The 119,658-nt window shown below is 44.7% G+C and overlaps 1 protein-coding gene across 1 annotated transcript; it reads right to left on the reverse strand.

Annotated features, from left to right (window-relative positions):
- Positions 1–1,867: 1,867 nt before the first annotated feature.
- il17re (interleukin 17 receptor E) lies at positions 1,868–66,521 on the reverse strand. Its single transcript, XM_033037160.1, has 16 exons — positions 66,219–66,521; positions 50,863–50,878; positions 45,222–45,365; positions 43,598–43,704; positions 42,685–42,808; positions 41,167–41,306; positions 30,527–30,583; positions 29,800–29,866; positions 26,592–26,764; positions 23,048–23,095; positions 18,712–18,757; positions 11,633–11,781; positions 9,395–9,460; positions 7,691–7,742; positions 6,747–6,854; positions 1,868–3,261 (listed from the first exon to the last, which is right to left on the reverse strand). Exons 1-16 carry the CDS (start codon positions 66,363–66,365, stop codon positions 2,636–2,638), a joined length of 2,070 nt encoding a protein of 689 aa, XP_032893051.1. The 5' UTR covers positions 66,366–66,521; the 3' UTR covers positions 1,868–2,635.
- Positions 66,522–119,658: the final 53,137 nt, after the last annotated feature.

The raw sequence follows: 119,658 nt of genomic DNA on the forward strand, positions 1-119,658 counted from the left end.
AAACAGACAAAGCCTATCCAATCTCCCCTCTTTACTCAAGCCCTCCATTTCAGATAACGTTCTTGTGAATCTTTATTGCACCCTCTCTACCTTAATCACATCCTTCCAATAGTGTGGTGACCAAAACTGCACCCACTACTCTAAGTGCACTCTAACCAAAATGTTGTGCATGACAAACCAGCTCTTATGTGTAGGATGGAACCGCAGATGCTGGTTCACACTGAAGATAAATACAAAATACTGGAGTAATTGAGTTACTCCAGCACTTTGTGTTCTACGCAAGATTCCAGCATCTGCAGTTCCTTGTCTGTCTGTGCTCTGTGTTTTATTTTAATTGATTATCTTAAATGTGATCCTTAATTGAAGCATATATGCATATTAGTGTGACTTTTGCGTTTAAAAGTTAAGTAGTTCACTCTAAACAAAGAAACGTTTAAATGGACAAATCACAAGGGTTAGACCAATTAACATAGTTTATGGTATTCTCTAGATCATAAAGAACTAATGGCCTATGGGAAAGTAGGTGAATCCTCAGACTCTTGTTTCAAAATCAGAGAAAGAATGTGAAAATTAGGATATAGTCAAAGTGGGTGAATAAGCAAGAAAAAGGCTATGCGGGTACAACTGTAAAAGAGAAGATGTTGGGAGGACACAAAGTGATTGAATAGCTCAGCAAGTTAGGCAGCATCTTTGGAGAAACTAAACAGGCGATGTTTTGGGTCAAGACCCTCAGGATCCTTATGGGCCTGTCCCACTTAGGCGACTTTTTAGGCGACTGCACGAGACCATGCAGTCGCCACATGTTCGCGGGTGGTTGCCGGGGAGTCGCCTTCATGGTCGTGAGGAGTTCCTGCATTCTGGGAACTAGTCGCGGCCACATTATGGTCGCCACAAATATTTCAAGATTTTGAAAAATTAGCGGCGACTAGAATGAAGCCGCCATGGAGAGTGGGGAGAATTCTCATGCAGTAGGTGGGTCGCCAGGAGGTCGAAGGTTCTTGTAGGTTGTAGCCGGTGATGAATTTCATCGCTCATTGGGGAAAAAAATTAGCAGTAGTTTTCAGAACCAAGGATAACCGACCGGTAATGTTAATGTCCGCCGAGCTTCTCAGCCGTGTATCTCTGGCTTCTTAAAAGTTGTCACCACTCCTTCTCCCCCCTTCTTCCCTCTCTTCCCCCCCAACCCCCACCCCCCCAGGACTTAATGTACACTATGCTTTAGCCATTTTAATTACAACACCAACCTTCCTGTACATCGTGGTGTGTTGAATGACCTCGTCTTTGCATTGTGAAATTCACTCAGACAGCGCTCCCCCCGCTTGCCCTGTCCCCCCCCCCCCCCCCTGCATAACGGGCTGGTGAAGGAAGGGGTGTGTGCGCCCATGTGTGCTTGTGCCCGTGTTCCAGTTGACGTTTTTTGACTGTCGCCTGAAAAATCACGTATGTGGGACAGGCCCATAGCTCCAGCACTTTGTGTCCTTTTGTGTATTAGCCAGCATCTATAGTTCCTTGTGTTTACAAGATATCAGGGGGTATTGAAGGATGTATGCAGTAAATTGTAATTCATTTATTCAAGTTGTAATACTTTTATTAGCCAAGCATGTAAACATAAGGAATTTGATTTGCCAACAGTCATATCAAAGGCAATTAATATACATCTGAAGAAGGGTTTCGGCCCGAAACGTTGCCTATTTCCTTCGCACCATAGATGCTGCTGCACCTGCTGAGTTTCTCCAGCTTATTTGTGTACCTGCAATAATATACATAACCACATAAAGATTAAACATAGATGTAAACAGCCACCACAGCGGCGTGTGAGAACTCCTGGGGCACACAGCATAAGCGGAGACCCACAGCCATCGGTTCAATGTCCGGGCCACTCGCACGCTCCTTCACCATGATGTGACCAGAGTTGTACCGACCGCTGTCACTCTCTCTGCAGTCCCTGTCCGCCCAAACTGTCAGAAAGCCGTCCACACTCGCTCCAGACTCCGGGATGTCCACATGGAGCCATGTCACCACAAAACGCCGAGATCACTGCACTCACGGTACTCCCTCCGAGCCCTCACCAGGTCAGGCAGCACGTCCATCTTGTTTTTTCAGCGACCTCTCATTCCCCACTATGATGGAAGGCAAATAACTTATACCTTCTTTCCTCCTTTTCTCCCACGGTCGGGGCAATTGAAACTTCTACAGCTGGGGCGATCGAAGTTCCCGCAGTCGGGGCGGTCAAAGCTTCCTTACTGATACAAAATCACGTTGATTCAATCGAACATGTGAGAATCCAGAACTCTGGGATCTCATATTTCTTCTCTCCTTTCTGTAGCCTTGTGAGCTGGCTCTGCAAAGCTGCCTTCAAGCAATGAACAAAGCGAGTGATATCTGTAGCTCAAATTGCTTCCTCTGTGGGACAGACTCCTTCGCATTCTAAGCATTAGCTGCATGGGTTAGATACTTAGCAAGCTCATTATTGCATTTATGCCTTGAGAACACAACAATCTTACATAGATTGTTCTTCCTTGCAAACCAAATGTCAATAGACACAACCAAGAGATGCAAGATAGGTCTCAGCCTCCCTTTCTCTCTCTCTAATTACCTGCAAAGCTCTTTCCGCAAGTCTTTCTCAATGGTCCTCTCAGCAAAGAGACTTCTGGTCCTGCAGTTTTCTGGACTGTTCTACACTTCTCTTCAGCCTTTGCATTTTCTCGGACTTCAGGATTTGATGCACCAAATACTTTGTGCTTAACTTGAAGCTGCAAGGTGGGTCAACGGCAGATTGCAGTTCGTGCACAAAACTTGTAAAATCCTTCAACATTTGGTATTTAGGGATCTTGGCCAACATTTCTGGAATATTTTCTTTGCCACATTGCCGATGAAAATAAATAATACTGTAATCTTCAATTCTCCCTTTTCTTAAAATGTCATTGTAAATGCAAGCCATTGATGTGTTGAAAAGGTCATGCAGGTCATCATGGTTCAGTTTCGATACTGGCTCCAACATGTACCACTCTCTGTACATTTCCTGGCTTTTCCGTGACCAAATGATTATTATCTTTCCTCCTTCGGTCTCCACCAGCTCCCGCTTGCTGTAAAGCCAGGACACAATGCCGATTTCTGCCACCCGACCACTATCCCAGAGGTCGAGGATGACGTTGCATCCCAATTCAGTCCTCAGAATATCGGCAAAAGCGCAGACCAAACTCTTGTGTTCCTCAGAGTCTGGAGAGTACATCAACAGGACTGTTCTGCTCCAGAGCGGATCTGCAAACATTGAAGAGCAGGAAGAGATTTAGGATCATTGTTTAAAAATTCATAGCCCGACAGAGTCGGTGCAAATAGATTGAACATTAACTTCCACAACAGAATTGGATTTCCACTGAGAAATGTGAAGGAACATAGGCCATAGAACTTAGTGCCCTCCATAATGTTTGGGACAAAGACTCATCATTTATACATTTGTCTCTGAACTCCACAATTTGAGATTTGTAATAGAATAAAAAAATAATCACATGTGGTTAAAGAGCACATTGTCAGATTTTAATAAAGGCCATTTTTATACATTTTGGTTTCACCATGTAGAAATTACAGTTGTGTTTATACATTGTTCCCCATTTCAGGGCACCATAATGTTTGTGACTCAGCAATGTCATGTAAATGAAAGTAGTCATGTTTAAAGCGCTTTCTCACGGGGCGACTTGACGCAAGATGTAACCAGAGTGAAGTGGTCGTGGTCTAGCACGATATCACACGATATAACGGGGGGGTAGATAAAGAGTTCCCACTGTACTCGGCATTTCTGTTATTTGTGCGAGTGACTTGTCCGTCTCCCGAGCTTTCCCGTTAAATCTTGAATGAACATTGTGAACTACACGTGGCACAAATGATGTCACTTTTTTTTTCACACACTATAAATATCCTCCCTTGGTTGAATTGGCTCATTTGGAGACATGCCTATACTAAGTAGTTTCGAGTACAGGATGGTGGTTTTTTTCATTGACGCGCTGTATGCAGCAGCCCACTATGTGCATCAAGGACGCTTGCGTGAAGGCAGAAGGGAGAGATTAATTAAAAAGAGAATTAAGAGGAAGTCTCACTGGGTGTGAAAGAGCAAAGAGGCCATCTCTGCGCTTACTACAATTCTCAATTGGGGAGTGTGCCGTGGCAGGACAGCTATATTGATGGGTAGCTGACCACAGGAACACTACTGCATGTTAGCAGAAATGCATAGCAAATAAGCTGACATTCTAGTGTTGTCCTCTGAAAAGTGCTTCCTATAAGATGTTCGTCCGCAAAACCTGCCATTTAGCACATTGCATTGTCCCTTTTAATGCCTGAGTTTAGGCTTGTTGCGGAGGTTAATTAATATAATGTGTTTAAAATAATCTAGCGTGCCTCATTTGTTGATTTTCGTGTTTGCGAGGCCCTTTTATAGACAAATGTTTGGTGTGATGCACCTTCTCTCAATATGTGCAAGAAGTCGTCTTTTTATATTGTCAAATAGGAATAAAGACTTTGTCTCACATTTACCATGCTGATTGGCTTATTTTATTTTCTACCGAGAGGTGAAACTTTCAAACGTTTAAATAGCTCAACAATTGATGGACCTGAACACTCAAAAATGAAACTTAATGAAAATGTGATTATATCACCTCCCTTCAACTATTTTGTGTTTCAGCATGAGAGGGATTATAACATTAGAGACATTCATCTTGTAGTGATGTGTTAATGAAGAATTGCAGACATCAAGCTGATAGTAAAAAATATATTTATTTAACAAAGAGGTAAACAAGCACTGACAATCAAACTGCTGAGGTAAAAGCTTTATCACACTTCAGGCTATCATAAAATGTGGAGCCACCAACAGAAACAAAGTAATGCCCAAGAGGAAAAGACACACATATTAACATACAGACATTTATAAAGGATATTGAGAACACCTTTTTTACTCACCTTCTGTCCCCTCTGTCCAGCTTCCGGGTTTACCGTTCGCAGGAGTTCCCACGGTAACCGCAAGAGTTATTACGGATATCGCACGGATATCGCACTGGCCACTACGTTCATATAAAGTTGCAATGCTCAACCACAAGTGTACAAGTCACTCTTGGAGAAATTCAAGCTTGCTTGAATTTACTCCCGAGTCACCAAGTTACACGATTACCTGCCGTTAGCGCCACGGTGGTCCACGGTGGTCCACGAATGCCGTACTGTTATCGCACGAGGTTCCCACGATGTTAAACTCTGGTTAACTCTTGCGTCAAGTCGCCCTGTGAGAAAGGCCTATTAGTATTTTATTGCACATCCTTTGCATGCAATGACTGCATGAGTCTGTAATTCATGGACATCACCAGTTGCTGGGTGTCTTCTCTGGTGATGCTCTGCCAGGCCTGTATTGCAGCCATCTTTAGTTAATGCTTGTTTTGGAGGCTAGTCCCCTTCAGTTTTCTCTTCAGCATATAAAAGGCATGCTCAATTGGGTTCAAATCGGGCGAATGACGGCCACTCAAGAATTTACCATTTATTAGCTTTGAAAAACTCCTTTGGTGCTTTAGCAGCATGTTTGGGATCATTGTCTTGCTCTAGAATGAACAGCCAGTCAATGAGTTTTGAGGCATTTGTTTGAACTTGAGCAGATAGGATGTGTCTATACACTTCAGCATTCATTATGCTACTACCATCAGCAGTTGTATCATCAATAAAGATAAGTGAGCCAGTACCTTCAGCAGCCATACATGCCCAGGCCATAACACCCCCACCACCGTGTTTCACAGATGAGGTGGTATGCTTTGGATCTTGGGCAGTTCCTTTTCTCCTTCATACTTTGCTGTTGCCATCACTCTGATATGTTAATCTTCGTCTCATCTGTCCACAAGACCTTTTTCCAGAACTGTGGTTGCTCCTTTAAGTACTTCTTGGCAAACTGTAACCTGGCCATCCTATTTTTGCGGCTAACCAGTGGTTTGCATCTTGCAGTACAGAAATTCTGTATTTCTGTTCATGAAGTCTTCTGTGGACAGAGGTCTTGACAAATCCACACCCGATTCCTGAAGAGTGTTTCTGATCTGTCGGACAGGTGTTCGGGGATTTTTCTTTATTATAGAGAGAATTATTTTGTCATAAGGTGTGGAGGTCTTCCTTGGCCTGCCAGTCCCTTTGCAATTCGAAAGCTCACCAGTGCTCTCTTTCTTCTTAATGATGTTCCAAACAGTTGATTTTGGTACGACTGAAGTTTGCTGATGTCTCTAACAGTTTTATTCTTGTTTCTCAGTCTCATAATGGCTTCTTTGACTTTCATTGGCACAACTTTGATCCTCATGTTGATAAACAGCAATAAAAGCTTCCAAATAGTGAAGGAACGACTGGAGGAAAGACTAGGTGCTGAGAGCTCGCCTATACCTGCATTAAGGAGGCAATTAAACACACCTGAGCAATTACAAACACCTGTGAAGTCATGTGTCCCAAATATTATGGTGCCCTGAAATGGGGGGACTATGTATAAACACTGCTGTAATTTCTACATGGTGAAACCAAAATGTATAAAAATACCCTTTAATAAAATCTGACAATGTGCACTTTAACCACATGTGATTTTTCATATAAATTACAAATCTCAAATTGTGGAGCACAGAGGCAAATAAATAAATGATGGGTCTTTGTCCCAAACATTATGCAGGGCACAGTATCTACTTTGTCATGGAGCCAGCACAGACACAATGGATTGAATGGCTTCTTTCCGTTCTATATCTTACCCGACACAACTTTGGTCGTAAACTGATAGAGCACATATATAACCAACAGGACCGTGACTAACGCAGCCAGCAAGCCCAAGAGGCCCAGGCCCATCCACTGTCGGGAGTCTGAAAAACAGAGGAAGAGTGTTGACTAATGAGAGGGAAGACAGCATCTAATAGTCCCATGCTAACAGAAATGTTCACTCCTAGAAAAATGAAATCCTCCATTGTTTGAATTTACAGAAATAAGAGGGGAGGGGGGGAAGGAGGGGGCGGAGACCCAAAGAAAGCGCTGTCCCCAGGGGCTACAACGTGAGCCGCAACAACAGCCGCGTTACCGGAACGTGCGCTGGGTGGAGCAGTGTTCGTTTGAGAGTTGGTAGTGGGGTCGGAAACTGGGTCTCTCAACAGCCGGGGAGACGGTGGGATCCGGGAATGGGTCAGCAGGTCAATCCATTCACATTTAGTTTACATTTTATATTTGTTTCATCATAAGATCATAAATGATAGGAGTAGAATTAGGCCATTTGGCCGATCAAGTCTACTCTGCCATTCAATCATGGCTTATTTACCTCTCCCTCCTAACCCCATTCTCCTGCCTTCTCCCCGTAATCCCTCACACCCGTACTAATCAAGAATCTATCTATCTCTGCCTTAAATATATCCACTGATTTGGCCTCTGCAGTCTTCTGTGGCAAAGAATTCCACAAATTAACCACAAATAAAATAAACCTTTATTTAAATTTCTGCAACTCCACTGTGCTTTAGTGGCATGGGTGGGGTGGTAAAAGTGGGCCAGGGGTGTATTGCCAAATCATTATCTCGAGACCTCTGTTGGTCCAGAAAAACAGATAATCGATAAAGGCTGCGGAACCGACAGTGGTGGAAAATTGGTGTTCAACCTGTATTACAATAACATTAAAAAAAAAAAAGTAGATTGTAAAGCTTTCTGCAAGACTTACAGTTCGGGCAGAGCAGCTTCTTCCCAGAGAAAGTCACATCTGAACGCCATACCTGAGTAAGAGATTTTAAGACAACATTATCTAAGTTCTACAGCCAACACTGCGTAGATAATGATTTTTTTTTTTTGCAGTATCATAGAAACATAGAAAATATGTGCAGGAGTAGGCCATTCTGCCCTTCGAGCCTGCACCACCATTCGATATGATCATGGCTGATCATCCAAAATCAGTACCCCTTTCCTCAAGGGTGTAATAAGGTGAGTTTGCCCATAGGGTGTGTATATGCTGTGATTATATCTGTGTGTGTTGAGAGAGTGTGTAGACACAAGGGGCTTGAAATGCTCGATTCTTCAGCAAAAATCAAAGTGCTGGGGGTGCTCAGAAGGCTAGGCAGCATCTGTGGAGGAAAATGGACAGAAGACATTTTGGGTTGGATTCCTCGTCAGACTGTAAGGGGAGAAAAATGGCTTTAAGTAAATCCTCCCAATAAAATCTGCAGCATATTCTTGGTTAAATTCCCTTACATTCAGCTAGATGTCACTATTAGCCAAGTTATGAATTTAAGAGCACATGTTATTGTGGCCCTTTGCTTTAAAGCATTGACTTATTTCTTTTTTTTGCAGGTGACACTCGGTCAAGGTTGACTTATTTATACCCCGGTCATGAGGAGTGGAAGATGCCTGTATGTGATTTATTTTGGCGATGGCTATTGCACTCCAGTTACCACAATGACTTGACAGGGTTAGGTCATGGCCCTGTCATGGCCACACACACACACACATGGCCCAAAGTCATGTTGATCCAGGTCAGGAGAAGACCAGATTATGCAGCAGAATCTTAGTGCGTATCTCCACATGGACATGGACATGGACGGACAGACGCACACACACACACACACAAAGTCCCTCTCCCCAACTTTAAGTTGATACCCTTACCTTTCCTTCTCTTTATCTCCCCCCCCCCACACCAGTTGGCAACATATTTCTCTCATCACCCTGTCCCTTTCCTCTCTACCCTGCCTTCATCCCCCACCACTCCCATCTCCGAGTCCCCCATTTCACTTTTATCTCCCCTCTTTCACCTTCCACCCATATCCATCCCCCTAACTTTACTTTTTATTACACCTCTTCTTTCCTTTCCACCTCCAGCGTTTGTCATCGTCTCCACCCATCTGACAATCACACGCCCCCAACAAACTCACACTTCTACAAAATAATTTTTGCTCGGCTTTGCCACACATCTGCCTCTTTCCCAGCTTCCTCCCTTTACAGTCTGAAGAAGAATTCCCAACCGGAAATGTCATCTGTCCATTCCCTCCACAGATGCTGCCTAACCCACCAAGTATTGTTTTTTACTAAAAACCCCCCAGCATTTCACGTCTCATGTGTCTATATACTCTCCCTCTCTCTTTCACTCAACACACACAGACAGATATAATCACAGCATGTACACACCCATATGGACAAACACACCTTATTCTTGGCACACCCTCCGCCTCGCACACCTCTTCTTCCATGGTTTCCCTACCTTAAACCTTCCTTTTCTTTCTGCCTCTGTGACCCTTACCCCGAATGCTTCCCTCATTTTCCCTCCCTCACTCTCCTCTTCACACCCAGAAGGGAGACAGGCAGAACGAAAGAACGAAAAACACATCTCTCCCAACACACCCACCAATTTTTTTAGCACAATTATCAATTCACTTACCTTGACACACAATTTGAGGCTTTCGACAGGCAAGATCATAAGGAGTTTCTGGGAGCTTAATTCAGTCTGTCAAGATAAGAAACCCATGAGTACAGGGCAACATAGCGCTGAATATAATTGATGCTAACTCTATTATCTTGTACAAAAGGTTAAATACCCTTTACACTACACTGTGGACAGCTTGATTAAAATAGTGTACAATCTTTTCACTGACTGGGTAACAAGCAACAAATATGCTTTTCCCTGTACCTCGGTAGACATGACAACAATAAACTAAACTAAAGTTTGTTTTACCAGTTGTAAGTAATTCTAGGAAGCTCAACCCCTTTTCACAATAAATCTGATCTTACAATTTCCAGTGCTTTTCATCTAAGTCTGGCCTGTGAACTGGAATTAACAGCCTAGAGGAATGGTCTTTATTTAGGCTTTGTTTGAAGGCACAGTGGAGGGGGAATCTGTCAAGAGTGTTTTTCTTGTTTTTGGCAGCTAGCTGGAATGATAAAGATTATAAATAGATCAGCTTTCAGGGGAACTTATTAAAGGAGGTGGAGGAAGGTTGTGACAGTGCAGATCTCTGTGGCCTTTTGAGTCATGCCATGAAGTAATGATAAAGGGTAAATAGTTTGTTGATGCACAATCGCACCATAATGGACTGTGAGTCAAAGCATGTTCCCTTGTTTTTGAACAGGATCACAGTCTGATCTCAATCAGAATATTATTTCCAGTTTTGGTATTGAATTGCCACAGAAGGTTGTGGAGGCCAAGTTAGTGAGGCAGAGATAGATAGATTGTTGATTAGTACAGGTGTCAGAGGTTATGGGGAGAAGGCGGGAGAATGGGGTTAGGAGGGAGGGCTAGAACAGCCATGATTGAATGGTGGAGTAGACTTGATGGGCCGAATGGCCTAATTCTACTCCTATCACTTATGACCTTATGATTGAAAGATACAGCATAGAAACGGACCCTTCAGCCCACCGAGTCCACGCTAACCACCAATCACCCATTTGTATTAGTTCTATGTTATCCCTAGTTTTGAATCCACTTCCTCCACACTAGGGGAAGTTTTACAGAGGCCAAGTAACCTCCACATCTCTGGGATGTGGAAGAGAACTGGAGCACCAGGAGGATACACGGTCACAGGGAAAAGGGAAAAGGGGCAAACTCCATGCAGACACCACTCAGATGGAACCTGGCTCTCTGGCATTGAGTGACAGCAACTGTACTGGCTGTGCCGCACTATCCCTGGAACAAGTACAGAGGACAACTATATCCATTCGAAGATTAAAGCATTTTAGTTATCAAGATAGAATTAATAAATCTGGGACTCTACACTTTAGGGAAGGGGAGGTAACTCAAATGTCACTGTACCTTGATTGGACATATGACAATAAACTGACCTTGAAACATTGAGGGTGATTAGATCGAGCTTTACAAGATGACAGTGAGAACTGATTGTGTTTGACTAGGAGGCTTGTTCCAATCAGTAGTATTTGGACAGACTGAAGTTAGATGTCTGAACTCAGGCCTCATTAATATTTGGAGCCTTGATTCACAGAAATCTTGGATCTTTTTCTGGCAAGATGCAGGTCGCGTTAATCATTTTTACCAATTTCCTGGACCAAATTCTGATGTTCATCGAGGAATCTCCCCGAGATTTCCTCTTTGAATCTGTGCCTTATCATTTTCTTCGCCTCTCCCAAGAAACTACCAGGATTCAGAGGAGGTTGAACAAGTGTATATTGAAAACAGTCCAGCTGCACGTGGCACACTGGAGGTCATCCACACCCTTCTGCTGCTTGGTGGGAGAAGAGAGAAGAGGGAGTGACTGGGATGAGACTGTTCCTTGACTGTGCTGGTGGCCTTGCAGTGACAGCGTTATGATGGAAGGGAGGCTGGTTTGTATGATGGTCTGAGTTATGTCCACAACATGGTGGCACAGCAGTAGAGGTGCTGCCTTACAGCAAGAGAGACTCAGGTCCGGTCCTGACAGAGATTGTACGTCTGCCCGTGATCTGCATGGGCTTTCCCCAAGAGCTTCTGTTTCCCCCTACACTCCCAAGATGTACAGGTTTGTAGGTTAATTGGCTTGGCAAATTTGTAAAATTCTCCCTAGTGTGCAAAGGATAGTGCTAGTGTGTGGGGATCACTGGTCAGCATGGACTTAGTGGGCCGAAGGGCCTGTTTCTGCATTGTTTCTCCAAACTAAAAAGACTCCAGGAATGATGCTCCATGACTAACCTGGTTTTTGGAATAGATCTGGCTTGTGTTTTTGCACTCATCCTCCACCGGCTTACACAGAACAGCGCTGAAAGATGCTGGGAAATGGGAAGCAAACTCAAGCACGAGTTTGTTCGATTCTGTCTCCATGGTTACATTCCAATCAGTGTCTGAAAAAAGAAGGGAATATCGGTTTAGAAGCTGCAATAATGAATAACAGTGAGCTGTACTGCAGTTAATTTCAAGTTAAGACATAAATACTTTCTTTATTCACCAAAGAATTCTAACTTGGACAATTCCGTTATCGGCAGTTTTTATGGGAATTGATAATTTGCCCATTCACTGCCCTAACAAGCCCAACCGTCAGGCACCATTGCACAGGTGAAGATCGTGGCAATGTGTTCTTACCCAAGGAAGCTGAACAGCAGAATCAACGATCCAGAATTATTTTGTCTCCATAATCTACCTCTCACTACCGAACCCAGGACAGGTTTGGAATTGATCACCTAATCTTATATGGGTGTCACAGTGGCACAGCTGTAGAGTTGCTACCTCACAGTGTCAGAGACCCAGGTTCGCTCCTGACTACGGGTGCTGTCTGTGCAGAGTTTGTACGTTCTCCCTGTAACCTCGTGGATTTCCTCCCAGTGCCTCGCACATTCTAAAGACGTACAGGTTAGAAGGTTAATTGGTTTCTTAATTGCCCCTACCATGTAGGATAAGATCGAACTGATGTATGGGCAATCGATGATCAGTGTGGACTCAGGGGACTGAAAGGCCTGTTTCCACGCTGTATCTCTAAACAAAACTTTAGTGAGCGAGCAGGCAGCAGATACAGAGAATCAGTGGGCATGGCGTGTTTAGATTTAAGTGCAACCTAAAAGTTATAATGCAACAATAAAGCATGTGAAATTAGAGATAATATACCAGGATGGTTTGAAAATTGGTTGATCCAGCATAGAAATAAGGTCCTCTTCAGAGTGGTGAGAAATGTGCTTGCACCACAACTATTCCCAGCACTTTGTGCCACTCTCAGTTCAACAGGCAGATGTAATATGATTTGGACGAGGAAAACAATTATATTCAAGTTTGCTCACAACATGAAACTGAGTGGGATTATATGTTGTGAGGGAACGCAAAGGGCGATTTAGATTAGTAGGAAAGATGGAAAGGCAGCATTTAGCAATGTGGGCAGGGCAGATGAAGGGATGTGCGGAGGGGGATGGTTTGAAGAGGTATGGTTAGACTAACTAATTTAACTTGGCATCATGTTTGGCACGGACATTGTGCCTGATCCTGTGCTGTGCTGTTCTATATTCTAAATAATAGCAGCAGTCCATGGTGAATGAGAAATCTAGACAGATGGGACACTGATGTAAGATTCAGTGCAGGAGATTTAGGAATGACAGATGGACAGAATGTTTTATACATAGAGCCACGAGGCAGCGGAATGTAATTAACCTACAATTGTGATGAGGAATAGTCTAAAGGGTTAATGTGGCATTGACTATTGTTCTGGCATTTCTCTGCTCATTCCATATACAATAGACAATAGGTGCAGGAGTAGGCCATACAGCCCTTCAAGCCTGCACCGCCATTCAATGTGATCAAGGCTGATCATCCACAATCAGTTTCCCGTTCCTGCCTTCTCCCCATATCCCCTGATCACTATCTTCAAGAACCCTATCTAGCTCTCTTGAAAGTTTCCAGAGTACTGGCCTCCACCGCCCTCTGAGGCAGAGAATTCCACACTCACAACTCTCTGTGTAAAAAAGTGTTTCCTCATCTCAGTTCTAAAGGGTTTACCCCTTATTCTTAAACTATGGCCCCTGGTTCTGGACTCCCCCAACATCAGGAACATGTTTCCTGCCTCTAGCGTGTCCAAACCCTTAATAATCTTATATGTTTCAATAAGATATCCTTTCATCTTTCTAAATTACAGCCGCTCCATTCTCTCAGCATATGACAGTCCCGCCATCCTGGGAATGAACCTTGTGAACCTTCGCTGCACTCCCTCAATAGCAAGAATGTCCTTTCTCAAATTTGGAAACCTAAACTGCACTCAATACTCCAGGTGTGGTCTCACCAGGGCCATGTACAACTGCAGAAGGATATCTTTGCTCTTAAACTCCTCTTGTTATGAAGGCCCACATGCCATTAGCTTTCTTCATTACCTGCTGTACCTGCATGCTTACTTGACTTACTTTTATTGACTGATGAACAAGGACCCCCAGATCCCGTTGTACTTCCCCTTTTCCCAACTTGACACCATTTAGATAATAATCTTCCTTCCTATTCTTGCTACCAAAGTGGTTAATCTCATATTTATCCACATTAAACTGCATCTGCCATGCATCTGCCCACTCACCCAACCTGTCCAAGTCACCCTGCATTCTTATAGCATCCTCCTCACGGTTCACACTGCCACCCAGCTTTATGTCATCTGCTATTTCATTTATAGTAAACCTCTGTATGTAACACCAAACCCACCATTGCCACAATGACACATCCGGCATCTGGCACAGATGAAAGGTCGGTCAGGATAGTCAAAGGAGCTCTCAAGAAACAAGTTCTTGAAAAGAATTCAAAATTCAGAACGTCACAATAGCTAGCTAGTTTCTTACTGAAATATTGTCCCACGCCACAATCTACCACAGGGTATACACCAGCTGTACTTCTCATGGAAAAAAAGCTGAGAACTAGATTGAGTGTGGTTCTACCTAACCTGCCTCCTGAGGTTGAACGCAAACAATGTGATCAGATTCGTCATTATGGTGGAAGTCAAAAAGAATGTGGGTTCAATACACATGATCAGATTTGTGTTCTCACCCCATCTTACAAAGCAAACAAATAGGAGGCGAGGACAGTAGTTGAAGTGTGTGGCACCAGGAGGTAGAAATTGGAGGACATGTTCGAAGTGTGTACATAAACCACATGATCCCAGCAAGGGATGAACAAGGCGGTACAAGAGCAAAGCATAGATGAAGAAGTAGATCTGTTAGACTTTGGTATTATTCCAAGTTCAGATGTAAGATGAGAATCTCCAAAGAAAGTGGAGACAAAGGTAAATGAATGTGAACTTAACTCTTATTCAGAACCACAAGCTACACTCCCTCTAAACCACTCAGGAGATCAGGAAGAGCGTGTAAACCAGTCATCAGATTAAATTTATAAAATGATTCTGGTCTGGCTAATTTACGTTATTTTCTTTTCCAACGGGAGAGCAATGTAGTGTATATAATAGTGTATATAATAGTGTATATAATAGTGTATATAATGGTAACTGAATAGATGCCCATTTTGTTAAATGCTTGGAGTCTGGTAAGCAAGACACTGGATTCCAAGTACAAACTATTGCATAGAACAGGACTGGACAAGAGATGTACTGCAATGAGTTCAAACCCTGGATTTCAACCTGTATAGTGTATAGACGGTAGGTCACTTGCTTCTCAAACCAGGCAAAGGCCAATCACTCTCAAAGTCTAAAGAAGGGTTCCAACCCAAAACGTCACATATGCACGTTCTCCAGAGATACTGCCTGACCCGCTGAGTTACTCCAGCACCATGCGTCACTCTCAGAAGTCTGCAGACAGATGTAAAATTCTCTTGGGGTCTTGGGAATTACATATTGAATAGGAATCATAGACACAAAATGCTGGAGTAACTCAATCGGACAGGCAGCATCTCTGGAGAGAAGGAATGGGTGACGTTTCGGTCGAGACCCTTCTTTACACGACTATGAAAAGGAATCACTTGGATGGTAAAAATGCTTCCCCTCAAAAATAGTGACTGAAGCTTTCATTCGCTTAAATGTGACCATTAGCTTCAATGCTCTGGTACATTTTCTATTTCAAAACCTTTTAGAGTTTATTTTACAGTTTTTTTTGTCTCTATGTGTATGCTCTTGAAGGCCCTGCCAGGAATTGGAGATTAACAGCAAGAGACCTGGAGGTGCGTGGGATTGTGAGGGATGGTGAATGACAGTAGGCTTGTCAGGACAATAAGCGGCGCAACATGATACCCACACGAGACACCCTTACCCAATATCCAGGTCAGTTTATGGGAAGCGAGTCAAAGCGCTTAGTTATATATTATATAACAAGGGCCGACGGGCAGACCTTCCTGAGAAACAGGTTTATTTTAATTCCGCCTGAATGCTGAATCACTTAACCTCCCCCTCACACACGTAAAACAGAGAATTGCACATGCTGGTTATTATGCACGAGGACACAAAGTGCCGGAGTAACTCAGTGGGGGAGGACCATAGACCTCTGTAAGGGAGGACCATAGTTCAGGTTCCTTCTGTTGCTGGACTTTTGGGGGGGGGGGGGGGGGTTTGAGTGTGGTGTAGACACACCACAAATGAGGGATAGGATAGCACCCCAGGGGGCCACATGAGTGGCAAAGATGCCGGGTTACCGGGTATAATGATATTTCAGTGAACACTACCAAATACAACACTAATGAATGAAACATAGAAAGTAGGTGCAAGAGGAGGCCATTCAGCCCTTCATTGTGATCATGGCTGATCGTCCCCAATCATTAACCCATGCCTGCCTTCTCTCCATATCCCTTGATTCCACTAGCCCAGGGGTGGGGAACCTGCGGCCTTCCAGGCCATTAAGTGCGGCCTTTTGAATGAATCCAATATTTGTAGAACAAAATCCTTTTATTTTTATTACAAGTTTTTGTTTGTCTTTTATTATTTTAATTTTATTCTTAAAATGAACGTATTTAAAATACCAAAAAGCAAAAGAAGATTCAACTAAATAATCCTCCCCGACTGACAGCCACAATTAAAACATTAATAAGTCATGAGGGCTATTTTAACAAAATAATGTATATTTTGAAGTGTATCTAGTTTAAATTTCTTGGATGCGGGCTTATTAGATTACAGCTAACTTGATGCAGCTTTCCAACATGAAAAGGTTCCCCACCCCTGCACTAGCCCCTAGAGCTCGATCTAATGCCCCTGTCCCACTTAGAAAACCTGAACGGAAACCTCTGGAGACTTTGCGCCCCACTCAAGGTTTCCGTGCAGTTCCCGGAGGTTGCAGGTGGTTGCCGGAGGTTGCAGGTAGTGGAAGCAGGTAGGGAGACTGACAAAAACCTCCGGGAACCGCACGGAAACCTTGGGTGGGGCACAAAGTCTCCAGAGGTTTCCGTTCAGGTTTCCTAAGTGGGACAGGGGCATAACTTAAATCCATCCTGTGATTTAGCCTCCACTGCCCTCTGTGGCAGGGAATTCCACAAATTCACAACTCTGGGTGAAAAAGTTTTTTCTCACCTCAGTCTTAAATGGCCTCCCCTTTATTCTAAGACTGTGGCCCCTGGTTCTGGACTCGCCCAACATTGGGAACATTTTTTCCTGCATCTAGCTTGTCCAGTCCTTTTATAATTTTATATTTCTATAAGATATCCCCTCATCCTTCTAAACTCCAGCGAATACAAGCCTAGTCTTTTCAATCTTTCCTCATATGACAGTCCTGCCATCCCAGGGATCAATCTTGTGAACCTACGCTGCACTGCCTCAATCACATGGATGTCCTTCCTCAAATTAGGAAACCAAAACTGTACGCAATACTCCAGATGTGGTCTTACCAGAGCCCTATACAACTGCAGAAGAACCTCTCTACTCCTATGCTAAAATCCTCTTGTTATGAAGGCCAACATTCCATTAGCTTTCTTCACTGCCTGCTGTACCTGCAGCCCAAATTCCAGTGACAAGGACACCCAGGTCTCACTGTACCTTCCCCTTGCCTAACCTAACCCCATTGAGGTAACAATCTGCCCCCTTGTTTTTGCCACCAAAGTGGATAACCTCACATTTATCTATATTATATTGCATCTGCCATACATCTGCCCACTCACTCAACCTGTCCAGGTCACCCTGCAACCTCGTAAAATCCTCTTCACAGTTTACACTGCCACCCAGCTGTGTGTCATTCGCAAACTTGCTAGTGTTGCTCCTAATTCCCTCTTCAAAATCATTAATATATATGGTAAACAGTTGCGGCCCCAACGCCGAGCCTTGCGGCACTCCACTCGCCACTGCCTGCCATTCTGAAAAGGACCCGTTCAATCCTACTCTTGGCTTCCTGTCTGTCAACCAATTTTCTATCCACGTCAACACCCTACCCCCAATACCATGTGCTCTAATTTTAGTCACCAGACTCCCGTGCAGGACCTTATGAAAGGCTTTCTGAAAGTCTAGATACACCACATCCATTGGCTCCCCTTCATCCATTTTACTTGTCACATCCTCAAAAAATTCCAGAAGATTAGTCAAGCATGATTCTCCTTTCATAAATCCATGCTGACTTGAACTAATCCTTTGCCTGCTATACAAATGCCCTATTATTACCTCTTTAATAATTGACTCTAGCATCTTTCCCACCACCAAAGTCAGGCTAACTGGTCTGTAATTCCCCGCTTTCTCTCTCGCTCCTTTCTCAAAAAGTGGGATAACATTAGCTATCCTCCAATCCACAGGAACTGATCCTGAATCTATTGAACATTGGAAAATGATCACCAATGTGTCCATTATTTCTAGAGTCACCTCCCTGAGGACCCTGGGATGCAGACCATCAGGCCCAGGGGATTTATCATCCTTCAGTCCCATTAGCCTCCCTAATACTATTTCTCGCCTAATGAAAATTTCTTTCAGTTCCTCTACCCCCTTAGATCCTCTGTCCTCCAGTACTTCTGGGAGATTGTTTGTGTCTTCCTTAGTGAAGACAGATCCGAAGTACCTGTTCAACTCTTCTGCCATTGCATGTATAGTTGCTGAGCATGTCGGAAGAATTTTTACACAGTTTTCATTTTGTACATATTTCTTTAATTCTAAATAAAGTTTATTTTGATTAATTAAAATGAAACTCAGAGAGTCAGGCAGCATCTCTGGAGAACAAAGATAGGCAACGTTTCAGGTTGAGACCCTTCATCGTTTTTTTGTCTCGACCCAAATCATCACCTGTTCAAGTTCTCCAGAGATGCTGCCTGACCTGCTGAGTTACTCCAGCACTTTGTGTCCTTTCCCTCCTCACATATGCTCATTTCAAAAAGTTCGATCAGCAATCTTAAACAAAAGTCTCACACACCTGGCTTGTTTCGGCATTCAACGTGGCTGCTGTTTTTGTACTTAAACTGCAAAAGAACAAAGAGATAACGTTATGTATGTCCTGACTACAAATTGAAGGTAATTGAGTCCAAAATAAATACTTGAAACAATTACTGTGCTTAAAAATAATTTTCATGGATGATCTGAAATTGCACACTCTTTGACAAGCGAGTTATTCCAATCCAATCCAACTTTATTTGTTAAGCACTTAAAAACAACCAATGTTGACCAAAGTGCTGTACAGAAGAATAAACAAGACATCATAAACAGACAACATAACAGCTCACATGAGGCGCAAAAATTACATATGGAATACAACAATAAATTAAAAGACATAAAACATGAGTAAAAATAATAGCCACTCAATAAAAGCAATCAAAATAAGAAATTAAATCAAGTAAATAAAGTCGACATCTTACTGGGTATCAAAGGCCACGGAGAAGAGATGGGTTTTAAGAAGTGATTTAAAAACAGACAGAGAAGAGGCCTGTTTAATGTGGAGAGGCAGATCATTCCATAATTTGGGTGCCGACACAGCAAAGGCACGGTCCCCTCTGAGCTTCCGCTTAGTTTTAGGCCCACTCAGGAGCAGGTGATTATCTGACCTGAGAGAGCGGGCGGGTGTATAAGGGTGTAGAAGCTCAGATAGGTAGGGCGGGGCAAGACCATTCAGGGATTTAAAAGCAAATAAAATAATTTTTAAATGGATCCTAACCGGTGGAGTGAGGCTAAAATGTGAGAAATGTGCTCATGTTTACGTGTGCCAGTTAAAAGACGTACAGCTGCATTCTGTACCATCTGGAGACGGGCGATGGAGGACCCACTAACCCCCACATACAGTGCATTGCAGTAATCCAGCCGAGTGGTAACAAAGTGCTGCCTTGACAGAATTGGCTTTATTTTGGCCAGCTGCCTCAAATGGAAAAAGCTTGATTTAACAACAGCCTTGATCTGACTGTCAAATTTAAGCTCAGGGTCCACTTTAACCCCTAGGTTTGTGATGCTTGGTCTGATATACTGGGCCAGGGAGCCCAGGTCTACAGGGGGGGTCCCAGTGGTGCCACCAAAAACCATTACTTCCGTCTTTTTATCATTAAAATTTAAAACGTTCAGAGCCATCCAGGCCTTTATGTCGTTGAGACACTCAAGTAACAGTCCGACAGAGCGTTCATCCTTCTTTTTAAGAGGCACATAAATCTGACTGTCGTCTGCATAAAAGTGGAATGAAATTCCGTGCTTCCTGAGTTATTATAGAGATTATTATAGAGATACAGCACGGAATCAGGCCCTTCAGCTCACCGAGTCCACGCCAACCCAATGACCCCGTACACTAGCACTACCCTACACACTAGGGACAATTTTACAACTTAAAGCCAATTAAACAATAAACATGTATGTCTTCGGAGTGTGGGAGGAAACCGGAGCACCCAAAGAAAACCAACGCAGTCACGGGGTGAACGTACAAACTCCGTACAGACAGCATCCGTAGTCAGGATCAAACCTGGGTCTCTGGAGCTGTGAGCAGCAGCCCTACCCCTGCTCCACTGTGCCACCCTAAACCTAGTTCCTAATTCTGAAATCATTGCTGGTTCAGTACGATTGCACCAGATTGGATCCCTGTGTTTAAAGACCCTTTGAATGTTTCCAGATAAATGCACTAAAGGGGAATCTGGATTAGCGACTATAAAAGACATAAGTGCATGTTTTTACTTACTCAACATAAAATGACTCGTGATGTGTAATTTGGGTTTAACATGGTGATGGGTACTGTCTGAGTAATATTCTGGTCATTCGCCATATTATCTCATCTCAATGCAAATACTAATTCCCACCCAGATTGTTAAGGGCTTGGACACGCTAGAGGCAGGAAACATGTTCCCGATGTTGGGGGAGTCCAGAACCAGGGGCCACAGTTTAAGAATAAGGATTAAGCCATTTAGAATGGAGACGAGGAAACACTTTTTCTCACGGAGAGTTGTGAGTCCGTGGAATCTTCTGTCTCAGAGGGTGGTAGAGACAGGTTCTCTGGATGCTGTCAAGAGAGCTAGATATGGCTCTTAAAAATAGCAGTCGGGGGACATGGGGAGAAGGTAGGAACGGGTGCTGATTGTGGATGATCAGCCATGATCACATTGAATGGCGGTGCTGGCTCAAAGAGCCAAATGCCCTACTCCTGCACCTATTGTCTATTGTCCAACATATCCCACCCTGAAGTCTATTTTGAGTAAATATAGACATATTTGAACAACATTAACCAGAAATGGTGGAAATGTTTTGCTGTATTATTAAAGCTTTATTTCAGACACAGGTCCATATAACACATCAAACAGTACAAAGAATTACAAAGATACATTAAAAAATTGCATATTAGCCTAAAATATATATAAGCTATTGCACCAATGCCGTCTTAGCCTAGAAGTGAATCTATAGCATCTTTTCAGAGGGCTGACTAGGGCTTCAATTATGTGGTTCTCTGATTTGTCCAGGTGACACATAAAACTAAACACCCGTGACAATACTAAACCAACAACAACATCAATGAAGAAACAAGGAAATGCAGATGTTGGTATACAAAAGAATGCTGGGAGTAGCCCAATGGGTCAGTCAGCACCTCAGAGGAACATGGATAGGTGACGTTTTGGGATGGGACCCGAAAATGTTGCCATGGCATGCATGCAATAACTAACAACACTGCTGTGATGAATGGGTATTTCTCAATAAAAATTCTTAATAAAAATTGAAATTAATCCTGATTTACCTGCCTTTGATTGTACTTCGAATCATGGAAAGATTTTCACACAGGAGGCCATTCAGCCCATCATGTCCATGGTAGTTCTCTACCAGAGCAGCTCTCTAGTTCCACCCACTGGCCCTTTCCAATAGCTGTGCATAGTTTCTCTACAATATCTTTAATCCACTTCCTCCATAAAAGCCACAATGGAACGTGCCTCCGCCACATCCACAGCAGTGCGTTCCAGATTCCAACCACAATAAAAATTGCTTTCATTTTATTTCTCGACAGCTTTCTCGACTCTCTAGAATGCCCCCTAGTTTAGGAAACAAACTTACTGATCATGCCTTGTACATTCTCATCCAAATCGTTGACTATTGATAACAAAATGGGCCCTGCAGTGATCCCAGTAGCACACCTCCAATCCGAAAAATACCCTTCCACTATCTCCCTCTGCTTCCCACCATCAAGCCAGTAATGGGCTTTATGCAATTTGCTAGCTCTCCCTAGATCCATTGAATCTAGCCTATCAGGTGGGACCTTGTCAAAGGCCTTGGTAACATTTGTATAGACAACATCCAGCACTTTGTTCTCATGAATCTTCTTCATTGGTTCAAAAATTATAGGAGCAGAATTAGGCCATCTGACCCATTGTCTACACCATTCAATCATGGCTGATCTACTTTGCCCTCTCAACCCTATTCTCCTGCCTTTTCCCCATAACCCCGGGCATCCATACTAATCAAGAAGCTATCAATCTCCATCTTAAGAATATTCATTGACGGTCTCCACAGCCGTCTGTGGCAATGAATTCCACAGATTCACCACCCTCTGACTAAAGATATTCCTCCCCATCTCCTTTCTAAAGGCACATCCTTTTATTCTGAGCTGACCTCTTGGCTACCTCTTCAAGAAACTCCAACAGATTTGTGAGACTATTTCCCACACAAAAACCCATCATCCTAGTCTATCCAAATACTGGTAGATCCCGTCCCTCAGAATCCCCTCCAGTGACCTCCCCACCACTGATATCAGGTTCACCGGCTTCGTTCCTCAGCTTATCTTTGCTGCCCTTCTTAAAGAACAGAGCAACATTAACCACTCAGCAGTTCTCCGGAATTCATCTGTAGCTAGGGATGAAGCAAATATAACATCTCCCACTAATGCTACCCTATTATTCTTACAGCTATCTGTGACATCCACGTCACCTCTAATTTCTGTTAACTATTGAGAGCCTATATAATACGGATCCATCAAAGTGATCATCCACTTCTTGTTTAAAGGGCCCCCGAGCCAAAATTCATTGACCTATCCATTCTCTGCACAGATGCTGCTTCACTCATTGTTCCAGCCCTTTGTATTTTGCTCAACCTTCCTGTATCTGTTGTATTCCCTTCGTGTTTCTAAATTCTACTCGTATAATCTCATCGGACACTGTCTCAAGAATATCCTCATTGAAGCACTGTTGTTAAGTCTTCCCTCATTGAAAAGGCAAAACCTCCTTCTCTCCCACCTATACTCATATCATTTCAGAAGCATCTGTACCCCGAAACAAAGTTGCAGTTCTTTTAATCAGCAAGATTACCTTGATACACATCTGAGAATGTTTGTCAACACTTCCAAACACGTAACCCTGTGAAATAGAGGAAAATAAATTATCAATTATTATTTTAAGTGAATGATTGGAGCATTTACATTATTCCAACTGGATCACCAAATCTAAACAGATTGTGTCCAAATAACAGTTGACTCTCAACTTTACTTTTAGCAACAGTGTGGAAACAGGCCCCTCGGCCCGCCGAGTCCGTGCCGACCAATGATCACCCCATACTCTAACACTATCCTACACACGAGGGACAACTTTACAATTTTACCAAAGCCAACTAACCTACAAAACCTGTACGTCTTTTGAATGTGGGAGGAAACCGGAGCACCCGGATAAAACCCACTCGGTCATTAACTCCTGTGCTATTTCTGTGCCAAATCAATACTCCAAAGTGTTACTTTCTTTGTCTGATTACTTGAAAAACTGCTGTACTTTTCAACATTTTTATAATGAGGGAGTAATTTAATTTTGCTGGGGTTACAGATACCTGTACCAATATTTTTATTTCAATTTTAAAATTAAATTGATAACCCTAATCCAATTCCAACCTCCACTCCTCTGTGCTTAATGGAGGTGTGACAGAAGACAGATCAGCCATGTAAATATAATTGAGAGGCAGTCTCTAGAGATAACCCACTCTACAATTTAACCACAGTGAGCTGGATTTACCAAGGCTCAGAAATTCCAACAAAAGAATGGAGAATTTTGAAGAGAAGGAAAAGTTAAATACATTTCTTGGCAGCTTTGACGAGCACTAAACCTGGGAATGTGACTTGTCTGGCTGTCTGAGGATTTCAGGGAGGGGACTTAGTTTATTTTATTTTATTTTAGTTTTGTTTAGAGACACAATGCCTGAATAGGCCCTTCAGCCCACTGAGTCTGCGCCGACAAGCGGTCCCTGTATACTAGCACTCTCCTACACACACTTCGCAATCTTCACCAAAGCCAATTAACCTACAAACCTGTACCATCTTTGGAGTGTGGAAGGAATAAGTTCACCCCGGGAAAACCCACACGGAGAACGTACAAACTCCATTCCGACAGCACCCTTAGTCAGGATTGAACCCGGTTTTTTAGTGTTGTAAGGCAGCAACTCCACCGCCGCATCACCATGACTTGCTACTTATACAATGAAGGCCCTATACTGCACTGAGCCTCACTCATCAGGAGCCAGCTTCAGAAGCCTACTGTAGGTAAATGCAGGGAAGAAGGGGTTTGTGGATCCTGCTCTTTGAGGCACAGAGTAGATATGGCCTTCGGGCTATTGGTTGTGCATAACTGGGCTCTGTTAATGTACTTTTGGTCAATACTTGGAAACTTTAAAGTTAGGGTACAACGTAACATAGCAGACAAGGTAGAAGACTCCTTTCCAAATGGCTGACCAATGGATCTCGAGATGCATCTCCAAATCCCACCACCGAATTTAAATTTATCTAGTCGTAAACTTGGAATGTAACCCCAATATCAGTGATTGAGATCAGATTGTCACAAAAATTTTCATTATGCCTTCAGAAAATCCTTTCACTGCCAATGACCACCAATCCACCAATGTAGTTGACTCGTGAATGCCTTCAGAAATCTCTATTCTAAAATTGGTTTCCATAAAGTCAGAATCTTGCGGAAAAATGCTGCCCAGATTTGACAGTGATCAATTAATCACACAAGTATCGTTCTTGAGTGGCGCAGCTGGTAGAGCAGAGCCTTATTGCACAAGAGACTCCTCTGCTGCTGTCTGCGTTCTCCCTGTGAACGCGTGGGTTTCCTTCGTGTGCTCCTGTTTCCTCCCACATCCCAAAGGCATGAGGATTTGTAGGTTAATTGGCCGCTGTAAAATTGCCCCTTGCGTGTAAGGAGTGTTTGTGAAAGTGGGATAACATAAAACTAGTGTGATGGTCTGTGTTGGCTCACTGGGCCAAAGTGCCTGTTTCAATGCTATCTCTCTTTAAACTACAATGGTCTTTCAGATACAAGCTTTTGCTCTTAAGAAGTTTTGGGTTAACACAAAGCTGTCATTTAGCACAGATGATCACTGGTCGGTATAGCCTTGATGGGCCAAATGGCCCGTTTTCATTGAATTGAATTAAATACATATTATTAGCCAAATATGTATACATACAAGGGATTTGCCTTGGTGTTTTGCTCGCAAGTAACAACACAATATACACTAGACAATTAAAAATAAAACATTATAATTTAAACACGTGAAGAATTAAATAAAATACCAGAGCAAAAGGTGGCTACAGACTTTTGGTTGGTGAGTAGGGCTACTGATCGTGGAAAAAAAGCCATTTTTATATCTGGCTGTGGCAGCTTTGACAGTCCAGAGTCGCCTTCCAGAGGGAAGTGCTTCAAAGAGTTTGTGGCCAGGGTGAGAGGGGTCAGAGATCATCTTGCCCGCTCGTTTCTTGGCCATTGCAGTGTACAGTTTGTCGATGGGGGAAAGGTTGCAGCCAACAACCTTCTCAGCTGATCGAACGATGCGCTGCAGCCTCCGGATGTCGTGCTTGGTGGCCGAGCCAAACCAGACCATGATAGGGACATGTAGCTCTAAACTAAACTAAACATAGCCTGCAAGCTGTACTAGCAAATCAAATATTGAGGCAAAATGCATGCTTTAGTAATTCCGGGAGTTAAAATTGGATTAAATTAGGATCACTGTTATTCTGGTATTATATTTCATTGCTGTTTATAAGTGAGCTGGAAATGTCAACTGTGAAACAACAACTGATACTTTTGTTTGAAATTCCATTAACTTGATCAAATATATTGATGGAATTCACAGTTGCAGAATAGTTTATTCCCTAACGTTCCAGCTGAACATATCTCTGCCACTAAATTAAACACTACGTCAAGCAGATGAATCAATAGTTGTTTAAACAAGGGCCATAAATGTCCCAACAAGCCAAAGTACTATTAATGTTTTTGTTGAGCTAATCCTGAGAATGTACTCGTAAAAGCATTTTATAATAGCCAATCAATGTGAATCCTAGTTCTGTGTTTACATTAGTTTTAGTATTTTCCATGAACTAACACAGACTAAGCTTTAAACAACAAAACACAGCTGAGCAGAGAGGCAATCATCCAAATCATTTTTTCACCTTCTATCTATTATCAGACAAGTGAAGGAAGGAACTGCCTTCCACTGAAGATAAACACTAAATGCTGAGTAACTCAGTGGGACAGGCAACATCTCTGGACAGAAGAAATGGATCACATTTCGGGTTGAGATCGTGTTTGAAGAAGGGTCTCGACCCGAAACGTCATCCATTCTTTCTTCAACCAAATATCTTGTTTCTAAGTTGGAAGTATTATTCATGAATTCCTCTTGTGCAGGGTGTGGTTTTAGCACTGAGGCACTAAATGGGTACACACTACCCAATGACAAAACTAACTGATAAATCGCAGGCTTCTGCCTCTTTATTGCCCATCCATTAAAATTAAAGTCATCCCTCAAACTCTGACATTCACCATTGATGGTAAGATTCCTCCCAATTATTGGTGGCAGCGTGCAGCTTTAACTTACAGTCCTTAAATACTTGGTGGCCGACTCCGCAAACTCCACATAGGATCCATTTGATTTCCAACAGAGAACAGCATCAGGTACAATCAAGCATTTTCCTAGATAACGCACAGCCATATTGTTGCGATGTTGAACCAGGTCCGAGAAATTGCTCGACCTCCAGAGATCAGGACCAACTGTTGAGAAAGGTTCATGGAACAGATTCAAACATTGCCAATCACCAACCTGGTTCACGTTGCTTTCAAAGGCACGTGCTGTGCTGTGAACCTTAGAAGTTGTCAGCATACGAAGAGGCCATTCACTCCATCATGCACAATTAGTACCAATGACATCATTATACTCTTTGTAAGCATGTCCTTAAAATTAGGGCGATTTAGATTGTTCGCCAATGAAACACAGCAGTTGACATTGAATTCCATCCCTGCCAATATACATCTGCCAGAGAAGAAACTTAGCCTGGTCGATTTGCGACCTCGGATGCATCAATGAAGTTGGTTCTTAAATGCCCTCCGAGAGGGTCTTGCAAGCCACAAGGTTGTATATTAGTAGGTAGACAACCTGCCTTTGAGTTTGGACATTACAAAGTTGCTCTCAATCCAGTTGACCTTGCGAAATCCTCCTCAAACACCTGGAGACTGGTGTCCAATTGGGAGACCAATAAAAGCGGTGTCCAATTCTAGATAGATAGATAGACTAAAAGAGACGACACAGACCAGACCAGATAGACGGGTAGACGGAGTGATTGGGTAGAAGGGTAAATGGGTAGATGGGTAGTAAATGGGTAAATGTCCGTAGCGAGTCCGTAGGAGGCCTTAGGCGTCCGTAGATATTTCGTAGCGGTTCGTAATGCCCGTCAAAGGTACTCGGGGCATCAGGTAAGACAGGACATATTTTCAACATGTTGAAAAAGTCCAAGAGTAAAAAAAATAGCCCCAAGTACCTACGGCTGGCTATTACCGTAATTCTCCAAGTTTGAACCAAAGGGAAAACTCGGGAGAATTCGTAAGTAACTCGGGAAAGTGGGACAGGGGCTTTAGATAAATGAGAGACAATAGACAATAGGTGCAGGAATAGGCCATTCGGCCCTTTGAGCCAGCACCGCCATTCAATGTGATCATGGCTGATAGTCTCCAATCAGTACCCCGTTCCTGCCTTCTCCCCATGTCCCCTGACTCCACTATCTTTAAGAGTTCTATATAGCTCTCTTGAAAGTATCCATAGAACCAGCCTCTGAGGCAGAGAATTCCACAGACTCACAACTCTGTGTGAAAAAGTGTTTCCTCATCTCTGTTCTAAATGGTTTGCCCCTTATTCTTAAAATGTGGCCCCTGGTTCTGGACTCCCCCAACATCGGGAACATGTTTCCTGCCTCTAGGTGTCCAAACCCTTAATAATCTTATATGTTTTAATAAGATATCCTCTCATCCTTCTAAATTTCAGAGTATACAAGCCCAGCCGCTCTATTGTCTCAGCATATGACAGTCCTTCCATCCCGGGAATTAACCTTGTAAACCTATGCTGCACTCCTTCAATAGCAAGAATGTCCTTCCTCAAATTTGGAGACCTAAACTGCACACAATACTCCAGGTGTGGTCTCACTAGGGCCCTGTACAACTGCAGAAGGACCTCTTTGCTCCTATACTCAACTCCTCTTGTTATGAAGGTCAACATGCCATTTGTTTTCTTCACTGCCTGCTGTACCTGTATGCTTACTTTCATTGACTGATGAACAAGGAACCCCAGATCCCGTTGTACTTCCCCTTTTCCCAACTTGACACCATTTAGATAATAATCTTCCTTCTTGTTTTTGCTACCAAAGTGGATAACCTCACATTTATCCACATTAAACTGCATCTGCCCACTCACCCAACCTGTCCAAGTCACCCCGCATTCTCATAGCATCCTCCTCACAGCTCACACTGCCACCCAGCTTTGTGTCATCTGCAAATTTGCTAATGTTACATAATCTCTTCATCTAAATCATTAATATATATATATATTGTAAATAGCTGGGGTCCCAGCATCGAGCTTTGCGGTACCCCACTAGTCACTGCCTGCCATTCTGAAAGGGACCCGTTAATCCCTACTCTTTGTTTCCCATCTGCCAATTTTCTATCCATGTCAGCATTCTACCCCCAATACCATGTGCCCTAATTTTGCCCACTAATCTCAGATGTGGGACCTTATCAAATGCTTTCTGAAAGTCCAGGTACACTACATCCACTGGCTCTCCCTTGTACATTTTCCTATTTACATCCTCAAAAAATTCCAAAAGATTAGTCAACCATGATTTCCCCTTCATAAATCCATGCTGACTCGGACCAAACCTGTTACTGCTATCCAGATGTGCCTCTATTTCATCTTTTATGATTGAATCCAGCATCTTCCCCACCACCGATGTCAGGCTAACTGGTCTATAATTCCCCGTTTTCTCTCTCCCGTCTTTCTTAAAAAGTGGGATAACATTAGCTACCCTCCAATTCACAGGAACTGATCCTGAATCTATAGAACATTGGAAAATGATTACCATTGCATTAATGATGTCTAGATCCACTTATTTAAGTACCCTGGGATGCAGACCATTAGGCCCTGGGGATTTATTGGCCTCAGTCCCATTAGTCTACCCAACACCATTTCCTGCCAATGTGGATTTCCTTCAGTTCCTCCGTCACCCCAGATCCTCTGGCCACTAGTATATCAGGAAGATTGTTTATGTACTCCTTAGTGAAGACGGATCCAAAGTACCTGTTCAACACATCTGCCATTTCCTTGTTCCCCATAATAAATCCACCCTTTTCAGTCTCCAAAGGTTCAACTTTGGTCTTAACTAATTTTTTCCTCTTCACATACCTAAAGAAACTTTTACTATCCTCCTTTATATTCTACCTTACCTTCGTACCTCATCTTTTCTCCCCGTATTGCCTTTTTAGTTATCTTCTGTTGCTCTTTAAACATTACCCAATCCTTTGGCTTCCCACTCATCTTTGCTATGTTGTACTTCTTCTCTTTTATTTTTATACTGTCCCCGACTTAGTCAATTAGAGATAGATAGACAAATCTACAGACAGACAGATGGAAGGATAAATAACTAGCCAGTCCCAGTCATTCTCTGGTAATACCAGCGATTAATTTCTAGCCTGTTGTCATCAGGTTTCCCAGTGTTATAATGGTCAAGTGGTGAGAAGTGTAATTAACTTTAATGTGTACTCACAAGCTTCAGGAGCATCAGTGAATGGACAGACTGTTGTCCGGTGGCTATCAGGTCCTGGGTAAAATGCCTAAAGGAACAAAAAACAATCATCGTTCTTTGCTGTTTAAGAAGGAACTGCAGATGCTGGAAAATCGAAGGTACACAAAAATGCAGGAGAAACTCAGCGGGTGCGGCAGCATCTATGGAGTGAAGGAAATAGGCAACGTTTGGGACCGAAACCCCATGCCAGTGTTGCACAGATCCTTTATCTCCACCCACCTGTGAGATGTTCTTTACTGCGAAGGCAAGACAGTTTCAGGAGGGAAATACCCTAAGTAACGAGCTGCCAGAGGAGGTAGTTCAGACAGGTTCTATCATACTTTTTTTCCTTTTTTTTAATTTGGGCAGGTACATGGATAGGATAGGTTTAGTGGGATATGGGCTCCAATGCAGGTAAATGGGACTAGTGTAGATGGGACATGTTGGTCGGAGAGGACAAGTTGGGCCAAAGGGCCTGTTTCCGCACTATATGATTCTATGACTAAACATGGCATTACTGATCTTATCCTCCTCATCCTATCCTGAAGGTTTTTGTTGGAGAATGCAGCTTTGATAATAATCTCTTTGATTTTTGTCCAAACATTTATCCTTATTAATATAATCAGACACAATTTATTAGTCTTAAATGATAGCATAAAGAATCTAAAAATAGGCTTTACTGATATTGGATGGTACTCATTATAGTTACCTCGATACAGAGACAAGGAAGCAGGTAATCATAGGAAAACGTAGATGTAGTGTTAATCTGCAGGGAACACAAGAAGACATTCAAAATGTTACAGATCATGTACAAACCCGTTCACTGAACAAAGTCATCCTAAACTGAAAATGACCAAAGAGTAAATCTGCCTTTTTTTCCCCAACCTAATTATATTGGTCCATGACAAATCCATGCAATGTAACTTCTTATCTAAACTAAGAATGGATAACGCACGAAAGTTTGTATCCAGCAAAAGATTAAAGTAAAGTAAAGCTGCCAATACATTAAACTGTCTCTTAAATTAATGAAAATTATACTGTCAATGTGAGTATAAGTTGGGTCTATGCGAGAAGGCGAATGTTGTATTCCCGAGAATCCTCATGTTAAAGAAAATGGTATTACATAAACAATGGCGTCAATGGGGATAAGCGGGTTATAGGCTACAGAAATTCAGATCTCAGTAACAGGGCTAAGAATACTAAAAGCCTATGTCACATTATTTAATAGAGTATCATTGCACAAGTTTCAGTAGAACCAATTGGATGTCAATATCGATGACAAAATGACAGACTGTGTTCTTAAGAGACAACAGTGATTGATTACCGTGGTGAGGTTACATGAAAACAGTTTTTTTAAATACTTTTCTTTTCAAGACAGCTATTTTTCAGCCTGTCAATTTCCAAAATAGCCTCGAATGCTGAGTTACTCCAGCTACGTCATCGGGTGGCGCAGTACGCGGCAGCCTCGCCAGCAGTTTGTCGGTCATTTAGACTTTTTTTGTTTTGTTAGTATGTCTAAATGTATGTGTTAATGTCTCTAGGTATGTTTTTATGTGGGGGTGGTTGGGGGGGGGGAGAGGGAAATAATTTCCAGTCATTTAGCTCGGTGGAATGCGACTTTTCTCCTAGTCGCATTTTCGCCCTCTCTTGTGGCCTAACAACTTGGATTGGTGCGGCCTTTCCCGGAGACCAGCCAGAGCTTCAGCAGCGGGTGCAGTGCGGACTTCCATCGTGGAGCCAGAAGAAAGGCTCCAATCGCCGGCCTGCTGACTTTAACATCGTGAAGAGCTTCGAGCAGCGGGTGGGGAATGGACTACTACCATCCCGGAGCCAGGGAGCCCTTGCCGGGGATTGCCGGAGAAAAGTTCCGAACGCTGGACTGCCTGCGGCCTATAACATCCTGAAGCCGCGGTCTCCGGTAAGGAAGTGGCCCATTTGGGTTCTCCGAGTGTGTTCCATCGGAGTTTCGATCATCCCGACGAGAGGGCTTGTACATCAGGCCATCCGTAGTGGCCACTACAGAGGATCAAGGCCCCCAAACACCGGTGAACAAAAGGAGGAAGACTGACTGAACTTTATTGCCTTCCATCACAATGATCACTGTGGTGGATGTTTATGTTAATTTCTATCATTCTTTTAATTGTGTTGTGTTCTTTTAATATTGTATGGCTGCATGGTAACACAAATATCACTGTACTTTAATTGGTGCATGTGACAATAAATGTGAACCTGAATCTGGATCTGAATCTGAATCATTTTGTGTCTTCCTCCCTAATTCATCAACCATGATATATCAAAATTGAGCAATGAAAATGCAGAATTACAGAAAACATTCAGAAATATGTATTCAAAATTTCCTTTCAGAATCAGCCATCAGTTTTTATCTCTGCCATAGTCCATCTGGTTTCTATTTAATCGTAAAGAATCTACAACATAAACCTACAAAGATGCAATATCATCCTTTTGTTTTGCATGTTTATAATCCTGCAATCTATTTTCAGCAATTGTTGCATTGCAGATTTCAGATTTATTTGTTTGTTTTACTCCTTTAAAACTAAATGGACCAACTTTAACCATCAATGATATTTGAATCAGATTAGGTTTGTTCAAATGACATTGCCACATCTGACATGATTTGGACTTTAGAGATACAGCGCGGAAGGAAGCTGGCCATTCGGCTCATTGAGTCAGCGCCAACCAACGATCACCCCATACACTAGCACTATCCTACACACTAGGAACAATTTACAATTTCTACCAAAGCCAATTAACCTACAAACCTGCACATCTTTGGAATGTGTGAGGAAACCCGGAGCACCCGGAGAAAACCTAGTTGGTCACGGGGAGAACGAGGATCGCATGCAAAACAAACTCCGTACAGACAGCCCCCGTGGTCAGGATCGAACCCGGGTCTCTGGAGCTGCAAGGCAGCAACTCTACCGCTGCGCCACTGTGGATTTTTGTCACAAGCAACATTTTTCATTGTACCTGGACCTCACGGTACTTGTGCATGTGCACGTGCCAATAAACATGCCCAGTACCACAAGGCCGGCCTTAGGAGGTGCGGGGCCCAATTGGGAAACATCTTCGTAGAAATATAAATAAATAATTACAAATGAGTCACGTGTCGTGAGTAACATGACAATTCGGGTGAGAGTTCCTTTCACAGCGTGTGGGGAGTCTAACCAGGGGTAAAGTTGCGAGGAGGGAATGAGCGTTGAGAAGGAGGGGGTCGGGTTCATGCCAGTAACCCACTCACTCACCGCTGCCACAGCGCTCCGGGCACGGAGCCACCGCATTGTGGCCGGGGAGGGAAGCAGCTTGTGTGGCTACGAGCCGCCTCCATCACCGGCCAGCGGAACCGACTGCCATCTCAGCACCTTCTGCCGGCCCGCTCACCTCTGGCAGTGCTCTCCGTCTGAACAGTGAGGGGACCAGCTCAAGTGTAAAGATCATAGAGCAGAGTGGGTCAGCGGGTGATGGATAACATCACAGCGGGCGGTGAAGCTTACTCCTGTGTCACCGCGAACAAGGGATCAATTGAGGTTACTCGCCCTGACACATGGAGTAAGTTCCACCGCCCACTGTTCTGTTATCCATCGCCCGCTAACCCGCTCTTGAGCTGGATGATCCCCGGCCGACCCCCGCCTTCTCAACTCTCCTGCCCTCCCCGCAACTTTACCCCTGGACAGACTACCCACACGCTCTGAAAGGGCACCCCCCCCCCCCCAGCAGCGCTGTCCTTTTACAGCCGCTTCCCACTTTACAGCCGCTTCCCATCAGCTGCCAGCAATGAGGGATAGACTTGGCTATATATCTCAGTACAGCAACATCATTCTTTATGTTGCTGTACTGAGGGATAACCAAGTCTATCCTTCTTGGCTAACAACCTAACCTTCGGCCTCCAAGATGCAGGTACATTTTCTAGCAATGTTACAAAATTTTGAGATTTTAAAAAGTCTGCAATTTTATCTAACTCTGAAATTGAAGATAGCCAGAAGCTGGAGTAGCTCAGCAGGACAGGCAGCGCAGCGACTCTGGAGAGAAGACCCTTCTTCAGACTGAACTGAACTCTCGACGGTGAGAGTACTTGTGATTGTCTGAAGAAGGGTCTCTACCAGAAACGCAACCGTCTCCCCAGAGCCCATGCCCGTCCCGCTGAGCCACCACAGACAGGGAGTTGAAGGTAGACATAGGGGGGGTCCACCTTCAACTTCAGAGCCAAACAAAAAACACAGAATGCTGGAGAAACTCAGCGGGCAACGCAGCACTCGTGGAGGGAACATATCACTTATCAGGAGCCGCCATGGGCCAGGACTCTCTCCCCTCTCCCCCCCCCCCCCCTCCTCCCAACAGAAAGGAACCGCAGATGCAGCCATCACCTCAAAACATCTAAGAAAGAACTGTAGATGCTGGAAAATCGAAGGTAGACAAAAATGCTGGAGAAACTCAGCGGGTGTAAGGCAGCATCTATGGAGCGATGGAAATAGCCGGGTCTGAAGAAGGGTTTGGACCCGAAACGTTGCATATTTCCTGCACTAGAGGCAGGAAACATGTTCCCGATGTTGAGGGAGTCCAGAACTAGGGGCCACAGTTTAAGAATAAGGAGTAAGCCATTTAGAACGGAGAAGAGGAAACACTTTTTCCTCACAGAGAGTTGCGAGTGTGGAATTCTCTGCCTCAGAGGGCGGTGGAGGCAGGTTCTCTGGATGCTTTCAAGAAATAGCTAGATAGGGCTCTTAAAAATAGTGGAGTCAGGGGATATGGGGAGAAGGCAGGAAAGGGGTACTGATTGGGGATGATCAGCCATGATCACATTGAATGGCGCTGCTGGCTCGAAGGGCCAAATGGCCTACTCCTGCACCCATTGTCTATTGTCTAACTATGCAAATAAAATGGGGCAATAAGGTCTCAGCCCCATTTGGGGTTAGCAATGGTGTTAGACAAGGGGGGATTTTGTCCCCAGTGTTCCTTAATCTTTATATTGATGATCTGTTCAAACAATTGAAAGCATGTAATACTGGGTGCATGAATGGTAATATTTTAGTGAACCATATTATGTCTGCAGATGATCTTGTGGTCTTTAGTCCATCTAGCGATGGTCTACAGCAGCTCCTTACTATATGTTCTGTGTATGGTGGTTTACACAGAGAGTGGTGAATCTGTGGAATTTTCTGCCACAGAAGGTAGTTGAGGCCAGTTCATTGGCTATATTTAAGAGAGAGTTAGATGTGGCCCTTGTGGCTAAAGGGATCAGGGGGTATGGAGAGAAGGCAGGGATGGGATACTGAGTTGGATGATCAGCCATGATCATATCGAATGGCGGTGCAGGCTCGAAGGGCCGAATGGCCTACTCCTGCACCTATTTTCTATGTCTATGTTTCTATGTAACATGATATTAAACATAATGCTTGTAAGAGTGCTGTTATGATCTGTAGAACCAAAGAGGATAAATGTCTAAAATGTCCTGATTTTAAATTGTCTGACAATAATCTTAGTGTCCGTAATAAGGTAAAATATCTGGGGCATTTTATTACAGAACAAATGACAGATGATGAGGATGTTTATAGGCAACGACGCATGTTGTATGTCCAGGTGAATATTCTCTTGCGTATCCCCCACAACCAAAATGTGGGCAACAGAGATGATGGAGACGTTACATCTGGAAAGAATTAGATTTGTCCTATTGGACAAGTATAATTCTTTTGAACAGATATGGTCTCCATATATACAGTATTTAGAGAAGTAGCTGTTCTTGGCAACACAGCTCGGCGTGCACCCTGCGGGATTTGGTGAGAATAATTCATTTTTATATTGGAATTAACATATATGTCTTTATTGATACTATCACTTGTAGTAGTGTTATTAATAATACATATTGTGGTTACTTTTTTTTTTTTTTTTTTTTTTTGTTTTTTTTTTTTTGTTTCTCTTTTCTTTCTTATATATAATCAAATTATTATTTAATCACTCTCTTAATGATTTATAACTGTTCTATTCTTTCTCTATCATTATTTCTAAAAAAATAGTAGATAAGTATTACTAGTGTTTTACTTAATGCAAATTGAATTAATTTGATATAAAGTTGTTTGAAGCATTGTAATTGATTACCTTTAATAAAAAAAAATATTAAAATAAAATAAAAAAAGTAAAGAAAAGTAAAAAAATAAATAAAGAAAAATTAAAAAAAAAAATATTCTCTTGCGTACGTTTGGTGCGTGTGCAGATGTGGTGAAGTTGTTGCTGTTTCGAGCATACTGCACACCACTCTATACTGCGCACCTGTGGTCGAACTATGGAAAGCCAAGTTTGCAGAGACTAAAGGTGTCATATAATGATGCCATGAGAACACTGCTAAGCAAACCTAGATGGTGAAGTGCTAGTAACATGTTTGTGGCTGCAGGAGTCAGTACTTTAGAAGCTATCCTAAGAAATCATATGTATCAATTCATCTGCAGGATAAATGACTACAAATGTAATTTTTGTGTCCTTGTGGCCTTGTGAGGAAGTGCCCTGTGAGTAAAGTGTGAGTCTTTGGCTCGAGAGTCTTCGGAGAGGAGGCTGAGGAGAGGAGACTACGCAAAACACTGCAGAGGGAGAGACGAAAGAAGGAGATGTCAGGCAAGCTGATTCAGTGCGATGCTTGCAGTATGTGGGAGGTCAAGGACACCGTTGGTGCCTCTGGCTGCTACAAATGCGAGAAGTGCATCCAGGTAGAGCTCCTGAAGGGCCGTGTTGGGGAACTGGAGAAGCAAGTGGATGACCTCCGGTTCGTCCGAGAAACGGAGTCGTTCCTTGACAAGTCCTACAGTACGATTGTTACACTTAAGGTACTGGAAGAGAGAAGGTGGGAGACAGTGAGAACGGGAGGGAAGCATGGAATGCCAACGTCCCCGGGTGTTGTACCTCTTGTGAACAGGTTCACCCACTTAGAAGCTGTCGGGACAGAAGAGGTGTTTACACTGGGCAGCGGACTGGCTTGTGATGCGAATAGGGCTGTTGAGCCAAAACCAAAAAGGCCTAAGGCAGGTAACGCCATTGTAGTGGGAGACTCCATTGTGAGAGGTACTGACAGGGGTTTCTGCGGCAACAGACGGGATGCGAGGATGGTGTGCTGCCTTCCTGGTGCCAGGATCCAGGATGTCACGGACAGAGTGCAGAAAATCCTCAAGGGCGAAGGTGAACATCCGGAAGTGGTAGTGCATGTCGGCACAAACGAAGTCGGAAAGAAGGGGATGAATATTCTGCAGCGTGACTTTAGAGAGCTCGGAAAAATGCTGAAAAGCAGGACCTCCAGGGTTGTTATCTCCGGTTTGCTTCCAGTTCCTCGTGCTGGCGAGAGCAGGAACAGGGAGATACGGGACCTGAACGTGTGGCTGAGGAACTGGTGCACGGGGCAGGGATTTAGATTCTTAGATCACTGGGATCTGTTTTGGGGTAAGGGGGAACTGTACAAAAGGGACGGATTGCATCTTAACAGGTGTGGGACCAGCATTCTGGCAGGCATGTTTGCCACTGCCACACGGGTGGTTTTAAACTGAATAAGGGGGGTGGGGTGTCGAATGGGATAGTGGAGGATGGAGTTAAAGGGAAAGGGTTTCTTAAATGTGTGAGCGTAGAGACAGAGGGGTGTAAAATGAGGGTAGAAGCAATAGGTAGCAAGGTGAAAAGTAAAAGTGGCAGGCAGACAAAACCAGGGCAAAAATCAAAAAGGGCCACTTTTCAACATAATTGTATAAGGGGTAAGAGTGTTGTAAAAACAAGCCTGAAGGCTTTGTGTCTCAATGCAAGGAGCATTCATAATAAGGTGGATGAGTTGAATGTGCAGATAACTATTAATGACTATGATATAGTTGGGATCACGGAGACATGGCTCCAGGTTGACCAAGGCTGGGAGCTGAACATCCAGGGATATTCAATATTCAGGAGGGATAGAGAGAAAGGAAAAGGAGGTGGGGTAGCGTTGCTGATTAGAAAGGAGATTAACGCAATGGATAGGAAGGACATTAGTTTGGAGGATGTGGAATCGGTATGGGTAGAGCTGCGAAACACTAAGGGGCAGAAAACGCTGGTGGGTGTTGTGTACAGGCCACCTAACAGTAGTAGTGAAGTTGGAGATGGTATCAAACAGGAAATTAGAAATGCGTGCGACAAAGGCAAAACCGTTATAATGGGTGACTTCAATCTACATATAGATTGGGTGAATCAAATTGGCAGGGGTGCTGAGGAAGAGGATTTCTTGGAATGTATGCGGGATAGTTATCTAAATCAACATGTAGAGGAACCAACGAGAGAGCAGGCTATTTTAGACTGGGTATTGAGTAATGAGGAAGGGTTAGTTAGCAGTCTTGTTGTACGTGCCCCCTTGGGCAAGAGTGACCATAATATGGTTGAGTTCTTCATTAGGATGGAGAGTGACATTGTTAATTCAGAAACAATGGTTCTGAACTTAAAGAAAGGTAACTTTGAGGGTATGAGACGTGAATTGGCCAAGATTGACTGGCAATTAATTCTAAAAGGGTTGACGGTGGATATGCAATGGAAGACATTTAAAGACTGCATGGATGAACAACAAAAATTGTTCATCCCAGTTTGGCAAAAGAATAAATCAGGGAAGGTAGTGCATCCGTGGATAACAAGGGAAATCAGGGGTAGTATCAAAGCAAAGGATGATGAGTACAAATTAGCCAGAAAAAGCAGCATGGGAGAACTGGGAGAAATTCAGAGACCAGCAGAGGAGGACAAAGGGTTTAATTAGGAAAGGAAAAATAGATTATGAAAGAAAACGGGCAGGGAACATAAAAACTGACTGCAAAAGTTTTTATAGATATGTGAAAAGAAAGAGATTAGTTAAAACAAATGTGGGTCCCTTGCAGTCAGAAACAGGTGAGTTGATCATGGGGAACAAGGATATGGCGGACCAATTGAATAACTACTTTGGTTCCGTCTTCACTAAGGAAGACATAAATAATCTGCAGGAAATAGCAGGGGACCGCGGGTCAAAGGAGTTGGAGGAATTGAGTGAAATCCAGGTTAGCCGGGAAGTGGTGTTGGGTAAATTGAATGGATTAAAGGCCGATAAATCCCCAGGGCCAGATAGGCTGCATCCCAGAGTACTTAAGGAAGTAGCTCCAGAAATAGTGGATGCATTAGTAATAATCTTTCAAAACTCTTTAGATTCTGGAGTAGTTCCTGAGGATTGGCGGGTAGCAAACGTAACCCCACTTTTTAAGAAGAGAGGGAGAGAGAAAACGGGGAATTACAGACCAGTTAGTCTAACATCGGTAGTGGGGAAACTGCTAGAGTCAGTTATTAAAGATGGGATAGCAGCACATTTGGAAAGTGGTGAAATCATTGGACAAAGTCAGCATGGATTTACAAAAGGTAAATCATGTCTGACGAATCTTATAGAATTTTTCGAGGATGTAACTAGTAGCGTGGATAGGGGAGAACCAGTGGATGTGGTGTATCTGGACTTCCAGAAGGCTTTCGACAAGGTCCCACATAAGAGATTAGTATACAAACTTAAAGCACACGGCATTGGGGGTTCAGTATTGATGTGGATAGAGAACTGGCTGGCAAACAGGAAGCAAAGAGTAGGAGTAAACGGGTCCTTTTCACAATGGCAGGCAGTGACTAGTGGGGAACCGCAAGGCTCAGTGCTGGGACCCCAGCTATTTACAATATATATTAATGATCTGGATGAGGGAATTGAAGGCAATATCTCCAAGTTTGCGGATGACACTAAGCTGGGGGGCAGTGTTAGCTGTGAGGAGGATGCTAGGAGACTGCAAGGTGACTTGGATAGGCTGGGTGAGTGGGCAAATGTTTGGCAGATGCAGTATAATGTGGATAAATGTGAGGTTATCCATTTTGGTGGCAAAAACAGGAAAGCAGACTATTATCTAAATGGTGGCCGACTAGGAAAAGGGGAGATGCAGCGAGACCTGGGTGTCATGGTACACCCGTCATTGAAAGCAGGCATGCAGGTGTAGCAGGCAGTGAAGAAAGCGAATGGTATGTTAGCTTTCATAGCAAAAGGATTTGAGTATAGGAGCAGGGAGGTTCTACTGCAGTTGTACAGGGTCTTGGTGAGACCACACCTGGAGTATTGTGTACAGTTTTGGTCTCCAAATCTGAGGAAGGACATTATTGCCATAGAGGGAGTGCAGAGAAGGTTCACCAGACTGATTCCTGGGATGTCAGGACTGTCTTATGAAGAAAGACTGGATAGACTTGGTTTATACTCTCTAGAATTTAGGAGATTGAGAGGGGATCTTATAGAAACTTATAAAATTCTTAAGGGGTTGGACAGGCTAGATGCAGGAAGATTGCTCCCGATGTTGGGGAAGTCCAGGACAAGGGGTCACAGCTTAAGGATAAGGGGGAAATACTTTAAAACCGAGATGAGAATAACTTTTTTCACACAGAGAGTGGTGAATCTCAGGAACTCTCTGCCACAGAGGGTAGTCGAGGCCAGTTCATTGGCTATATTTAAGAGGGAATTAGTTGTGGCCCTTGTGGCTAAGGGGATCAGAGGGCATGGAGAGAAGGTAGGTACGGGATACTGAGTTGGATGATCAGCCATGATCATATTGAATGGCGGTGCAGGCTCGAAGGGCCGAATGGCCTACTCCTGCACCTAATTTCTATGTTTCTATGTTTCTATGTTTAGCACTACACGCTACAAATCCCAGTTGTGGGGACACTGGTATCGTTGTAGGACATTGATCATTCTTTTTATTCTGGATTTTAATTAATGTATTGTGTTTTTTTTAATATATTTTATGATGCTTTTATAAGTGATATACTAATATTTTATATGTACTTTATGATGTTTTTAATATGCAATGTTTTTTTATGTAATGTTGTCCCTTATTTTATTAATCATAAGTTTATTATTATTATTATTATTATTATTATTATTACTACCAACCTAAGGAAATGCTGCAATAAAGCTACTTACCATCATCAAAGGAATAGACATAGCCAACATTCTAATATTGATCATAAGATCATGTGATATTGGTAGAATTCAGCCATTCGGTCCATCAAGACTACTCCTCCATTCATGCATGGCTAATCTATCTCTCCCTCCTAACCCCATTCTCCTGCCTTCTCCCCATAACCTCCGACACCCGTACTAATCAAGAATCAATCTATCTCTGCCTTAAAAATATCCACAGATTTTGCCTCCACATCCTTCTGTGGCAAATAATTCCACAGATTCACCACCCTCCGACTAAAGAATATAGATTCCACCTCGGATTGTATCAACTGGACCTTAAGGTCACAGGTACCAAACCCCTACTACCGCATAATAGAGCTAATCCTCTGTCAGTTTCTTACCAGTTGATAAGAGTGTTTCTTCAGCTTGCGACACACAAATCCCCGCTTGTAACACAGCACAATGTAAACAGCACGGCCTGGGTGGACAGTAACTACAATCTGCTTCTTCTCAGGAACAACAACATAGTTGATCTGTGGACCTGGGGTGTAAGAATGGTGACACATATTCAAGTTAAAATCATGTCACATTTACACCATTCTTCCTTATGTCAATATGGTGGTATCATCTGAAACATCAATGCCCAAGTCTCGAAGACAGGGTGTTAATGATTACGCTTTCACAAGTCTTGTGCAAAGATGGCTGGATAAATTTCAGAATGTTTTCAGCTTTTCATCTGGTTACTCTGTCAGCTAAACAGGATGTCAATGTTAACACCATTTCTTCATTCTTTCTGAGTAACTGGAGTAAAATCTCTCGGGTATTAAACTACCCGTACAACTATGTTCTTTTGATAGCCCTTTCCATGCACTGAACAGCAACGGTAAAATAGAAACCCATGTATTGGGGGCACCAGGATGCTGCATTACACTCCGTTGCCCCAACAGAGTCACCTATCTAATGCCAGTTGCAGTTTTGGGCACGTCTCTGCATTCATAACTGACTATGTCTCCTTGATGGGAAATTGTTTTGCTTTGCACCTGATGGGGGACCACTGGGATGTAGGTCATAACTTGACTTGCCCACACATCAGTCCATCCATTCATTTCCCCCATTACTAAACTGTGCCGACCTTCGCTCTAACATTGCATTGGCAGGCTGGCACCAACTTGTAGCTGTTGCTGTAGATCTCTTCCCATTCTAAACGGCAAAACGCATTTGCTTGCGAGTGGCCTGAAGAATGGGCATCTGACCTGCTGAAACTGCCCTTTTTAAAAACACGTTGCATTGTAAAGATCAACTTTCACAAAGTTCGGCTGGCACAGTGGTAGAGCTGCTGCCTCACAGCTCCAGTGGACCCAGGTTCGATCCTGACTACTGGTGCTGTCTGTGTGGAGTTTGTACGTTTTCCCAGAAACCCCGTGGGTTTTTCCCTGGGTGCTCCAGATATTCCAAAGATGTTCAGGTTTGTAGGTTAATTGTAAATGCCCTTCGTGTGTAGGATATAATTAGTTTATGGATGATAGATGGTCGGCAAGGTGGGCCGATGGGCCTGTTTCTCAGGCTGTATTTAGAGATATAGTGCGGAAATAGGCCCTTCTGCCCACCATGTCTGCAATGACAAGCGATCCCCGCCCATTAACACCACACACACTAGGGACAATTTTGTTTACTCTTTTACACCAAGCCAATTAACCTACAAACCTGTACGTCTTTGGAGTGTGGGAGGACACTGAAGATCCCACACAGGTCACGGGGAGAACGTAAATACGTGGTACAGCCAAGCACCTGTGGTCAGGATTGAACCCGGGTCTTTGGCTCTGTAAGGCAGTAACGCAACTGCTACGCCACTGTGCCACCCTTTATTACTCTAAACTAACCACTTTAATCTCACTGTCGAAGTACTTAGCCGTTCATACCCTGTTCATGATCCTCCACAGTGTACTCTGCAGTTAACTCGGGCCCATAATTTGGGACTGTATGAACAGTAACCTCAACTTGATGGCCTCCATCTGATTCAAAGCATTCGAAGACAAAATGTGCCTGCATTCATGAAGAAAAGAGAAACAGACTATAACATAATCAACAACTATCTCAGTTTAGTTTATTGTCAAGTGTACCGAGGTACAGTGAAAAGCTTTTGTTGCATGCTAACCAGTCAGCGAAAGGACTGATTACAATCGAGTACATGATTACAATCGAGCTATTTACAGTGACTACATACGTAAGGGAATAAGGTTTAGTGCAAGGTAAAGCAAGTAAAACCTGATCAAAGATAATCCGAGTGTCACCAATGAGGTAGATAGTAGTTCAGGAACTAATCACTTCCAATGAAGCTTGGGCTGTATCAGAGGGTTAGTACGCATCATGGTGCCAGAGGTAACCAGAGTAGTGTGAGTATGGATGCAGTGAGCCCGACCAGGTTTACTAGGACTCCATCACTGGGATATAACTGGGGTTGCTTATTAAAACCTTAGTGATAGCTCTGTGAGGAAAGCTGCTGTGAAGGTGCACACAGGTTTGCAACGGCAGACGTCAGTCTCATGAGTCAGAGCATTCCACAGTGAGGAAGATAGAAAAAAATTCAAAAATGTATGAACCCTTTTTGCTGGTGTTGATGCCAATTTGTGAAGAATATGCAGAGGTAGCAAAGACGTAACGCCTCTTACAACCAAAGGTAAGCGCAGTTTCAAGGCGATATTGATACTGTGAACGAAGCTGAGACAAAGAGGAGACGTACTGAAGGAAGGAGGGTGCGGCAGGTATGGAGTAGACAGTCTGGCATAAAGCCGAATGGCCTCCTGCCTACAATCCAATGTAACATCAACTCACAGCATTGACGGGCAGCACGCGCTTCTTCCATCGGATCTGGATCTCATTGTGTCTGTTGTTATTATATTTGAAGAAACTGATTTGCACCCCTTCTATTTTCACTGGCGCTACGTGGAGAGAGAGAGAGACAAACGTGTAAACAGAGGAAGGAACTAGTTTCAATTCTGATACTACTAAAGAAAACAGAGTGAGCAGCTTTATTAACCAAAAAGCTTGATGAGTTGAGACATGTTCGTGAGGCCAGAGACCATGGTAGCAAATCAACACCTGGTTTACACAGAAATAAACTATTTAGATTTAAAAATTATTGAACTGTGGTTCATGCAGAAAGAAAGTATTTGAATTTGAAGATTATTGAACTGTAATCTGATCAGAATGATGGGGTTAAACCAGGTTTATAAACCCTGATACAATCTTGTTCCAGATATGTGTGTTGATTGTAAATAGTGGGTTCCACACACGCGCGCACGCACACACAAAACCTCAGGACAACTTGAACACGCCCTGCCCTCCTATTCCCTCCCACATGGCAGTGGCTGAGTGTGGGACCCATCTATAGATGCTGAGCCACTGAGAATGTAACCTGCACATCTGCACGATGCGAGTTCACCTAAGAGCTCTCCCGAGTTTAAAAAAAAATCAAACTCGTGGTAAGTACGTAGAATGTACGTATGACCTTGTGGATGTCCCGTAGCGGCTCGTAATGCGAGCGGCAGGTACTCGGGAAACGCGGTAACTAACGGCAGGACTCGGGGAACTCTTGGACATTTTTCACAGTGTTGAAAAAACTTCACGAGTTACAGCATTTCCAGAGAACCAGCCGTTAGCATTATTAGCTGCTACGGGACATCCACGAGGTCCTACCCGCTACGTACATACCACGAGTTTGATTTATTTTAAACTCGGAAGAGCTGTTGGGTGAACTTGCATTGTGGGACAGAGGCTTTAGTTATTGGGCTTGCTTGGAGGTCACAAGGAACTGCAGAGGCTGGGGTCTTGTGTAGAACACAGTGTACTGGAGTGTGGCAGGACAGCTGATATCTCTGGAGGACATGGGTAGGCAGCGTTTTGGGTCGGGGGCCCTTCTTTTGCTCTGCGATTTCATTATAATATCCTAAATCATAGGTGGAGATAAAAAGGCAGTAGATTTATCCAACTTTAGTTTCGGTTAGTTTAGAGATACAGAATGGAAACAGATCGATCAGCCCAACGAGTCAATGCCGACCATCGTTCACCCACTCACACTAATTCAAACTTTCTAGACCACTCCCAATACGTTAGGTGCAATTTTACAGCAGCCAATTACCCGCGCAACTTTGGGATGTGGGAGGAAAACCCACACAGTCACGGGGAAAACGTGCAAACTCCACACGGACAGCTCCCAAAGTCATGATCAAACCCGGTTCTCTGGCGCTGCGAGGCTGCAGATTTCCCCGCTGTTCCACTGCCAGAACATCATTGCAGCACAGGTAATGTTCCCAGGTGCATCAGGTGGTAACATTTTAAATATTGTTAATATGTATGAGTTTAACAAAAAGATGAAAATATTCCAGGCCAGTCATTCTTCAGCACCGATGAACATATATCGGGGTAGAAATAAACCTCCAGTAAAGTCAGTCCTTACCTGTGTAATTTAACTTGACAGAAACCCGAACACAGGACTTGCACTGTGATGATGTGCAGAACAGTACTGTGGATATCAGGAGCCTGGAGAAGTTCAGACTATATCCTTCAGGAGCTTTCACTTGATTCCAGTATGTCGAATTCTCTGTGAGAAAGTCAGAGAGCAAGTTTGGAATTTTCAGGAAAAAATGGAAAGCAATTAAAACAGGACAGAATTGAAACCAGATTAGTGCCTGTCATGTTGAAAGAATTGAAGGAGGCTGATGTGTTGACCTGAACACAACACAAAGTGCTGAAGAAACTCAGCGGGTCAGGCAACATCCGTAGAGATAATGGACAGTTAACACAGCGGCAGAGTTGCTGCCTTACAGCACCAGAGACCTGGGTTCAATCCCAACTACTGTTCAATCATGCTGTCTGTACAGAGTTTGTTTGTTCTCTCCGTGGCCACATGGATTTTCTCCGGGTGCTCCGGTTTCCTCCCACGCTCCACAGATGTACAGGTTTGCAGGTTAATTGGCTCAGTAAAATTTTTTAATTGTTCCTAGTGTATAAGGCGTTCACGGGTCAGCGCGGATTCGATGGGCCGAACGGCCTGTTACTGTGCTGTATCTCTAAACTAAATTTTGTTTTGGGTCGGGACTCTTCTTCGAGCTGGTTGGAGTAGGGGAGAGAAGGCTAAAGGAGAGAGGTGGGGTGGGACAATGCCTAGCAAGGTGGATGCAGGTGAGGGAGATTTAATAAACAGATGGGTGGAGTAAGTGCAAAGGCCAGAGGTAAGAAGGAGGCAAAGGGGTGTTAGATAAGGAGAGGCGAGAAGGAATGAAATAAAGCCGGACGGAGGGAAGTGGGTGGATGGCGACGGTGTGGGGGACAAAGAGGGAAATAGGAGACTCGGAGAAGGGAAATCAGCTTGCAATGGAAAGGAAAGGAGCATGGATACTGGTGGGTGTGGGGGTGTGGGACACAGGAAAGAAGGAGGGGGGGTGGGTGAAGGGTGACTTGGAGTTGGAGTTCCTCCAGCACCGTGTTTTGCTCGAGATTCTAGCATTTGCAGTCTCTTTGGACTTTGTTGTGCTGACTTGAATTGAACAGGAGAGGGAGACTGTGAATGGCTGTGTTATTATGGTGCTTAAAAGGAGGGGAAAATGTGGCAAAAAAAAAAAAACAGGAGAAGAAATGCACAAATAGGAGTTAATAGGAAATACAAAAAATGGAGATTTGTAAATCCATCATAAATCAAAATGAGAGGTGAATTGCAACGATGTATACATTGGGTGAACAAAACAAAATAACTCACTGTGACTCATCACATATCACAATAACGTATCAATTAATTCATTCATTCATTCATATACTGGTCCATATGAAACAGAGTACAATGGCAGAAGCATTGCAACTAAAACTTCAGATGATGAAGATAGGCACAGAGAACTGGAGTAACTCAGTGGGTCAGGCAGCATCTCTGGAGAAAAGGAATAGGAATAGGTGACGTTTCAGATCGAGACCCTTCTTCAGGCTGATGGGTCTCGGCCTGAAACGTCACCTATCCCTTTTCTCCAGAGATGCTGCCTGACCCGCTGAGTTGCTCCAGCTATTTGTGTCCATCTTCGGTGTAAGCCAGCATCTGCAGTTCCTTCCTACAAAATTCAGATGAGATGTTTCTACAAGTGGAAGATGAGGGATCATGGTGACACGATCTGAGGGTGGTGATTTAAAAATGGGGTATGTGGGAACTTCCTCTTGCAGGAGTGGTGGATGTTTAGAATTCCCTATCCCACAGGGTTGAGGAGCAGAGATCATTGGGGATCTTTAAAAATGAAGTCAATAGATTTTTAAATGATTCGGGAACTGAGCAATAAGTGTAAGTGGCAGGCTGAACGGACAGCCGAAAATGGTGGAATGATGAAAATGGAAGCAGTGTAGTGATCTTGATATTTTTTTGTCTGGAAGGATATCCCTGGGATGGCTTTAAAACGGAAGCATTTACAGACCAGAATAATCAGAGTTGAGTCAGGGATGGCACGGTGGCACAGCGGTAGAGTTGCTGCCTTACAGTGCCAGGGACCTGGGTTCGATCCTAACTACGGGTACTGTCTGTACGGAGTTTGTACGTTCTCCCTGTGACCACATAGGTTTTCTCCGGGTTCTCCAATTTCGACCCACACTTCGAAGACGTACAAGTTTGTAGGTTAATTGGCTGCTGTAAATTGTCCCTATTGTGCAGGATAGTGCAAGTGTTCGGGGTGATCACTGGTCAGTGTGGGCCCAGTGAGCCGAAGGACCTGTTTCCACGCTATATCTCTAAAGTAAAGTATGAATCATAGGACCCCGAGAGCTTCCAAGTTATTCTCCAAGTCACACAATATTAATATCTTCATTAATGCACTAATAATTTGGAGTTTCCATTCTGATATCACAATCCTGATTCCAATTGTACAACAGCTACAGTCAGTGACAGTTCCAGAGCGTCCAAGCTGAACTTTGTTGGCAAAAATCAGGATAGGGCTTGATCGGGTCACCAAATCCTTAGGACAAACAAATTATTGTCCGATTTTTTTAAATGTCATTTTGGAAAATCAGTTTGGGAAAAATTATTCAGATTCTAAATTTTAATTCCATCCATGAAACCTAAACTCACGAACTCTAAAGGTGGCACGGTGGCGTAGCGGTAGAGTTATTGCCTTACAGCGCCAGAGACCCATGTTCGATGCCGACTACGGGTGCTGTCTGTACGGAGTTTGTACGTTTTCCCTGTGTCCTATGAATGCCCCGTAGATGCACAGAGTGTCTTTCCCAGAGTAGGTGACTCGAGGACCAGAGGACATAGGTTCAGGGTGAAGAGGAAAATATTTAATAGGAATCTGAGGGGTAACGTCTTCACACAAAGGGTGGTGGGTGTGTGGAACAAGCTGCCAGAGGTAGTTCAGGCAGGGGCTATCCCATCATTTAAGAAACAGTTAGACAGGAACATGGATAGGACAGGTTTGGAGGGGTATGGGCCACAGCGGCCAACATGTCCCAGCTACACTAGTCCCAGCTACACTAGTGGGACCAGTGTAGCTGGGACATGTTGGCCAGTGTGGGCAAGTTGGGCCGAAGGGCCTGCTTCCACACTGTCACTCTATAACCCTCTCTATGATTATGACCTGTGTGGGTTTTCGCCGAGATCTTCGGTTTCCCCACACACTCCAAAGACGTACAGATTTGTAGCTCAATTAGCTTGGTATAAATGTACCCAATATGTGCAGAGCAGTGTTAATGTGCGGGGATCGATGGACGGTGCAGACTCTATGGGCCAAAGGCCTGTTTCTGCTCTGGATCTCTAAACTGAATTAAACTAAACCACATCAGCAACAGAAGAAAGGAAAGGCACAAAGTTCTGGAGTAACTCAGCGGGTCAGGCAGCATCTCTGGAGAACATGGGTGTGTGACGTTTCAGGTCAGGAATCTTTCTCTGACCACCTCCCTTGTCAACAGGCTTAATGACAATGTTGGGAGTCGTGCAGATGGGTGGAGGGCTGTGCATTCAGAGGGGGTGAGATCAGCGTAATTAAGGAGAGTGGAGTAGTCAAGACAGTTAACATCGTGCCGGCAGTTGGAACGAAGAAGCAACCAACAGAAGAAATAGTTTCACCATTCACACCGCAGAGATTTGGAAGCAGCCTCTTCATAGGTGAAGACAGCAGCAATACAAAGCACGAGGACAGAACCTAGGTTTGGAGGTTTGAAGCTTTGCATATAGTGACAAATGTTTAATCAGGTCAACTGCAAATTGGAGGCAACCTTATGGGTGAGCCTTCCTGTGTGCAGGGCCTGTGGGTGAAACTATAGTAAGCCCCATTGCATCACAGATAATCTTATGAGCAGCACAGGTTCAATGGGCAAATCTGACCATTTTCAAAAAGCACTAGAGTCCCTTGTATGCATGTGTGTGAGATTATATTCAGACATTGAATTCTCAAGACAACACTCCAGGCCATCCAGAAAAAAATCCATTCATGGATTTTATTTTTAAGGAAGGTCTTCACAACTCGGGTTCCCTCAAGTTAATGAACAAATGCTCGACCCTGAAGATTAAAACCTGGGACTTGTGCTACAATGATGATGATCATTCAAATAACGTTATATTGTGGCTGTAACTCATTAGGGCGTACAATAGACGTGCCCAACAGTGCTGCATCAAAGGCACAGGTAGAAGTTCTAGGCTGGGGGGATGGTTAAAGTTGTGCCATTATTTAAGAAAGGCAACAAGGACAAGCCAAGGAACTACAAGCTGATGAGCCTGGCGTCAGTGGTGGGCAAGTTACTGGGGGGGGCATTCTGAGGAACAGGGTCTACCAGCATTTGGATGGACAAGTAGTGATTTGGATAGGCAGCACAGCTTTACATGTGGGAAAATGTGTCAGAGCGGTGGAGTCCTTAGATAGACAAGGAATGATTAAGATAGTCAGCACAGCTTTGAATGTGGGCAAAGGTGTATGAGTGATTGACTTTAGCAAGGGCTTTGACAAGGTCCCGCATGGTAGGGTAGCTAAATGGATGCATGATGGTAGGAAGCAGAGGGTGACAGTGGAAAGTGCTGGAGGAAACGATTGGGTCAGGCAGCACGTGTGGAGAGAATGGATAGGTGACATTGCTGGTTAGGGCCCTTCTTCAGGCTCAGGTTGGAAGCAGATAAGGAAGAGATGATCTGCAGATGGAAGCAGTGGGGAAGGGAATAGGAGACCCAGTAGGCAGAGCATGTTGGATTGGTGGATGAGACCAGGTGGGAAAGGGGAGAACCTAGATGGGTCAGGAGAGAGGCAGGATCAGAGGGAATACAGGTTACCTGAAGCTAGAAAATTAAATGTCCATACTATTGGGTAGTACCCAAGAGGCATATGAGGTCGGTGGACAAAAGTGCTGGAGAAACTCAGCGGGTGCAGCAGCATCTATGGAGTGAAGGAAATAGGCAATGTTTCGGCCCGAAACGTTGCCCATTTCCTTCGCTCCATAGATGCTGCTGCACCCGCTGAGTTTCTCCAGCACTTTTGTCTACCTTCGATTTTCCAGCATCTGCAGTTCCTTCTTAAACACAGGAATATGAGGTCAGAGGGTGATGAAATTGTGGTCTTCAGTCACAGGGTGGTGAATCTGTGGAATTCATTGCCACAGTCAACTACGGAGGCCAAGTCATTAGACATTTTTAAAATGGAGATCAACAGGTGCTTGACTAGTTAGGGTGTCAAAGGGAGAAGGCAGGAGAATGGAGTTGAGGGGGAAAGATAGATCAGCCATGATTCTTGGTTCTTGGTCCTCCAAAATATTCCAAATGGAATTTAAACTGGATGGTGGAGTAGACTCGATGGGCTGAACGGCCTAATTCTGTTCCTAGAACTTATGAACATATGAGGTGATGTTCTTATCATTGTAAACTTCAATATGGAAATACATTTTGTGGCTGTAAGATATAATCCGACCAGGCCTAACTTCCCATTGACTGCTTATATGATGAAGCTGCAGGTTCAAAAAGGCATGCGTTAATTCACTAAATGTGACCAGGTAAGAAATGAACAAATACAGCGATGTTAATGATTTATTGTCTCAAAAGCATTTAACAAGGGAAACAATTTGAGCAATGAAATGGAATAAGTACATACCTATATCCAGCTGTTCCTGTGGAGAGAGCAGAAACATTTGCTTTAGTTAACTTGAGATTAATCATGATCCTGACCCATTAGTTCACTGAACAGCAACAACCTATATTGAATGTATTTTACTAAATAATATCATTCATAAATGTGTTGTGTCTCCATGCGAGTTTGGATGCGTGCATCTCCATCTGTTTTGTGTGTGTCTGTATGTGAATAAAATTCTCTATCCTTTTACTTAGAGTGATCCTTAGTCCAAAACAGTCAAACACACAGAATCATCTAAAGAAAACAATCCGCGTCCTCTTTGAGTGAATCACCTACAGTAACACAGTGTATTAGATTCATAAGACCAGAAGACATAGGAGCAGAATTAGGCCATTCAGCCCATCGCATCTAGTCCACCATTCAATCACGGCTGACCTATTTTTCCCTCTCAACCCCATTCTCCTGCCTTCTCCCCATAACTTTTGATGCCCTTCCTAATCAAAAAACTATCAATCTCCATCTCAAAAAATACCCAATGACTTGGTCTCCACAGCTATCGGTGGCAATAAATTCCACGGATTCACCACCGTCTGGTTAAAGAAATTCCTCCTCATCTCCATTTTGAAGGTATGTCCTTTTATTCTGAGTCTGTGCTCTCTGGTTCTGCACTCTCCCATGTCCATTCTATCTAAGCCTTTCATTATCTGGTAGGTTTCAATGAGATCCCCCTCACCCTTTTAAACTCCAGCAACTCCAGAGCCTTCAAACGCCCCTCATACTTTCATGTCATTAAAAGTAAATCAAAAAAATTTCATAACACAAAAATGCAGTGGTCACAATTCTGATGCATAAAGGATTCCTGCAGCTGCTACGCATCTATATTTACAGGTTTTACTAAACCAATCTGACGGGTTTCTAATGAATAATAATTCTGGAATGTTTAAAATGTTGAATGAGAGGCCACCAGGATGAGGGGAAAATGCAACTATAAATGTCAGATATAACAACATAACAACATAAAATGTTGTTTAAATACTCAGCAGGTCAGGCAGCATTCATGAAGAAAGAAACCATCAATGTTTCATATCAATGGCTGTAAAGGCAGTCTTGATGTAGGACTGGACAAACTAGATGCAGGAAAAATGTTCCAAAAGTTGGGGGGAGTCCAGAACCAGGGGTCACAGTCTAAGAATAAAGGGGAGGCCATTTAAAACTGAGTTGAGAAAAAACTTTTTCACCCAGAGAGTTCTGAATTTGTGGAATTCTCTGCCACAGAAGGCAGTAGAGGCCAATTCACTGGATGAATTTAAAAGAGAGTTAGATAGAGCTCTAGGGGGTAGCGGAATCAAGGGATATGGGGAGAAGGCAGGCAGGTTACTGATTGTGGATGATCAGCCATGACCACAATGAATGGTGGTGCTGGCTTGAAGAGCCAAATGGCCTCCTCCTGCACCTATTTTCTATGTTCACTATAATTAAATTAGTTGTAAAGGAAGAGGAAATTCTGATGTATTTCTCTCAACCAGCACTATAAAAAAGATTAGCATAACCAAACCAAGCAATTACCATTTATATTTACCGAGTCTTCAATGAATGGCCTTCAAAATAAATTATTGGCAGTCAGGTATTTTGTAAAACTTGAGATGCTGCCTGACCTACTGAGTTACTCCAGCACTGTGACCTTTTCCTACAAACCAGCACCTGCAGCTCCTTGTTTTGACTTTGGATCATTATCCTCCTCTGCACTCTTTCCAAAGCCTCCACATCCTTCCAGGATTGAGTCAACCAGAACTGCATGCAATATTCCAAATGTGGTCTAATCAAAGCTCCACAAAGCTGCATCATGACTTCCTGACTATTATACTTAACTCCCCAACCTAAGAGAGCAAGTATACCATGTGCATCTTTGCCACTCTCACTTGTGTTGCCACTTTCAGGGATGGGTGGTCTTGGACCTCATAAACCCACTGTACATCAATGCTGTTCAGGGTTATGCCATCAATTGTATATTTTTTCCCCTTACATTTGACCTCCCAAAAGTGCAACATCTCACACTTGCCCAGATTAGACTCCATCTTCCATTTCTACACCCATTTCTGGAGCTGATCTATGTATATCCCGCTGTATACTTTGACAGCTTTCCTCACAGTCCAAGACCTGCAAACGAACTAACCGACCCATCTACATTTAGCGTCCAAGTTATTTATATATATCACAAACAGCACAGGTCCCAGCACGGATCCCTACGGACTCCACTGGTCACAGACCTCCAGCCTGAATATTGTCCTTCCACCACATACTCCGTCTCTCAGTTCTGAATCCATGCGAACAAGCCACTGTTAGCCCCATGCACTTTAATCATCTGGATCAGCCTACTATGGGGCACTTTGTCAAATTACTAAAATCAATATAGACAACATCCACCACTCTACCCTCATTGATAACCTTCAGCACCTCCTCAAAAAAGTCGATCAAGTTAGTAAGACATGACCTGCTATGCTCACTGTACCTTCTCCAAAGCCCCCGCGCCTTATACTCCCTAAACCAGGCATGATTCCGATTCTGCCATGCTCACTCACTGTCTCTAATTACCCATTCTCTCCCAAATGGGAGTACATACTGTCCCAAAGAATCCTCCCCAATAGCTTCCCTACAACTGACGCGAGGCTTACTGGATTCACTCTACTTTTCTTCTTAAACAAAGGAACATTAGTTACTCTTCAGTCCTCCAGGACCTCACCTGTGGCTAGAGAAGATGCAAAGACATTTATCTTTTCATGTAGGTATAAAAAGGTTTGAGATTTTCTTTAATCCAACTCAGCAACATCAACATGGCCATTCAAACCATCTGCTTGAGTTCCAGTTTTCCAACATTAGGCAACACCTCACACCTGGTTCTAGCCAACAGTTTGTCCATCAGGGAACCCCCGTCACCCGAGGTCATCCGTTGCCGGCCATGACTTGTCCTGCCTCTTTTCGCTATTACATATTTTTTCTTTTTGACCAACTTTACAATCATTTTGATCGTCTAAGGCAGTGCTTCTTAAACTGGTGAATGGTTCACCCAAGGGCGAATGAAATTATTTTGGGCTAAATTAAACTAGAGGGATGAATGAAGGGTGAATTACTTAATTTATTCAGATATCTATATATTTATTCTATACTTAAAAAATACATTGCCATTAAAGCTCTTGTTGGTCTTAATGGCAGTGGAGCTGGAAATTTGATGTTTTTTTCTCTGCCTACGGTTTTCTAATTTCATAGCAGAATATTTCCCAAATTTACTGTAACATAACCTTTTAGGGATGACCAGACGAGCTAGTGAGATCATAGATTTATAAATGGCAACACTGTTGAACCCTAACTTTATTTTGTGTAGCAATTTAGCTACCAAAGTTAAGCTTTCTTATAGAAAGTTACATTAGTTGGATACTAATATATTAAATCACATACTCCATGGTTTTTTGAGCTAGTTTTCCAAGCAAAAACTGCAGTAATCAAAGCCCGAAAGGGTAGGATGGGGCTGAAGCCCAGTGCTTGGACGTTGGAATGGTTTTTTATCATTCTAATAGAATGATTTTCAAACTCCAGTGGTAATTGCTTTTTTTTCACTCAGTTTTCTTTACATATTTTTAGGATGTTGAAAAAGTTGAATAAAATAAACACATAAGAAATGAGTTAATTTATGTTTTTTGCCAATGTGACAAAATAAATACATTGTATACAAGGGAGAATAAGGCAAAAATTACCCAAAAACATAAGGAAATTTAGTCGAGGGTGAATTAAATTTTTTTTTTTTTTTTTTTTTTTTTTTTTTAAAAACAAACAAGCTTCTTTAATCCAGGACGCCACCTTGAGTCTCTCCTGCGCATGCGTACCATTGCGCAAGACATCAAATATGTTAATGACATTACATACACCACACGCCTCCCCCTTGAACTTGGAGGTAGGTAGGTAACACCATTTCTGTAATATATTTTTTTATTAAAGGTAATCAATTACAATGCTTCAAACAACTTTATATCAAATTAATTCAATTTGCATTAAGTAAAACACTAATAATACTTATCTACTATTTTTTTTTAGAAATAATGATAGAAAAAGAATAGAACAGTTATAAATCATTAGGATAGTGATTAAATAATAATTTGATTATATATAAGAAAGAAAAGAGAAACGAAAAAAAAAAAAAAAAAAAATGAAAAACCACAATATGTATTGTTAATAACACTACTACAAGTGATAGTATCAATAAAGACATATATGTTAATTCCAATATAAAAATGAATTATTCTCACCAAATCCCGCAGGGTGCACGCCGAGCTGTGTTGCCAAGAACAGCTACTTCTCTAAATACTGTATATATGGAGACCATATCTGTTCAAAAGAATTATACTTGTCCAATAGGACAAATCTAATTCTTTCCAGATGTAACGTCTCCATCATCTCTGCTGCCCACATTTTGGTTGTGGGGGATAGGGTGAATTAAATTTTGCGATAAAGATTCAAGGGTGAATGACACTGAAATTGTTTAAGAAGCACAGGTATAACATTTCTTTCCTTGGCCATCCTTATTTCCCCCCCCCCCCCCCACTGGAAAAAGAGTCAGAACCGTGTATTAGGTCCCGACTTAAAACGCCACCTATCCATGTTCGCTGGGGATGCTGACTGACCTGCTGAGTTACTCTAGCACTTTTGTGTCCTTCGTAAACCAGCATCTGCAGTTCCTTCTTTCTAACTTAAAATGTATCGAGTTTTAACACCAGACACTTGGAGTTTGCCATTCTCCTTGTGAGTTTCCCCCTGGTGGTTGGTAGGTTAATTAGCAACAATGAACAGTGTAAGTGAGTGTGTGCGGAGAATCAGGAGTTGGTGATAGGATTAGAAGGACCCGTTCTATGCTGTGCGGCTATGAAAAAGTAAGCATCTGGGACATTACGCAAATTGAAAACAAAGTGTTGAGGGGGTGGGAGTTTCTCCCAAATGATTTGGTTCATATCTTAAATAAAACATTGATGAAAGGATGTTCGAGTCAAAATAAAAAATGCTTGTAATAAAAGATGATCGATTTGAGTATAGGAGCAATGGAGGTCCTACTGTAGTTGTACAGGGCCCCGGTGAGACCACACCAGGAGTATTGTGTGTAGATTTGGTCTCCTAATTTGAGGAAGGACATTATTGCTATTGAGGGAGTGCAGCGTAGATTCACCAGGTTAATTCCCGGGATGGCGGGACTGACATATGATGAAAGAATGGGTCTTACATTCACTGGACTGGGCTTACATTCACTGGAATTTAGAAGGATGAGAGGATATCCTATAGAAACATATACAATTTTTAAGGGATTGGACAGGGAAGATGCAGGAAAAATGTCCCCGATGTTGGGGAGTCACAGTTTAAGAATAAGGGGTAGGCCATTTTGAACTGAGATGAGGGAAAACTTTTTTCACCCAGGGAGTTGTGAATCTGTGGAATTGTCTGCCACAGAAGGCAATGGAGGCCAATTCACTGGATGTTTTCAAGAGAAAGTTAGATATTGCTCTTAGGGCTAACGGAATCAAGGGATATGGGGAGAAAGGAGGAACGGGGTACTGATTTTGGATGATCTGCCATGATCATATTGAATAGAGGTGCTGGCTCAAAGGGCTGATTGGCCTACTCCTGCACCTATTTTTTATGTTCTCTATCTGCCCGGTAAAAGGAAGCAATCTGTTTCCTCCCTCCTTTGGATGATTCAGTGGCTAACTGGTCAGGAGAGGCCAATCCCCAGCATCATTGGTAACAACTGGGTCCAATTATCTGACATTAGTTTGACCAACTCTGTGCCACCGTGGACCTGTAGCTGTTTCCTCCTACAGATTCGAGTGCTCGCCCTGGAGAAAGCAGAGGGAGGCCGATTCTTCTTCATTCAGAGTGCCCAAGGCAGATATGTGTCCCCAATATTGTGAAACAAACATCCCTTCCCACAGCAAGCACAAACCCGGACAAACCCTCAGCAACAGAGAAAACTACTGTTCAGTGCAATCCCTGCCAAGAATTATAACAGTCCTCTTTTCAAATGTTGAAGGATTTAATTCCAAAATAGATCACCACGCATTTTGCGCAATGACACGCCTGAAAGTGGAACACAGATGGATTCCATTCATTTGAATCATGTGCCATCTCAAAAATGCAAAGAGCTGCTTTATCTTGCAAGAGCCAAGCATTGCAGATTAAAGTGATATCGTTGATCGATGTTTTGACACTTTTTGATTACTCACTAGCCTAGCCCACCAAAGGAACAAGAGTTTGATGGAAAGTGCCACTAATTCACCATAATCAATCAGCAATTCCTGTTCACTGGTAAAATGAATGTTGTTTATGCATGAATTTCATAGATTTTTTGCAATAGACAGAGGCCTGACTGGAAATGCTCTCCGCTAATGTATGCCTCTCGCTAATTTAGGTACTTGTTGTGATTGACGAGCCCCTAAATTCTGTCAGAGCATTTAAGATCAGAACCACTAAGACTGAATCGTTCTATAGCTTCCAACATTAAGATGATGATATGTAATAAAAAGGAACTGCAGATGCTGGTTTATACCGAAGATGGACACAAACTGCTGGAGTAACTCAGTAGGTCAGGCTACATCTCTGGAAGAAAAATGGAGAGGTGACATTTTGGATTGGGACCCCTCTTCATCATTCAGATGATGGTGTCAGTAACGTTTTACTCTTAGTCCTTGCAGAAACAATAACTGGCTGACAGTGGGCAAGTTTTGGTAAAAGTACATTGGTCACATGGTTAGATGTGGGACAAGGGTGTCCATCGGGATCTGTCTGGAAGTCCCATTGATTTTGTCGGGAATCTTTGTTTTAATATGTAGAAACAAGGAACTGCAGTTGCAGTTCCTGCCACTCCTCTCTTCCAACTTTCTCCCCCCCCTACAATCAGTCTGAAGATCAGTTTAGTTTATTGTCACATGTGCTAACCAGTCAGCAGTCAATTGACTCCATTTATACCTCATGCACGGCCAGCAGCATAATCAAGGATGAGGCCATTCCCTCTTCTCCCCTCTCCCATCAGCCAAAAGATATAGAAGTGTGAAAATGCGCACCTCCAGATTCGGGGACAGTTTCTTCCTAGCTATTATCAGGCAACTGAATCATCCTACCACAACCAAAGAGCAGTGCTGAACTACTATCTACCTATTTGATGACCCTCGGACTATCCTCGACTTTGCTGACTTTACCTTGCACTAAATGTTATTCCTTTATCATGTGTTTATACATTGTAAATGGATCAACTGCAATCATGTATTGTCTTTCTGCTGACTGGTTAGCACGCAACAAAAGCTTTTCTCTGTACCTCGGTACAAGTGACAATAAACTAAACTGAACTGAGTTGCACCAGCACTTTGTGTCTTTTAAAAAAAAATAGATCCATTGCAAATCAAACCTCCAAAACTAAAAACAAAACTGAAAATGCTGGAAATCTCATCACATCAGGAAGCAGTTGTGGAAAGAGTAACAGTCAATGGTTTCTGATCTGCGACCTTTTATCAGAAGAGAAGGCAGGAGAATGGGGTTCAGAGGGAAAATTTCATGATCGAATGACAGAGCAGACTTGATGGGCCAAATGGCCTAATTCTGCTTTATGTCTTATGGTCTAAAATAGCATGTTTGTGGCTAATGTGCTCACTAATTGTTTTGGGTTGTTACCATTATAAGGTGCGGACATAATGCCCATGAGGCAAAAAAAAAAAAATTGCAGAGTAATGCAGTTATTAAAGTGATAAGAGTAATTCCTCTGACTGGAAATACTGGAGTAGTTATGATCAAATAAATGGGCTGTAGGAACTCCATGTCATTGTTCAGCAGCTGAGGAGAAGTTCGCATCATTTAAAGCTTTTACTATTTTAGTCTCATCACTTTGGTAAGGAACGTTACCACTGTGGTTACACTTACCCTGCTATTTAATATAAAGTGTGATCACGGAAACTAAAGGCTTTTCTACTCAGTGTAACCACAGTAATAGAACCATGCAGCTAGGAAACAGGACTTTCAGTGCAGCTGCTCCATGCTAACCATCAGTTAACTAACCCTACAATATTCCCATTTTATTCTCTCCACCTTCTCATCAGTCACCCACCCCTCCCCGCTCCTCCACCACTCACCCCTCCCCGCTCCTCCACCACTCACCCCCCCCCCCCCCTCATCTACACATAAAGGGGTTCTACGTGGCGATCCAGGAGGCCACGAGACCGTTGCGGTGAGGCCTCGTGATAATGGGGTCGCGGCAACGGTGAGGTCTCGCGGCGGCGGTGGGGCCTCGTGACAATGTGGTTGTGGCGATGGTGGGGCCTTGCCGAATTTCAAAATCCGAAGAGAAATCTATCTCTTCCTCTTTTTATCAGTTTTTTACCATCTCATGTCTGGTGGGGGAGGAGGGGGAGGTCGGGAGTGGGGAATAGAGGAGGGCAATGGGGAGGAGGGAGATAGTGGGGGAGGGGATAGGGGAGGTGAGGGGGGGGGGGAGATAGAGGGATAAGAGGAGGGTAGGGAAGGAGAGGCGAGGGAGGGATTGGGGAAGGGAGGAGAGGGGAAAGAAGAGGGAGTGTGAAAAGGAGGGGGAGGGTGTGATGGGGGATGAGGGGAAATGAGCTGCACCTGTGCTGGTGGGGGCTATGCGTGAGTGGTGGAATATAGCTTTGGGGGAGCAGACTCAACAGGTCTACACTTAGTCTAGTATGACTCTATAAATAGAATGACCATGTCTTCTCCCTGTGGAAACCGCTAGACAGACTGGAGACAGCTTTCCTTCAGCATCGATGTGACACACTAAGAGACCTCCAGAGACACAGACCATCAATAAAAGACAAATCAATTCACTTAAAAAACAGCCTCAGGGATGTTCTCTCAACTTTAATGTACAGATTCCCGAGTTATAATGGTGTGATTGAAAATCCCACTGAATCCTATGTCTTCAGCTTGTCAGGAACCATAAGCCAGTGGCTAGAGACTGTGAAGGCTTTATAAGTAAGTTGGGAGCACAGTGACTAAGCATCTTATGAGGCTTAAGTTGACTGTGATTCACAGCTGGTTATTTGTGCTCCCTGCTATACTTGATCACAGCATTGTGCTCCACTGTTATTCCCACCTCTACATTAATATTGCTTTGATCCTGCACATAAATAGAATAATTGAAATTGTTTCTCAGAAGCCTTTGTGAAGGTTGTGTAAGGTCTCAATTATGTATTGTAAACGTGATCCACCCAAGTCACTGCGCCATTGCTTTCATGCAATTGATGGCAACCAGTGATAGATATTGGTACACACATATTTAGTCTAGGAAGCCTAAATCAAATTTCACTTCCTCAGAGTGGAAGAAGGAACTGCAGATGCTGGTTTACACTGAAGATGGACACAAAATGCTGGTGTAACTCAGCGGGACAGGCAGCATCTCTGGAGAGTAAGAATGGGTGACGTTTTGGGTCGAGACCGAAGAAGTCGAGTGTGTCAAGTCTGAAGAACGATCTCGATCTGAAACGTCACCCATTCCTTCTCCCCAGAGATGCTGCCTGTCCTGCCAAGTTACCAACATTTTGTGTCTATCACCTCTCCCTCAGTGTTCAGTTTCAAGAATCAAAGACAAATAGCTCTGGAGAGGCCATTCTTTGCAAATAGAATAAATAGGAGCATGTTTTTAGCCTGTATTCTTCATACAGTTTCAATGCACTAAAGGTTGTCATGAATTGGCACAAAGTGCTCGAGTAACTTATCAGGCAAGGCAGCATCTGTGGTGAAAAAGGCTGGTGGCATTTCAGGTCGGGACCCTTCGACTGTCTTTTCTTTAGCCTTGTGCTCCAGAGATGCTGCCCGACCCTTACTCCAGCACTTTGTGACACTGAGAAGCTAGAACCCACATGGAGAAAACCTTGGGCTGTTTGCTTAAAGAACATATGCAAAGGAAAAGAAATATCATGCCAAAATAATATCAACATTATATCAATGTTGGCTGGTAATGATGCAGCATCATTTTAAATCAAGATTTTCATTCATATGTCCCTCACCATACTTGTGCATAGGACAATACGCTCAACTGGACGACTCTCCCTGCCTTTGGTGCAATGCAAAAGGCAGGCTTTGTCAGTAGAGGCCATGGATTGTGTTCAACTTTGAATTTAACTCATAGGAAATATTTGATAACATAAGCTGATATGTCAGAACACCTTGAAAGTTACTGGAAGGCATTCTGAGAGGAATTATTTGCCATTTGAAAGGCAAGGACTGATAGATTTGTACATGGGAAGTCGTGTCTCACCAATTTGATTGAGCTGTTTGAAGAGGTGATCATGAGTTAGACGAGGGCAGGCCTGTAGACATGCTCTACATGGACTATGGCAAGACGATTGAGAAGGCAAGATCACATGGGGCGATAATAGTGCAAAAAGATAAAACCAATGCCTCCAAATCCATGTAGTTCAGAGCCTATTTGGAGGTTGTAGTGTTTAATAGCCTGATGGCTGCAAGGAGGAATCTTGGCAAGAAACCAGAGCCATTTTGAAGGCAGCTTCACCACGATCAAGACAGCATGCTGAAATCAACGCCGAGAGCCTCCCTACATCCATTACGTGAATAAGTGCTGAGCCCAAGCAGACTGAACGACCAAAACTCAGCCATCACTTATGTTAAATGATTCAGGTTTGAGCTGTGAGACCACTTATCCCACCATACTCTGAATATTGCACATAAGAAGGTATCATCCTGATGATATAATTATTAGAGGTGTGAGGGGGAAGATTTCATAGGACTCAGAGGGCCACATTTTTCCACACAGGGTGGTGGGTATATGGAATGAGCTGACAGAGGAGGCAGAAACTAGAACAACGTTTATATACATTTGGACAGATAGCTGGATAGCAAAGGTTTAGAGGCATATGGGCCAAATGCAGGCAGGCGAGACCAGTGTAGATGGGGCACCTTGGCCGGCATTGACAAATTGGGCCGAAGGGCCTGTTTCCATGTTGTATGTACGTCTCTGACATTTATAAGGATCCGTGTATTACTCCTGTACACACATGTACATGCATGGACATCCATACACGTGCCCAACTATACATGGTATGAATCACTCTAGTATTGAAACTTCCCAAATCCTTCAATTCAAAAGTCTGACATGTGCCTCTCTTTGAGAACAGCACTTCTTCAAACCCTGCATTACTTCTCACTTTTCTTTATTTGAAGGGGAATAAGGTTAGTTCTGTCTTTTGAAAGTGAAGTTCTCCATACCGCACAATATTTGCAAAGTGACCTTGCATTGTGTCCTCTTCTTCCTCTTCTGCTTTTATTTAACCTCACTTTGCAAGTTTTTCCCTAGTCTTCCTCTTCCTGATTTCTGACAGTTCCCTTGTTGTGTCAGCACCACAGATTGATAACCTTTTGCTAATTTTGGAGTGTGCAACCTCAAATATTTTCGAGCGTCGCCGTTTGACACATTGTTCAATTTCTGACCGTGCTCTTTGTTCTCGTCCGCGGTTAAAAAGATTTAACTTTCTTCTGCCTCACTGAGTGCCAGCGAGACTTTGCACATTAATGTGTGACCGTACCATTAGTTCAAGTTCAAGTTCAAGTTCAAGTGAGTTTATTGTCATGTGTCCCTGTATAGGACAATTAAATTCTTGCTTTGCTTAAGCACACAGAAAAATAGTAGGCATTTACTACAAAACAGATAAATGTGTCCATATACCATGATATAAATATATACACACATGAATAAATAAACTGGTAGTGCAAATAACAGAAAGTGGTTGCTAATAATCAGAGTTTTGTCCGAGCCAGGTTTAATAGCCTGATGGCTGTGGGGAAGTAGCTATTCCTGAACCTGGTTGTTGCAGTCTTCAGGCTCCTGTACCTTCTACCTGAAGGTAGCAGGGAGATGAGTGTGTGGCCAGGATGGTGTGGGTCTTTGATGATACTGCCAGCCTTTTTGAGGCAGCGACTGCGATAAATCCCCTCGATGGAAGGAAGGTCAGAGCCGATGATGGACTGGGCAGTGTTTACTACTTTTTGTAGTCTTTTCCTCTCCAGGGCGCTCAGATTGCCGAACCAAGCCACGATGCAACCAGTCAGCATGCTCTCGACTGTGCACCTGTAGAAGTTAGAGAGAGTCTTCCTTGACAATCCGACTCTCCGTAATCTTCTCAGGAAGTAGAGGCGCTGATGAGCTTTTTGATAATTGCGTTAGTGTTCTTGGACCAGCAATATTAGCAATATTTAACGAAGTTTGGTGCAAGGTTAGTTACGCGTGGCCCGATTATAAACAGACACAGAAAGTTCCTCCGGGTTACAGAGGACTTTGACATCCATTAGCGGAAACAATACTCATCAAAGATATCCTTGCATCAGTGAAATCAGAATTTCTCCCATTTCCCACAAACAGATGGATTTCCTCATCCCTTTAACATAAATAGGAGACTTCAACACATTTCTTTACTATTCAAAAGAAAATCTTGTAATCCCTTTATTAAACACTGTAGATCCCTCTAATATATACAGAAGACTTCACCACATCCCATTAATATTGAAAGGATACTTGTTATTATCCCCTTAATAAGCAGTGGCAAATCCCTCTCATGTACAGACATACAGGAGATTTTCTCCCTGTACTTTAAATATTGAAAGGAGTCATTTTTGTTATCTCTTCAATCAACAGACAAATCCCTTTAATATGTACAAGAGATGTCATTCCCTTTCTTTAATATTGAAAAGAGACATATTTTTATCCCTTTAACAAAAGGTCAAATCTGTTTAATATATTGAGAGGACTTCAGCCCATCCAGTTAATATCCATGTGAAGAAATTTGCCTCATCTCAATACAGTTTCCTCTCCATCCGAGTACCCAGAATTGAAAGAACCTTGAAAATAGATACAAAATGCTGAAGTAACTCAGCGGGCCAGGCAGCATCTCTGGAGAGAAGGAATCCTCCAACAACTACACAATCACCCCCCCCCCCCCCCCCCCCCCCACCCCCCACCCGCCCTCCCTCCCTCACCAAATAATACCCTGAAAATCTATACACTTCATTGATTCTGATCTCTTGGACTGGAAGCCAAGTTTTCCACTGCCTCAGTCCTAAACTCAGAGACAGACATAAAATACTCAGTAGGTCATCGCTGGTGAAAATGGACAGCTAACATAGAAACATAGAAAATAGGTGCACTCGGCCATTCGAGCCATTCATTGTGATCATGGCTGATAGTCCCCAATCAATAACCCGTGCCTGCCTTCTCCCCATATCCCTTGATTCCACTAACCCCCATAGCTCTATCTAACTCTCTCTTAAATCCATCCAGTGATGTGGCCTCCACTGCCCTCTGTGGCAGGGAATTCCACAAATTCACAACTCTCTGGGAGAAAACGTTTTTTCTCACCTCAGTCTTAAATGGCCGCCCCTTTATTCTAAGACTGTGGCCCCTGGTTCTGGACTCGCCCAACATTGGGAACATTTTTCCTGCATTTAGCTTGTCCAGTCCTTTTATAATGTTATATGTTTCTATAAGATCCCCCTCATCCTTCTAAACTCCAGTGAATACAAGCCTAGTCTTTCCAATCTTTCCTCATATGACAGTCCCGCCATCCCAGGGATCAATCTCGCGAACCTACGCTGCACTGCCTCAATCACAAGGATGTCTTTCCTCAAATTAGGAGACCAAAACTGTACACAATACTCCAGATGTAGTCTTACCAGAGCCCTATACAACTGCAGAAGAGCCTCTTTACTCCTATACTTTACTCCTTTACTCCCATTGAGGGCTCTACAAAGCCCTCAATGGGCTTGCCCCCTCCTACATTAAAAGTCTTCTCACCCACCACTCCACCTCCGGGTCTCTCAGAACGGCCGACTTGGGGCTGCTGAATATCCCGCGGTCTAGGCATAAGCTCAGGGGCGACCGCGCCTTTGCTGTTGCAGCTCCTAGACTGTGGAACAGCATCCCCCTTCCTATCAGAACTGCCCCCTCCATCGACTCCTTTAAGTCAAGACTAAAAACTAATCGATACTCCCAAGCCTTTCCTGACGTCCACTGAGCGTGGGCTACATGTATATAGTTTGTTTGTTTACACTATTCTTATAACAAATGTAAAGCACTTTGGCCAACGTGAGTTGTTTTTTAAATGTGCAATATAAATAAATGTGACTTGACTTGACTATACTGAAATCCTCTTGTTATGAAGGCCAACATCCCATTAGCTTTCTTCACTGCCAGCTGTACCTGCACGACAACTTTCAGTGACTTTTTGCGTTGGTACCGTTCTCCAGAAAATGCTGCCTAACCGCTAAGTTACTCATGCATTTTGTGCCTATCGTTGGTATAAACCAGGCACTGAAGTTCATTTTTATTAACTACTAAACTCCAGTGTTCATCTCTCTTTAAGAAGATACTTAAAGCCTAACTCTTTAACTGAGCCTATGTTTGTCCATCCTGATAAATCCCTCTTTGTCTCAGTATGGTTTTGTTTGTATGAGAGCTCCTGTTTAGTGCCTTGGAATGTTTCATTCCACGTGCTGCATCATTGCGAGTTTTTGTTGTAGATGTGGACGCTTCTGGGCACAGCTCTTCATTTGGAGATGCTTCCTTATCGCATGGACAAGATCCTCTATCTACAACCTTCAGTTTAGTTTATTGCCACGTGTAGCGAGATACAGGGAAAAGCTTTTGTTGTGTGCTATCCAGTCAACAGAAAGACAATACACAATTACAATCGAGCCACTTACAGTGTTACGATTCATTAAAAGGGAATAACATTTAGTGCAAAGTACAGCCAGAAAAGTCCGACCAAGATTAGTCCGAGGGTCACCGATGAGGTAGATATGGATGAGATGCTACCCTCTATCTACAACCTTATCACTTTGACGAGTTTCCACAATATGCTATTTTCATTATATAATAACAACATAAAAGCATTGACATTTGCTAATCATTCTTTTTGTCATTTTGCTTACACAGTGGAAACACTGAGGCATCTCTACCTGAAATGCTGTGTAAAAATGACCACAACGAACTACATCTTTTTTTTTTAAAGCATCTGACGGTAAAACCTGACGTGTTTAAGAAGGAACTGCAGATGCTGGAAAATCGAAGGTAGACAAAAATGCTGGAGAAACTCAGCGGGTGCAGCAGCATCTATGGAGCGAAGGAAATAGGCAACGTTTCGGGTCCCGAAACGTTGCCTATTTCCTTCGCTCCATAGATGCTGCTGCACCCGCTGAGTTTCTCCAGCATTTTTGTGTACCAGTAAAACCTGACCAACTGTTTGCCAGCACAGGGTTGTGTTGTGGACACATTGCCTGCTCAATTATAAAGTGATTAACCGAACATCAGGGTCGAAACTTACCTGCTTCCCCCCCAGGTCACCAAAGGCACTCAGTTTGGTGATCGTTCTCACGTCGCTGGATCCGCCGCTGAGAGCAATGCCAGTCAAAAACAAGGATAGTCCCAGGGTCACATTGATATGGAACGAGAATCTGGAGAATGAATCCATGAAGTCTTTGAAACTCGCCCTGTGCCTTCAGGCGAAAGCTCTCGGCTTCACTCGCAAGGAGCTGAGAAATCCGCGGCAGTTCTGCTGCTGACTCTGAAAGCAGAGAAACTTGAATTAGCTCGACACAAGAAGCAGACATGATCTTTAACATGCGGAGCCAGTTACAGCAGAGTCACCTCCCACCAGATTTTTTTTAAAGGGACAGTGCCCTCGATAACACTGCGAGTGAACAGCTCCAAGCACTAAGAATCATTTATGTCTCAACTGCGAAGGAAGTCTATTCGGAATCATCTGAATAACGATTTGCAAGTTTGCACATGGCGTTAATGAATCACTGGTGTTCAAAAAAAGCATCTAGATGATTGGGGGTAAATTGAACAAGTTTTTCTTAAAGGAGACAGTCTGCACTTCAGGCAATAACTTTAATTTATTTTATTCTGAGGATGGGGATTGGGGATTTTTTTTTCTCAACCTTTCCCTCTTTATACATTTATATGGAACGAGCAGCCAGTGGAAGTAGTTGAAGCAGATACTGTAACAACATTTAAAAGGCATTTGAACAGGTACATGGATCGGAAAGGTTTAAAGGGATATGGACCAAACGCGGGCAGGTGGGACTAATATAGATGGGGCATCTTGGTCGGCATGGGTAAACTGGGCCGATGTTTTTTTAAAGCACGAAGTGCTGGAGTAATTCAGTGGGTCTGGCGGCATCTCTGGAGTATACAGGAAGGCGATCTTTTTGGGTTGGGACCGTCTTCAGATCTTCTGTTTTTTACTCTAAAGTTCCCTTCCTTTCAAATATAATTATTTGCTGAGTGTAAACAAGCGGAGTCAGGTTTTTCCAGCTCCATTAGTGTTACTCCCCACAAATTAGTGATAGATAGATAGATCCTTTATTGTCATTCAGACCTTTCGGTTTGAACGAAATTATGTTGCCTGCAGTCATACACAGAATCAATAATAACAAAACATACAATAAACACAAATTAAACATCCACCACAGTGAGTTCACCAAGCACATCCTCACTGTGATGGAGGCAAAGTCTTAGTCTCCGTCTCTTCCCTCCTTGTTCTCCCTCTGCGCTGAGGCGATCGATCCAGGCCGAAGATGTCGCTCTCCAGTCCAGCGGACCTCCGTGGTGATGTCGCCGCCGCCGAAAGCCGGAACGCCGTCTCCGCTCCGAGACGGCCCGCCACAGCATCAGCTCCAGGCAGCCGCCCCCACTCCAGGTCCCGCAGTCTCCGCTCCAGGCAGCCGCCCCCGCTCCAGGTCCCGCAGTCTCCGCTCCAGGCCGCCGTCCCCGCTCCAGGTCCCGCAGTCTCCGCTCCAGGCAGCCGCCCCAGCTCCAGGTCCCGCAGTCTCCGCTCCAGGCAGCCGCCCCAGCTCCGGGCCGCTGCCCCAGCTCCAGGTCCCGCAGTCGCCGCTCCAGGCAGCCGCCCCCGCTCCGGGTCCCGCGGTCACATATAATATGTGACATATTATAAAGTCATAAGTAATAGGAGCAGAATTAGGTCATTCGGCCCATCAAGTCTATTCCGCCATTCAATCATGGCTGATCTATCTCTCCCTCCTAACCCCATTCTCCTGCCTTCTCCCCATAACCTCTGATACCAGTACTAATCAAGAATCTATCTATCTCTGCCTTAAAAATATCCACTGACTTGGCCTCCACAACCATCTGTCGCAAAGAATTCCACAGATTCACCACCCTCCGACTAAAGAAATTCCTCATCTCCTTCCTAAAAGAACGTCCTTTAATTCTGAGGCCTCTAATCCTTGACTCTCCCACTATTGGAAACATCCTCTGCACATCTGCTCTATCCATGCCTTTCACTATTCTGTACATTTCAATGAGGTCCCCCCTCATTCTTCTAATGAGATCAGTTTTGGTCTCCTAATCTGAGGAAAGACATTCTTGCCATAGAGGGAGTACAGAGAAGGCTCACCAGACTGATTCCTGGGATGTCAGGACTTTCATATGAAGAAAGACTGGATAGACTCGGCTTGTACTCGCTAGAATTTAGAAGATTGAGGGGGGATCTTATAGAAACGTACAAAATTCTTAAGGGGTTGGACAGACTAGATGCAGGAAGATTGTTCCCGATGCTGGGGAAGTCCAGAACAAGGGGTCACAGTTTAAGGATAAGGGGGAAATCTTTTAGGACCGAGATGAGGAAAATATTTTTCACACAGAGAGTGGTGAATCTCTGGAATTCTCTGCCACAGAAGGTAGTTGAGGCCAGTTCATTGGCTATATTTAAGAGGGAGTTAGATGTGGCCCGTGTGGCTAAAGGGATCAGGGAGTATGGAGAGAAGGCAGGTACAGGATACTGAGTTGGATGATCAGCCATGATCATATTGAATGGTGGTGCAGGCTCGAAGGGCCGAATGGCCTACTCCTGCACCTATTTTTCTATGTTTCTATGTAAACTCCAGTGAGTGGTTTATCAGGATGGTTTATAACATCAGAGCCTGCACGTGTTTGTATGTGTGCGCCTGTGTTTATGTGTGATTATGCCCGTGTGTCACACTGTGTACACTTGCATTTGTGCATGAATGTGTATGCATGTGTGTGAGGTACAGTGAAAAGTTCTTGTTGCGTGCTAACCAGTCAGCAGAAAGACAATACATGATTTCAAACGAGCCATGTTCAGTGTACAGATACATGATAAAGGGAATAAGTGTGTATTTGTGTGCCTGTGCATGTATGTATGTATGTGTGTGGTGTGTACATGTTTGCAAGATGCATGTTTTAGATTTTTAGTTTTAGAGATGTAGCACGTAAACAGGCCCTTTGGCCCACTGAGTCCACGCCGACCAGCGACCCCCACACATTAACGCTATCCTACATACATCAGGGACAATTTACATTTAGACCAAGCCAATTAACCTACATACCCATACATCTGGAGTGTGGGAGGAAAGCGAAGATCTTGGAGAAAACCCATGCAGTCGCATGGAGAATGTACAAACTCCATACAGTGTCGGGATCAGACCCGCGTCTCTGGCGCTGAAAGCGCTGTAAGGCAGCAACTCTACCACTGTGCCACCGCGCCGCCTGTGGGTGTGTGTGAACGTATGTGTGTGCATGCATGTTCACACCCACCCCAGTGTGTGTACAGTACATGTGTGGCTGTCTGTGGCTGTGATATACGGCTCACCCAGCTGCCTAGCACCCTTGTACGATATGTCATAGACGGAAGGGAAATGTTGCTGTGTGCCTTCAAAGCAGAACAGTGGGGGAGAACAAAATTACCTAAAAAAAGCCCAACTTTCAAATCTCATGAGTAGGAGCAAGCCACAAACCACGAGAGGAAATGTGGTCACCCAAGAGTGATTGTGAAAACGAACAGGTCGGCATGCGTGATGGAAATCAGGTCACAGATTTAGGTGGCTGTTGTGCTCAAAGAAAATATAAAATTATTTGAAAATGTGCAAGCAAAAATTAAAATGAATCTGTCACTTACTTCAGAAGTTGTTGACTTTGCTCACTACGTTGACATTGACATTGCTTTTGAATCTCTACAAATGTTTGCAACAATTTCCTTGTTTGCACAGTCAAGGGTACATGCAAGGTTTACATTTTACTGGCAGGTTTTAATTATACCTCTCATGCCCCAGATATTGCTGCAGGACGCAAGTGCCGGAGGTATATGACTTCACAGTGTGCGTACACAACACATCTTTCCCGTCAGACTAGACATTGTGGATGTTGCTGTTCCCTGCAGGGTAAACCCTCGTTAGAACAGACCATAGTGGGGGCAATAGTTGTCAATTGTCCACTATAACCCTGTGTAATACTGTTTATGGCATTCCATGTGTAGTGACCTGACACTAACAATTATGCTAAGCAGGAACTGCACTGATGGAGGGGCCTTTTTTCAGCTGAAAAAAAGCCTTACCTGCCTTAAGCTACAAAGCTCTAAGGTCTTAACACAGCAACACAGGCGGTTACGGTGGGTGTAGCCGAGGGCGGCGGTGGTGTCTGTAGAACGGCCAGGGATGGCTTCGGCAGTCCAGCCTGGCGGTGAAGTTCAGTCTGTCTGCTACAACCAAAATCCATTATAAAGAGGTCTGTAATAATTAGGGTTCACCGTACATTGATCCTGGGCTGTGTGCTGCGTGCTATTTCTGTGATGTTTCTTCTTTTCTGCTACATACAACATGAATTGCAGAGATTAGAAAAGGAGGGGAACAAATAATAATTCGCTGTAAATGTTTAAGAAAGAACTGCAGATGCTGGTAAAATCGAAGGTAGACACATAATGCTGGAGCAACTCAGCGGGTGAGGCAGCATCCATGGAGAGAAGGAATTGGCGACGTTTTGGGTCGAAGGCCCTTCTTCAGATTAGGTAGGTTGTGTGTAGGAAGGAACAGCGGATGTTGCTTTACTCCGAAGATAGACACAAAATGCTGAATGTCGTAAGAAGGGTCTTGACCCGAAACGTCACCCATACCTTCTATCCAGAGATGCTGCCTGTCCAGCTGAGTTACTCCAGCATTATGTGTATAATTAGATATGTTGAGTGGACACCTGGCTCAGAGTTCCAAACCTTAGGGACTGGAAACCAAATTGCTGTCACAAATTATCAGACCCTAAAGCCCCTGTCCCACTTTCCCGAGTTGCACACAAATTCTCCAGAGTTTTCCCCTTGATTCAAACTCGAGGAATGTCCGCCGTAGATATTTCGTAGCGGCTCGTAATGCCAGCCGTAGGTACTCGGGGCATCAGGTAAGTCGGGACGTTTTTTCAGCATGTTGAAACATTTCCACGAGTAAAGAAATTAGTCCCGAGTACCTACGGCTGGCTATTACCGTAATTCTCCAAGTTTGAATCAAGGGGAAAACTCGGGAGAATTCGTGAGTGCCTCGGGAAAGTGGGACAGGGGCCTTAAGAGAACGTCTGGAGAGTTTCCAACTTTCAGCTATCGCCTTAAAAACTTACATTCCTAAATTCCTCTATTCGAACAGTACAACACAGGAACAGGCCCTTCAGTCCACAATATCCATGACAAACCTAATGCCAAGTTAGACTAATGTCCTGGGTGTCATGGTACACCAGTCATTGAAAGTGGGCATGCAGGTGCAGCAGGCAGTGAAGAAAGCGAATGGTATGTTAGCTTTCATAGCAAAAGGATTTGAGTATAGGAGCAGGGAGGTTCTACTGCAGTTGTACAGGGTCTTGTTGAGGCCACACCTGGAGTATTGCGTACAGTTTTGGTCTCCAAATCTGAGGAAGGACATTATTGCCATAGAGGGAGTGCAGAGAAGGTTCACCAGACTGATTCCTGGGATGTCAGGACTGTCTTATGAAGAAAGACTGGATAGACTTGGTTTATACTCTCTAGAATTTAGGAGATTGAGAGGGGATCTTATAGAAACTTACAAAATTCTTAAGGGGTTGGACAGGCTAGATGCAGGAAGATTGCTCCCGATGTTGGGGAAGTCCAGGACAAGGGGTCACAGCTTAAGGATAAGGGGGAAATCCTTTAAAACCGAGATGAGAAGAACTTTTTTTCACACAGAGAGTGGTGAATCTCTGGAACTCTCTGCCACAGAGGGTAGTCGAGGCCAGTTCATTGGCTATATTTAAGAGGGAGTTAGATGTGGCCCTTGTGGCTAAGGGGATCAGAGGGTATGGAGAGAAGGCAGGTATGGGATACTGAGTTGGATGATCAGCCATGATCATATTGAATGGCGGTGCAGGCTCGAAGGGCCGAATGGCCTACTCCTGCACCTAATTTCTATGTTTCTATGTTTCTATGTCCTCTGCATGAGCATGATCCTGACGGCGTACGCCTAGCGCAAACTTCCCACGGACTTCGCTCGAACTTCACGTTAACTCGTACGGGATCATTCAACCTCCGCGCGGCCCCCACTTCCGGTTTGGTCGCGCTCGCCACATGCAGTCGCATGCTCGTGGGACAGGCCCTGTACGGGGATCACTCAACCTCTGTGCAGCCCCCGCTTCCGGTTTGGTCGCGCTTGCCGCATGCAGTCGCATGCTCGTGGGACAGGCCCTTAAGTTTCACTTAATAAGAGGTGTAAATGGTACCTTCCAACACTTTGCTTAACCAGATTGTATTTTTCCAAGTCAAGATGACAGGGAATCTGCAGATGTGTGTTTATGCTTTTGTCGTTTTCGGTGGTAGATATTCTAGGATTGCTGCCAGTAGCCAAGGTGAGCCAAGTTGTTTGTGAATTATTAAATAGTTAGCACGTTGTATCTTTACTGCAACAGTTTGGCCGAAATTTAAGGAGTGCAAACCTTCCGTACTACAGCCAGGATATTGTCTGTTTCGAATGTCTTTGCAATAACTGGTGATATCATGTGGAGGAAACAAAAGTGGATCATCTAGAAACAAGGAACTGCAGACATTGGTTTTTAAAGGAAGACACAGAAGAAGTGCTGGAGTGGATCAGCGGGTCAGGCAGCATCTCTTGAGAGCATTGATACGCGACATTTCACGTTGAAATCCTTCAGTCTGAAGAAGGGTCCCCACTCGAAACATCAACTATCCATGTTCTTCGGAGATGTCGCTCGACCTGCTGAATGACTCCAGCACTTTGGGTCATTTGGATCATCTATTGTGTACTACTAGCAAAACATGGCTCCAAATGCTGCCAGCATTGACTATAGAGATATTGTTGAAGCCTTCAGTTGGGATACGACCCAATACTTTGCCAATTTATATCCTCCAGAAATGTTGCCTGATTCACTGACTTACTCCAACACTTCTGGTTTTGCTAAAAATATACAAGGCAGGGGAAAGGTGGAGTAAGTTGGATGGAGAATACATCTCAACAAGAAAAACAAGAGTGACTGAACCAAATGGTTTAGAACATATGTGTGGGTGGGGGGGGTTGGGTTGTGGGGGGGGTGAGAAACCGAAAAGGAAAGGAAGTGGAATGAAAAACGTGTGGCTTCCTGTCTTGACGGTGTGAGGAGAGGATGAGTGCGAGGGAAACAAGTGGTTAAGGCCAACACTGGGGAAGCGATGATCGCATTCAAACTACATGTTACATGTCCTATTTCTTGATTTTTACATAAATCAACTCTTCATATGTAGTCAAAAGAATGATTTGCATTCACATGGTGCCCCTCCTAACCTCACATTATCCAGGAGCACTCCTCAGACAATAAAGTATTTCTGAAGTATTCTCAAGTGCAACTTACGACAATCATATGGTTAGAAGTAATTTCAGCCACGGCAGCAGTTTTGTAACTTTAGAGATACAGCGCAGAAACAGGCCCTTGCTCCGACCAGTGACCACCCGTGCACTAGCACTATGCTACAAGCTTGAGACAGTTTACAATTCACAGAGGCCGAGCAACCTTCAAACCTGCATGTCTTTGGAGTGCGGGAGGAAACTGGAGCAACCGGAGGAAACCCACACGGTCACAGGAAAAACGTACACACTTCATACAGGCAGCACCCGATCGAACCAGGGTCTCTGCCGCTGTAAGGCAGCAACTCTACCGCTGTACCACCCTGCAAATCTCATCATGCATTGGAGAATTAATTTAACTGTGGCAATCACTCTCTGTAACTTTATAATCAAATGCCACCAATTACAGTAATGTTATGTGGTAAAAGATAATGCTATCTATCTATCTATCTATCTATCTATCTATCTATCTATCTATCTATCTATCTATCTATCTATCTATCTATCTATCTATCTATCTATCTATCTATCTATCTATCTATCTATCTATCTATCTATCTATCTATCTATCTATCTATCTATCTATCTATCTATCTACCTATCTACCTATACATAACTAAAGCTCTAATCTTGTGCTCTTCTGGTTTGTGCGGTTTTTCTATTTGCTCAAAAACGGTACATGATGGCGCTACAATTTTTAGCCAGCTCACTCACCATCCGCTTGTGCTGCGAGTGCAACAAGTTTTGTTTCAATCGGTGGTTTATTGTAAAAGTTAGCGAGGTTTAAAAACCGCACATGTGCAGATCGACCTCCTCTCCTGCCAGTCAGCGCTGCATGGATTAATCTCTTCTCCTGTCACTCCCTGGGATGGTCCACCCCTTCCTGCACCGTCGCTTCTTTACTGGAGTTGAGGGAGGCCGGCAGAGGTCTCCAACCGGACACAATTTTCGGAGGGACCAGAAGCGGCATGGCGATGTCGACAAACGGAAAGCGGTGAATCTGATCCCGGTGGAGAAGAGCGTCCAGCGCCCACTGAGGGTCCCAAATGCACCGCCATGCACAACGCCTCGCAGCTCCAGCCCCTTCCCCTCTGGTCCCCCTCGCTGGATCCTGCCCCCTCCCCCGTGATACCCCCCTCTCCTCCATGGCTCTTCACCCGTCTTTTCTCCGAGCTCTAACCCCCCCCCCCCCCGCCCACATCCGCGAGTAGAGTAGACACCAGTCCAATCACCAGCTGGTTTAAGTTTAAAAGGTTAAGGCCTGCTGAGTGCGTTTAGAGGATAAAGACGCCAGAGAAGTGGGTTTAGAGGGTCCAACCTGCCCATAGGATTCGTGTTGAGGGTCAAATCCCCCACTGGTTCATATTTAGAGGGTACAAATGCCCGTTGGGTGCATTTAGAGGTTCACAAGACCATTGGGTTTGCATTTAGATGGATGACATTTAGAGGGCACAAACATCTGCGGACTTGAGGTGGGACGGGACAAACGTCTCTGGGAGCATCTGAATGCCCCTGGGAAGCGACCAGAGAGTCCCAGAGATCACTAGACTGCGTTCCAACCACCAAGAAAGGTTGAGATATTCCTAACAAGTTTAGAGGCTTTTAACATCACTTGGGGATGGGTCTAGAGTCCCATTTCTAGCTGGGATGGGGTTCGAGATTCTAAATGCCCCTTGCATTGGCTTAGAGGGTCACAACGAGTTCACATCGTCCAAACGACCCATTTGTGTTCACAGCCTCCTAATGAGTGTCTAAATTACTCTGCACCGAACTGATGCAACGCTGGGGGTGGGGGAGGGGAGGGGGTAGAGGTGGAAAAGGGGAAGGGTGGGGTGGGGAGGGAGAGAGGGGTCACAGACTCTCGTTATACACTGATACACCCCTCACCCTCCCTCTCTCCACCTCTCCCCCCCTCCCTCTATCCACTCTCTTTCCCCCTCTCTCTGGGGAGGTGAGGGGGGAGATTGACGGAGAGGAGGGGGTAGGGAGTGAGAGGGAGGGGCAAGTGGAGGAGGTGAGGAGGGAGAGTTGGGGAGGAGGGGACATGGGGGAGGGGAGGGGGTTAGGGAGGGGAGAGGACTTATGGGAGTGACTGAGGGACTGAGGGTAGGGGCAAGGAGAGGAAGGGAGAGGTGAGGGAGGGAGTGGGGGAGGGGTGGAGGACAGGGGAAAGAAGTGGGAGGGTCAAGAGGAGGGGACGGAGTGCTGGGGAGATGAGGGGGATGGAGGAGGGTAGGAGTAGGAAGAGGGATGGCGAGGAAATGGAAATATTAAGTGCAACGTTATTAACTTTAACTTAACCGTTAATGCGGGACCGTGAGCTGATCATGCGCAGTTGGGGGCTATGGCTTAGTGGTGGATTATTGCATTGGGGGACCAGGCCTCCCGTCTGACAAAGGACCCAACGGGTCCCACTGAGTCTAGTTCATCAATAAATATATTGATTTTTTTGTAAATGTCTCTGCCAATTCAATTGGGTTTTGCAAATGGAAATGATGACATATCGTTTCCTATGTGGGTTACAAAGGAAACTTTAGATGCAAGGCAATTTTTAGCTCCCCGAGCCGATTTTAAATTAGCTACACTACATTTGACATTTTTATGGTGCGACGCTAACTGATAAAAATCATGATGTACAGTGTTGGAAATTGTGAGATTACCCTTGTGATATACCATAAACCAAGTTCAACTGATCTCTCCAGTGCAAACTACAGTATTGGACAATTTCCCACTGCGTTCACCTGTTGAATTGGCAGCAGGTTATATCTGATACAATTCCTGCTCTTCTAAAGAAATGGGAAAGAACAGCTGTGTGAAAGAGAGGCAAATGTAACCTACATTTAGATTTTCTTTAATTAACGTTGGTGACATCTATTTAATACTAAATTAATACTTTTAAATCTTTTCCGGTATTTTTTTTTAAGAAAGATCAAATTTTTTTTTAATAGATGCAGAATAGCTGAAAATATTGGAAATTCAGATACAGAAGTTTGAAAGCACGCACCACCAGATTCTCCTATCCGTATTCTCCAGAGATGCAGCCTGACCCGCTGAGTTACTCCAGCACTTTGTGTAAACTGGCAAAAAGCAGCTCCTTATTTTTACCACCAGACTCAGGAGCAGCTTCTCCTCCTCTGCTATCAGGCTTCTGAATGGTCCTTCCACAAGTTAGGGTACTGTCTGATACACCTCTATTCCTTTGAGACATTGGACTTTGTCCCTGGAACTGGTGCACTACAATGCTGAGAACTACATTCTGCACTCTATATCTGTAGTCTGAAAGAATTTCCCGACCTGAAATGTCGCCCACCCTCTTTCACTAGAGATGCTGCCTGACTCGCTGAGTTACTCCAGTGCTTTGTGTCTCTCTTTGTATCTTCCCCTTTGCTCTATCTATTATGCAGGAGTTTGACCTTGTATTTATATATCGTATCATCTGATCTGACAGGACAGCATGCAAGGCAAAGCTTTTCACTGTACTTCAGTACACATGGCAATAACAAACCTAATCAATATTGGAAATCTGTCTTGTATCACTGACGCCTCCTTCATGGTAAGATTGGGTATGTGTAATCCATTTGTTATAACATTTGATGCACCAAGTTTGAAGAATGTTCAAAGTGATTCTGGGAACAAATTAACTAATTGAAACTAGGTTATTTTCATTGAGAGATACATTTCTATTATCAGGGTTCATTATTCAGATCTGGAGAATTCAACACACGATAGTAGATTTTGACAATTTAGCAAGACATTGGGACCAATCTTCCAACATTCATTGGGTGAAGAAACCTCGGAAGAAGGAATGAGTATATTAAAGAGTTGCAGCATCTTGCAGCAAGAAAACCAAGGGAGGAATTATTTTGTCAACTATTCCAGTGTCAGGTTTATTCTCCTGCCATGAAAACAATTTCACAAAGATCGGGCTGTGCCTATTATGTCCTTTACACAGCCTTTAATTTTGAATTACAATGCAAGAAATACATTGGTGATGCTGGTATATAATCAGTAATGGAAAACAGACATAACTGCAGGTGTTGGAATTGGTAATGAAAACAGATAGACACAAAATGCTGGAGTAACTCAACGGTTCAGGCAGCTTTGCTGGAGAAGGTGAATAGGTGACGTTTCCCGTCGAGACCCTTCATCACCCTGAAGGGTCTCGACCCGAAACATCACCTATTCCTTTTCTCCAGAGATGCTGCCAGAGCCGTTGAGTTACTCCAGCATTTTGTGTCTATCTTTGGTGTAAACCAACATCTGCAGTTCCTCCTTACACACAATCATAACAGGTAGACTGAAACAACTCAGCCAGCCAAGCAGTATCTGTGAAAAGAGAAACCTGTCATTGTTTCTTTAGACTTTAGAGATACAGCACGGAAACAGGCCCTTCAGCGATCCCCATACACCAACACTATCCAACACACTAGGGTCAATTTACAATTTTACCGAAACTAATTAATCTACAAATCTGTATGTCTTTGGAATGTGGGAGTAAACCAGAGCGCCCTGAAAAAAAAAACATGCGGTCACTGAGAGAATGTACTTACTCAGTACAAAGACCACCCATAGTCAGGATTGAACCTGGGGCTCTGGCGGGTCTCAGCTGTAAGACAGCAGTTCTATCGCAATGCCACACTGCCGCCCCACCTGATTTCTCAGCAAATTTCCTCAGATCTCTTCATTCTCGCCCCAGTTTTAAGAAAGGCCCATCTACACTTCACGCAGCCTCGGCAAGACCACCAGCATAATCAAGGACAAGTCGCATTCTGGTGGCTCCCTCTTCTCCCCTCTGATGTCAGGCAAGAGGGACAAAAGTGTAAAAACACACACCTCCAGATTCAGGGACTGTTTTTCCCCAGCTGTTATCAAGTCAACTGAACCATCCTATCACCAACTAGGGCGCGGTCCTGATTTACAGTCTACCTCATTGGAGACCCTTGGACAATCCTTAATCTGACTTTATCTTGCACTAAACGTTATTTCATTTATCCTGTAACTGTACACGGCGGACAGCTTGACTGTAATCATGTATAGTCTTTCCGCTGACTGGATAGGAAACAACCAAAGAAGGCTTTTCATTGTACCTCGGTACATATGACAGTAATAAACTAAACTAAACCATCAGCATTCTCCATTCAAGGAAAGCAAACACAACCTTTCCAGTCTCTCCTCCAAACTGAGACATTCCTTTCTAGGCAATGTGCTGGTCATCTGTTGTATTGCATCACCATCCCATGGGGCCAGGTTCATCACTTCTCTAGAATGAGGAAAGGGACACTGGGTGGATCGAATTGAGAGGTTGTTAATTGCAGTAACAATCTACAGAATGCAATTCTAAGAAGTGAAACTTGCCATATAGTCAGAATCGCAGCAACAATAGTAACCTGTATTTGTCTAACAGCTCCGACCTGTTAAAAAATCACACCAAAAATTCCCAATCAGAGGACTCTCAAAGAAATATAGCAGAGAAAAGGATATCAGGAAAGGTTTACTTTACTTTAGTTTGGGAATAAGGTGCGGAAACAGGCCCTTCGGCCCACTATGTCTGCACCAACCAGTGATCCCTGCACACTAACACTATCCAACACACACTAGTAACAATTTACAATTTTACCAAAGCCAATTAACCTACAAACCTGTACATTTTTGGAGTGTGGGAGGAAACCGGAGCTCCCGGTGAAAACCCACGCAGGTCATGGGGAGAACGTACAAACAGACACCACTCATTGTCAGGATCGAACCAGGGTCTGTGGCACTGCAAGGCATTAGCTCTACCGCTGCACCACCGTGCCATCCAGGTGGTAAAAGTCTTGGTTGGAATGAAGTTTGAAGGAGCATCTTAAATGGCCAGAGTTGGAGCTTCAGGTGAGAAGCTTCAGTGATGAGAGCCAAGGCCATTTAAAGTTGGCCGTCAATTACAGGACAGTTATAATCCAGAATGTGGCCGAGGTCTCCTCTACGCGGTAATGCAGGGAGACACAGGGAGCACAGTGGCGCAGATGGTAGAGCTATCACCTCACAGCGTCAGAGACCGGGTTCGATCCTGACCTTAGTTTGCACGTTCTCCCTGTGACTGTAGCAATGTTACAACATTTTGAGATTTTAAAAATCAAGTCTGCAATTTATCCCATCAGATAAAGCATAAAAAGCAGTTTAATTTGACCCCTAATTCACTTTCATATCTTCAGTATTAAAAATGTTATGGCCATTTTCATACTCGGAAATTAGCATCTTGTTCCCTATTGCTTTTCCATTGACTTAACACAAAAGCTGTGATCAAGGACAGTTAAATGCCCATAACTTTCTTAAAAATTAAGAAAACTGAAATATATTTTCAGTTATTATAGATTGAAGCATTCTGAAACAAATATTAAACAATCTTACTTGGATGACCTGAAATTAAAACATATAATTAGTTAGTTACCCAATTGTAGCTAATTACAAAATTCAATTACTAGATCTAAACATCTATCCATTTCTTAAGAAAAGATTTACATTTTTAAATAGCCTAAATGTCCAAATAACATTCACACAAGAATTCACAATATAACATGATTTTTAAATCTCAATTTATAGGCCAAATGGAAGGAATTTAGTGTTTAATGGCTGTAAATTAATGGCCATTTAAATCATCTTGCGAGTGGGATTTTGTGGAACGCGATGGTTTGGAACGTTGCGGTTGCAGTGAATTTGAACCCCATGCCGGCAGGAAAAATACTGCCGGTTCAGATGGGCTCCAAGTCACCTTCTCGCAACTTAAAATTTTGATTAAAGGCATCTTAAGAAGTACTTTTTAATGTAAAAATAAACAGCGTACCTTGCCTTGTCCCCTATGTGAGATCCGTCCCGTTGTCGGCGTTCACGGCTTTAGAAGATGATTTTTAATTTACTCTAACAATTAAATTATCCAACTTAGTTTAAAAATAAGTGCAGAGAACGGCAGTCGGAGCGATTTTTCTTGAGCAACTAAACAGGCTGACCAACATCGATTTAAACAGCCTGGAGAAAACGGCATTTTAAACCCGCCCCCCCCTCTCAAAGGCGTCAAAGTCGCGCACACGGGCAGTGACAGAGCTGCAGCACCGCTGAAGGTAGGTTTTGCAACATACCTAGAGACTGCATGGGTTTTGTCCGGGTGCTCAAGTATCCTGCTACATTCCAAAGATGTGCAGGATTGTTTGTTAAGTGACCTCTGTAAATTGCCCCTAGTGTGTTGGGAGTGGTTGTGAAAGTAGAACAACATAGAACTAGTGTGAACGGTTGATCGATGGTCAACATGGACTCAGTGGGCTGAAGGGCCTATTTCGATATTGTATCTCTGGACTCTAAACTCTCCTTGCACCTTATACCCACTTATCAGGCAGCATTCTGGTAAACCCCTTCTGCAATCTCTGAAACACCTCCATAAACTTCCTGTAATGGGGTGACCAGATCTGCATGGAATACACCCAATGCGGCCTAACCAAACTAAAAACGGGAAATAGAGAATGTCTAAATAATTATTATACAACCTGATGGTCTAAGTCCTTGGGTTTCAGAGAAGGCAATTGAACTGATAATGGGATTTTTATTGTAATCTGCCAAAATCCCCAGGATTATGGAAATATCCTGACCTCGGGTGTTGTCTTTGTGGAGTTTTCCCTGTGCCCACATGGGTTTCCTTCAGGTGCTCCAGTTTCCTCCTACATTCCAAAGATGTGCAGTTTGTGGGTTAATCGGCCCTCTGTAAATAGTCAGTGTGGCGTTGGACATGATACCGGATCATTAATGTCCACACAGGCACTTGTAGTGAGGTGAACCTATGCAGTAGACTTTATTTCCAATATCAAACAGCAGTGACAAGAAGATCCAGTTCTGCACAGGGCTGTAGTCCTTTGTTGTCACTGAGGGAGCACAATTAATATGGGATCTTCCTCTTTCTCACCCTTTCTTCCTGTTCTGCTTTCTTCCTGTCCTGCTTCCTCTCAACCCTTCTCTCTCAGCAGTCATCTCAAATGAGAAAGAAAATGCTTCGACATCGTTCAGCTCAGTTAGTTTGGTGAGAACCCAATGGGCTGTGAGTATGCTGCTGCCTGTATCCCTGGGCCGTGTGCCTTCACTGGCATGAAGCAGCAGTGGCTCTGTTACCCAAGCCAAGTTGTGGGTCAACTCTTGGGTTGCCCACTGTTGTTCTCGGGCAACTCGCTGTTGCTCGATGCTGGTCTCAAATAAATGGCAGATTATTTCCACCATTGTGCGAGTAACCAGTGTATTCATGCCTGCATTCTCCACCTAGTTTGTCGGGAGTGGAAAACACAGAACTAGTGTTAGACACAAAATACTGGAGTAACTCAGCATGACACACAGCATCGCTGGAGAGAAGAAATAGGTGTTGTTTTAGGTCGAGACCCTTCTTCAGTGCTAACAAGTGATCGATGATGGCTGTGGACTCGGTGGGCTGAAGAGTCATAGAGTCATGGAATCATAAAGTCCGTGCCATATCTCTAAACTCTAACAATAGGGAGAGATGAAGTAGACTTTCTGTTCTGACCCACCAGGCCTCCAGTCTTCTTACATATGGTGCACACAGACTAAAATTGTGGGTCAACTTGTTCTATTTGATCTTATTTGTGCACGTCGGATTGATTGCATTAGTCGAAATAGGGTGGACCACGTGAAGGTTGCAATCTCCTGTAATTATGCTCCTACTCTTACCCCCCTAGTCTAGTTCAGTAAAACACTGAGTCAACCACTGGTCCAACTAATCGTTATTCTTCCCAAATACAAACAAACTTCCTATATGATACCTAACCACCGTGGGTCCGATCCTTGTCTCTACTCGTTCAAGCCCTTCAGCCTTGTGCGAGCAGACACCTCCAGGTTGTATAAACAATATGAACAAGGCTTCACACTTTAACCAATCATCAAATAACAGCACAAAAGCTCTGCAACATTATTAACAATACCTTTTTACACCCCCCTCTATAACCAATCCTGATCATGCATTTGCAGACCATCTTATCTCTTTCTGCAAAGCTTCATACATATTAACAAATGAAACGACATCTGGACCTCTCCTTACCCTCAACTTCCATCTAGGGCCCAGACTCTTTGGAGCCGTGACTCTCAGCCTGCAACTTTCACAGAAAGAGGCCAAGCAGGCCTGCAAATGCAAAGATCCTCCATTTTGTGACCTGTTAAATTTATCAATATTAACACCCCCACCCCAGGTCTCCAGTAAAGTAAAAATTACACCTCTCACCGTCCCCACCAATCCCCCCACCCACCCCCATGGCCCGGAATCTAATTTTATTTTAACATGAATGAAAATGGTATTTTCTTGCATTACAGATTGTTTTTCCCTGGCTGTATTTTTCTCAACATCTATCATTAAGAATTTGCTCACTGCCCAGCACGATGTGAATCATTTGAATGCAGTCTAACGCTTTATCACACCAACTTCCCCCACCCCCACCTATTTAGTTCAAACATCCATATCTCAACACTGCCTTAGCAGAGGGTGAGAAATATAGAGATGACTATGCAATGAACACAAGATAAGTTACTGTACAATTTTCTGCTTTATACATCACTTACTCTGGGGAAAAGCTGGGATTTTTTTTTGGATCTAGAACGTATTGACTCATATGGCCTAGAAATTTACATGTGCTATCTTTTCAGAATCAAGGCTGTGTCAGCAATCTTGCTGATGCCGTTACAAAAAGCTTCGAGAAATAACTGCAGAGTTCTTTAAAACAGGCACAGTGGCGCAGCGATAGAGTTGCATCTTTTCGATCATGACCACGGGTGCTGTCTGCACAAAGTTTGTACGTTCTTCCCGTGACCTGTGTGGGTTTTCTCTGGGAGTTCCGGTTTCCTCCCACAATCCAAAGATTTGCAGGTTACTTGTCTTGTAACATTTATAATTTGTCCCTAGTGCGTGTAAGATAGTTTCAGTGTGCAGGGATCACTGGTCGGTGCAGACACGGTGGGCCGAAGAGTCTGTTTCTGTGCTGTATCTCTAAACTAGATTAAACTAAACACAAGTTCTGTGACAGTTCTTGGAATTTCAAGAGTCTAGATAGTATATTTGTTACAATGCACCAGATATGAATCGGAACAATGAAACTTTTACGTGCTGCAGTCTATCAGGCATATTTGATGCAATAACAACACAATTTATTGTATATTTAGTCATTTAGTATAGTTTTTTTAGTTTAGCGGAAACAGGCCCTTCGTCCCACCGAGTCCACACATCTCATTTCTAATTCCAAAATTTGGCCAGAAAATGCTACAAGTACTCAAAAAGTCAGGGAGCATCTGTAGAGAGAAAGACAGAGTTAACATCCCAGGTCATTTACCTACCTTCATAATCGTCTCAGTCCACAGTTCTGTAATTTCCAATATTTTCTGATTTATTTCATATTTCCAGCTTGTTGCATTTTCGTTTTAGATTTTGAATTAAGTAATATGATATATTTTCTATTTTTTGTTGTCATTTAGAAAAAAAAACATAACTTTAAAAAAAAAATTGACAAAACGGATTAATTTGCAATCAATTACTGAATCTGTCACAGTGCACAGAAACACAAAACATAGTAAACTGAGACACAGCCACAAGAGCCACATTGTTCTCCATAAAGAACAACCCATGATTTATGAACTGATCAAATCAGGATTTATACTCAAATTATAATCTTTAAATCACAATCTCTTTGTAAAAGATCTTCGCTTGATCAAACTTGATAAAACAACTTCCCAGAGTCCACTAGTCTGAGTGGCACACTGGCACTGTGGTAGAGTTGCAGCCTCACAAATCAATCCTCACTTCAGGTGCTGTCTGGACAGAGATTATACATTCTCCCTGTGACTGCGTGGACTTTCTCTGGGTGCTGCAGTTTCCTCCCGCAATCCAGAAACAAGCCTACAGGTTTATAGGTTAATTGGCTTCTGTAAATTGTAACTTGTCCCTGTTGTGTAGGATAATGCTCGTTTACGGGATGATCACTAGTCAGCGCGGATTCGGTTGGCCAAAGGGTCTGTTTCCACGCTGTATCTCTAAAGTCTAAAGTCAGTGGGGATCCTACACTACATATAATCTCTGAACCTGTCATAGTCACTTTCAGCATCTTCTGTCAGGCCAAGGTCCCCTGCATTAAGGCCCTGGTTCCACTAAGTTATCCACATTTGGCAAGCGACATCGATCGCATGTCTGACACCAGATTCCAGAGATCCGAGTCATAGCTGTGGATAGCAGAATGAACCATGGGGTTGAAAAGGGAAATGTCCCTCTGAATTTTGAATGGAGATGGATTGGGAAGGTACGTGCAAAGGTAAAACTTGCAGAGAATGATGCGAGGAATGTGGATCTGATGCCGTTGAAGATGAGGAAAAGAGGAAGTCTGTCCTGGCTCTAGCTGGTGGAACTGGGGTGAAAGCTGAGGCGTAGAGATTATGGGAGATGTGGTTGGGAGCTCTGTCGACCACTGTGGAGTGGAAGTCACAATTAAGAAAATAGCGAAGATTCTGAGAGATACAACATGAATTTATTCATGTAGGAATGACTTCAGCCAGCCAAAGCTTGTTGGGTGGGTTGGATGGTAAGTAAAGAGGATCTTTCAGACCATTTTGGCATGGGGCGGAGATGTGAAGGAATAGGACGTCCTTCGGATAATAAACCATTTGTGGCCAGAAAATTGGAAAATGTCAAAGTAGCAGAGGGTGCTAGAGGTAACCATTCTTTCCTCTGCCCACCTCACCCTGGTTGCACACATTTCTCCCACCATCCTAGTCACCCTCCCCCTTTCCCTTCCTCAGTAAGATCATGTCAAAAGTGATAGGACCAGAATTAGGTCATTCGGCCCATCAAGTCTAATCTGCCATTCAATCATGGCTGATCTATCTCTCCATCCAAACCCCATTATCCTGCCTTTTCCCCTTAACCTCTGACACCGAGTATGCTCATTTCCCATCCCCAAGGCCCACAGTTCCCTTTTATCCCCCATCTTTCTGCACCCATATTTCTCCCGCTGGCTTTACATTTCAACCTTCCTTGGCTGACAACTATTTGTTTCCTTTCCACCTCCTCCAGCCCCTTTGTCACTTACTCCACCCAGCGACCCGCAACCATTGTATCCATTTATCACTTGCCAGGCTTTGCCCCACCACCATCTCTCCTCTCCAGCTTTCTCCCCCTAGTCTGAAGAAGTGTCCCGACCCAAACCGTCGCCTGGCCATTCCTTCCACAGATGCTGCCTGACCCGCCGGGTTCCTCCATAGAATCATAGAATCATAGAAAGTAGGTGCGAGAGTAGACCACCAGGTCCGTCGAGCCCGCACCGCCATTCGCTCATGGCTGAACACTAAACAGACACCCTTACCCACAAACAGTAGACACAAGACACAGAACACAAGACACTACCCTCCCCTTTATACCGCTATCACCCCTCTCCACCCCAAGAACCGCGTGATCTCCTGGGGGAGGCAAAAAACGGGATAAAAACCCAGGTCCAATTCGTGAAAAAAATCCGGGAAATTCCTCTCCGACCCCAATCCAGGCGATCGACACTTGTCCAGGAGATCACTCAGGTCTTACTATACTAACCATACCTAGGTCCATATCCCTGCCCTCTCCCCGTAGCCCCTTATCCCCTTGGCAGCTAAAAAACCATCTATTTTAGATTTAAATATATTTAATGTTTCTGCTTCCACTGCTCCCTGGGGCAGTGAATTCCATAAATTAACCACCCTCTGGGTGAAGAAGTTCTTCCTCATCTCAGTTTTAAAATAGCCCCCCCTTATTCTGCAACTATGTCCCCTAGTTCTAGTTTCCCCGATCATTGGGAACATCCTCGGTGCATCCACCCGATCAAGGCCCCTCACGATCTTATATGTTTCAATGAGATCGCCTCTCATTCTTCTAAACTCCAAAGAGTAGAGTTCCAGCCTACTTAACCTTTCCTCATATGTCAATCCCCTCATTGCAGGAATTAATCTTGTAAACCTTCGCTGCACTGCCTCCAGGGCTAGTACATCCTTTCTTAAGTATGGACCCCAGAACTGTACACAGTATTCCAAATGTGGTCTCACTAATACTGTGTACAGCTGCAGCAAGACCTCCGTGTTATTATACTCAATCCCCCTAGCAATAAAGGCCAAAACTCCATTGGCCTTCCTGATTGCTTGCTGCACCTGCATACTAACTTTTAGTGATTCATGTACTACTACCCCTAGATCCCTTTGCGTTGCATTACAACGCAGCTCCTCCTCATTTAGAAAATAACTTGCCCTATCATTTTTTTTCCCAAAGTGAATGACTTCACATTTATTAGTATTAAATTTCATCTGCCAAGTTGTTGCCCACTCACCTAGCTTATCTTTATCCTTTTGCAGACTCTTCCTATCCTCCTCATCCCCTACTTTTCCTCCCATTTTTGTATCGTCCGCAAATTTTGATATATTACACTTGGTTCCCTCCTCCAAATCATTTATATAAATTGTGAACAACTGGGGTCCCAGCACCGACCCTTGCGGAACCCCGCTAGTTACCGGTTGCCATCCCGAGTATGAACCATTTATCCCCACTCTCTGCTTCCTATTTGTTAGCCAATCCTCTACCCATGCTAATATATTACCCCCAATCCCATAATTTTTTATTTTTAGCAATAGTCTCTTATGTGGCACCTTGTCAAAAGCCTTTTGGAAGTCCAAGTATACCACATCCACCGGTTCCCCTTTATCCACCCGGGTTGTTACTTCCTCAAAGAATTCGAGCAGATTCGTTAAACAGGACTTCCCCTTCACAAAACCATGCTGGTTCTGTCCGATGAAGTCATGTTTATCCAAGTGCCCCGTTAGTGTTTCTTTAATAATTGTCTCTAACATTTTACCCACCACCGATGTTAGACTAACCGGTCTATAGTTACCCGCCTTCTGTTTACTTCCTTTTTAAATATAGGTGTTACATTGGCCATTTTCCAATCCACTGGGACCGTTCCTGCCTCCAGGGAGTTTTGGAAAATTATCACCAATGCATCCACAATCCCCACCGCTATCTCCCTCAAGACCCTTGGATGTAATCCATCAGGCCCAGGGGATTTATCCTCCTTCAGTCTCATTAATTTCCCTAATACCACCTCCTTGGTGATCTTAATAGTATTTAGCTCCTCCATTCCTACCGCCCCCTGTTTATCCAGCGTTGGAATATTGTTTGTGTCTTCTATGGTGAAGACTGATACAAAATACTCGTTTAATGCCTTTGCCATTTCCATGTTCCCCACCAACAACTCTCCAGTCTCACCCTCCAATGGACCAACGTTCACCTTAGCCACCCTTTTTCTTTTTATATAGCTATAAAAACTCTTACTATTAGTTTTTATGTTGTTCGCTAAATTCCTTTCATAGTCTATTTTCCCCGTCTTAATTAATCTCTTAGTTATTTTTTGCTGACCTTTAAATGCTTCCCAATCCTCTACCCTCCCACTATCTCTGGCTACCTTATATGCCCTTGCCTTCAGCCGAATACTATCCTTTATAGTTTTACTGAGCCATGGCTGACTGTTCTTACCCTTACCCCTTTTTTTCTTCATAGGAATACATTTTTCTTGAAGGTTATACAGTAGATCCTTAAACGTACACCACTGCTCATGTACTGTCTTATTCTTGAGTCTGCTATCCCAGTCAACTTTGATCAGCTCAGTCCTCATACCTTCATAATCCCCCTTATTTAGACTAAGTACCCTAGCCTGAGTTTCAACCTGCTCCCCTTCTATTTGAATATGGAATTCGACCATATTGTGGTCACTTGTTCCCAACGAGTCCCTAACTATGACATTTTTAATTAATCCTGCTTCATTACACAGGACCAGATCCAAGATTGCCTCCCCCCTTGTCGGTTCTGTGACATACTGTTCTAGGAACCCGTCTCTAATACATTCTATAAACTCTTCCTCTAGTCTACCCTGCCCAGTTTGGTTTGCCCAATTAATATGAAAATTGAAGTCCCCCATGATTACAGCAGTTCCCTTTTTACATGCGTCAACTATTTGCAGATTTATGTTCTGACTAACAGCGTCACAACTATTTGGAGGTCTATAAATTACACCCACTAGTGTTTTTTTCCCCTTGTTATTCTCTATCTGTACCCAAGCTGTTTCACTATCCTGATCCTTCAACGCAATATCCTTCCTCTCTATTGCCGTTATTCCCTCCCTTATTAAAAGGGCCACCCCTCCTCCCTTTCTTTCCTGTCTATCTTTTCTAATTGTCGAGTACCCCTCTATATTTAACTCCCAGTCCTGATCCCCTTGCAGCCATGTCTCCGTAATGGCCACGATATCATAACTATATATATTTAATTGCACCGTTAATTCATTTATCTTATTTCGAATACTCCGTGCATTTAGATAAAGCACTTTCAGATGATTTTTACTACCCTTCCTTTCTGTTTTTGCCCCTTTTACATCTAGAGCTTTATCTTCACACATTCTGGATCCTCCTGTCACATTTTGATTTTCCGTTTCCCCACTGATACCCTGCTCTATTTCCTCTACCCCTGCCGTTATTACCCCCCTTGATACCTCCCCCCCGCTACTTAGTTTAAAGACCTCTCTACTGCCCTAGTTATATGATTTGCCAGGACCCCAGTCCCAGCACCGTTCAGGTGAAGTCCGTCCTTACAGAACAGATCCCCCCTGTCCCAGTACTGGTGCCAGTGGCCCAAGAAACCAAACCCATTTTTCCCACACCAGTCTTTGAGCCACGCATTCAGCTTTTTAATTTTACGTACCCTCGCCGATTTGGCCCGTGGCTCAGGTAGCAATCCGGAGATCAGTACCCTCGAGGTTCTGCTTTTTAATTTATTCCCTAACTGCTCAAACTCCTTCAGCAGATCCTCCTTCCTCGTCCTTCCTATGTCATTGGTCCCCACATGGACCACGACCACTGGATCCTCCCCCTCCCTCTGCAAATTTCTCTCCAGCATCGCAGAGATATCCTTAACCCTAGCACCGGGTAGGCAACACAGCCTTCGGGACATGTTCTGCTGGCCGCAGAGAACCTTATCTACCCCCCGAATAATACTATCCCCTATTACAACGGCATTTCTTCTAACTCCCCCCTCTTGAATGGCCCCCTGATCCACGGTGCTGCAGCCAGGTTGCTCATCCCTCCCACAGCCCCTGATCCCGTCCTCACATTGAGTAAGAGCCTCGGTCATGCTTGTCAGGGACAAGGGCTGTGGCTCCTGCCGCATCTCCTCCTGGTTCCCCCTACCTGCCTCGCTTATGGCCACACCTTCCTTTCCTTGCTCACTAACTACTGAATTAGTTAAACTGGTCGGTGTGACCATCCCCTGGCACAAAACATCCAGGTAACACTCCCCCTCCCTGATGTACCGCAGCGTATGAAGTTGGGTCTCCAGCTCATCAATGCGGAGCTCGAGTTCCGCTAGCCTCAAACACTTACTGCAGCTGTAGGGATCATCTACATCAATGGTGTCGACAAATTTCCACATCTCACAGTATTGGCACATCTCCTGGCCGCCCATCTTATATAAGTAATTAACTGGTCCTATTTAAGAATCCCCTACCCGGATTACTGTATTGATACACCCCTATTTATATAATCCTACCTCCTATAAATGGGAAAGTACTCACCCCAGCCGTAAATTACCTACTGGTTTGGCTGTCTAGTGGTAATTCCGTCCGCTCTTCCTGTCTGGTCCACTGCTCCCTTGCAGTGCGTGGCAAACCTCTTAGCCTCTGTTAGCCTCTCGAGCCGCGTCTCCGTCCTTCCTGTTTGAGGCAGAGGGCAGCGTAGTCTCTTCTCCTCAGCCTCCTCTCCGAAGACTCTCGAGCCAAAGACTCACACTTTTCTCACAGGGCACTCTCGAGCCAAAGACTCACACTTTTCTCACAGGGCACTCTCGAGCCAAAGACTCACACTTTTCTCACAGGGCACTTCACTCACAAGGCCGCTCACTCACTCACTCCAGGAGTTATTTTTGCTGGAGATTCCAGCGTCTGCTGTTACTTGTGTTTCCACATCACAGATGTAAGCGGGAAGGGGCTGAGCAAATGGGAAGGAAGAATGGAGAAGGTAAAAATAAAGAACTTCTGCAGGGTAAAAATATAATGGGGCCAGCAGTGTCTTAGTGAGGGATAAAGAAGTGGGGTGTGTGGGGTTGGACTACGAGGCTGGAAGATCTCCTGAGGAAGTGAGATATGTGACTATCTGGGAGGTAACAGGTTGATGTTCAGTAGTGGAATCATGGTCCATTCGAAGTTCTGAGGTGGTGTCTGAGACCTGGCCTCTGGCTTCTGTAAGGCACAGGTCAGTTTATGAAGCCACAACAGCAATGCCCTTGTCAACGGGCTTGGTGACAATTATGGGCTTGGTTCTGAGGGTGCGGTGTGTTGCAAGTTGAGGGAAGAATGGGTTAGAGTGAGTAATGGCAGTGGAAAGTGTTGCGTCAGCGGTTAAGGTGGTACATCCGCTGAGGGTGAGAGACTGGGAGGGTGATGGTGGATCTGGAATTCTGGAGATGATGAGAAATGGTTTACAGGCTGGGTACGAGATTCCTGGATAAAGGATTAGGCACGGGAGGGAAGGCAGCGGAGAAAGAACTCAACATCATGTCAGGCACAGAGTTCTTGGATATTGAAGCTTTGTTGAAAGATCTTTCAGTCATACAGCATGGAAACAGGCCCTTCAGCCCAACATGCCCACACCGATCAACATGCCCCAACTACACTAGTCCCACCTGCCTGCATTTGACCTATATCCCCCAAAACCTATCCCATCCATATACGTGTCCAAATGCTTCTTAAACATTGTGATAGTGTTCTGCCTCAACTACCTCCTCTGGCAGCTCATTCCATATACCTACCACAAAGAAGTTGCCCCTCAGGTTCCTTTCCCCTCCTCACCTTAAACCTATGTCCTCTGGTCCTTGACTCTCGTATTCTGGGTAACAGTAAAAGTCAGAGAGAGGGAGATCAGAAAGGACGGTGATAGTTATGGAGTTATACAGCAAGAAACAGGCTCTGCGGCCCAACTCGTCCATGTCAACCAAGTTGCCGAACCAAGCTAGTCCCACTTGCCTGCGCATTTCCCTCCAAACCTTTCCCATCTATTTACTGTTCTCGGTGTCTTTTAAATGCTACTAGACCAAGTGCAGACCCGTTGGGTCTGTTTCCCCAACGGCGTTTGCGGGGGGGGGGGGGGGGGGGGGGGGGGGGGGGGGGGGGGGGGGGGGGGCTGCGGCATCAAACTCACATTAACCACCCCCCAAACACACAGGTGGGGGGGGGGGGGTGAGAAGCGGGGAGGGAGGGGAGAGGAGGAGGAGGAAACGGGACAGATTTTGGAGGGAAAGGAGAGCGGGGTAGGGGTGAGAGAGGGGAGTGGGGAAGAGAGAATGGGGGTCTTTTTGTTCTTTTTCTTTCTTAGGGCTTTCTTGGGGAAGGTCTGGGGGAGAGAGGGTCTCTTTGGGAAGCTTTGGCGGTAGCTTTTCTTGAGGAGGAAGGTTTAGGGGTAGTTGCTGAAGCTGGCCCCTCTTTTTGTCCTGTCCTTTTTGGTTCTTTGGTCTACGCTGGCCTGTTGTGTCTTCTCGTCGTTCCTGTTGTTCTTTTTGCTCGCGTCTTTTTTTTGTTTTCTTTCTGCTCGTCGCGTGTTCTCTTGTTCCTTCTTTTGCTTTCTTTCAATTGCGGTTTTTCTCCGGTTCTCTTTCTGTTTAGGGTGAGCGCTCTTTCCTGTTCTTTTTGCCTCTTCCCCGCGGTGTCTGTTCCTTCTGTGTGGTCGCGGCGTGTTCCTGGCCTTTCCTCTCTGCGCTATTTTGTTTTCCTCAGGGTTTATGTTCCTGTTTCTCGCCAGTTCCGCCTTTGGCTGGCGTTTTCTGTATTGCTTGGTGGCCTCGGGCCCGCGCGTTCTGGGGCCTGTGGGCGGGGGGAGAGAGGGAAGGTGGTGGGGTAGAGAGGGAAGGGGGGTGGGGGGAGAGAGGGATGGGTGGGAGAGGGATGATGAGAGGGAAACAGAAATTAAGTGCAGGAGTAGGCCATTCGGCCCTACAAGCCTGCACCACCATTCAATATGATCATGGCTGATCATCCAACTCTGTATCCTGTACCTGCCTTCTCTCCATACCCCCTGATCCCTTTAGCCACAAGCGCCAGATCTAGCTCCCTCTTAAATATAGCCAATGAACTGGCCTCAACTACCTTCTGTGGCAGTGAATTCCAGAGATTCACCACTCTCTGTGTGAAAAATGTTTTTCTCATCTCGGTCCTAAAAGATTTACCCCTTATCCTTAAACTGTGACCCCTTGTTCTGGACTTCCCCAACATCTGGAACAATCTTCCTACATCTAGCCTGTCCAACCCCTTAAGAATTTTGTAAGTTTCTATAAGATACCCCCTCAATCTTCTAAAATCTAGCGAGTACAAGCCGAGTCTATCCAGTCTTTCTTCATATGAAAGTCCTGACATCCCAGAAATCAGTCTGGTGAACCTTCTCTGTACTCCCTCTATGGCAACAATGTCTTTGAGCATTGGGCATTGTGACATCACACGATGGAACGTTCACCAGGGGCTGGGGCTCCAGCATAGGCATATGTAAATGGATCCATTCTGATTGGACATCTGTGAGCATCGGGCATTGTGACATCACACGATGGAACGTTCACCAGGGGCTGGGGCTGGTGCTGCTTCTATGGGTGAGAAGCCAGTTTATTTTTGAAATATTTGGGGGGGGGGGGGGGGGGGAAGGATTTGATTTAAAAACGTGTACTTAAACACGACGAAATGTAATGAGGAGCAGATACTTAGAAAGAAAAGTGAAATCTCTACCGAAATGGAAAAGATGTCGGCGATTCTGCGTCTGGTTTCGGAGTTGCAGTGAATCAAAGGAAGAAATGCAGCCAGCAGCCGTCCATGTAAATGGATCCATTCCGATTGGACATCTGCGAGCATTGATCATTGTGATTGGACATCTGCGAGCATTGGGCATTGTGAAATCACACGATGGAAACGAATCAAAAGGAAGAAAGGCAGCCGGACGGACGGCAGGCGACAGGCACACAGTTTTATATATTAGATAGTTGTTCCCACCTCTACCACAGCATCTGGCAGCTCCAACAATGTACGCAACTCTGTGTGAAAATTAAGTCAATCTTTCCACTCTCATCTTAAACCAATGCTTTTATTTTTAGACTTCTCTACTCTTGCTAATCTCTCAATATTTTTAGTCACCTCTTCAAAAAACACAAATTGTGAGATACGATTTCCCACACTACTGACTAATGTTAATCTGTCCTTGTTGTTCCAAATGCACGTAGACCCTGTCTTTCAGAATCCCATTCAATAACTTAGCCACCACTTTGGAGTTTATGGGGAGTCGAAGTTGTAAAGGTGGCTGTTGGAAAAATTGAGAGGATAATAACGGGGAATAAATTACAGTAGTTATGGAGACAGGGTAAAGATAACTTCAATAGTAAATAGAAATAGTTCTGGGATGAAAATGCCTGGCCCAGAATGAATGATGAATGAGTGAAGAGGAGACAAAGTGGTGTCACTGCCCCACCACTTTAGACTTGGAGAGGCACAGTGTCGGAGCGGGAGAGCTACTGCCTTACAGCGCCAGAGAGCTGGATTCGATCCTGACTATGGGTGCTGTCTGTACAGAGATTGTACGTTCTCCACGTGACCACGTACGTTTTCTCTGAGTGCTCCAGTTTCCCCCAAACTTCCAATGACAAAAGGATAAAGGAGCATCAGTATCTTCTCTTCTTTATCCTCATCAAGGGCCAGTTGAACTCAAGTCAGCCCCATTGAAAAGTCACATCAAGTGGATTACTCAAATGGACACACCATTCCAAGCTCCATCACGGGAAGTTGAAAAGTTTCAAGGATCTGCTCAAAGCCATTTTGAAGAAATGAAATATCTCCTTTGATGTCTTGGAAATCCTTGGTTCACGATCATTCAAAGTGGAGAAATAATCTACAGGCTGCACGAGACCGCACCAACCAATGATCCCCACAACTAACACTATCCTACACACACTAGGGACAAATTACAATTTTACCAAGTGTTGTGAGGCAAATGAAACTTTACATTATTCGTAATTTACTTAACATTATTTAAGCTTTAAGCAACTTATTTCTTTAATACATAAACTCAGAAACGTCTGGCAAACATGGCTGATTCCGCAGGCCTTTCCCCGCCCGTAATCTCCTCACATGCGCACACTCTGGAAAAGCCCTGCACATGCGCACACTCTAGAAGAGCCCCGCACATGCGCCCCCTTCATTCTCCCCTTCTATTTATAAGTTGAGACGGTCAGGAGGTTTAATACGTCTTTTTTTTTTTCTTTTTTTAAAAAAAATATTTTTATTAGAAGTACGGTAAGTTACAATACTACACAACACATATGTCTTAATACATTTTTTGTACCGCTTCATTTTTTGAGCTTTAAGAAAAAGATAGAAGTAAAGGAAGTAAGGAAAGTGCGCAAGAGTCGTGAAGGTGCAAGAGAGTGTTGAGAAAAGAAAGCCCCTTAGAAAAGAAGTTAGAGAAGGAAGTAAAGAAAGAAAGTAGACCCTAGAAAAGAAGGAAAAAGAAAGGAGAAACAATCGCTCTATCATAACATTAAACTCCGCAGAAAGGGGACTACCAACCAAGTCTGTTTTTGTTGTTTTCCCCCCCGTTAGCAGATCCTGGTACCATTTATTTATTTATTTATTTTTAAAATTACTATTGCACCTTATGCTTGTAATAGTTCCAAAAACGTAGACCACGTCTTTTGGAATTGGTCTGCTTTACCTGCTAAGAGGAATCTCATCTCTTCCAGATGTAGTGTTTCAAACATATTTGATATCCACATTTTTATTGTTGGTGTGGGCACATTTTTCCAGAATTTAAGTATGAGCTTTTTTCCCATTATTAGCCCATAATTGAGTAAGTTCTTCTGAAACACGTTTAGTTCAGGGTTACCTTCCGATATTCCAAAAATGATCCATTCTGGTTTTGGTACCAGTTTTATTTTGATTAATTTTGTAAAGATATCAAATATTTCATACCAGAATTTTTGGATTTTTGTACAAAAAACAAAAGAATGCGCTCTGGTAGCTTCTTGACACAGACATTTATCACAGATCGGTGAGACATTAAGGAAGAGTTTATTTAATTTAGTTTTTGAATAATATAGTCTATGTAATGTTTTGAATTGGATGAGAGTATGTCGTACATTGATCGAACATTTATACACCTGTAGTAAGTGATTATCCCAGCTCTCTTTTGAAATTTTTATAGCTAATTCTTGTTCCCAGTCTCTTCTAATTCCATCGGTTTAATACGTCTTGATGACCGTCGCAGCACTGCAGCTTCAGGAGATAATGGTACACATATTGCTTGGTCATCAACTTCTCTCATATCTATCTATCTATATATTACTAAAACTCTGTTCTTGACCGGTTTTGGCTTTCTGTGCTGCAGTTTCCGAGAGTACGCCGCCACCTACGGCCGTCATTTTTGGCCACCTCGCTCAGAGCCCCCCCTCCGCCGCATGTGTGCCGAGGATTTTTCCCGTCGATGAAAATTGACAGAGATATTAATGTTTTTACAACATTCCCCATTCTCTCTGCTGCCCCCACTGGAGGGAGGGGGAGGGACTATAAAACCAGGAAATGGTGTGCCTCAATCAGTCTCTGCAAGTGGTGTGCCTCAATCAGTCTCTGCAAGTGGTGTGCCTCAATCAGAGCTTTGAATGACACTGACAAATGTCTACACCCTTAATTTGGTTTGAAAATGAAAATATGGTTAGAGGTAAAAAAAAGCACTGCCTGCAAATAGTTGTTTGGGTTGAAGTAAAAAGGCACTCTCTCTCTCCCCCCCTCCCTCTCCTCTCCCCCCCCTCTCCTCTTTCCCCCCTCTCCTCCCCCCTCTCCTCTTCCCCCCCCTCTCCTCTCCCCCCTCTCCTCCCCCCCCTCTCCTCTCCCCCCCCTCCCTCTCCTCTCCCCCCCCTCCCTCTCCTCTCCCCCCCTCCCTCTCCTCTCCCTCCCCCCTCCCTCTCCTCTCCCCCCCTCCCTCTCCTCTCCCCCTCTCCTCTCCTCTCCCCCTCTCCTCTCCCCCCCTCTCCTCTCCCCCCCCCCTCCTCTCCCCCCCACTCCTCTCCCCCCCTTCCTCTCATCTCCCCCCCTCTCCTCTCGTCTCCCCCCTCTCCTCCCCCCTCTCCTCCTCCCCCCCTCGCCTCCTCCCCCCCCTCTCCTCCTCCCCCCCTCTCCTCCTCCCCCCCTCTCCTATCCTCCTCCCCCCCTCTTCCATCCCCTCCCCCACCGTCACTCCCCTAAACCACCCCTCCCCTCCACACACCCCTACCCCCTCCCCTGCTCCCCACCTCTCCCCCGCCCTCATCTCACCCCCCTCTCAGCACTCCCTCTCTCTCCCCACCTCTCTCTCTCCCCCCCCCCCCTCTCTCCCCCCCCCCCCCTCTCTCTCTCTCTCTCTCTCTCTCCCCCCTCCTCCCCTCCATTAGCGTGAGTGCGGGAGGGGGGGGTAGTTAGTGTGTGATGCAACGGGTCTGCACTTGGTCTAGTTGTTATTTAGATTTACAATTTTAGAATTTCTAATAGAAGTCTCCATAGTGTTGATGGGAGTGTTGAAGGAAGTTCTCGATTAATATTATCAACGAGTGACGGAGCTGATGGAGAAGACGGACATGGTGCAAGATCACGAAGTGAGACAGTTGACTGACGTCCATCCTGATACTTGATAGTTGCATAAGAAGGGTTGACATCAGTCAATTCAACTTCATCAACAAAAGGCTCATTCTTATTTGATCGGACATAACAACGAAGCAACACAGGCCCAGGGCTAGTCAACCATATATTTTGACATGAATAAGGTGCCACCTATCAGAATGTACGTAACTTGGAAATCCACAGAATGAAAACAGTTGATCTAAACATTTGATAACCATAGCAGCTGACATATTTGGACAAGGAAAAGCAAATGGAAACCTCGAATATTTATCAACTAAGATAAGTATATAAACATTTCGAGAGGAGGATGCTAAAGGCCCTTTGAAGTCAATACTCAAACGTTCCATAGGTTGAGTAGCTTTGATCAATCTTCCTTCTTCGGGACGAAAGAACCTTGGTTCTAATTCAGCACAGATTCTACATGAAGCACACGTCATCTTCACATCTTCTGTAGAGAAAGGTAAGTTTTTGGAACGAACATAGTGTAATAATCGAGTGATTCCAGGATGACACAGCCCATTGTGAAGATCAGTGAGTGCAGAAGAATGAACAGAGGCACAAAATGCTCGAGTTAATGTACCCGGAGCAACATTATCCTTACCAGGACGGTACTCAATTGAATAACTAAATGCAGATAATTCAATCCTCCATTCATGAATTTTACTGTTTTTAATCTTGGTTCGTTTCCGATTATGCAGCATAAAAGCTACTGAACGCTGATCTGTTATCAAAGTGAAGTGCTGGCGAGCAAGGAAATGACTCAATTTCCTCACTGCTTCAATAATTGCTGTAGCTTCCTTTTCGACGGGTGGGTGGTGCAATTCACTAGCTTGGAGAGTACGAGACATGAACGCCACTGGTCGTCCTCCTTGATTTAATGTTGCTGATACTGCTAAATCAGAGGCATCACATTCAACAACAAAGGGGAGATCCTCATCGATGGCGTGTAATGTCGCAGATTCTAATTGTTTCTTTAAAGAAGTAAAGGCACCAATTGCTGTAGAGTCAAGGGGGGAAGATTTTGCTCTAATCAAAGGTTGAATTTTGTCTGAAAAATTTGGTATCCATTTAGCATAATATGCAAACATCCCAAGAACCCTTCGTAGAGAGTTTAATGTAGCTGGAACAGGTATCTCTTGGAGTGGGCGGAGTCTTTCTGGATCAGGCTTGATTATATCATTTCCAACCCAATAACCAAGAATATTAATTGATGACACTGATGTTATTGACTTTGCCTCATTTAATGTTAGATTTTTAGAATGTACAACTTCTAGAAACCGTTGTACGTTTTCATCATGTTCAGCTTGGTCTTCTCCTGCAATAGTTATATTATCAAGATAAGGGAAAGTCAATTTACCTACAAACCTGGACTTCTTTGGAGTGTGCAAAGAGACCGGAGCCCCCGGAGAAAACCCACGCAGGTCACGTGGAGAACGTACCGACTCCTTACAGTCAGCGCCCGTAGTTGGATCGAACCCAGGTCTCTGGCACTGTAATGCCCCTGTCCCACTTAGAAAACCTGAACAGAAACCTCTGGAGACTTTTCACCCCGCCCAAGGTTTCCGTGCAGTTCCCGGAGGTTGCAGGTGGTTGCTGGAGGTTGCAGGTAGTGGAAGCAGGTAGGGAGACTGACAAAAACCTCCGGGAACCGCACGGAAACCTTGGGTGGGGCGCAAAGTCTCCAGAGGTTTCCGTTCAGGTTTCCTAAGTGGGACAGGGGCTTAAGGCAGCAACTCTACCGCTGCACCACCGTGCCAACTGAGGCACCTCTAGACCCATCTGTAGAAAGATCCATCATTCCCATGTTGGCCTCGTTGGTCCACTCAGAGGAAGAGTGAGAGTGAGTCATCTTCAGTCCAGAGGGACTGCCTTAGGGAAAGCCTTCAACAATATTACAAAACACCATTATGGAGAATGTCCTCCATTCACTGCTGAGATGTGGATTTAAATCGAAGCATGCATATCAAGCATAAGCATCACAACCAGAAACAAATTCTGACATGGTCTGATCTTGTTTCACTAGGTTCAAACCAATAACAAAAAACTGTGCAGAAAGAGGAGCATTTTCATTCAGAAAGGCCATGGGAATGTTTGAAATATTTCAAATTAATGCTTTCACTTGGATGTAAATGTCAAAGATCATTGACATGATAGCCTATTCATAGAAAATAGGTGCAGGAGTAGGCCATTCGGCCCTTCGAGCCTGCACCGCCATTCAATATGATCATGGCTGATCATCCAACTCAGTATCCTGTACCTGCCTTCTCTCCATACCCCCTGATACCTTTAGCCACAAGGGCCACATCTAACTCCCTCTTAAATATAGCCAATGAACTGGCCTCAAATACCTTCTGTGGTAGAGAATTCCACAGATTCACCACTCTCTGTGTGAAAAATGTTTTTCTCATCTCGGTCCTAAAAGATTTCCCCCTTATCCTTAAACTGTGACCCCTTGTTCTGGACCTCCCCAATATCGGGAACAATCTTCCTGTATCTAGCCTGTCCAACCCCTTAAGAATGTTATAAGTTTCTATAAGATCCCCCCTCAATCTTCTAAATTCTAGCAAGTACAAGCCGAGTCTATCCAGTCTTTCTTCATATGAAAGTCCTGACATCCCAGGAATCAGTCTGGTGAACCTTCTCTGTACTCCCTCTATGGCAAGAATGTCTTTCCTCAGATTAGGACACCAAAACTGTACGCAATACTCCAGGTGTGGTCTCACCAAGACCCTGTACAACTGCAGTAGAACCTCCCAGCTCCTATACTCAAATCCTTTTGCTATGAATGCTAACATACCATTCGCTTTCTTCACTGCCTGCTGCACCTGCATGCCTACTTTCAATGACTGGTGTACCATGACACCCAGGTCTCGTTGCATCTCCCCTTTTCCTAATCAGCCTGATGTGTGAAATTGTCAGCAGAATTGAAACAGTTATCTCATCAGAATAAAGAAAAATTAAATGTTATCTATAGATTATACTGAAGCTGGAACTGAAATATGATAAATATCTCGATATCCGAAACTGTAAATAAGATGCGTATATACATTGATAACTTGTCTTTCCAGTTAATCTAATGTTTATTCTCACCTTCTGTCTACTTATTTCCTGTGGAACCCACCCATCATCTCGTCGAGAAGATATCAATCTGTACTTAAAGGTTGTAGGGTGGTTCAGTGAAAATACGGCCCTATAACGGAAGTCCAATAGCTACTTATATACTCATGTTTAAGAAGGAACTGCAGATGCTGGAAAATCGAGGGTACACAAAAATGCTGGAGAAACTCAGCGGGTGCAGCAGCATCTATGGAGCGAAGGAGATAGGCAACGTTTCAGGCCGAAACCCTTCTTCAGACATTACTCGATGCCTTCCTTTCTGGAGTTTAGGGAAAACTTGGCAATTAATGAGGAAGGTTGATGAAGGCAACATATGGAGGCTTGCCTTCATCAGTAACGGTATTGAATACAGGAATTAGAACATCATGTTCGAGCAGTACAAGACATTGGTGAGACTATATTTAGGGCATTGTGTGTGTGTTCTGGTTGCCCCACTATTGGAACGACGTCATTAAGCTGGAAAGGATGCAGAACATATTCTGGGACATTACCAGGTCTCAAGAGCATGAGTTATAAGGAGAGGCTTGATATGCTTGTTCCTCGAGCACAGGCACCTCACAGACATACACAACATGTTCAGGTTAGTTTATTGTTGTGTGTACCAAGGTACAGTAAAAAGCTTTTGTTTTTGTTGCGTGCTATCCAGTCAGTGGAAAATACAATAAACGATTACAATTGAGCCATTTACAGGGAATAATGTTTAGTGCAAGGCAGAGCCAGCAAACGAGGGTAGTCTGAGGTTCACCAATGAGGTAGATAGTACTTCAGGACTGCTTTCTGGTTGTGGTGGGATGATTCAGTTGCCTGATAATAGCTGGGAAGAAACTGTCCCTGAATCTGGACAGATTGTGTGCGTTTTCACAATTCTATATCAGTTGCGGGGAGAAGAGAGAGTGGCCAGGGTGCGGCTCATCCTTCATTATGTTGCTGGCCTTGCCGAGGCAGCAGGAGGTATAAATGGATCATGCCAGGCCTAGCTAAAATGAACCGTCACGGTCTTTTTCTCAGGGTAGCTGATTCCAGAACTAGAGGCCATAGATTTATAGTGAGAGGGGAAAGATTTAAATGGGACCCGAGTGCCAATGTCTTCACACAGAGGGTAGAGTGTATGTGGAATGGACGGCCAAAGGAGGTTGTAGAGGCTTGTACAATGACAACTTTTAAGAGACATTTAGACAAGTATATAGTCAGGAAAGGTAGAAGGATATGGGCCAAAGCCAGGTAAATGGGACAAGTTTGGTTATAAAACATAGTCGGCATGGACTATTTCGGCCAATTCATCAGTGGTCATGGAATTTGATTTTATGCAACAGATTGAAGTAAAAATTGAGGCAGTTTAAGCCAAAGGTAGGGTATTCGCTCTGCAAATTAGACAGTTTTGATTCACATCAGTGTTAAGCTTGCAATTAGATTTGAGGTACCCGAGACAAACAACATTTCGATGCTTTAGATGGCCACTCTATGGAGTGCATATCCAATTAGATGCCAAAGAAATACCCTGGCAATGAAGATACTATTTTTTACCCAAAAATAAGGCACAAAAATTTACGTGCATCTTGGAGGCCGAAGGTTAGGTTGTTAGCCAAGAAAGATAGACTTGGCTATCCCTCAGTACAGCAACATCAAGAATGATGTTGCTGTACTGAGGAATAGCTAAGTCTATCCCTCGTTGCTGGCAGCTGATGGGAAGCGGATGTAAAGTGGGAAGTGGCTACAAATGGACAGCGCCGCTGGGGGTGGGGAGAATTCCTTTCACAGCATGTGGGGAGTCTGCTCGGGGTCAACACGGGCAGGAGCGTTGAGAAGGAGGGGGTCGGGGATCATGCTAGCAATGCACTCACTCACCGCTGTCACAGCGCTCCGGGCGCGGAGCATTGTGGCCGGGGAGGGAAGTAGCACGGTGGCTGTGAACGGCCGCCGTGCCCGGACAATGAGGGGACCAGCTCAAGAGCAAAGATCATAAAGCGGAGCGGGTTAGTGGGCGATGGATAACAGACAGCGGGCGGTGGAGCTTACTCCTGTGTCAGCGCGATCAAGGGACCAATTGAGGTTACTCTGTTGTCCTGTTATCCATCGCCCGCTGACCCGCTCCGCTCTATGATCTTTGCTCTTGAAAGACATGGGCCGGGCAGTGATTGCCATGCAGTCCCTGGCCACAATGCGGTGGCTCCGCGCCCGGAGCACCACAATGAGTGAGTTCGCATGATCCCCGACCCCCCCCTTCTCAACGCTCCTGCCCATGCTGACCCGGGCCAGACTCTCCACATGCTGTGAAAGGAACTCTTCCCCCGAATTGGTCCCTTGAACTAGTATTGTCATTCAATAAGATCACAACTGATTCAACTTGTCCCGTTGTGCTCCCGTTTTTCCCACCATCTATCCACCTGCCATCACCCACCACCCCCCACCCATTCAGTATGGGGAAGATCTGGAAACCTTGGGCAAATTGAATTGTTACTTTCTTTATTTTAACTTTTCAGTTATTTTTTTTGGAGCGTGAGAAGTTCTATGTCCCGCCAGCCTTTTTTCAAAATTTAGCAATTCAAAATGGGGGTGCGTCTTCGACGCAGGTGCGTCTACATTGCCGGGAAATACGGGTAACTCTGTAAATATGGAAACTCTGAAAAGAAAAGCAGAACATGGTGGAAACATACAATCAGCATCTATAGTGTGGAGATGAAAATAGTAAATGTTTGCTAGGCATAACATGGCAGGCATGATGTGCCTACAGAAATACACAGTTAAGGGCCTGTCCCACGAGCATGCGACTGCATGCGGCAAGCGCGACTAAACCGGAAGCGGGGGCCGCGCGGAGGTCGAGTGATCCGGTACGAGTTGACGTGAAGCTCGAGCAAAGTCCGCGGGAAGTTCGCGCTAGGCGTACGCCGTCAAGACGCTGCGTACGGTGTCGAGACGCTGCGCATACCCGTTGAGGCGGTGCGTACGGACTCAATGCGGCTGCGGGCTGGCAGGCCGTTGCCGCGCGGAATATTTGGACTGTGTCAGTTTTTCGGAGCCCCGCGCGATGTCGGGACCAGGTCCGCACAACTCCATACGGCTCCAGCGATCGAAGTGGGACCGGCCTCGCGAGGCCGAACGGCTCAAGCGACCATGTTAGGTCGCGCTTGCCGCATGCTCGTGGGACAGGCCCTCTACTGTTTCAGATTGTGAGCACATTGCAAGGAGAAGCTTGTGGCCACAGGGAGAAAATGCAAACTCCATATAAACAAGCACCCATAGACAGGATCGAACCCAGGTCTCTGGTACTATAAGGCAGCAACACTACCACTGTGCCTCCCATTTGTTAGATTTTATATCTGCAATAGTTTATTTTGTATTTTTCTTGGTGATGCTGCAACAAATGACATTGAGAATACTTCACCCCATGAAAAAATCTGACCAGGATGAAATATTGACACTGGTTAATCTCAAGAATCTCCCAATATTTCCAATGGATTCAAGATGGTGCCAGCGGCAGACACAGGGATTGAATGGTGGCGGTACGAGGATTGGTGTCTTACCTCCCAATTACTTACCTCTTACCAATGAGGTCGGCTGTGGGAGGTGGCCCCAGGGCACAAAGACTGAACTGTGGCCAGGTGAGGTGAGGAACGGCGGTTCACAGGCCAATGTGTCTGGATCGAGGCTTCGTTGGAGTGAGCCGGTGGAGGAGTGGCTCAATTGGATCAGGAGCCATGCCAGGAAGCAGAGAGTATGAATCAGACATGGCTTGCAGCGGCATGACATGGCATGCAGTCGCATGCTCGTGGGACAGGCCCTTAGCTTGCAGACATGGCTTGCACCCCACCACTCGCCACATCTTCCCATCTCCCCCCATGTCTGCCTTCCGCAAAGACCGCTCCCTCCGCAACTCCCTCGTCAATTCTTCCCTTCCCTCCCGCACCACCCCCTCCCCGGGCACTTTCCGTTGCAACCGCAAGAAATGCAACACCTGTCCCTTCACCTCCCCCCTCGACTCCATTCAAGGTCCCAAGCAGTCGTTCCAGGTGCGACAAAGGTTCACCTGTATCTCCTCCAACCTCATCTACTGCATCCGCTGCTCTAGATGTCAGCTCATTTACATCGGTGAGACCAAGCGTAGGTTGGGCGATCGTTTCGCCGAACACCTCCGCTCAGTCCGCAATAACCTACCTGACCTCCCGATGGCTCAGCACTTCAACTCCCCCTCCCATTCCCAATCCGACCTCTCTGTCCTGGTTCTCCTCCATTGCCAGAGTGAGCAACAGCGGAAATTGGAGGAACAGCACCTCATATTCCGTCTGTGGTCCTTGCGTCCTTATGGCATTAACATTGAATTCTCCTAATTTGGCTAGCCCGTGCTGTCTCCTCCCCTTCCTTAACCCTCTAGCTGTCTCCTCCCACCCTCCCATCCGCCCGCCCTCGGGCTCCTCCTCCTCCTCCCCTTTTCCTTCTTTCTTTCCCCACCCCCCATCAGTCTGAAGAAGGGTTTCGGCCCGAAACGTCGCCTATTTCCTTCGCTCCATAGATGCTGCTGCACCCGCTGAGTTTCCCCAGCAATTGTGTGTACCTATGGCTTGCAGCGGCATGTGGCGGTGAAGCAGCGGTGCAGGACATCTACAACTGCACATGACCAGGCATACCATACAACACTGCCAGGATAACAGGCCTTTATGACTAAATTAAGAACTCTACATTTAAAACCACTTTTGACTTGAATCTTAAAAAATTGCGCCCAAACATGCCGATTCTTGTTTACCGTCTCAGTGTACTGTTCCTATACACCTGCGCTTAACTGTGATTGTGATTATGTATCATGATATTTTTGCTGAATTGTATGCAAAAAATAAATTTCACTGTGCCTCAGTGTATATGACAATAAAGCACCATTGCATCATGGCTGCAAAATATAAACTAAGGTCCACAATAAGGAAAGCCAAACACAATTATGCCACCAAATTAGAACAAGAAATATCAACAAACAACACTAGAACTGTATGGAAAAAACTCCAGGAAATGACCAACTACAAAAAGACATCCACCCCCATCCCAGATAATGATCACCAACTCCCAGACAGATTGAACACTTTCTATGGCAGGTTTGAACAGTCTCCAGTCCCTCCACCATTGTCCCCCTCTCCTCTTCCTCCACCTCCATTCCACATCCAGGAGGCCGAGGTGAGGACTACCTTCAGGAGACAGAAGAAAAATAAATCTGCAGGCCCAGACAACATCAGCCCAGCAGTGCTTCATCACTGTGCAGCAGAACTGGCCCCTGTATTCACCGGCATCTTCAACTCATCCCTCTGCCAATGTACAGTGCCCCAGTGTTTCAAACAATCCACCATCATCCCTGTGCCCAAGTCCAACACATCATCCTGCCTCAATGACTATAGACCGATTGCCCTTACATCTGTGGCCATGAAGTCATTCGAGCGCATTATTCTTGCTCACCTCAAAACCAGCACTTCTTCCAATTTGGACCCTCACCAATTCGCATACAGAGCCAACAGGTCAGTGGAAGACACAGTCAATCTGGCCATTCATCACACTCTGCAACACCTGGAAACCGCCAACACGTACGCCCGCATCCTTTTCATGGACTTCAGTTCGGCATTTAACTCCATCAACCCGGTTAAACTCTTCCATAAATTAACGGACATGAACATCGACCCCTGCATCTGTCACTGGATCTACAGCTTCCTTTGGAACAGACAACAGAGGGTGAAGATACATAACACAATATCTCACCCCCTGCACCTTAGCACAGGAGCCCCTCAGGGCTGCGTCTTGTCCCCCTGGTTATTCTCACTCTACACAAACCAATTCACATCCCAGCATAGTTCAGTTAAAATTTATAAATATGCAGATGACACAACCATCATTGGTCTCATCTCGAACAATAATGAAACAGAATACCGCACTCAAACACACCAAGCAGTCACTTGGTGCACAGACAATAACCTCTCACTTAACACATCAAAAACACACGAACTCATCATTGATTTCAGACGTAAGGCACAACCCAAGACCCCCCTACTCATCTCAGGCGAACCCATATCCACCACTGACTCATACAAATTTCTAGGCACCCACATAAGCAATAACCTCAAATGGAAAATCAATTCAAGTCACATCTACAAAAAAGCCAACCAGAGACTCTTCTTCCTCTGCCAGCTCAAGAAGTTTAGAGTAAGGAAACACCTCCTAATCAAATTCTACACAGCCATCATCCAAAGCATGCTCACTTCATCAATTACAGTCTGGTTCAGCAGTTTAGACACTAACTCCCGTAATAAATTACAACGCATAGTTAACAAAGCTTCCAAAATCATCAGCACTCCCCTCCCATCAATAGAATCACTCCATCATAAACGGTCTGTGTCAAGGGTGAAGAAAATCATCTCTGATCCCTCCCACCCAGCACACCACATCTTCCACCTGCTGCCATCAGGAAGGCGCTACAGCTCACTGTCCGCCAAGACATCTCGATTTAAAAACAGTTTTTACCCACACGCAATCCGAATTCTGAACACACTATAACAGCACATATCCTCCCCATGCATGTACTGTATATTGTATGATGTTGTGTTTTATGTTATGTTTGACGGGAATCAGCCCACCTTGTAACATCCTGTACTGAACCTGAATTCCACCAGCTTGACTGTGTGGTCATTAAATAATCTAATCTAATCTAATCTAATTGATTAAATGGACCGCAATGGCTGCCTCGCCAGCAGTCTGTCTTGTCCCTTCTCTATTTTTATTATTTTAAGCATGTCTTGAATGTTTGTTTTACTGTCTCTTGGTATGTTTTATGTGGGGGGGTGCGGGTGGGGAGGGGGGATCAGGGGACATTTTTTCCAGTCACTTACCTCGACGGAGATGCAATTTTTTTCCCGGTGAAATCCCACACAGGTCACAGAGAGAACATACAAACTCCGTACAGACAGTACCCTTAGTCAGGAACGAACCCAGGTCTCTGGCGATGTAAGGCAACAAATGTGCTGCTCTGATCAAAGAATGGACTAAATTAAGTCCAGAAGTAGCTACTGTTGGAATTTTAAGCTGTTGCAGCTGGGATCAATCCAGTAGATCATCACTGATCATCACAGACAATTCAATGAATCAGTAAAGGCAGCATTGAAGGTATGAAAGAAGTGTGAAAAATCACATCATTGACCAAGTGCCAGCATGCCAAATTCAGCAAAGCTTCTCTTTAGCCACGACAGATAGTCCAGTTGTGAATGAATCACATTATATAATCCCTAAACATTGAACTTTGAATTTTTAAACACTGCATCTTCTGGAGATATTTAGATGTCCTGTACTTAGTTCTCCCAGATCATCTCCTGTCATTATCGAAATGTCAGTAGTGAACAGCAAGGAAGTTAACATACTTATACATGACCAACAAGTGGTAGATAATACATTGGACGGATTTCTCTGTTGTGGTGCCAATTTGTGAATTAGTTTACTGACTACATGGACCCGTACAGGGGGTGCAACTGGCTTTTCATCTGCTGGCCTGCACACCAAAGGCATTTCATTAAAGTGTCACATTATGTGTGTGTGCTTAGAGTGTGGCTGAACCCCTGTGGTGAGACCCCTGTAAACATACCCTATTTTTTAGAACTAATGGGGAGTCCATTCCCAAACATCAACCATCCCCTCCTGAGTGCAAACAAAGTAACCCTTCACCACCATCCCCACACACCCTTCCACTGGATGAATTCTAATGCATCTCAATACTGTGAAGATTTTGGTATTCATTGGTATCTTTCCGTCTGTCTCCATCTGACTTGATTTTCGATCAACAAACCTGTTTGTTTCCTATCCTCAAACTCATGAAACTCATCTCATGGATTAAGCATCTGCTCTGAATACAACTGGAGACATTGAAAACAGACGCAACATCCCTCCCCCCCCCTTTCTCTTCTCTTAAAGGCCTGTCCCACGAGCATGCGACTGCATGCGGCAAGCGCGACCAAACCGGGGGCTGCGCGGAGGTCAAGTGAGTGACATGAAGTTCGAGCAAAGTCCGCCGGAAGTTCGCACGTGACATACGGCGTCGAGGCGGCTGTGGGCCGGGAGGCCGTTGCCGCGCGGAATTTTTGAACACGGTCAGTTTTTCGGAGCCCCGCGCGATGTTGGGACCAGCTCCGCACAGCTCCATACAGCTCCAGCGATCGAAGTGGGACTGGCCCCGCGAGCCGTACGGCTCAAGCGACCACGTTAGATCGCCCTTGCTGCATGGAGTCACATGCTCGTGGGACAGGCCCTTTAGGTCGAGCTTGCCGCATGGAGTCGCATGCTCGTGGGACAGGCCCTTTAGGTCGAGCTTGCTGCATGGAGTCGCATGCTCGTGGGACAGGCCCTTTAGGTCGAGCTTGCTGCATGGAGTCGCATGCTCGTGGGACAGGCCCTTTATGCAGACGTATGAGAACAATTGATATCCAACATTCCAGGCGCTCATTCCAAAACAGATTGAGTATGAAATATTAAAAGTGTTACTCTTGTAAAGAAGCCCTAATGTAACTGAGTAATCGAGACAGGAAATCCTCAGGCCATCCTGAGGGGCTATAAATAACGTGCTAAAATAGATAGCATTTCCTTTACTGAAATCTGCCCACGTTCAGAAATCCTTTCAGCAATGTGCCACAATTTTTTCTCTTCCTTCACCCAGGATGCTGAAACAAGTTTGAAACAAGTTTATTCATGGATAACCCCTTGAGATGGACAGTCATCTCGTTTTCGAGGGGGTCCAACATAGAACATACAGCACAAGACATAACATACATAGAGGCTCTCATTGACCCACCTATCCACACACCAATCCCAAAACCCCTCCATCCCCTGCTTTTCTCCTCCAAATTTCTCCCCCAGATGTTGATGTTTTTTCTGTTCACTCGCTCTACAAACTTGTGTTGACTGAAGTCGGGTATTTGATGCATCACTAGGGTGGCAAGGTGGTGCAGGAGTAGAGTTACTGCCTTACAGCACCAGAGATCCAGGTTCGATCCTGACTACGTGTGCTGTCTGTACGGAGTTTGTACGTTCTCCCCGCATGAGCTTTCTTCTGGTGCTCTGGTTTCCTCCCACATTCCAAAGACGTATAGATTTGTAGGGTAATTGGCTTTGGTAAAATTGTAAATTGCCCCATGATGTGAAGGATAGAGTTCGAGGTGGTCGGCACAGACTCGGTGGGCCGAAGGGCCTGTTTCCGCACTGTATCGCTAATGTATCTCCAGAGATGCTGCCTGACCCGCTGAGTTACTCCAGCATTTTGTGTCTATCCTCAGTATAAACCAGCATCTGCAGTTCCTTCCTACAGAGCAGTAAGTGATAGTTGGATAGAAGAGAGAATGAAGGATAACAGGCAGATGGAGCCACGTAGGGGAGGGGAGAGTTGGGAGATAGTGGCAGGTGGATGATAGATGGAAGCGGGTGGGAAGAGGGAAGGTGGGGATAGCTAGGAGGATGATGAGCTGGAACACAAAGGCTGCCAGTGCTGGATTTCAGCACAGTACTCTGGGAGTGCTACCCCTGTGGAAAAGTTGACTTTTGAAAAAGACAATCCATCGTTCTATCCAATTTTAGGTGTCAGAGAAAGATATAATGGTTTATGTAGAAAAAAACAGGGTCTTATCCTGAGACCTGGCGAAAGATTTTCTCCCATTGTCAGTAAAAATAAATCTTAAGTCTGCAGAAGAGTCCCAACCCAAAATATCACCTATCCATGTTCTCCAGAGCTGCTGCCTGATCTGCTGAGTTACTCCAGCACTGTGTGTCTTTTTTTTTTAAACCAGCATCTGCAGGTTTACAGGTTTAAAGTGAGAGGAGATTTAACTGGAACCTGAGGGGCAATTTCTTCACCAAAAGGGTGGTGGGTGTATGGAACAGGCTGCCAGAAGAGGTAGATAAGGCAGGTATTGTAACAACATTTAAAAAGAACATTTGGACAGGTACATGGATAGGGAAGGTTTAGAGGGATATGGGCCAAATGTGGGACTAGCATAGATTGGGCATCTTGGTTGGCATGGGCAAGTTGGGCCTAAGGGCCTGTTGCAGTGCTGTGTGACTCTATGCCATTCCTTAAATCCACAAAAGCAAGTAATCTTTCTGTTAATTGTTTGTTTAATTGTTGGGTTCTGTGTGATTGGTTTAGTGTTAATGAACGTGAAGCCATCATTAAATGTGATTAGATATGCAACAGGTGCATATAAATGTAAACATGTGATCAGTGCTTCCACAGTATATTTCTGGGCTTTGCTTAAAGACAGAGGTAAGCAGAGAGTTGATGGAACCTAATCTTTGTATTCTAAATCTTAGGTAGAGATTGTCCTAGAGGCAACATCACTTTGATCAATAAGTGTTAAGAGGGAGATTGGTGTTTTGGTTATTTTAACTTAATGTATCGGTGGGCAATGCTGTGTGTCTTTTCAGTGTGTGTGGAAAATGGATCTGCATGGTCTTCCTGGAGCCCAGCCTAAATTGTGCTCTGGCTTTAGTAGTTGGGAACATGTGCTCCTGAGACTAACTTTGTAAATGAGGTTGAAATGGGACTGTGGCACAAATATCATCCGGTTTCCTTCCACTCTTCCCCCAGATAGCAACGCACTCTGCCTTTGGTTAAAGCCAGGTGCTGGGAGAGAAGGAGACTTCTTTGGCAAGTTGCCCAGCACAGAAAGCAGTGCCTGTAGTTTGCAAATGTTTTGGACTCTTTAACTATCCCCCCCCCCCCCCCCGCACCCCAACACCGCTGCTTTAGAAATACAATGAAGAAACAATGCGAGGGAGTGTTTTAAGTTTGAGTAATAAGCCTCTTTGTAGATTGAGTCAAAATAAAGGTCTCCACCCAAAACATCACCTACTCACCTCCAGAGGTGTTGCCTTAAGGGTCTGTCCCACTTGGGCGTCATTTGCTCCTCATTTACACGTCATGTAGAAAATTGGTTGACGTGTGGGGGGTGCGTGGGTGACGCGTGCATGGTGAGGCGTGGAATCACATGTAGTGGCGTGTGGTATCGCGCGGCGCTCCAGGATTTCATAGTGTACTGAAATCCTCGCGTGCCACCTGCGTGAAGTATCGCTTACGCACGCTGACGCATTGGCGTCGCACGCTGTATTGCGTGGTGATGCATGGTTACGTCACCGTGCATCAACGTCCGTAAACGTGCGGCGACGACCATACGCAGTCGGCCCGCCTTTTACACGTCATGTAACCTCTAACCTCGTCCACACAGACCTCTTCCTGGGTTTCTTGCTGGCCTTTCTTGTTGTACTCCTCCTGCCTGGGTGATCTGTAAGTATGAGGGCTGCTGCTACCAGACGTCTCTGCTGTTGCTGTAGCAATAAAATCTGTAGTCCTTCCATGATGGTCATGATGCAGAATAGGGAAGCAGTGTATTCTAATGACGTCACGCGCACCAGACGGCTGTGCTGACGCATGATGATGCATGATTTGCGCGAGACCGTCACATGTCAGTCACTACAGGCCTGTTGCGTAAATGACGCGCAAATGACGCCCAAGTGGAACAGGCCCTTTACCTGCTGAGTTACTCCAGCATTTTATATCGCTCTTTGATGTAACCCAGTATCTGCAGTTTCTTCCAACACTCTTTAGACTTCATATGCAGTGTTAAAACTCTGTGCAGCAATCAAGGCTGTTTAAAAGCCATCCACCCCCCATCCACTTTGAATTAATTTGCTTTCATTTAACAATTGAAAAGCAATTGGCCACTTTATCGATATAATTAATTTAAATGCAAAACCACTTTGTATTTTTGCTTCTGTCTTGTGCCCGCGGCCCTCACCCGACCAACAGACGGCGACACGTACGAAAACACCGCCGGGGACGCAGAGGTGGGTTAAAGGCCAGGTTAGAGCTAGCCCCACACAGGCTAGCGATTCCTAGCCTTTTCCTCGCCAACGTGCGCTCACTGGCAAACAAAATGGACGAACTCCGGCTAAGGATCACCTCCCACAACTGGATCAAGGACTGCAACATCCTGATCTTCACGGAAACTTGGCTCAACACTGACGTTCCTGACAGCGCCATCCAGCTATCGGGGCGTCATTTACTCCGAGCGGACAGGACATCAGATTCCGGTAAGACCAGAGGTGGGGGTCTGTGCATTTATGTAAATAAAGCATGGTGCACGGACTCCACCATCATCGAGAGTCACTGTTCAGCTAACCTTGAGTTCCTCTTGGTTAGACGCAGACCGTTCTATCTGCCCAGAGAGTTCACCTCCACTGTTGTGACTGCAGCCTATATCCCTCCGGATGCTAATGCCAAGCTTGCAATGAAAGAGCTGCATACTTCCATTAGCAATCAACAGACGCACAACCCCGAGGCAGCCTTCATTGTTGCGGGTGACTTCAATCACTCTAACATAGAAACATAGAAACATAGAAATTAGGTGCAGCAGTAGGCCATTCGGCCCTTCGAGCCTGCACCGCCATTCAATATGATCATGGCTGATCATCCAACTCAGTATCCCGTACCTGCCTTCTCTCCATACCCTCTGATCCCCTTAGCCACAAGGGCCACATCTAACTCCCTCTTAAATATAGCCAATGAACTGGCCTCGACTACCCTCTGTGGCAGAGAGTTCCAGAGATTCACCACTCTCTGTGTGAAAAAAGTTCTTCTCATCTCGGTTTTAAAGGATTTCCCCCTTATCCTTAAGCTGTGACCCCTTGTCCTGGACTTCCCCAACATCGGGAGCAATCTTCCTGCATCTAGCCTGTCCAACCCCTTAAGAATTTTATAAGTTTCTATAAGATCCCCTCTCAATCTCCTAAATTCTAGAGAGTATAAACCAAGTCTATCCAGTCTTTCTTCATAAGACAGTCCTGACATCCCAGGAATCAGTCTGGTGAACCTTCTCTGCACTCCCTCTATGGCAATAATGTCCTTCCTCAGATTTGGAGACCAAAACTGTACGCAATACTCCAGGTGTGGTCTCACCAAGACCCTGTACAACTGCAGTAGAACCTCCCTGCTCCTATACTCAAATCCTTTTGCTATGAAAGCTAACATACCATTCGCTTTCTTCACTGCCTGCTGCACCTGCATGCCTACTTTCAATGACTGGTGTACCATGACACCCAGGTCTCGCTGCATCTCCCCTTTTCCTAGTCGGCCTCCATTTAGATAATAGTCTGCTTTCCTGTTTTTGCCACCAAAATGGATAACCTCACATTTATCCACATTATACTGCATCTGCCAAACATTTGCCCACTCACCCAGCCTATCCAAGTCACCTTGCAGTCTCCTAGCATCCTCCTCACAGCTAACACTGCCCCCCAGCTTAGTGTCATCCGCAAACTTGGAGATATTGCCTTCAATTCCCTCATCCAGATCATTAATATATATTGTAAATAGCTGGGGTCCCAGCACTGAGCCTTGCGGTACCCCACTAGTCACTGCCTGCCATTGTGAAAAGGACCCGTTTACTCCTACTCTTTGCTTCCTGTTTGCCAGCCAGTTCTCTATCCACATCAATACTGAACCCCCAATGCCGTGTGCTTTAAGTTTGTATACTAATCTCTTATGTGGGACCTTGTCGAAAGCCTTCTGGAAGTCCAGATACACCACATCCACTGGTTCTTCCCTATCCACGCTACTAGTTACATCCTCGAAAAATTCTATAAGATTCGTCAGACATGATTTACCTTTTGTAAATCCATGCTGACTTTGTCCAATGATTTCACCACTTTCCAAATGTGCTGCTATCCCATCTTTAATAACTGACTCTAGCAGTTTCCCCACTACCGATGTTAGACTAACTGGTCTGTAATTCCCCGTTTTCTCTCTCCCTCCCTTCTTAAAAAGTGGGGTTACGTTTGCTACCCGCCAATCCTCAGGAACTACTCCAGAATCTAAAGAGTTTTGAAAGATTATTACTAATGCATCCACTATTTCTGGAGCTACTTCCTTAAGTACTCTGGGATGCAGCCTATCTGGCCCTGGGGATTTATCGGCCTTTAATCCATTCAATTTACCCAACACCACTTCCCGGCTAACCTGGATTTCACTCAATTCCTCCAACTCCTTTGACCCGCGGTCCCCTGCTATTTCCTGCAGATTATTTATGTCTTCCTTAGTGAAGACGGAACCAAAGTAGTTATTCAATTGGTCCGCCATATCCTTGTTCCCCATGATCAACTCACCTGTTTCTGACTGCAAGGGACCTACATTTGTTTTAACTAATCTCTTTCTTTTCACATATCTATAAAAACTTTTGCAGTCAGTGTTTATGTTCCCTGCCAGTTTTCTTTCATAAAGCGCCTTGAGTATTAGAAAGGCGCTATATAAATCCCATCCATTATTATTATAATCTATTTTTCCTTTCCTAATTAAGCCCTTTGTCCTCCTCTGCTGGTCTCTGAATTTCTCCCAGTCCTCCGGTATGCTGCTTTTTCTGGCTAATTTGTACGCATCATCCTTCGCTTTGATACTATCCCTGATTTCCCTTGTTATCCACGGATGCACTACCTTCCCTGATTTATTCTTTTGCCAAACTGGGATGAACAATTTTTGTAGTTCATCCATGCAGTCTTTAAATGTCTTCCATTGCATATCCACCGTCAACCCTTTTAGAATTAATTGCCAGTCAATCTTGGCCAATTCACGTCTCATACCCTCAAAGTTACCTTTCTTTAAGTTCAGAACCATTGTTTCTGAATTAACAATGTCACTCTCCATCCTAAGGAAGAACTCAACCATATTATGGTCACTCTTGCCCAAGGGGGCACGTACAACAAGACTGCTAACTAACCCTTCCTCATTACTCAATACCCAGTCTAAAATAGCCTGCTCTCTCGTTGGTTCCTCTACATGTTGATTTAGATAACTATCCCGCATACATTCCAAGAAATCCTCTTCCTCAGCACCCCTGCCAATTTGATTCACCCAATCTATATGTAGATTGAAGTCACCCATTATAACGGTTTTGCCTTTGTCGCACGCATTTCTAATTTCCTGTTTGATACCATCTCCAACTTCGCTACTACTGTTAGGTGGCCTGTACACAACACCCACCAGCGTTTTCTGCCCCTTAGTGTTTCGCAGCTCTACCCATACCGATTCCACATCCTCCAAACTAATGTCCTTCCTTTCCATTGCGTTAATCTCCTCTCTAATCAGCAACGCTACCCCACCTCCTTTTCCTTTCTCTCTATCTGTAGGTGGTTATGCATGCAACCAAATATGTAGTTGCCTCATTACCATTTGACACTCCCACCTTAGGTAGTATAACTGTAGTATCTGCATGCACCCTCCCTCTCTTGGTTCCAGTACGTGTGTAGACCAGTTGTGGTCAGTGCTGGGACGTGTGGATGTAGTGTCTTAATAAAGACTTAGTAAAGGATTCAAGACCACGTCTAAATACATCTACACTATCCTTCCTGAATATTGAATATCCCTGGATGTTCAACTCCCAGCCTTGGTCACCCTGGAGCCATGTCTCCGTGATCCCAACTATATCATAGTCATTAATAGCTATCTGCACATTCAACTCATCCACCTTATTACGAATGCTCCTTGCATTGAGACACAAAGCCTTCAGGCTTGTTTTTACAACACTCTTACCCCTTATACAATTATGTTGAAAAGTGGCCCTTTCTGATTTTTGCCCTGGTTTTGTCTGCCTGCCACTTTTACTTTTCACCTTGCTACCTATTGCTTCTACCCTAATTTTACACCCCTCTGTCTCTACGCTCACACATTTAAGAAACCCTTTCCCTTTAACTCCATCCTCCACTATCCCATTCGACACCCCACCCCCCTTATTCAGTTTAAAACAACCCGTGTAGCAGTGGCAAACCTGCCTGCCAGAATGCTGGTCCCACACCTGTTAAGATGCAATCCGTCCCTTTTGTACAGTTCCCCCTTACCCCAAAACAGATCCCAGTGATCTAAGAATCTAAATCCCTGCCCCGTGCACCAGTTCCTCGGCCACACGTTCAGGTCCCGTATCTCCCTGTTCCTGCTCTCGCCAGCACGAGGAACTGGAAGCAAACCGGAGATAACAACCCTGGAGGTCCTGCTTTTCAGCATTTTTCCGAGCTCTCTAAAGTCACGCTGCAGAATATTCATCCCCTTCTTTCTGACATCGTTTGTGCCAACATGCACTACCACTTCCGGATGTTCACCTTCGCCCTTGAGGATTTTCTGCACTCTGTCCGTGACATCCTGGATCCTGGCACCAGGAAGGCAGCACACCATCCTCGCATCCCGTCTGTTGCCGCAGAAACCCCTGTCCGTACCTCTCACAATGGAGTCTCCCACTACAATGGCATTGCCTGCCTTAGGCCTTTTTGGCTTTGGCTCAACAGCCCTATTCGCATCACAAGCCAGTCCGTCGCCCAGTGTAAACACCTCTTCTGTCTCAGCGGAAATTGGAGGAACAGCACCTCATATTCCGTCTGGGGTCCTTGCGTCCTTATGGCATTAACATTGAATTCTCCCAATTTGGCTAGCCCGTGCTGTCTCCTCCCCTTCCTTAACCCTCTAGCTGTCTCCTCCCACCCTCCCATCCGCCCGCCCTCGGGCTCCTCCTCCTCCTCCCTTTTTCCTTCTTTCTTTCCCCACCCACCATCAGTCTGAAGAAGGGTTTCGGCCCGAAACGTCGCCTATTTCCTTCGCTCCATAGATGCTGCTGCACCCGCTGAGTTTCCCCAGCAATTTTGTGTACCTTCGATATTCCAGCATCTGCAGTTCCCTTTTGAACACTTTGTCTACTCCACTGCGATATCTCTTCAAGGTATGCCTACTTTGAAGAAGTTCTCCTCCTCTCTCCGGAGACAGTTTCACAACCTCCTCTCTAACTGCACACCCTCTGTGATCCCCCCTGCCCTCCAACTGTACGACCACATCCTTACCCAGACTAGATACCACAGCCACATTTGCTTCCTCGGGGCCTGCCTGCGCCATCATCTCATACCCCATGGCTTCCAGCTCCAGTTCCCTCCCTCCCAGTTCGGACCCCAACCGGACCATCGGTCACCCATACATGTCCTCTAGAGATGCTGCCTGACCTGTTGTGTTCGCCCAGCACTTAGTGTTCAATGCAAGATTCCAGCATCTTCAGCTCCTTATGTCTATACTTTGGATGTTGATTTTGTTTCATTATTTTTTCTTATTCCTCTCGTGTGTTCTATCACAAAACTTGCACAGTATCTCATTGTCTTTTTGTCTCTCTTCTGCCTGTTTCAGTGCATGTACCTCCTCCACTGTCTGTCCTTGCAGTGTTCTGCTATTCTCCCTTGACAGCTCTGTAGCTCTACAAATGTGCAGGCATGTCTCCAGAGTCAGCTTCTCTTCCCTGAGTAATCTCTCCCTCAGTGCTGAGCTATTTGTACCACACACAAGTCGATCTCTAATCAATGAATCTCTAATGTCCCCAAAATTGCAACTACTAGCAAGTATTTTCAAGTCTGTTATATAGCTGTCCACGTTTTCATCCAATCCTTGGTTCCTCATGAAGAATCGGTACCTTTCCACAGTCTCGTTTACCTTTGGGTTGCAGTACTCGTCAAACTGTATGATCATTGAACTCACTGTGGTCCTCGCTGAAGGGCTAGCACTCGACAAAGTTGCCCAAAGTTCTGCCTTTTTCTCCGATGAGATAGTTGAATAGCTTGACTTTTGTGGTCTCTTTGGCGTCTGGCATGGTAAGGTCTATGTACAGTGTGAACTCCTCCTTCCAACTTTTCCATGACTTCGCCAAGTTGTTGGAGTCCAAAACCAAAGTTCCAGGGGGTTTTAGCCCTCCCATCGCTGTCAGCTAGCTGTTGTTTTTTCTTTGCCGATGCTGAAGGCTAACTGCTTATCTTTTGTGCTTTGTTGTGTCTTTGGTGTGCTGTTGGCTACGGGCCCACTGAAAACAAGCTACTGGCTTCAATTGTTCAACTGCATTTTTTCTTCTTTGCCGGCTTCTGTAAGGCTAACGTTAGCCTGCTGCTAGCTAGCTAAACTTTCACTTTTCTAGTTAATTCTGACAATTTTCGACGTCCATCCCGCCGCTGCCACCATGTTTCATTATGTTCTGTCTCTATCTGGACTATACATAATGGACGATTAAAGCAGTCTTGCTTACTTGAACTTTATTGTCTTTGTGCAGTCATCCTCCGAACTGGGCCGCGCCCCCGGTGTCACCTCTAAATCAGTCCCCCGTACAACAGTACTTAAATAAACAATCCTATTGTTACACCGACTGGCTATCCACCGGCATACCCAGCAATTCTCCAACCGGGCACTGAGATCCACCCTGGTCGCGATGCGCCGGCACCAACAGGACCTCACATCGACACTCCCTGTACTTCAGGCCTCACTAACCCAGACCTGCAACGGACCCCAGCTGTATTTCATCCGCCGGAAGATCCACCTCTTTAATAAAAAATTCCTGGCCTACCTTAATTCCACCAAGGACCTTAAACTATCCCGACTCCAGGCCGCTCCCGACGCCTACACTCCGCGACTCGACCGCCCGCAGACTCCGGGCCCCAACTCGGGCCCGCATCGCCTGCCCGAGTCCCGCGACGCCATCTTGGCCACGAGGAGCGACTTCCATACTCACCGGGACGCCGCCTTCACCGACCTCTACATCGATGCCGCCGCCGCCGCCGACCCTCACCTGCCGACCGATGACGCCCAGCCTCGCAGCTTCAACGATAACTTGGACTCGCTCCCCCTCGCCGATTCCTCCGACATCGCCGCCCGACCCGACAACGCCGCCGGACCGGGGCTATCTCAACATGGCCGCCGCTACGCACCCGATTCATCTCGCCGCCGACCTGCCGACCATCCGCCCACCGGGACCACCCACGCATCGCCCGCGGACCCCGACTCAACCACCACTGGACTCCGACCATCGGGTCCGGTGACCCGCGCCACTCGACTCCGACCATCGGGTCCGTTGACCCGCGCCGCTGGACTCCGACCATCGGGTCCGTTGACCCGCGCCACTCCACCCCCCTCCAGCAACCCACAGCCGTCGCCTTACCTGGAGCCTGGACTCTGCACTGGGCCTGCAGCCTCCACGCTGCTTACTCCCACTCTCCTGGACTTAACTCCACCGGGTCCTAGCGCCCGTCTGCCCAGCCGTGCTAACCTCAGTGGCTGCTCCACTGACCCTCCCCCATCCCCCCCCCAACCATGTCACACCTGCTCTTCCCCACCCACCTTACAGCCCTCTCTCCCCCCCACCCCCTGACCACCCACCACCCCTCCAACACCCACCACCCCCCCCCCCCACATCGCCCCGTCCCCAGTCTA

This window comes from Amblyraja radiata, chromosome 18 (assembly GCF_010909765.2).
Source record: "Amblyraja radiata isolate CabotCenter1 chromosome 18, sAmbRad1.1.pri, whole genome shotgun sequence".
Lineage (NCBI taxonomy): Eukaryota > Metazoa > Chordata > Chondrichthyes > Rajiformes > Rajidae > Amblyraja > Amblyraja radiata.

Coding starts and splice junctions, on each gene's coding strand:
- il17re (XM_033037160.1), bottom strand. CDS start 66,365: ATGGATTCATTCTCCAGATTCTCGTTCCATATCAATGTGACCCTGGGA. Junction 42,809..43,597: donor GCGTGCTGCCCGTCAATGCT/GTGAGTTGATGT, acceptor TCATGAATGCAG/GCACATTTTGTCTTCGAATG. Junction 6,855..7,690: donor GAAGCTGCTCTGCCCGAACT/GTAAGTCTTGCA, acceptor TCTGTTTTTCAG/ACTCCCGACAGTGGATGGGC.